Source organism: Ranitomeya variabilis, chromosome 7 (genome assembly GCF_051348905.1).
Source record: "Ranitomeya variabilis isolate aRanVar5 chromosome 7, aRanVar5.hap1, whole genome shotgun sequence".
Lineage (NCBI taxonomy): Eukaryota > Metazoa > Chordata > Amphibia > Anura > Dendrobatidae > Ranitomeya > Ranitomeya variabilis.
The window spans coordinates 244,594,154-244,738,332 of NC_135238.1; the positions used below are offsets into that span (position 1 = coordinate 244,594,154).

The 144,179-nt window shown below is 47.9% G+C and overlaps 1 protein-coding gene across 3 annotated transcripts; it reads left to right on the forward strand.

Moving 5' to 3' along the window:
- Positions 1 to 37,673: 37,673 nt before the first annotated feature.
- On the forward strand, positions 37,674 to 120,061 carry C1QL2 (complement C1q like 2). 3 transcript variants are annotated; one of them, XR_013217890.1, is made up of 3 exons: positions 37,674 to 38,312; positions 116,845 to 118,283; positions 118,420 to 120,061. XR_013217890.1 is itself a non-coding variant. In XM_077273418.1 (2 exons), exons 1-2 carry the CDS (start codon positions 37,770 to 37,772, stop codon positions 117,022 to 117,024), a joined length of 744 nt encoding a protein of 247 aa, XP_077129533.1. In that variant the 5' UTR covers positions 37,674 to 37,769; the 3' UTR covers positions 117,025 to 120,061. The 3 variants fall into 3 exon arrangements, 2 of the variants coding, with proteins under 2 accessions (XP_077129533.1, XP_077129534.1); XM_077273418.1 differs by having other exon boundaries at positions 37,674 to 38,333; positions 116,845 to 120,061; XM_077273419.1 differs by having other exon boundaries at positions 116,845 to 120,061.
- Positions 120,062 to 144,179: the final 24,118 nt, after the last annotated feature.

Sequence of the window (144,179 nt, forward strand, 5' to 3'; positions counted from 1 at the left end):
ATCCACTGAATTCGGTTCATCATAAAGCAATCCAAGCGCCAGAAAAAACGCATCTACATTAAGCAATGCAGGATCTCCTGGCGCAAGGGAGAATGCCCAGTCTTGAGGGTCGCCACGCAACAAAGAAATAATAATTTTTACTTGCTGAATGGGGTCACCAGAGGAGCGGGGTTTCAAAGCAAGAAGCAGTTTACAATTATTTTTGAAATTCAGAAACTTAGATCTATCCCCAGAAAACAAATCAGGAATTGGAATTCTAGACTCTAACATCGGATTCTGAACTACATAATCTGGAATGCTTTGTACTCTTGCAGTGAGATGATCCACACAAGAGGACAGACCTTGAATATCCATATCTACACCTGAGTCCTGAACCACCCAGAGATTAAGGGGAAAAGAGAGACAAAACACGCTGCAAAGAAAAAAAAATGGGTTCAGAACTTCTCTTATCCCTCTTTTGAGATGCATTAACACTTTGTTGGCCAGCTGTACTGTTATGGACCTGGTGGTTAGGAGCACCTGGAATGACCTGATGAGTAAACTAGTAATCGGAACAAGCTCTGGGAAAGTGGGAACTCTGCTGACCGCAAACTCTACTCCTATCACACACACTAGAAATAGCCGTGGAGCGTACCTAACTCTCCCTAGACGCCTCTTCACAGCCTAAGAGCTAACTACCCCTAAAGATAGAAATAGAGCCTAACCTTGCCTCAGAGAAATTCCCCAAAGGTAAAGGCAGCCCCCCACATATATTGACTGTGAGTTAAGAGGAAAGTCATAAACACAGGAATGAAACAGGTTTTAGCAAAAGAGGCCAGACTTCACTAAATAGTCAGAGGATAGAAAAGGGAACTATGCGATCAGCACAAAAGACTACAAAAAACCACACAGAGTAAGCAAAAAGACTCCCCACACCGACTCACGGTGTGGAGGTGCCACTCTGCACCCCAGAGCTTCCAGCTAGCAAGGGAATATCATGATAGCAAGCTGGACTAGAAATTAGCAGTACTAAGAAATATATTCAGGAAGCAGTAACAACAAATAAACTAGCAAAGACTTAGCTTCTGCTGGAGTAGACAGGTCCTCAGAGAAGTCCAAGAGAGATCTGAATCAATACTGATACATTGACAGCTGGCATGAAGTAACGATCTGAGTAGAGTTAAATAGGGAAGCCAGCCTAACAGTAAACGAGGTCAGCTGAGAAAGCAAACCTCAGAGACCAGCAGTTCCGCTCAAAGCCACCAGAGGGAGTCCAAGAGCAGAACTAACCAAAGTACCATTCATGACCACAGGAGGGAGTCCGAGAACGGAATTCACAACACAGCACTGTGTGAACAGCCGGCTTCTTTACCAATGACCTTTTGTGGCTTCCCCTCCTTGTGGAGTGTGTCAGTGACGCCTTCTGGACATCTGTCTGGTCAGCAGTCTTCCCCATGATTGTGGAGCTACTGAAACAGACTAAGGACCTTTATAAACACTTAGGAGCCTTTACAGGTGCTTATTGTTAATTGTTCTAATTCACTGACATAATGACTGTTGGGTTTTCATTGGTTGTAAGCCATAATCATCAACATTAACATAAATAAACACGTGAAATAGATCACTGTGTGTAATATAGGAGTTTCACTTTTTGAAGATATTCTACGTTTGTGAGAATCTCCTGTAGATGGCCAGCCTAGGCTCCTCCAGATGACAGATAACACAACCGCAGCACATGTATCAAGCTCCTGCCGGCAACCCATCTCCAATCTCCATAGACCATCCATACATGGCCACCAGGACCGCACCAACTCGCCCCTTGACATCACTGCAACAACCCCGCTCTAATTGTGGTCTATTCATCTCCTTCCCTGGAATCATCTCCTGTATCAGCACAAATGTTCACACCCGCCCCCCAAAGCTATCTGCCCCCCAACACTATCTGCGCCTTGGTTGAGGTATTCTCCTGCGGCCAAGCCCATCACCTGGGATTGCATGTGGGACCCCCTGGGGTGAAGGCTCCGCTGGGTCTACTCTCCCCATCCACACTATGGGACTAGTGGCCGGGAGAACAATGGCTGGAGACCCGATGAGAGTAATGGAATGATGGCTTTACCCGATTACCAATCTCCTGTCTGGCCGTGTGTATACAAGAGATCCAGCCTGCTCGTCTTCCTCTGCTTACTGTCAGTGAATGGAAACATTGATTCCTGAGGATGAGCTGATGAGCAAGAAAGTCACTGATAAAGCACAACAAGCAAATATCTATAAAATTACAATAATATCGACGTAACCTTCCGTGCAGGAAAAAGTCTGCATCCCATAGAGCCGTGGACTCCGCTCTACATCCATGGGTCCAATAGTCTTAGAACAAGTCCAGGTCCTCACAATCAGCTACCATCATCATTCATAATAATGCTCATCATCAATCTATAATAATGCTAATCGCCTACAATCATCATTCATAATAATGTTCATCTACAATCATCATCCATAATAATGCCCACAATAATTATCTACAATTATCATCCATAATAATGCTAATCATGTACAATCATCATTCATAATAATGACCGTAATCAACAATCATTCATAATAACGATCCTCATAATCGACAATCATCATCCATAATAATGTTCATAATCTACAATCATCATCCATAATAATGCTCATCATAACCTACAATAATCATCCATAAGAATGATCATCTGCAATCATCCACAATAATGCTCATTGTCTACAGCCATCATCCATAATGATGCTCATCATAATCTACAAGCATCATCCACAATAATCATCCTTAATAATGCTCATCACCTATAATCATCATCCATGATAATGCTCATAATCTACAATAATCATCCATAATAATGTTCATCATCATATACAATAATCATCCATAATAATGTTCATCGTCTACAATAATCATCCACAATAATGCTTTTCGTCATCTGCAATCATCATCCATAATAATGATCATCATCCACAATCATCATCCATAATAATATGCATGAGCATGAAAAAAATCAACCATAATAATGCCCATCATATACAATCATCATCCATAATAATGTTCATCATCTACACTCATCAACCATAATAATGTTCATGAGCATATACAATAATCATCCATAATAATACCCATCATATAAAGTAATCATCCATAATAATGCTCACCATTCAAATCCCACTGATTCAGAGATAGTTTTTTCGTGACATATTGTTCTTCATGATAGTGGTAACATTTCTTTGATATTACCTGCGTTTATTTCTGAAAAAAACGGAAATTTGGCAAAAATTTGGAAAATGTTGCAATTTTCCAACTTTGAATTTTTATACAATTAAATCACAGAGATATGTCACACAAAATACTTAATAAGTAACATTTCCCACACGTCTACTTTACATCAGCACAATTTTGGAACCAAATTTTTTTTTTGTTAGGGAGTTATAAGGGTTAAAAGTTGACCAGCAATTTCTCATTTTTACAACACCATTTTTTTTTTTAGGGACCACATCTCATTTGAAGTCATTTTGAGGGGTCTATATGATAGAAAATACCCAAGTGTGACACCATTCTAAAAACTGCACCCCTCAAGGTGCTCAAAACCACATTCATGAAGTTTATTAACCCTTCAGGTGTTTCACAGGAATTTTTTAAATGTTTTAAAAAAAAATGAACATTTAACTTTTTTCACAAAAAATTTACTTCAGAACCAATTTTTTTTTATTTTCCCAAGGGTAACAGGAGAAATTGGACCCCAAAAGTTGTTGTACAATTTGTCCTGAGTACGCCGATACCCCATATGTGGGGGTAAACCACTGTTTGGGTGCATGGCAGAGCTCGGAAGGGAAGGAGCGCCGTTTCACTTTTTCAAACTAAAATTAGCTGGAATTGAGATCGGACGCCATGTCGCATTTGGAGAGCCCCTGATGTGCCGAAACAGTGGAAACCCCCAATTCTAACTGGAATCCTAATCCAAACACATCCCTAACCCTAATCCCAACCGTAAATGTAATCCAAACTCTCACTTTAACCCCAACCCTAACTTTAGCCCCAACCCTAACCTTAACATTAGCCCCAACCCTAACCCTAACTGTAGCCCTAACCCTAATGGGAAAACGGAAATAAACACTTTTTTATTTTATTTTTTCCCTAACTAAGGGGGTGATGAAGGGGGTTTTGATTTACTTTCATAGCGAGTTTTTATGTTTGGCAGCCATCACACACTAAAAGACGCTTTTTATTACAAAAAATAGTTTTTGCGTCTCCACATTTTGAGAGCTATAATTTTTCCATATTTTGGCCCACAGAGTCATGTGGGGTCTTGTTTTTTGTGGGATGAGTTGATGTTTTTATTGGTATGATTTTCGGGCACATGACATGCAGAATGAAAAAAACCAGCTATTCATGAATTTCTTTTGGGGGGGGGGGGGCGTTTATACCGTTCCACGTTTCGTAAAATTGATAAAGCAGTTTCATTCTTCGGGTCAGTACGATTACAGCAATACCTCATTTATATCATTTTTTTATGTTTTGGCGCTTTTGTACAATAAAAGCTATTTTATATAAAATATAATTATTTTTGCATTGCTTTCTTCTGAGAGCTATAACTTTTTTTTTTTCTTTGATGATGCTGTATGGCAGCTTGTTTTTGGTGGGTCAAGATGACGTTTTCAGCGGTATTATGGTTATTTATATCCATCTTTTTGATCGCGGGTTATTCCACTTTTTGTTCGGTGGTATGATGATAAAGCGTTTTTTGCCTCTTTTTTTACGGTGTTCACTGAAGGGGTTAACTAGTGGGACAGTTTTATAGGTCGGGTCGATACTAAATATGTGTACTTTTTTTTTTATTTTCATAAAGAAATGTATTTATTGGAACAATATTTTTTTTTCTTTATTTAGGAATTTAAAAAAATATATTTTGATACAGAATAATTTTTTTTTCTTAGTTTTTTACATTGTCCCAGAGTGGACATCACTGTATAAAGTCAGATCGCTGACCTGACACTTTGCACAGCATTGTTAGATCAGCGATCTGACAGGCAATGAAGGAGGCTTGTCGGTGCCTTCTCTCAGCAGGCACTGAGAAGCCACCTCCCTGCAGGACCTGGAAGGACCCTGCGGCCATCTTGGATCCGGGGCCTGCAGGCAGGGAGAACGTCAGAACAATGTGATCACATCGCGTTGTTCTGAGCGTCTGAGGGAAGCACGCAGGGAGCCCCCTCCCTGTGCGATCTTGTTTGATTTCAGTGTTCTGGGGGTTAAAGTGCCTGCAGCAGTCCGTGACCACTCCTGGCACTTTGTGCTGGGTGTCAGCTGTGATAATCGGCTGACACCCGGTCGTGATCGGCCGCACCCCCCCCCCCCCCCGTGAGAGCGGCTGATCGCCTATGACGTACTATTCCGTCCCTAGGAATTAAGCCCCAGGTCACATGGATGGAATAGTATGTCGGATGGCAGAAAGGGGTTAAGGGCACACTAGCCTTTACACTGTATATACACGATGGTTATACATATATAATGGTCAGATATGCAAGTACAGTAGTAGTAGGACAAAAGATATAAGGAGAAGGATCATTGTTATGGACTGGTAATTTAGGAGCGACATGCGACTAGCTCTGAGCTGGTGGTAACTATACAGACCGCAGTTCCTGATCTTAACACAAAACTAGCAGTAGCCGTGGGATGTTCCTGTCACTCCCTGGACACCTCGTCACAGCCGGAGAACTAGCTACCCCTAAAGGTAGAAAGAGGAAAGCTATCTTGCCTCAGAGAAAATCCCCAAAGGATAGGACAGCCCCCCACAAATAATGACTGTGAGAGAAGGAAATGACATACGTAGTATGAAACAAGATTTAGCAAAGGAGGCCACTTCTAGCTAGATAGATAGTACAGAAAAGAACACTGTGCGGTCAGTAATAAAAACTAGAAAAAGTCCACCGCAGAGATATGCAAAAATCTCCACACCTGACTAAAGGTGTGGAGGGCAAAATCTGCAGCCCAGAGCTTCCAGCTTAGCTGAATAGATCCATACTGATAAGCTGGACAAATGAGCAAAACATAGAATGTGCTGAACAATAAAGTCCACAACAAGTGGACTACAAAAGGACAAGCAAGGACTTATCTTTGCTGAACTGGACAGAGTGTCAGGGAAATCCAAAAGAGCAGTGCCTCCAAGCAGGAACAATTGACAACTGGCATTGATTGAGGGATAAGGCCAGACTAAAATAGCTGAGCCAGAAAGACGATCAGTGGAAGCAGCTGCTGATGCTAAATCCAAGAAGCAGCTATACCACTCAAAACCACAGGAGGGAGCCCAAGAGCAGAATTCACAAAAGTGCTACTTACAACCACCGGAAGGAGCCCAAGAGCGGAATTCACAACAGTACCCCCCCCTTGAGGAGGGGTCACCGAACCCTCACCAGAGCCCCCAGGCCGATCAGGACGAGCCAAGTGAAAAGCACGAACCAAATCGGCAGCATGGACATCGGAGGCAACCACCCAAGAATTATCCTCCTGGCCATAACCCTTCCACTTAACAAGATACTGAAGCCTCCGCCTCGAAAAACAAGAATCCAAAATTTTCTCAACCACATATTCCAACTCCCTCTCAACCAACACCGGGGCAGGAGGATCAACAGAGGGAACAACGGGTACCACATATCTCCGCAAAAAAGATCTATGGAAAACATTGTGGATGGCAAAAGAGGCTGGAAGGGCCAAACGAAAAGACACTGGATTGATAATCTCAGAAATCTTATAAGGACCAATAAACCGAGGCTTGAACTTAGGGGAAGAAACCTTCATAGGAACATGACGAGAAGATAACCAAACCAAATCCCCTACCCGAAGCCGAGGACCAACACACCGACGGCGGTTAGCAAAACGCTGAGCCTTTTCCTGAGACAACGTCAAATTGTCCACCACATGAGTCCAAATCTGCTGTAACCTGTCCATCACAGAATCTACAGCAGGACAATCAGAAGGCTCAACCTGCCCTGAAGAAAAACGAGGATGGAAACCAAAATAAAAAAAAAAAAAGGCGAAACCAAAGTAGCAGAACTGGCCCGATTATTAAGGGCAAACTCGGCCAACGGCAAGAAAGCCACCCAATCATCCTGATCAGCAGACACAAAGCATCTCAAATAGGTTTCCAAGGTTTGATTAGTTCGCTCAGTTTGGCCATTTGTCTGAGGATGGAACGCCGAAGAAAAAGACAAATTAATGCCCATCCTAGCACAAAAGGCCCGCCAAAACCTAGAAACAAACTGGGAACCTCTGTCAGACACAATATTTTCCGGAATACCATGCAGACGAACCACATGCTGAAAAAACAATGGAACCAAATCAGAGGAGGAAGGCAATTTAGGCAAAGGTACCAAATGGACCATTTTAGAGAACCGGTCACAAACCACCCAGGTAACAGACATCCTCTGGGACACAGGAAGATCCGAAATAAAATCCATGGAAATATGCGTCCAGGGCCTCTCCGGGACAGGCAAAGGCAAAAGCAACCCACTAGCGCGGGAACAGCAAGGTTTAGCCCGGGCACAAGTCCCACAGGACTGCACAAAAGAACGCACATCCCGCGACAAGGAAGGCCACCAAAAGGACCTAGCCACCAAATCTCTGGTACCAAAAATCCCAGGATGACCGGCCAACACCGAACAATGGACATCAGAAATTACCTTAAGGTACCTTCACATGAAGCGACGCTGCAGCGATAGCGACAACGATGCCGATCGCTGCAGCGTCGCTGTTTGGTCGCTGGAGAGCTGTCACACAGACCTCTCTCCAGCGACCAACGATGCCGAGGTCCCCGGGTAACCAAGGTAAACATTGGGTTACTAAGCGCAGGGCCGCGCTTAGTAACCCGATGTTTACCCTGGTTACCAGCGTAAAAGTAAAAATAACAAACAGTACATGCTCACCTGCGCGTCCCCCGGCGTCCGCTTCCTGTACTGTGTGAGCGCCGGCCCTAACAGCAGAGCGGTGATGTCACCGCTGTGCTTTTACTTTCACTTTACGGCCGGCGCTCAGTCAGAGCAGGAAGCGGACGGCAGGGGACGCGCAGGTGAGTATGTACTGTTTGTTATTTTTACTTTTACGCTGGTAACCAGGGTAAACATCGGGTTACTAAGCGCGGCCCTGCGCTTAGTAACCCGATATTTACCCTGGTTACCAGCGTAAAACATCGCTGGTATCGTTGCTTTTGGTGTCAAACCTGACGATACACGGCGATCTGACGACCAAATAAAGTTTTGAACTTTATTCAACGACCAGCGATATCACAGCAGGATCCAGGAGAATCAGGCAAAAAACTCCTAGAGAGGGCATCAGCCTTAACATTCTTAGATCCCGGAAGATACGAAACCACAAAATCGAAACGGGAGAAAAACAAGGACCATCGAGCCTGTCTAGAGTTCAGCCGCTTGGCCGACTCGAGGTAAATCAAATTCTTATGATTGGTCAAGACCACAATGCGGTGCTTGGCTCCCTCAAGCCAATGTCGCCACTGCTAAAAATGCCCACTTCATAGCCAACCACTCCCGATTGCCGACATCATAATTGCGTTCCGCAGGCGAGAACTTCCGAGAAAAGAAGGCACATGGTTTCATCAAGGAACCATCAGAATTCCTCTGTGACAAAACGGCCCCTGCCCCAATCTCAGAAGCGTCAACCTCAACCTGAAAAGGAAGAGACACATCCGGCTGACGCAAGACAGGGGCAGTAGTAAATCGGCGCTTAAGCTCCTGAAAGGCCTCAACAGCCTCAGAGGACCAATTTGTCACATCAGCGCCTTTCTTCGTCAAATCGGTCAGGGGCTTAACCACACTAGAGAAGTTGGCAATGAAACGGCGATAAAAATTAGCAAAGCCCAAAAATTTCTGAAGGCTCTTCACAGATGTGGGTTGAATCCAGTCATGAATGGCTTGGACCTTAACAGGATCCATTTCTATAGACGAAGGAGAAAAATAAACCCCAAAAAAGAGACCTTCTGAACTCCAAATAGGCACTTACACCCCTTCACAAATAGAGCATTATCACGAAGGATCTGGAATACCATCCTGACCTGCTTCACATGAGACTCCCAATCATTGGAAAAAATCAAAATATCATCCAAATACACAATCAAGAATTTATCAAGATAATTGCGAAAAATGTCATGCATGAAGGACTGAAATACAGAAGGAGCATTAGAAAGGCATCACCAGGTATTCAAAATGGCCTTCGGGCGTATTAAATGCAGTTTTCCATTCGTCACCCTGTTTAATACGAACAAGATTATATGCCCCTCGAAGGTCAATCTTGGTAAACCAACTAGCCCCCTTAATCCGAGCAAACAAATCAGAGAGCAAAGGTAAAGGGTATTGGAATTTGACCGTGATCTTATTAAGGCGGCGATAATCAATACAGGGTCTCAAGGAGCCATCCTTCTTGGCAACAAAGAAAAAACCTGCTCACAATGGTGACGAAGACGGGCGAATATGCCCCTTCTCCAAGGACTCCTTAACATAGCTCCGCATAGCGGTATGTTCTGGCACAGAAGCTCAGAATGCCAAGAGTGTGCAAAGCAGTCATCAAAGCAAAAGGTGGCTACTGTGAAGAATCTAGAATATAAGACATAATTTCAGTTGTTTCACACTTTTTTGTTAAGTATATACAGTTAGGTCCATATATATTTGGACACAGACAACATTTTTCTCATTTTGGTTATAAACATTACCACAATGAATTTTAAACAAAACAATTCCGATGCAGTTGAAGTTCAGACTTTCAGCTTTCATTTGGGGGTATCCACATTAAAATTGGATGAAGGGTTTGGGAGTTTCAGCTCCTTAATATGTGCCACCCTGTTTTTAAAGAGACCAAAAGTAATTGGACAGATTCAATAATTTTTAATGAAATGTTCATTTTTAGTACTTGGTTGAAACCCCTTTGTTGGCAATGGCGGCCTGAAGTCTTGAACTCATGGACATCACCAGACGCTGTGTTTCCTCCTTTTTGATGCTCGGCCAGGCCTTCACTGCGGTGGTTTTCAGTTGCTGTTTGTTTGTGGCCTTTCTGTCTGAAGTTTAGTCTTTAACAAGTGAAATGCTGCTCAATTGGGTTGAGATCAGGTGACTGACTTGGCCATTCCGGAATATTCAACTTCTTTGCTTTAATAGACTCCTGTGTTGCTTTGGCTTTATGTTTTGGGTCATTGTCCATCTGTAGGATGAAACGACGACCAATCAGTTTGGTTGCATTTGGCTGGATCTGAGCACACAGTATGGCGGCTCTGAAGACCTCAGAATTCATTCCTGTGTCACATCATCAATAAACACTAGTGACCCAGTGCCACTGGCAGCCATGCATGCCCAAGCCATCACACTGCCTCCGCCGTGGTTACAGATGATGTGGTATGCTTTGGATCATGAGCTGTACCACACCTTCCCCATACTTTTCTCTTTCCATCATTCTGGTAGAGGTTGATCTTGGTTTCATCTGTCCACAGAATGTTCTTCCAGAACTGTGCCGGCTTTTTTAGATGTTTTTAGCCTTTTTATTCTTGACACTTATGAGTGGCTTGCACCGTGCAGTGAACCCTCTGTAGTTACTTTCATGCAGTCTTCTCTTTATGGTAGATTTGGATATTGATACGCCGACCTCCTGGAGAGTGTTGGTCACTTGGTTGGCTGTTGTGAAGGGGTTTCTCCTCACCATGGAGATTATTCTGCGATCATCCACCACTGCTGTCTTCCGTGGGCGCCCAGGTCTTTTTGCATTGAGTTCACCAGTGCTTTCTTTCTTTCTCAGGATGTACCAAACTGTAGATTTTGCCGCTCCTAATATTGTAGCAATTTCTCGGATGTTTTTTTCTGTTTTCGCAGCTTAAGGATGGCTTGTTTCACCTGCATGGAGAGCTCCTTTACCGCATGTTTACTTCACAGCAAAACCTTCCAAATGCAGCACCACACCTCAAATCAACTCCAGACCTTTTATCTGCTTAATTGAGAACGACATAACGAAGGGATTGCCCACACCGGTCCATGAAATATCCTTGGAGTCAATTGTCCAATTACTTTTGGTCCCTTTAAAAACAGGGTGGCACATGTTAAGGAGCTGAAACTCCTAAACCCTTCATCCAATTTCAATGTGGATACCCTCAAATGAAAGCTGAAAGTCTGAACTTCAACTGCATCTGAATTGTTTTGTTTAAAATTAAATTGTGGTAATGTCCATAACCAAAATTAGAAAAATGTTGTCTCTGTCCAAATATATATGGACCTAACTGTAATTCCACATGTGATAATTCATAGTTTTGATGCCTTCAGTGTGAATGTACAATGTTCATAGTCATGAAAATACAGAAAAATCTTTAAATGAGAAGGTGTGTCCAAACTTTGTCTGTACTGTATATATTGTGATGCAGTGACCCCTGTGGCAGCTAGTGGGCGCTGTGTGTGCTCCTCGGGATGTGCATGGAGGCGTATCTCTTGTTATAATGATGAGACAAAGTCCGGCATTGTGGTGAATGGCCGATTTGTGTGTCACAGAGGAGAAGACTCTGCACTGCCAGCCTGAAGCGATGTGGTGTTCTGGGACCTGTAGTCCCACAAGTGTTTGGTATGTTTATCATGGGGGGCTGGCAGGGCTAGTTATGTGAGATGGGCGGGACAAACTAGCCACACACCCACCCAGGGGAGTGGTTAAGGTATATAATGTGACCAGGGTGTGGGTCACATGTTTGCTGTGTTTCCTGTTTGAAGCCTGTGTTGGAAGACCTGGGAGGAGGCTTCCTGAAGAGCACATGGTGGGGCTTCAGACCTGGTGTCCTGGGGTGTTGGACTACCATCCTGAATAGCACCCGGACAGATCACATGCTTGTGTGTTGGGAGGTCCTGGGAGTAGGACCGGATCCCTGAGCAGCGCACAGTGAAGCTGTGGACCTGGAGAGTCTGTGTTGGGGAAGCTACCGTCCTTCGGTGGGTCTGGACTGAATAAGGTGTGCCGCCCAGGCAAGTTGGTGATTCCCGTGAGGCAGCTTTCCCGGAAGAGAGGACTGACAAGGAGTCAGCAGGTGGAGCAGGAGCTCCCGTAAGGTTCAATAGACTGTTGGAGCTTATGATGTTCTATGAACTGTGTAGTAACCCACGGCAACTGGTCAGGAGAGGACCAGCATGATTTGTTGCTGCAAACGTAATGTCGTATGTTGGTGCCTGTTGTGCTCCATGGACATTAATGAACTGTATGGCGTGCGGTCACCCACGATGACTGGACACAAAGGTTCGGCGTGTTTAGTGACCGTGTTTCAAAGCCGCATACTATGATGTGAAGGTTGATGTAAAGACTGTTTGCTTGTCGCTCATACTTCGGTGGCTTATGACTCCATAATAAACCACATGGACTGTTCAAGTGAAAACCCGTGCCTGACTACGCCAGTCCCGTGCCAAGCGAGTGTCCCCCAATACACTCAGTAAGTGCAATCTTACTATATATATATATATATATATATATATATATATATATATATATATGCAAAAAAAATATTTTACCATGATTGACAATATATGAGAAAACAAGCAAATCGTTAAATACATTTATAAAGAGAAAAAAGCCAAATAAGGAGTACGAAGAGCAGACAAAACCGAGCTGAAATATGGCTGTTAGTGATGTCCAAGATGGACAAGGAAAGACAAGAAGTGCAATAGTGCCAGCTGGTAGACTCACTGGAAAGGTGCACAAATGGTGAAAGCCACAAAGCACAGAAATAGCCTTAGAAACGCACTGTGTCTCCTATCCCATAAACGCACTGTGTCTCCTATCCCATAAACGCACTGTGTCTCCTATCCCATAAACACGCTGTGTCTCCTATCCCATAAACGCACTGTCTCCTATCCCATAAACACAGTGTCTCCTATCCCATAAACGCACTGTCTCCTATCCCATAAACACGCTGTGTCTCCTATCCCATAAACGCACTGTCTCCTATCCCATAAACGCACTGTCTCCTATCCCATAAACGCACTGTCTCCTATCCCATAAACGCACTGTGTCTCCTATCCCATAAACGCACTGTGTCTCCTATCCCATAAACACGCTGTGTCTCCTATCCCATAAACGCACTGTCTCCTATCCCATAAACACACTGTGTCTCCTATCCCATAAACGCACTGTCTCCTATCCCATAAACACGCTGTGTCTCCTATCCCATAAACGCACTGTCTCCTATCCCATAAACGCACTGTCTCCTATCCCATAAACACGCACTGTCTCCTATCCCATAAACGCACTGTCTCCTATCCCATAAACGCACTGTCTCCTATCCCATAAACGCACTGTCTCCTATCCCATAAACGCACTGTGTCTCCTATCCCATAAACACGCACCGTCTCCTATCCCATAAACGCACTGTCTCCCATCCCATAAACGCACTGTCTCCTATCCCATAAACACGCACTGTCTCCTATCCCATAAACGCACTGTCTCCTATCCCATAAACGCGCTGTCTCCTATCCCATAAACGCACTGTCTCCTATCCCATAAACGCACTGTCTCCTATCCCATAAACATGCACTGTCTCCTATCCCATAAACGCACTGTCTCCTATCCCATAAACGCACTGTGTCTCCTATCCCATAAACACGCACCGTCTCCTATCCCATAAACGCACTGTCTCCCATCCCATAAACGCACTGTCTCCTATCCCATAAACACGCACTGTCTCCTATCCCATAAACGCACTGTCTCCTATCCCATAAACGCACTGTGTCATATCCCATAAACGCACTGTCTCCTATCCCATAAACGCGCTGTGTCTCCTATCCCATAAACGCACTGTCTCCTATCCCATAAACGCACTGTCTCCCATCCCATAAACGCACTGTCTCCCATCCCATAAACGCACTGTCTCCTATCCCATAAACATGCACTGTCTCCTATCCCATAAACGCACTGTCTCCTATCCCATAAACGCACTGTCTCCTATCCCATAAACGCACTGTCTCCTATCCCATAAACGCACTGTGTCTCCTATCCCATAAACGCACTGTCTCCTATCCCATAAACGCACTGTCTCCTATCCCATAAACGCGCTGTCTCCTATCCCATAAACGCACTGTCTCCTATCCCATAAACGCACTGTCTCCTATCCCATAAACATGCACTGTCTCCTATCCCATAAACGCACTGTCTCCTATCCCATAAACGCACTGTCTCCCATCCCATAAACGCACTGTCTCCTATCCCATAAACGCACTGTCTCCTATCCCATAAACGCACTGTCTCCCATCCCATAAACGCACTGTCTCCCATCCCATAAACGCACTGTGTCTCCTATCCCATAAACGCACTGTCTCCTATCCCATAAACGCACTGTCTCCTATCCCATAAACGCACTGTCTGCTATCCCATAAACGCACTGTCTCCTATCCCATAAACGCACTGTCTCCTATCCCATAAACATGCACTGTCTCCTATCCCATAAACGCACTGTCTCCTATCCCATAAACGCACTGTCTCCCATCCCATAAACGCACTGTCTCCTATCCCATAAACATGCACTGTCTCCTATCCCATAAACGCACTGTCTCCTATCCCATAAACGCACTGTCTCCCATCCCATAAACGCACTGTGTCTCCTATCCCATAAACATGCACTGTCTCCTATCCCATAAACGCACTGTCTCCTATCCCATAAACGCACTGTGTCCTATCCCATAAACGCACTGTCTCCTATCCCATAAACGCACTGTCTCCTATCCCATAAACACGCTGTGTCTCCTATCCCATAAACACGCTGTGTCTCCTATCCCATAAACACGCTGTGTCTGCTATCCCATAAACGCACTGTCTCCTATCCCATAATGCACAAGGAGTGTGTGACCTTCTGATCAGGGCCATGTGGATGTTGCGGGTTCTCATTATGATTTACAAAGAATGTAAAACACAGCAGTGACAATAAACGGCTCCACCCGACCACTGACCACGAGCGGAGGAAAAGTTGTGCTGTTATCATTTATATTCTCTGAAAAAGGCCAAGAAAGCAAAAATTCTGCTGGGGTGTGTAAACTTCTGAGCACAACTGTATATTCTGGCCTTCCCTTATGTATCCATCCTGGCTCCCTGTACCCCATATCTATCGATCCTGCCCCCCCTTATATCCATCCTGGCCCCTCATATGTAACCATTCCGGTCCTTTCTTCCTGCCTCCATATATCCATCCTGCCCCCCCCCCCTTAAATCCATCCTGGTCCTTTTTTCCTGCCCCCATATATCCATCCTGCCCCCACCCCCCCTAATATCCATCCTAGTCCTTTTTGCCGCCCCCCATATATCCATCCTGCCGCCCCCTATATCCATCCTGGTCCTTTTTTCTTGCCTCCATATATCCATCCTGCCCCCCTATATCCATCCCAGTCCTTTTTTCCTGCCCCCATATATCCATCCTGCCCCCCCTTATATCCATCCTGGTCCTTTTTTCCACCGCCCATATATCCTTCATGCCACCCCCTATATCCATCCTGGTCCTTTTTTCCGCCCCCCATATATCCATCCTGCCGCCCCCTATATCCATCCTGGTCCTTTTTTCTTGCCTCCATATATCCATCCTGCCCCCCTATATCCATCCCAGTCCTTTTTTCCTGCCCTCATATATCCATCCTGCCCCCCTTATATCCATCCTGGTCCTTTTTTCCGCCCCCCCTATATCCATCCTGGTCCTTTTTTCTTGCCTCCATATATCCATCCTGCCCCCCTATATCCATCCTGGTCCTTTTTTCCTGCCCCCACATACCCCTCCTGCCCCCCCTATATCCATCCCAGTCCTTTTTTCCTGCCCCCATATATCCATCCTGCCCCCCCTTATATCCATCCTGGTCCTTTTTTCCACCCCCCATATATCCTTCATGCCGCCTCCTATATCCATCCTGGTCCTTTTTTCTTGCCTCCATATATCCATCCTGCCGCCCCCTATATCCATCCTGGTCCTTTTTTCCGCCCCCCATATATCCATCCTGCCGCTCCCTATATCCATCCTGGTCCTTTTTTCTTGCCTCCATATATCCATCCTGCCCCCCTATATCCATCCCAGTCCTTTGTTCCTGCCCCCATATATCCATCCTGCCCCCCCTTATATCCATCCTGGTCCTTTTTTCCACCCCCCATATATCCTTCATGCTGCCTCCTATATCCATCCTGGTCCTTTTTTCTTGCCTCCATATATCCATCCTGCCGCCCCCTATATCCATCCTGGTCCTTTTTTCCACCCCCCATATATCCATCCTGCCGCTCCCTATATCCATCCTGGTCCTTTTTTCTTGCCTCCATATATCCATCCTGCCCCCCTATATCCATCCCAGTCCTTTTTTCCTGCCCCCACATATCCATCCTGCCCCCCCCTATATCCATCCCAGTCCTTTTTTCCTGCCCCCATATATCCATCCTGCCCCCCCTTATATCCGTCCTGGTCCTTTTTTCCACCCCCCATATATCCTTCATGCCGCCTCCTATATCCATCCTGGTCCTTTTTTCTTGCCTCCATATATCCATCCTGCCCCCTATATCCATCCCAGTCCATTTTTCCTGCCCCCATATATCCATCCTGCCCCCCCTTATATCCATCCCAGTCCTTTTTTCCTGCCCCCCCCCCCTTATATCCATCCTGGTCCTTTTTTCCTGCCCCCATATATCCTTCATGCCGCCCCCTATATCCATCCTGGTCCTTTTTTCCGCCCCCCATATATCCATCCTGCCGCTCCCTATATCCATCCTGGTCCTTTTTTCCTGCCCCCATATATCCATCCTGCCGCTCCCTATATCCATCCTGGTCCTTTTTTCCTGCCCCCATATATCCATCCTGCCCCCCCTTATATCCATCCCAGTCCTTTTTTCCTGCCCCCCCCCCTTATATCCATCCTGGTCCTTTTTTCCTGCCCCCATATATCCTTCATGCCGCCCCCTATATCCATCCTGGTCCTTTTTTCCGCCCCCCATATATCCATCCTGCCGCTCCCTATATCCATCCTGGTCCTTTTTTCCTGCCCCCATATATCCAACCTGCCCCCCCTTTAATCCATCCCAGTCCTTTTTTCCTGCCCCCCCCCCCCCCCTTTATATCCATCCTGGTCCTTTTTTCTTGCCTCCATATATCCATCCTGCCGCCCCCCCTATACCCATCCTGGTTCTTTTTTCCTGCCCCCCATATATCCAATCTGGCCCCTTATCCTGGCTTCATGAAGAGACAGAGAGAGAAAAAAAGATTCCTCTTACCTTCCTGCACTCCCAGCTCTTGGCGGCATCCTCCTCCTCTGCAGGTCCGGCACGCGCGTAGTAAAATGGCCGCCAACCTAGCAGAGGCTGGCGGTTGACGTGTGCCGCCGCATGTGGTGCATGACACTGATGTTATATGGAGCACCCCCATAGGGCTAGGTGTACTCGGGACCGGGTCCTTTGGTTCTCGGTGGGGATGTCACGGTGGCTGACCCGGTCCGTGGCCCTAGGGATGTCCGTGTAAAAGGGGGAAAGGTCTTTAAAGGGGAAATGTTTGTGACGCCACCTGTGGTGTTCGGTCAGGGTGACCGACGCTGCTGTGAGGGGTCCGCTGGGGTGATATTATGGCAGCTAGATGGTATACCGTCCCACAGGTGAAGTATGTCCCCAGGGCTTCGCAGAATGTAGATGGTGATGGTGAGAGGCGCAGTGAATAACGAGGACACAAGGTTGCAGTCTCTTTACCGTTACTGAAGACTTCAGCATCCACAGTCCAGAGTACGGACCACAGGGCAGGCAGAGTCCGGCCGGTCTGAAGGCAAATCCAGAGTCCCCTTATCCAGGTGGAAATCAGTAGCCTTCCTACTAGCGCCTGGGTGTTGTAGAACCTTACTGCTGAGCTTCTCATAAGGTCCTCACAACTGTTGTAGATGTTTTAGATGTTATGTCTCTTTCTCTCTGTCCCCCTGATGGTATGGATAGGACAAACCCGTATGACTGGTGGCCTGAGGCTTTTTACAGGGACTCTAGCACGCCCCAGCCCCCACAAGTTGCCACCGTGCCTCCTGGGTATAGGTCGGGCAGGTAACGTGGAATTATCTGTCCCGCCGGTCTCTGGAGCAAGGCATGGAGACTGTTGCTCCCTCGGTGTTCCAGCTACCGGATCCTGCGCCTCAGTAGTCAGCCTTTGCAGGGCAGAACTCCTTCTGGTGACCTCTCCTTTTGCTATGACTTCGTTTCTCACCCTCTACAACACAATTCTCTTTCGTGTCCGTTCTTAGGAGGCTGCCGCACGCCGGGCCAACGCAGCTCCGTGGCCTTCTCTCTAGGCCTCTGACAGGATCCCACCCCTGTCAGGGACCCACTCTGTCAGCAGCTATTAGATGTTCTTCCTCCCTCTCTGCCTGACAGGTGCTGCCTGGGTGAAGCCCAGTCAGCTTCTGCCTGACTTCCTGTCCAGACTCCCAGTTTTACCTAATTGTGAAGAGTGCCCTAGTAGATAGGAGCGTAGCTCCCCCTGGTGGACTGGAGTGTGAAGTGTGTTGTGTGGTTTGTGATACCTGGTAAAGAGATCTCCTTTATTGCCTTCAGACGTAACATCACTCCCCCCTGGTGGAAGAATGACATTACTGCAACGACCAGGACCCTGGAGCGCTGCACAAACGCCGTGATGACAGGTGCACACTTGACAGATATAATTGGGACGTGCGACAACGCGGTTCAGGTAATGAATGCTGCTTGCGCGTGCCCCTGCACATTCTCTGTCTGCAAAAGGGCCAGTGCCCCTAAAAACCGCAGACTTTTTTTTCTTCTTTTTCTCCTCCTCCCCTTCGTCCCACTGCCAAGGGCCCACCGGGGATTTCCCTGATAGCCCGCCAGGCCAAACCGACTCTGTTCACATATAAGAGGAATGCACGGGGACGTGAAGGTAGGGGAATAAACCAAAATAGAGGGTAGGGAATTGCCACACATACAAACCAAGCAACGAGCACAGATAACTCCTCCAACTCTCCTCATGTAAGCACCGCTCCCTCCAAAAGCCAAGCAGCAAATGCTAACTCTGGCAAGGATTTGCATCGGAGCCCAAATTATAAAGGGTAAAGGAGTGGCTAACTGAGCTCAACTAAAAGCTCAGAGATTTCCAAGATGGCTGAACAGCCCATGTTTTGCCAGAAGGAATAAACGCATTTAAAATGAAGGAGAAGTGCTTCATCTCAGTGCCAGAGTAGGAGCAATCAGACGCTGCGGTCTTCTGATTCCACACTGTCACAGTAACCCCGTGACACCAGCACATTATAATCACACACAGCTCTGCTCCTGGCACTTTATAATCACACAGCTCTGCTCCCAGCACTTAATAACCTCGCACAACTCTGCTCCTGCAGCTTTGTAATCACACACAGCTCTGCTCCCAATTTGTTATAATCACACACAGCTCTGCTCCTGGCACTCTATAATCGCACACAGCTCTGCTCCTGGCACTTTATAATCACACACAGCTCTGCTCCTGGCACTTTATAATCACACACAGCTCTGCTCCTGGCACCCTATAATCACACACAGCTCTGCTCCCAATTTGTTATAATCACACACAGCTCTGCTCCTGGCACTCTATAATCACACACAGCTCTGCTCCTGGCACTCTATAATCACACACAGCTCTGCTCCCACTTTGTTATAATCACACACAGCTCTGCTCCTGGCACTCTATAATCGCACACAGCTCTGCTCCTGGCACTTTATAATCACACACAGCTCTGCTCTTGGCACTTTATAATCACACACAGCTCTGCTCCTGGCATTTTATAATCACACACAGCTCTGCTCCTGGCACCCTATAATCACACACAGCTCTGCTCCTGGCACTCTATAATCACACACAGCTCTGCTCCTGGCACTTTATAATCACACACAGCTCTGCTCCTGGCACCCTATAATCACACACAGCTCTGCTCCTGGCACCCTATAATCACACACAGCTCTGCTCCTGGCACTTTATAATCACACACAGCTCTGCTCCTGGCACCCTATAATCACACACAGCTCTGCTCCTGGCACTCTATAATCACACACAGCTCTGCTCCTGGCACTTTATAATCACACACAGCTCTGCTCCTGGCACTCTATAATCGCACACAGCTCTGCTCCTGGCACTCTATAATCACACACAGCTCTGCTCCTGGCACTCTATAATCACACACAGCTCTGCTCCTGGCACTTTATAATCACACACAGCTCTGCTCCTGGCACTCTATAATCACACACAGCTCTGCTCCTGGCACTCTATAATCACACACAGCTCTGCTCCTGGCACTTTATAATCACACACAGCTCTGCTCCTGGCACTCTATAATCGCACACAGCTCTGCTCCTGGCACTCTATAATCACACACAGCTCTGCTCCTGGCACTCTATAATCACACACAGCTCTGCTCCTGGCACTTTATAATCACACACAGCTCTGCTCCTGGCACCCTATAATCACACACAGCTCTGCTCCTGGCACTTTATAATCACACACAGCTCTGCTCCTGGCACTGTATAATCACACACAGCTCTGCTCCTGGCACTCTATAATCACACACAGCTCTGCTCCTGGCACTCTATAATCACACACAGCTCTGCTCCTGGCACTCTATAATCACACACAGCTCTGCTCCTGGCACTCTATAATCACACACAGCTCTGCTCCTGGCACTCTATAATCACACACAGCTCTGCTCCTGGCACTTTATAATCACACACAGCTCTGCTCCTGGCACTTTATAATCACACACAGCTCTGCTCCTGGCACTTTATAATCACACACAGCTCTGCTCCTGGCAATTTATAATCACACACAGCTCTGCTCCTGGCACCCTATAATCACACACAGCTCTGCTCCTGGCACCCTATAATCACACACAGCTCTGCTCCTGGCACCCTATAATCACACACAGCTCTGCTCCTGGCACTTTATAATCGCACACAGCTCTGCTCCTGGCACTTTATAATCACACACAGCTCTGCTCCTGGCACTCTATAATCACACACAGCTCTGCTCCTGGCACTCTATAATCACACACAGCTCTGCTCCTGGCACTCTATAATCACACACAGCTCTGCTCCTGGCACTTTATAATCACAAACAGCTCTGCTCCTGGCACTCTATAATCGCACACAGCTCTGCTCCTGGCACTTTATAATCACACACAGCTCTGCTCCTGGCACTTTATAATCACACACAGCTATGCTCCTGGCACTGTATAATCACACACAGCTCTGCTCCCACTTTGTTATAATCACACACAGCTCTGCTCCTAGCACTTTATAATCACACACAGCTCTGCTCCTGGCACTCTATAATCACACACAGCTCTGCTCCTGGCACTTTATAATCACACACAGCTCTGCTCCTGGCACTTTATAATCACACACAGCTCTGCTCCTGGCACTCTATAATCACACACAGCTCTGCTCCTGGCACTTTATAATCACACATAGCTCTGCTCCTGGCACTTTATAATCACACACAGCTCTGCTCCTGGCACCCTATAATCGCACACAACTCTGCTCCTGGCACTTTATAATCACACACAGCTCTACTCCTGGCACTCTATAATCACACACAGCTCTGCTCCCACTTTGTTATAATCACACACAGCTCTGCTCCTGGCACCCTATAATCACACACAGCTCTGCTCCTGGCACCCTATAATCACACACAGCTCTGCTCCTGGCACCCTATAATCACACACAGCTCTGCTCCCACTTTGTTATAATCACACACAGCTCTGCTCCTGGCACTTTGTAATCACACACAGCTCTGCTCCTGGCACCCTATAATCACACACAGCTCTGCTCCTGGCACTCTATAATCGCACACAGCTCTGCTCCTGGCACTTTGTAATCACACACAGCTCTGCTCCTGGCACCCTATAATCACACACAGCTCTGCTCCTGGCACTCTATAATCACACACAGCTCTGCTCCTGGCACCCTATAATCGCACACAGCTCTGCTCCTGGCACCCTATAATCACACACAGCTCTGCTCCTGGCACCCTATAATCACACACAGCTCTGCTCCTGGCACCCTATAATCACACACAGCTCTGCTCCTAGCACCCTATAATCACACACAGCTCTGCTCCTAGCACCCTATAATCACACACAGCTCTGCTCCTGGCACCCTATAATCACACACAGCTCTGCTCCTGGCACCCTATAGTCACACACAGCTCTGCTCCTGGCACCCTATAGTCACACACAGCTCTGCTCCTGGCACTCTATAATCGCACACAGCTCTGCTCCTGGCACTCTATAATCGCACACAGCTCTGCTCCTGGCACTCTATAATCGCACATAGCTCTGCTCCTGGCACTCTATAATCGCACACAGCTCTGCTCCTGGCACTCTATAATCACACACAGCTCTGCTCCTGGCACTTTATAATCACACACAGCTCTGCTCCTGGCACTCTATAATCACACACAGCTCTGCTCCTGGCACTCTATAATCGCACACAGCTCTGCTCCTGGCACTCTATAGTCACACACAGCTCTGCTCCTGGCACCCTATAATCACACACAGCTCTGCTCCTGGCACTTTATAATCACACACAGCTCTGCTCCTGGCACTCTATAATCGCACACAGCTCTGCTCCTGGCACTTTATAATCACACACAGCTCTGCTCCTGGCACTCTATAATCACACACAGCTCTGCTCCTGGCACTCTATAATCACACACAGCTCTGCTCCCACTTTGTTATAATCACACACAGCTCTGCTCCTGGCACTCTATAATCACACACAGCTCTGCTCCTAGCACTTTATAATCACACACAGCTCTGCTCCTGGCACCCTATAATCACACACAGCTCTGCTCCTGGCACTCTATAATCACACACAGCTCTGCTCCTGGCACTCTATAGTCACACACAGCTCTGCTCCTGGCACTTTATAATCACACATAGCTCTGCTCCTGGCACTCTATAATCGCACACAGCTCTGCTCCTGGCACTTTATAATCACACACAGCTCTGCTCCTGGCACTTTATAATCACACACAGCTCTGCTCCTGGCACTCTATAATCGCACACAGCTCTGCTCCTGGCACTCTATAATCGCACACAGCTCTGCTCCTGGCACTTTATAATCACACACAGCTCTGCTCCTGGCACTTTATAATGACACACAGCTCTGCTCCTGGCACTCTATAATCACACACAGCTCTGCTCCTGGCACTTTATAATCACACATAGCTCTGCTCCTGGCACTTTAAAATCACACACAGCTCTGCTCCTGGCACTCTATAATCACACACAGCTCTGCTCCTGGCACTCTATAATCACACACAGCTCTGCTCCCACTTTGTTATAATCACACACAGCTCTGCTCCTGGCACCCTATAATCACACACAGCTCTGCTCCTGGCACTCTATAATCACACACAGCTCTGCTCCTGGCACCCTATAATCACACACCGCTCTGCTCCCACTTTGTTATAATCACACACAGCTCTGCTCCTGGCACCCTATAATCACACACAGCTCTGCTCCTGGCACTCTATAATCACACACAGCTCTGCTCCTGGCACCCTATAATCACACACCGCTCTGCTCCCACTTTGTTATAATCACACACAGCTCTGCTCCTGGCACTCTATAATCACACACAGCTCTGCTCCTGGCACCCTATAATCACACACAGCTCTGCTCCTGGCACTCTATAATCACACACAGCTCTGCTCCTGGCACCCTATAATCACACACCGCTCTGCTCCCACTTTGTTATAATCACACACAGCTCTGCTCCCACTTTGTTATAATCACACACAGCTCTGCTCCTGGCACTCTATAATCGCACACAGCTCTGCTCCTGGCACTTTGTACTCACACACAGCTCTGCTCCTGGCACCCTATAATCACACACAGCTCTGCCCCTGGCACCCTATAATCACACACAGCTCTGCTCCTGGCACCCTATAATCGCACACAGCTCTGATCCTGGCACTCTATAATCGCACACAGCTCTGCTCCTGGCACTCTATAATCGCACACAGCTCTGCTCCTGGCACTCTATAATCACACACAGCTCTGCTCCTGGCACTTTATAATCACACACAACTCTGCTCCTGGCACTCTATAATCACACACAGCTCTGCTCCTGGCACTTTATAATCACACACATCTCTGCTCCTGGCACTTTATAATCACACACAGCTCTGCTCCTGGCACTTTGTAATCACACACAGCTCTGCTCCTGGCACTTTATAATCACACACAGCTCTGCTCCTGGCACTTTATAATCACACACAGCTCTGCTCCTGGCACTTTATAATCACAGACAGCTCTGCTCCTGGCACTTTATAATCACACACAACTCTGCTCCTGGCACTTTATAATCACAGACAGCTCTACTCCTGGCACTCTATAATCACACACAGCTCTGCTCCCACTTTGTTATAATCACACACAGCTCTGCTCCTGGCACCCTATAATCACACACAGCTCTGCTCCTGGCACCCTATAATCACACACAGCTCTGCTCCTGGCACTTTATAATCACACACAGCTCTACTCCTGGCACTTTATAATCACACACAGCTCTGCTCCTGGCACCCTATAATCACACACAGCTCTGCTCCCACTTTGTTATAATCACACACAGCTCTGCTCCTGGCACTCTATAATCGCACACAGCTCTGCTCCTGGCACTTTGTAATCACACACAGCTCTGCTCCTGGCACCCTATAATCGCACACAGCTCTGCTTCTGGCACCCTATAATCGCACACAGCTCTGCTCCTGGCACCCTATAATCACACACAGCTCTGCTCCTGGCACCCTATAATCACACACAGCTCTGCTCCTGGCACCCTATAATCACACACAGCTCTGCTCCTAGCACCCTATAATCACACACAGCTCTGCTCGTGGCACCCTATAATCACACACAGCTCTGCTCCTGGCACCCTATAATCACACACAGCTCTGCTCCTGGCACCCTATAATCACACACAGCTCTGCTCCCACTTTGTTATAATCACACACAGCTCTGCTCCTGGCACTCTATAATCGCACACAGCTCTGCTCCTGGCACTTTGTAATCACACACAGCTCTGCTCCTGGCACCCTATAATCGCACACAGCTCTGCTTCTGGCACCCTATAATCGCACACAGCTCTGCTCCTGGCACCCTATAATCGCACACAGCTCTGCTCCTGGCACTCTATAATCGCACACAGCTCTGCTCCTGGCACTCTATAATGGCACACAGCTCTGCTCCTGGCACTCTATAATCGCACACAGCTCTGCTCCTGGCACTCTATAATCGCACACAGCTCTGCTCCTGGCACTCTATAATCGCACACAGCTCTGCTCCTGGCACTCTATAATCACACACAGCTCTGCTCCTGGCACTCTATAATCACACACAGCTCTGCTCCTGGCACCCTATAATCACACACCGCTCTGCTCCCACTTTGTTATAATCACACACAGCTCTGCTCCTGGCACTCTATAATCGCACACAGCTCTGCTCCTGGCACTTTGTATTTACACACAGCTCTGCTCCTGGCACCCTATAATCACACACAGCTCTGCTCCTGGCACCCTATAATCACACACAGCTCTGCTCCTGGCACCCTATAATCGCACACAGCTCTGCTCCTGGCACTCTATAATCGCACACAGCTCTGCTCCTGGCACTTTATAATCACACACAGCTCTGCTCCTGGCACTCTATAATCACACACAGCTCTGCTCCTGGCACTTTATAATCACACACAGCTCTGCTCCTGGCACTTTATAATCACACACAGCTCTGCTCCTGGCACTTTATAATCACACACAGCTCTGCTCCTGGCACTTTATAATCACAGACAGCTCTACTCCTGGCACTCTATAATCACACACAGCTCTGCTCCCACTTTGTTATAATCACACACAGCTCTGCTCCTGGCACCCTATAATCACACACAGCTCTGCTCCTGGCACCCTATAATCACACACAGCTCTGCTCCTGGCACCCTATAATCACACACAGCTCTGCTCCCACTTTGTTATAATCACACACAGCTCTGCTCCTGGCACCCTATAATCACACACAGCTCTGCTCCTGGCACCCTATAATCACACACAGCTCTGCTCCCACTTTGTTATAATCACACACAGCTCTGCTCCTGGCACCCTATAATCACACACAGCTCTGCTCCTGGCACTCTATAATCACACACAGCTCTGCTCCTGGCACCCTATAATCGCACACAGCTCTGCTCCTGGCACTCTATAATCGCACACAGCTCTGCTCCTGGCACTCTATAATCGCACACAGCTCTGCTCCTGGCACTCTATAATCGCACACAGCTCTGCTCCTGGCACTCTATAATCGCACACAGCTCTGCTCCTGGCACTTTATAATCACACACAGCTCTGCTCCTGGCACTCTATAATCACACACAGCTCTGCTCCTGGCACTCTATAATCGCACACAGCTCTGCTCCTGGCACTCTATAGTCACACACAGCTCTGCTCCTGGCACCCTATAATCACACACAGCTCTGCTCCTGGCACTTTATAATCACACACAGCTCTGCTCCTGGCACTCTATAATCGCACACAGCTCTGCTCCTGGCACTCTATAATCACACACAGCTCTGCTCCTGGCACTCTATAATCACACACAGCTCTGCTCCCACTTTGTTATAATCACACACAGCTCTGCTCCTGGCACTCTATAATCACACACAGCTCTGCTCCTAGCACTTTATAATCACACACAGCTCTGCTCCTGGCACCCTATAATCACACACAGCTCTGCTCCTGGCACTCTATAATCACACACAGCTCTGCTCCTGGCACTCTATAGTCACACACAGCTCTGCTCCTGGCACTTTATAATCACACATAGCTCTGCTCCTGGCACTCTATAATCGCACACAGCTCTGCTCCTGGCACTTTATAATCACACACAGCTCTGCTCCTGGCAGTTTATAATCACACACAGCTCTGCTCCTGGCACTCTATAATCGCACACAGCTCTGCTCCTGGCACTCTATAATCACACACAGCTCTGCTCCTGGCACTTTATAATCACACATAGCTCTGCTCCTGGCACTCTATAATCGCACACAGCTCTGCTCCTGGCACTTTATAATCACACACAGCTCTGCTCCTGGCACTTTATAATGACACACAGCTCTGCTCCTGGCACTCTATAATCACACACAGCTCTGCTCCTGGCACCCTATAATCACACACAGCTCTGCTCCTGGCACTCTATAATCACACACAGCTCTGCTCCTGGCACTTTATAATCACACATAGCTCTGCTCCTGGCACTTTAAAATCACACACAGCTCTGCTCCTGGCACTCTATAATCACACACAGCTCTGCTCCTGGCACTCTATAATCACACACAGCTCTGCTCCCACTTTGTTATAATCACACACAGCTCTGCTCCTGGCACCCTATAATCACACACAGCTCTGCTCCTGGCACTCTATAATCACACACAGCTCTGCTCCTGGCACCCTATAATCACACACAGCTCTGCTCCTGGCACTCTATAATCACACACAGCTCTGCTCCTGGCACCCTATAATCACACACCGCTCTGCTCCCACTTTGTTATAATCACACACAGCTCTGCTCCTGGCACCCTATAATCACACACAGCTCTGCTCCTGGCACTCTATAATCACACACAGCTCTGCTCCTGGCACCCTATAATCACACACCGCTCTGCTCCCACTTTGTTATAATCACACACAGCTCTGCTCCTGGCACCCTATAATCACACACCGCTCTGCTCCCACTTTGTTATAATCACACACAGCTCTGCTCCTGGCACTCTATAATCGCACACAGCTCTGCTCCTGGCACTTTGTATTCACACACAGCTCTGCTCCTGGCACCCTATAATCACACACAGCTCTGCTCCTGGCACCCTATAATCGCACACAGCTCTGCTCCTGGCACTTTATAATCACACACAGCTCTGCTCCTGACACTCTATAATCACACACAGCTCTGCTCCTGGCACTTTATAATCACACACAGCTCTGCTCCTGGCACTTTATAATCACACACAGCTCTGCTCCTGGCACTTTGTAATCACACACAGCTCTGCTCCTGGCACTTTATAATCACACACAGCTCTGCTCCTGGCACTTTGTAATCACACACAGCTCTGCTCCTGGCACTTTATAATCACACACAGCTCTGCTCCTGGCACTTTATAATCACACACAGCTCTGCTCCTGGCACTCTATAATCACACACAGCTCTGCTCCTGGCACTTTATAATCACACACAGCTCTGCTCCTGGCACTTTATAATCACACACAGCTCTGCTCCTGGCACTTTGTAATCACACACAGCTCTGCTCCTGGCACTTTATAATCACACACAGCTCTGCTCCTGGCACTTTATAATCACACACAGCTCTGCTCCTGGCACTTTATAATCACACACAGCTCTGCTCCTGGCACTTTATAATCACACACAGCTCTGCTCCTGGCACTTTATAATCACACACAGCTCTGCTCCCACTTTGTTATAATCACACACAGCTCTGCTCCTGGCACCCTATAATCACACACAGCTCTGCTCCTGGCACCCTATAATCACACACAGCTCTGCTCCTGGCACCCTATAATCACACACAGCTCTGCTCCCACTTTGTTATAATCACACACAGCTCTGCTCCTGGCACTCTATAATCGCACACAGCTCTGCTCCTGGCACTTTGTAATCACACACAGCTCTGCTCCTGGCACCCTATAATCGCACACAGCTCTGCTTCTGGCACCCTATAATCACACACAGCTCTGCTCCTGGCACCCTATAATCACACACAGCTCTGCTCCTGGCACCCTATAATCACACACAGCTCTGCTCCTAGCACCCTATAATCACACACAGCTCTGCTCGTGGCACCCTATAGTCACACACAGCTCTGCTCCTGGCACTTTATAATCACACACAGCTCTGCTCCTGGCACTCTATAATCGCACACAGCTCTGCTCCTGGCACTCTATAATGGCACACAGCTCTGCTCCTGGCACTCTATAATCGCACACAGCTCTGCTCCTGGCACTCTATAATCGCACACAGCTCTGCTCCTGGCACTCTATAATCGCACACAGCTCTGCTCCTGGCACTCTATAATCGCACACAGCTCTGCTCCTGGCACTCTATAATCACACACAGCTCTGCTCCTGGCACCCTATAATCACACACCGCTCTGCTCCCACTTTGTTATAATCACACACAGCTCTGCTCCTGGCACTCTATAATCGCACACAGCTCTGCTCCTGGCACTTTGTATTCACACACAGCTCTGCTCCTGGCACCCTATAATCACACACAGCTCTGCTCCTGGCACCCTATAATCACACACAGCTCTGCTCCTGGCACCCTATAATCGCACACAGCTCTGCTCCTGGCACTCTATAATCGCACACAGCTCTGCTCCTGGCACTCTATAATCACACACAGCTCTGCTCCTGGCACTTTATAATCACACACAGCTCTGCTCCTGGCATTTTATAATCACACACAGCTCTGCTCCTGGCACTTTATAATCACACACAGCTCTGCTCCTGGCACTCTATAATCACACACAGCTCTGCTCCTGGCACTCTATAATCACACACAGCTCTGCTCCTGGCACTTTATAATCACACACAGCTCTGCTCCTGGCACTTTATAATCACACACAGCTCTGCTCCTGGCACTTTATAATCACACACAGCTCTGCTCCTGGCACTTTATAATCACACACAGCTCTGCTCCTGGCACTCTATAATCACACACAGCTCTGCTCCCACTTTGTTATAATCACACACAGCTCTGCTCCTGGCACCCTATAATCACACACAGCTCTGCTCCTGGCACCCTATAATCACACACAGCTCTGCTCCTGGCACCCTATAATCACACACAGCTCTGCTCCCACTTTGTTATAATCACACACAGCTCTGCTCCTGGCACCCTATAATCACACACAGCTCTGCTCCTGGCACTTTGTAATCACACACAGCTCTGCTCCTGGCACTCTATAATCACACACAGCTCTGCTCGTGGCACTCTATAATCGCACACAGCTCTGCTCCTGGCACTCTATAATCGCACACAGCTCTGCTCCTGGCACTCTATAATCGCACACAGCTCTGCTCCTGGCACTCTATAATCGCACACAGCTCTGCTCCTGGCACTCTATAATCGCACACAGCTCTGCTCCTGGCACTCTATAATCGCACACAGCTCTGCTCCTGGCACTCTATAATCGCACACAGCTCTGCTCCTGGCACTCTATAATCGCACACAGCTCTGCTCCTGGCACTCTATAATCACACACAGCTCTGCTCCTGGCACTTTATAATCACACACAGCTCTGCTCCTGGCACTTTATAATTACATACAGCTCTGCTCCTGGCACTCTATAATCACACACAGCTCTGCTCCTGGCACTTTATAATCACACACAGCTCTGCTCCTGGCACTTTATAATCACACACAACTCTGCTCCCGGCACTTTATAATCACACACAGCTCTGCTCCTGGCTCTCTATAATCACACACAGCTCTGCTCCCACTTTGTTATAATCACACACAGCTCTGCTCCTGGCACTTTATAATCACACACAGCTCTGCTCCTGGCACCCTATAATCACACACAGCTCTGCTCCTGGCACTTTATAATCACACACAGCTCTGCTCCTGGCACTTTATAATCACACACAGCTCTGCTCCTGGCACTTTATAATCACACACAGCTCTGCTCCTGGCACCCTATAATCACACACAGCTCTGCTCCTGGCACCCTATTATCACACACAGCTCTGCTCCTGGCACTTTATAATCACACACAGCTCTGCTCCTGTGTTATGACCCCAGTGGACAGGGTCTCAGAGGAACGTGTAAGTCTGCGAGATTCAAAAATCCAGCTCATAGGGCTGTGGTAACTGGGTTGACCAAATAGCTACTCCTAACGCCAACACTAGAAGTAGCCGGGGATCATGCCTACGGTGATCGCTAGATGACTCGTGCCAGCCGGAGAATCTAACTACCCCTAGGAGAAGAAAACAAAGACCTCTCTTGCCTCCAGAGAAAGGGACCCCAAAGCAAGATACGAGCCCCCCACAAATAATAACGGTGAGGTAAGAGTTAATGACAAACACAGAAATGAACCAGGTTCAGCAAAGAGAGGCCAGCTTACTAATAGCAGAATATAGCAAGATAACTTATCTGGTCAACAAAAACCCTATAAAAATCCACGCTGGAGATTCAAGAACCCCCGAACCGTCTAACGGTCCGGGGGGAGAACACCAGCCCCCTAGAGCTTCCAGCAAAGATCAGGATACAGATTGGAACAAGCTGGACAAAAATACCAAACAAAACAAAAGCAAAAAGCAAGGAAGCAGACTTAGCTTGAAATACAGGAACCCGGATCATAGGACAAGAGCACAACAGATTAGCTCTGATTTCAACGATGCCAGGCATTGAACTGAAGGTCCAGGGAGCTTATATAGCAACGCCCCTGAACTAACGGCCCAGGTGAGGATATAGGAAAAGACAGAAGCTCCAGAGTCAAATCACTAATGACCACTAGAGGGAGCAAAAAGCAAAATCACAACACTCCTGGCACTTTATAATCACACACAGCTCTGCTCCTGGCACTCTATAATCACACACAGCTCTGCTCCTGGCACTCTATAATCACACACAGCTCTGCTCCTGGCACTCTATAATCACACACAGCTCTGCTCCTGGCACTTTATAATCGCACACAGCTCTGCTCCTGGCACTTTATAATCACACACAGCTCTGCTCCTGGCACTCTATAATCACACACAGCTCTGCTCCCACTTTGTTATAATCACACACAGCTCTGCTCCTGGCACTCTATAATCGCACACAGCTCTGCTCCTGGCACTTCATAATCACACACAGCTCTGCTCCTGTCACCCTATAATCACACACAGCTCTGCTCCTGGCACCCTATAATCACACACAGCTCTGCTCCTGGCACCCTATAATCACACACAGCTCTGCTCCCACTTTGTTATAATCACACACAGCTCTGCTCCTGGCACCCTATAATCACACACAGCTCTGCTCCTGGCACTTTATAATCACACACAGCTCTGCTCCTGGCACCCTATAATCACACACAGCTCTGCTCCTGGCACTTTATAATCACACACAGCTCTACTCCTGGCACTCTATAATCACACACAGCTCTGCTCCTGGCACTTTATAATCACACACAGCTCTGCTCCTGGCACCCTATAATCACACACAGCTCTGCTCCTGGCACTTTATAATCACACACAGCTCTACTCCTGGCACTCTATAATCGCACACAGCTCTGCTCCTGACACTTTATAATCACACACAGCTCTGCTCCTGGCACCCTATAATCACACACAGCTCTGCTCCTGGCACCCTATAATCGCACACAGCTCTGCTCCTGGCACTCTATAATCACACACAGCTCTGCTCCTGGCACCCTATAATCACACACAGCTCTGCTCCTGGCACTTTATAATCACACACAGCTCTGCTCCTGGCACTTTATAATCACACACAGCTCTGCTCCTGGCACTTTATAATCACACACAGCTCTGCTCCTGGCACTCTATAATCACACACAGCTCTGCTCCTGGCACCCTATAATCACACACAGCTCTGCTCCCACTTTGTTATAATCACACACAGCTCTGCTCCTGGCACCCTATAATCACACACAGCTCTGCTCCTGGCACCCTATAGTCACACACAGCTCTGCTCCTGGCATCCTATAGTCACACACAGCTCTGCTCCTGGCACTCTATAATCGCACACAGCTCTGCTCCTGGCACTCTATAATCGCACACAGCTCTGCTCCTGGCACTCTATAATCGCACACAGCTCTGCTCCTGGCACTCTATAATCGCACACAGCTCTGCTCCTGGCACTCTATAATCACACACAGCTCTGCTCCTGGCACTCTATAATCACACACAGCTCTGCTCCTGGCACCCTATAATCACACACAGCTCTGCTCCTGGCACTTTATAATCACACACAGCTCTGCTCCTGGCACTTTATAATTACATACAGCTCTGCTCCTGGCACTCTATAATCACACACAGCTCTGCTCCTGGCACTTTATAATCACACACAGCTCTGCTCCTGGCACTTTATAATCACACACAGCTCTGCTCCCGGCACCCTATAATCACACACAGCTCTGCTCCTGGCACCCTATAATCACACACAGCTCTGCTCCTGGCACTCTATAATCACACACAGCTCTGCTCCCACTTTGTTATAATCACACACAGCTCTGCTCCTGGCACTTTATAATCACACACAGCTCTGCTCCTGGCACTTTATAATCACACACAGCTCTGCTCCTGTGTTATGACCCCAGTGGACAGGGTCTCAGAGGAACGTGTAAGTCTGCGAGATTCAAAAATCCAGCTCATATGGCAGTGGTAACTGGGTTGACCATATATCTACTCCTAACGCCAACACTAGAAGTAGCCGGGGATCATGCCTACGGTGATCGCTAGATGACTCGCGCCAGCCGGAGAATCTAACTACCCCTAGGAGAAGAAAACAAAGACCTCTCTTGCCTCCAGAGAAAGGGACCCCAAAGTAAGATACGAGCCCCCCACAAATAATAACGGTGAGGTAAGAGTTAATGACAAACACAGAAATGAACCAGGTTCAGCAAAGAGAGGCCAGCTTACTAATAGCAGAATATAGCAAGATAACTTATCTGGTCAACAAAAACCCTATAAAAATCCACGCTGGAGATTCAAGAACCCCCGAACCGTCTAACGGTCCGGGGGGAGAACACCAGCCCCCTAGAGCTTCCAGCAAAGGTCAGGATACAGATTGGAACAAGCTGGACAAAAATACCAAACAAAACAAAAGCAAAAAGCAAGGAAGCAGACTTAGCTTGAAATACAGGAACCCGGATCATAGGACAAGAGCACAACAGATTAGCTCTGATTTCAACGATGCCAGGCATTGAACTGAAGGTCCAGGGAGCTTATATAGCAACGCCCCTGAACTAACGGCCCAGGTGAGGATATAGGAAAAGACAGAAGCTCCAGAGTCAAATCACTAATGACCACTAGAGGGAGCAAAAAGCAAAATCACAACACTCCTGGCACTTTATAATCACACACAGCTCTGCTCCTGGCACTCTATAATCACACACAGCTCTGCTCCTGGCACTCTATAATCACACACAGCTCTGCTCCTGGCACTCTATAATCACACACAGCTCTGCTCCTGGCACTTTATAATCGCACACAGCTCTGCTCCTGGCACTCTATTATCACACACAGCTCTGCTCCTGGCACTTTATAATCACACACAGCTCTGCTCCTGGCACTCTATAATCACACACAGCTCTGCTCCCACTTTGTTATAATCACACACAGCTCTGCTCCTGGCACTCTATAATCGCACACAGCTCTGCTCCTGGCACTTTATAATCACACACAGCTCTGCTCCTGTCACCCTATAATCACACACAGCTCTGCTCCTGGCACCCTATAATCACACACAGCTCTGCTCCTGGCACCCTATAATCACACACAGCTCTGCTCCCACTTTGTTATAATCACACACAGCTCTGCTCCTGGCACTTTATAATCACACACAGCTCTGCTCCTGGCACTTTATAATCACACACAGCTCTGCTCCTGGCACCCTATAATCACACACAGCTCTGCTCCTGGCACTTTATAATCACACACAGCTCTGCTCCTGGCACCCTATAATCACACACAGCTCTGCTCCTGGCACTCTATAATCACACACAGCTCTGCTCCTGGCACTTTATAATCACACACAGCTCTGCTCCTGGCACTTTATAATCACACACAGCTCTGCTCTTGGCACTCTATAATCACACACAGCTCTGCTCCTGGCACTCTATAATCACACACAGCTCTGCTCCTGGCACTCTATAATCACACACAGCTCTGCTCCTGGCACTCTATAATCACACACAGCTCTGCTCCTGGCACTTTATAATCACACACAGCTCTGCTCCTGGCACTCTATAATCACACACAGCTCTGCTCCTGGCACTTTATAATCACACACAGCTCTGCTCCTGGCACCCTATAATCACACACAGCTCTGCTCCTGGCACCCTATAATCACACACAGCTCTGCTCCCACTTTGTTATAATCACACACAGCTCTGCTCCTGGCACTTTATAATCACACACAGCTCTGCTCCTGGCACTCTATAATCATGTGCAATATACAATTATACAATGTATAAGCGTTGACCCTCTGCCCCCGGATCCAATGTCCAGAGTGCTCATCCTCTGCCCCAGTCTCCAGCTCTCATCCAGTCCCTGCTCCCCATTACTCATCCTCCGCGCCCCTTCCATGTCTTGGTCCCCATTTCTGATCTTCTGCCCCACAGGTCCCTGGTCTCCGATGATCATCCTCTGCCCCTCAAATCCTTGGTCTTCATTCTTATCCTCTGCCCCCCCCAGGTAACTGGCCCTCAGAGCTCTCCCTCTACCCCCAGATCCCTAGCACTCATCTTCTGCCCCCAAGGTCCCTGGTCTCCAGCGCTCATTCTCTGCTTCCCAGTTCCCTGGCCCTCAGTGCTCATTGTCTTCCCCCTAGATTTCTGGTCCCCAGAGATCATCCTCTGGCCCTGAGGTCCCAAGTCACCATTGCTCATCTTTTGCCACCCACGTCCCAATAAACTCATCCTCTGTCCCCCAGGTTCATGGTCCCCAGTGCTCATCCTCTTTCCCCTTAATGCCCTTTCCCCATTGCTCATCCTCTGCCCCCCCCCAGTCACCATTGCTCATCCTCTTCCGCCGAGGTCCCCAGTCCTCATATTTTGACCCCCCACCTTTTCCCTGGTCGCCAGTGCTCATCCTCTAACTCTCTCAGTCCCTGATCCCTAGCACTTATCTTCTTCCCCCAGGTCCCTGGTCTCCAGTTCTCATCCTCTGCCCCAGGTCCCTAATGCTCATCCTCTGCCTCCTAAATCACTGGTCACATGTGCTCATCCCCAGGTCCCTGGTGCCCAGTTCTTATCCTTTGCCCCCCAAGTCACTAGTCCCCATTGCTTATCCTCTGCCCCCCATATTCCTGGTACCCAGTACCCAACCTCTGCCCCCCAGGTCCCTTGTCCCCAGTGCTTATCCTCTGCCCCCCATGTCCACAGTTCTCATTCTCTGCCACCCAGATCCCCATTGCTCATATGCTGCCCCCCAAGGTCCCTGATCTCCAGTTTTCATCCTCTGCCTCCCTGGTGCGTATTCCCCAGTGCTCACTCTCTGGCTCCTTTCATCATCCTCTGCCCAACCAAGTCCCTGATCCCCATTGCTCATTCTTTGCCCATCCTCTGCCCCCCCCCCAGGTCCCTGGTCTCCAGTGCTCTTCTTCTGCCCCCCAGATCACAGGTCCCATTGCTCCTTCTCTGCCTCTCAAGACCCTAGTCCCCAGTGATCATCCTCTGGCCCCCAAGTCCCTGGTCACCATTGCTCGTCCTCTGCCACCCAGGTCCCCAGTCCCAATTGGTCATCCTCTGCCCCTCCCTGGTCCCTAGCACATATCATTTGCCCCCAAGTCCCTGGTCCCCAGTTCTCATCCTCTGCCCCCAGGTTCCTAGTCCCCAATGCTCATCCTCTGCCTCCTAAGTCAGTGGTCCCAAGAGCTCATCCCCTGTCCCCCAGGTCCCTAATGCTTATCCTCTTCCCCACCCCCCAGGTCCCTCCTCCCCAGAGCTCATCCTTTGCCCCCCTAGTCACAGTTCACCATTTCTCATCCTCTGCCACCCCCGATGTTCCTGGTCCCTAGTTCTCATCTTCTCCCTCCCAAGTCCCTAACCCCCACATTCTCATTCCCTGCTGCCTAGGTACCTGGTCCATAGTGCTTATCCTCAGCCCCCCTAAAGTCCCTGATACCCAGTACTGTTCCTCTGCCCCCCCCCCCCCCCCCAAGTCCCTGATACCCAGTGCTCATCCTCTGGTGCCCACAGGTTACTAGTCCCCGCTGTGATACAGGAAAGATATATATCTTGGTACCCTGTTATATTTTTCTAGTCCCCATTGCTCATCCCCCCCAGGTCCCTGGTCTCCATTCTTAGCTTTTATCCCTCAGGTCCCTGGTCCTCAGTTCTATTCTCTGCTCCCCAGGTCTCCATTCTTATCCTCTGCCCCCAGTGTCCGTCCTCCGCCCCCAGTGTCCGTCCTCTGCCCCCAGTGTCCGTCCTCTGCCCCCAGTGTCCGTCCTCTGCCCCCAGTGTCCGTCCTCTGCCCCCAGTGTCCGTCCTCTGCCCCCAGTGTCCGTCCTCTGCCCCCAGTGTCCGTCCTCTGCCCCCAGTGTCCGTCCTCTGCCCCCAGTGTCCGTCCTCTGCCCCCCAGTGTCCGTCCTCTGCCCCCCAGTGTCCGTCCTCCGGCCCCCAGTGTCCGTCCTCCGCCCCCCAGTGTCCGTCCTCCGCCCCCCCGTGTCCGTCCTCTGCCCCCCCGTGTCCGTCCTCTGCCCCCAGTGTCCGTCCTCTGCCCCCCAGTGTCCGTCCTCTGCCCCCAGTGTCCGTCCTCTGCCCCCAGTGTCCGTCCTCTGCCCCCAGTGTCCGTCCTCTGCCCCCAGTGTCCGTCCTCTGCCCCCTGTAGTCCCGGTCCCCTCCCCGGTGCGCTGTATGGGGCTGCCTTCTCTGCTGTTCTCCGCTCAGTCTCCTCCTCCTCCTCCTCAGTCCCCGGTGCTGCTCGGCGCTGTCTCCTCCGCTGCTCCTCACCCTGGTGCCCCGCCGGCCGGTGCTGCTGGCTGCCCTTGCGGTGGTCATGCTGCTGCTACCGGTGGTCCTCGCCCCTCTGCTGGCGCTGCCCGCGGCCGGACACTACGAGATGCTGGGCACCTGTCGGATGATCTGTGACCCGTACACCGGGCAGCCCCCCAGCTCCCCGGGAGAAGCTCTGCAGGACCTCAGCGGGGCCCCGCCACCATTCATCCAGGGGCCCAAGGGGGATCCAGGCAGGACAGGGAAGCCGGGACCGCGTGGCCCCCCAGGAGAGCCGGGACCCCCCGGACTGCGCGGTTCCCCGGGAGAGCGGGGCGAGCCGGGCAGAGTTGGGGGCTCCGGGGCCGCTGTGTCTCCTAGTGTCCCGGGACCCCGCATCGCCTTCTATGTCGGGCTGAAGAGTCCTCACGAGGGATATGAGCTGCTCAAGTTTGACGATGTCGTGACCAATGTCGGGAACCACTATGACCCCAGCACCGGGAAATTCACCTGCGAGGTCCCGGGCATCTACTACTTCACCTACCACATTCTGATGAGAGGGGGAGACGGTACCAGCATGTGGGCAGACCTGTGCAAGAACGGCCAGGTGAGGAACCTGCGGGAGCAGGTGAGGAGCTGGGGAGGGGAGCTGGGGAGCGGGCGAGGAGCTGGGGAGCGGGCGAGGAGAGGGAGAGGAGCTGGGGACGGGAGAGGAGCTGGTGACGGGCGAGGAGCTGGGGAGCGGGCGAGGAGCTGGGGAGCGGGCGAGGAGCTGGGGAGAGGGCGAGGAGCTGGGGAGAGGAGAGGAGCTGAGGAGCAGGCGAGGAGCTGGGGACTGGAGAGGAGAGGAGCTGGGGAGCGGGCGAGGAGCTGGGGAGCGGGCGAGGAGCGGGCGAGGAGCTGAGGAGCAGGCGAGGAGAGGAGCTGAGGAGCAGGCGAAGAGCTGGGGACTGGAGAGGAGCTGGGGACTGGAGAGGAGCTGGGGACGGGAGAGGAGCGGGCGAGGAGCTGGGGAGAGGAGCTGAGGAGCAGGCGAGGAGCTGGGGACTGGAGAGGAGAAGGAGAGGAGCTGGGGACGGGAGAGGAGCGGGCGAGGAGCTGGGGAGCGGGCGAGGAGCTGGGGAGGGGAGCTGGGGAGCGGGCGAGGAGCTGAGGAGCGGGCGAGGAGCTGGTGACGGGCGAGGAGCTGGGGAGCGGGCGAGGAGCTGAGGAGCAGGCGAGGAGCTGGGGAGAGGAGAGGAGCTGAGGAGCAGGCGAAGAGCTGGGGACTGGAGAGGAGCTGGGGACTGGAGAGGAGCTGGGGACGGGAGAGGAGCGGGCGAGGAGCTGGGGAGAGGAGCTGAGGAGCAGGCGAGGAGCTGGGGACTGGAGAGGAGAAGGAGAGGAGCTGGGGACGGGAGAGGAGCGGGCGAGGAGCTGGGGAGCGGGCGAGGAGCTGGGGAGGGGAGCTGGGGAGCGGGCGAGGAGCTGAGGAGCGGGCGAGGAGCTGGTGACGGGCGAGGAGCTGGGGAGAGGAGAGGAGCTGAGGAGCAGGCGAGGAGCTGGGGACGGGAGAGGAGCTGGAGAGGAGAGGGAGAGGAGCTGGGGACGGGAGAGGAGCGGGCGAGGAGCTGGGGAGAGGAGAGGAGCTGAGGAGCAGGCGAGGAGCTGGGGACTGGAGAGGAGAGGGAGAGGAGCTGGGGACGGGAGAGGAGCGGGCGAGGAGCTGGGGAGCGGGCGAGGAGCTGAGGAGCGGGCAAGGAGCTGGGGAGCGGGCGAGGAGCTGGGGAGCGGGCGAGGAGCTGGGGACGGGAGAGGAGCTGGGGAGCGGGCGAGGAGCTGGGGAGCGGGCGAGGAGCTGGGGAGCGGGCGAGGAGCTGATGACAGGAGAGGAGCTGGGGAACGGGCGAGGAGCTGGTGACGGGCGAGGAGCTGGGGAGAGGAGAGGAGCTGAGAAGCGGGCGAGGAGCTGGGGAGGGGAGAGGAGCTGGGGAGCAGGCGAGGAGAGGGAGAGGAGCTGGGGACGGGAGAGGAGCTGGGGAGCGGGCGAGGAGCTGAGGAGCGGGCGAGGAGCTGAGGAGCGGGCGAGGAGCTGGAGATGGGAGAGGAGCTGGAGAGGAGAGGAGCTGGAGAGGAGAGGGAGAGGAGCTGGGGACGGGAGAGGAGCTGGGGAGGGGAGAGGAGCTGGGGAGCGGGCGAGGAGCTGGGGAGAGGAGAGGAGCTGAGGAGCGGGCGAGGAGCTGGGGAGCGGGCGAGGAGCTGGGGAGCGGGCGAGGAGCTGGGGAGAGGGAGAGGAGCTGGGGACAGGAGAGGAGCTGGGGAGGGGAGAGGAGCTGGGGAGCGGGCGAGGAGCTGGGGAGAGGAGCTGAGGAGCGGGCGAGGAGCTGGGGAGCGGGCGAGGAGCTGGGGATGGGAGAGGAGCTGGAGAGGAGAGGGAGAGGAGCTGGGGAGGGGAGAGGAGCTGGGGAGCGGGAGAGGAGCTGGGGAGCGGGAGAGGAGCTGGGGAGCGGGAGAGGAGCTGGTGACGGGCGAGCAGCTGGGGAGAGGAGAGGAGCTGGGGAGCGGGAGAGGGGCTGGGGAGGGGAGAGGAGCTGGGGAGCGGGCGAGGAGCTGGGGACGGGAGAGGAGCTGGGGAGGGGAGAGGAGCTGGGGAGCGGGAGAGGAGCTGGGGAGGGGAGAGGAGCTGGGGAGCGGGCGAGGAGAGGGAGAGGAGCTGGGGACGGGAGAGGAGCTGGGGAGCGGGCGAGGAGCTGAGGAGCGGGCGAGGAGCTGGGGACGGGAGAGGATCTGGAGAGGAGAGGGAGAGGAGCTGGGGACGGGAGAGGAGCTGGAGAGGAGAGGGAGAGGAGCTGGGGACGGGAGAGGAGCTGGGGAGGGGAGAGGAGCTGGGGAGGGGAGAGGAGCTGGGGAGCGGGCGAGGAGCTGGGGAGAGGAGAGGAGCTGAGGAGCGGGCGAGGAGCTGGGGAGCGGGCGAGGAGCTGGGGAGAGGAGAGCTGGGGAGCGGGCGAGGAGCTGGGGAGAGGGAGAGGAGCTGGGGACGGGAGAGGAGCTGGGGAGGGGAGAGGAGCTGGGGAGCGAGCGAGGAGCTGGGGAGAGGACAGGAGCTGGGGGAGCGGGCGAGGAGCGGGCGAGGAGCTGGGGAGAGGAGAGGAGCTGGGGAGCTGGAGAGGAGAGGGAGAGGAGCTGGGGACGGGAGAGGAGCTGGGGAGCGGGCGAGGAGCTGGGGACGGGAGAGGAGCTGGGGAGGGGAGAGGAGCTGGGGAGCGGGCGAGGAGAGGGAGAGGAGCTGGGGACGGGAGAGGAGCTGGGGAGCGGGCGAGGAGCTGAGGAGCGGGCGAGGAGCTGGGGACGGGAGAGGATCTGGAGAGGAGAGGGAGAGGAGCTGGGGACGGGAGAGGAGCTGGAGAGGAGAGGGAGAGGAGCTGGGGACGGGAGAGGAGCTGGGGAGGGGAGAGGAGCTGGGGAGGGGAGAGGAGCTGGGGAGCGGGCGAGGAGCTGGGGAGAGGAGAGGAGCTGAGGAGCGGGCGAGGAGCTGGGGAGCGGGCGAGGAGCTGGGGAGAGGAGAGCTGGGGAGCGGGCGAGGAGCTGGGGAGAGGGAGAGGAGCTGGGGACGGGAGAGGAGCTGGGGAGGGGAGAGGAGCTGGGGAGCGAGCGAGGAGCTGGGGAGAGGACAGGAGCTGGGGGAGCGGGCGAGGAGCGGGCGAGGAGCTGGGGAGAGGAGAGGAGCTGGGGAGCTGGAGAGGAGAGGGAGAGGAGCTGGGGACGGGAGAGGAGCTGGGGAGCGGGCGAGGAGCTGGGGAGCGGGCGAGGAGCTGGGGACGGGAGAGGAGCTGGGGACGGGAGAGGAGCTGGGGAGGGGCGAGGAGCTGGGGACGGGAGAGGAGCTGGGGAGCGGGAGAGGAGCTGGGGAGCGGGAGAGGAGCTGGGGAGGGGAGAGGAGCTGGGGAGCGGGCGAGGAGAGGGAGAGGAGCTGGGGACGGGAGAGGAGCTGGGGAGCGGGCGAGGAGCTGAGGAGCGGGCGAGGAGCTGGGGACGGGAGAGGATCTGGAGAGGAGAGGGAGAGGAGCTGGGGACGGGAGAGGAGCTGGAGAGGAGAGGGAGAGGAGCTGGGGACGGGAGAGGAGCTGGGGAGGGGAGAGGAGCTGGGGAGCGGGCGAGGAGCTGGGGAGAGGAGAGGAGCTGAGGAGCGGGCGAGGAGCTGGGGAGCGGGCGAGGAGCTGGGGAGAGGAGAGCTGGGGAGCGGGCGAGGAGCTGGGGAGAGGGAGAGGAGCTGGGGACGGGAGAGGAGCTGGGGAGGGGAGAGGAGCTGGGGAGCGAGCGAGGAGCTGGGGAGAGGACAGGAGCTGGGGGAGCGGGCGAGGAGCTGGGGACGGGAGAGGAGCTGGGGACGGGAGAGGAGCTGGGGAGGGGCGAGGAGCTGGGGACGGGAGAGGAGCTGGGGAGCGGGTGAGGAGCTGGGGACGGGAGAGGAGCTGGGGACGGGAGAGGAGCTGGGGACGGGAGAGGAGCTGGGGAGCGGGCGAGGAGCTGGGGAGAGGAGAGGAGCGGGCGAGGAGCTGGGGACGGGCGAGGAGCTGGGGACGGGAGAGGAGCTGGGGAGAGGAGAGGAGCTGAGGAGCGGGCGAGGAGAGGAGCTGAGGAGCAGGCGAGGAGCTGGGGAGCGGGCGAGGAGCTGGAGAGGAGAGGGAGAGGAGCTGGGGACGGGAGAGTTGCTGGGGACGGGAGAGGAGAGGGAGAGGAGCTGGGGACGGGAGAGGAGAGGGAGAGGAGCTGGGGACGGGAGAGGAGCTGGGGAGCGGGCGAGGAGCTGGGGACGGGAGAGGAGCTGGGGACAGGAGAGGAGCTTGGGACGGGCGAGGAGCTGGGGACGGGAGAGGAGAGGGAGAGGAGCTGGGGACGGGAGAGGAGCTGGAGACGGGAGAGGAGAGGGAGAGGAGCTGGGAACGGGAGAGGAGCTGGGGAGCGGGCGAGGAGCTGGGGACGGGCGAGGAGCTGGGGACGGGTGAGGAGCTGGGGACGGGAGAGGAGCTGGGGACGGGAGAGGAGCTGGGGAGGGGCGAGGAGCAGGGGAGCGGGCGAGGAGCTGGGGACGGGAGAGGAGCTGGGGAGAGGAGCTGGGGACGGGAGAGGAGCTGGGGACGGGAGAGGAGCTGGGGAGAGGAGCTGGGGACGGGAGAGGAGCTGGAGAGGAGAGGGAGAGGAGCTGGGGACGGGAGAGGAGCTGGAGACGGGAGAGGGAGAGGAGCTGGGGACGGGAGAGGAGCTGGGGAGCGGGCGAGGAGCTGGGGACGGGAGAGGAGCTGGAGACGGGAGAGGAGCTGGGGAGGGGAGAGGAGCTGGGGAGCGGGCGAGGAGCTGGGGACGGGAGAGGCGCTGGGGAGGGGCGAGGAGCAGGGGAGCGGGCGAGGAGCTGGGGACGGGAGAGGAGCTGGGGAGCGGGAGAGGAGCTGGGGAGGGGAGAGGAGCTGGGGAGCGGGCGAGGAGCTGGGGACGGGCGAGGAGCTGGGGACGGGAGAGGAGCTGGGGAGAGGAGCTGGGGAGCGGGCGAGGAGCAGGGGAGCGGGCGAGGAGCTGGGGATGGGCGAGGAGCTGGGGCCGGGGAGGAGAGGGAGAGGAGCTGGGGACGGGAGAGGAGCTGGGGAGCGGGCGAGGAGCTGGGGACGGGAGAGGAGCTGGGGACGGGAGAGGAGAGGGAGAGGAGCTTGGGACGGGCGAGGAGCTGGGGACGGGAGTGGAGAGGGAGAGGAGCTGGGGACGGGAGAGGAGCTGGAGACGGGAGAGGAGAGGGAGAGGAGCTGGGGATGGGAGAGGAGCTGGGGAGCGGGCGAGGAGCTGGGGACGGGAGAGGAGAGGGAGAGGAGCTGGGGACGGGAGTGGAGAGGGAGAGGAGCTGGGGACGGGAGAGGAGCTGGAGACGGGAGAGGAGAGGGAGAGGAGCTGGGGATGGGAGAGGAGCTGGGGAGGGGAGAGGAGCTGGGGAGGGGCGAGGAGCAGGGGAGCGGGCGAGGAGCTGGGGACGGGAGAGGAGCTGGGGAGCGGGAGAGGAGCTGGGGAGGGGAGAGGAGCTGGGGAGGGGAGAGGAGCTGGGGAGGGGAGAGGAGCTGGGGAGCGGGCGAGGAGCTGGGGACGGGAGAGGAGCTGGGGAGAGGAGCTGGGGAGCGGGCGAGGAGCAGGGGAGCGGGCGAGGAGCTGGGGACGGGCGAGGAGCTGGTGAGCGGGCGAGGAGGTGGGGAAGCAGGAGAGGAGCTGTGGAAGCGGAAGAGGAACTGTGGAGGAAGGAGAGGAACTGGGGGTTCTGAAGAGGAACTGGGGAGTGGGAGAGGAGCTGGTGGAGCTGGAGTGAACTAGGGAAGCAGGCAATGAGCTGGAGGAGCAGGAGAGGAACTGGGGAGTGGGCGAGGAACTGGGGAGCGGGAGACGAGCTGGGGGAGTGGGAGAAGAACTAGGGGAGGTGGGCGAGGAACTAGGGAGCGGGAAAGGATCCGGGGAGCGGACAAGGATCTGGGGAGCGGACAAGGAACTGGGGGAGCGGAAGAAGAACTGGGGGAGCAGGAGAGGAACTTTGGAGAGGAACTGGGGGAGCGGGAGAGAGAGGAGCTGTAGAAGCGGGAGAGGAACTGGGGGAGAGGGAGAGGAACTGGGGGAGCGGGAGAGGAGTTGGGGAGCTGGAGAGGAACCGGGGGAGCCGGAAAGGAGCTGTGGAGAGGAACTGGGGAAGCAGGGGGGAGCAGGCAATGAGCTGGGGACCGAGAGAGGAAGTGGGGGAACGGGTGAGGAACTGGAGGAGCTGGAGAGGAAGCTGGGCGAGAGGAAACAGTGAATGGGAGATGAAAGGGAGAGCGGGAAAGGAACTGGGGGTGCAGGTGGGGAAGTGAGCGAGGAGCTTGAGGAATGGGCGAGGAACTGGGGAAGAAGGGGAAGGAACTGGGGGAGTGGTAGAGGAGCTGGGAAGGAACCAGGGGGAGCAGGAGAGGAACTGGGGAAGCCGGCGAGAAGCTGGGAAGCGAGAGAGGAACCACGGGGAGTGGGCGAGGAGTTGGGGAGCAGGAGAGGAACAAGGGGGAGTGGGAGAGGAGCAATGGGGAGCTGTCATCTACTACTTCACCTACCACATTCTGATGAGAGGGGGAGACTGTATCAGCATGTGGGCAGACCTTTGCAAAAACAGCCAGTTGAGGAACCTAGGGGAGCAGGTGAGGAGCTGGGGGAGCGGACGAGGAGCTGCGGCGCGAGAGCGGAACTGGGGGAGCAGGCAAGAAGCTGGAAAAACAGGCGAGGAGCTGCAGGAGCGGGCGAGTAACTGGGAATTGATCGAGGAGCTGGGGAACAGACGAGGATCTGGGGAGGCAAGAGAGGAGATGGGGAGTGGGAGCGAAACTGGGGGAATAAGAAAGGAACCAGGGGGAGCAGGTGAGGAGCTGGGTAGCGGGAGAGGAACCAGGGGGTGCGAGTGAGGATCTGGGGAGCGGGAGATGAACCAGGGGGATCTGGCATCTACTACTTCACCTACCACATTCAGATGAGAAGGGGAGCAGGTGAAAAGCTGGGAAAATGGCCGATGAACAGGGGAAGCGGGCGAGGAGCTGGGGAACAGGAGAGGAACTGGGAAGCGGGCGAGGAGCTGGGAAGCGGGCAAGCAGAAGGGTAGGTACTGGAGAAGCAGGCTGGGAGTGGGAGCAGAACTGGAGGAATAATATAGGAACCAGGGGAGCAGGTCAGAAGCTGGGGAGTGGGTGACGAGGAACCAGGGGGAGCGGGCGAAGAGCTTGGAATTGGGTGATGAGCTGGGGGAGCGGCTGGGAAGCTGGGGGCGGAACTGGGGGAGCTGCTGGGAAGCTGGGGGGCAGATGACGAGCTGGGGAGCGGGAGCGGAACTGGGGGAATAAGAGAGGAACCATTGTGAGCTGGTGAGGAGCTGGGGAGAGGAACCAGGGGGAGCAGGGGAGGAGCTGGCGAGCAGGAAAGGACCCAGGGGGAGAGGGCATCTTCTACTTCACCTACCACATTCTAATGAGAGGGGGAGACAGTACCAGCATGTGGGCAGACCTGTGCAAGAACTGCCAGGTGAGGAACCTGTGGGAGCAGTTGAGTAACTGGGGAAGTGGGAAAGGAACTGGGGAAGTGAGCCAGGACCTGGGGAGCAGGAGCAGAACTGGGGGAATAAGAGAGGAACCAGGGGGAGCAGGTGAGGAGCTGGTGAGCAACTGGGGGAGCAGACAAGGAACTGTGGGAGCAGGAGAGTAACTGGGGGAGCAGGCGAAGAGCTGGGGAGCGGGCGAGGAACTGGGGAGTGGGAGAGGAACCAGGGGGAGCGGGCAAGGAGCTGGGGAGCGGGAGAGAAACCAGGGAGAGGGGGCATCTATTACCACATTCTGATGAGAGGGTTGAGATGTACCAGCATGTGGGCAGACCTGTGCAAGAACTTCCAGGTGAGGAACTCTGTGGGAGCAGGTGAGGAGCTGGGGAAGCGGCGAGGAACTGCGGGAGTGAGGGAGCTCGCGAGGAACTGGAGGAGCACGCGAGTAGCTGGGGGAGCGGTCGAGGAACTGGAGAAGCAGGCAAGGAGCTGGGGAGCAGGAGCAGAACTGGAGAATAAGATAGGAGCTAGGGGGAGCAGGTCAGGAGCTGGGGAGTGGGAGAGGGACCAGGGGGAGCTAGCGAAGTGCTTGGGAGTGAGAGAGGAACTGGTGGAGCATGTGAGGAGCTGGGGGAGTAGGCAGGGGACTAGGCGAGGAGCTGGCGAGCAGGAAAGGACCCAGGGGGAGAGGGCATCTTCTACTTCACCTACCACATTCTAATGAGAGAGGGAGACAGTACCAGCATGTGGGCAGACCTGTGCAAGAACTGCCAGGTGAGGAACCTGTGGGAGCAGTTGAGTAGCTGGGGAAGCGGGAAAGGAACTGGGGAGCTGGCGAGCAACTGGGGAAGCAGACTAGGAACTGTGGGAGCAGGAGAGTAACTGGCCAAAGAGCTGGGGAGTGGGCGAGGAGCTGGGGAGTGGGAGAGGAAACGGGGAGTGGGCGAGGAGCTGGGGAGCGGGAGAGGAACTAGGGGAGCGGGCATCTACTACTTCACCTACCACATTCAGATGAGAAGGGGAGCAGGTGACAAGCTGGGGAAGTGGGCGAGGAGCTGGGAAGCGGGCAAGCAGCCGGGGAGGTACTGGAGAAGCGAGTGAGGATCAGGGGGTGCGAGTGAGGATCTGGGGAGCGGGAGATGAACCAGGGGGATCTGGCATCTACTACTTCACCTACCACATTCAGATGAGAAGGGGAGCAGGTGAAAAGCTGGGGAAATGGGCGATGAACAGGGGAAGCGGGCGAGGAGCTGGGGAACAGGAGAGGAACTGGGAAGCGGGCGAGGAGCTGAGAAGGTACTGGAGAAGCAGGCTGGGAGTGGGAGCAGAACTGGAGGAATAATATAGGAGCCAGGGGGGCAGGTCAGAAGCTGGGGAGCGGGTGACGAGGAATCAGAGGGAGCGGGCGAGGAGCTTGGGATCGGGAGAGGAACTGGGGGAGCGGATGGCGAGCTGAGGGAGTGGAGAAGGAGCGGGAGCGGAACTGGGTTAGCGGCTGGGAAGCTGGGGGGTCAGATGACGAGCTGGGGAGCGGAACTGAGGGAATAAGAGAGGAACCATTGTGAGGAGCTGGGGAGGGGGAGAGGAACCAGGGTAAGCAGGCGAGGAGCTGGCGAGTGGGAAAGGACCCAGGGGGAGAGGGCATCTTCCACTTCACTTACCACATTCTAATGAGAGGGGGAGACAGTACCAGCATGTGGGCAGACCAGTGCAAGAACTGCCAGGTAAGGAACCTGTGGGAGCAGTTGAGTAGCTGGGGAAGCGGGAAAGGAACTGAGGAGCTGGCGAGCAACTGAGGGAGCAGACAAGGAACTGTGGGAGCAGGAGAGTAACTGGGGGAGCAGGCAAAGAGCTGGGGAGCGGGCGAGGAGCTGGGGAGTGGGGGAGGAAACGGGGGGGTGGGTGAGGAGCTGGGGAGCGGGAGAGGAACCAGGGGGAGCGGGCATCTACTACTTCACCTACCACTTTCTGATGAGAGGGGGAGACGGTACCAGCATATGGGTAGACCTATGCAAAAACAGCCAGGTGCGGAACCTGGGGGAGCAATCGAGGAGCTGGGGAGTGCGAGAGGAACTGGGGGACCAGGCGAGAAGATGGAGGAGCTGGGGGAGGCAAAACCGGGAAGTGAGAAAAGGAACTGGGGAAGTGAGCCAGGACCTGGGGAGCAGGAGCAGAACTGGGGGAATAAGAAAGGAACCAGGGGGAGCAGGTGAGGAACTGGGGAGCTGGTGAGCAACTGGGGGAGCAGACGAGGAACTGTGGAAGCAGGAGAGTAACTGGGGGAGCAGGCGAAGAGCTGAGGAGCTGGGGAGTGGGAGAGGAACCAGGGGGAGCGGGCAAGGAGCTGGAGAGCGGGAGAGAATCCAGGGAGAGCGGGCATCCACTACTTCACCTACCACATTCTGATGAGAGGGTTGAGACGTACCAGCATGTGGGCAGACCTGTGCAAGAACTTCCAGGTGAGGAGCTCCGTGGGAGCAGGTGAGGAGCTGGGGAAGCTGCAAGGAATTGCGGGAGTGAGGAAGCTGGCGAGGAACTGGGGCAGCAGGCGAGTAGCTGGGGGAGCGGTCGTGGAACTGGAGAAGCAGGCAAGGAGCTGGGGAGTGGGAGAGAGACCAGGGGGAGCGGGCGAGGTGCTTGGGAGTGAGAGAGGAACTGGTGGAGCGTGTGAGGAGCTGGGGGAGTGGGCAGGGAACTAGGGGAGTAGGCGAGGAACTGGGGGAGTGGGTGAGAAATGGGGGAATCCGTGAGAAGCTGGGGGAACGAGCAAGGAACCAGGAAGCGAGTGAATAGTTGTGGAGCAGACGAGGAACTGGGAAAGTGGGCGAAGAGCTGCGGAGTGGGAGCAGAACTGAGGGAATAAGAGAGGAACCAGGGGGAGCAGGAGAAGAACCAGGGGGAGCAGGCAAGGATCTGGGGATCTGGAGAGGAACCAGGGGGAGAGGGCATCTTGGGGGACGGGGGAATAAGAGAGGAACTGGGGGGAATAAAAGAGGAGCTGCAGAACAGGAGAGGAACTGGTGGAACAGGAGAGGAACTGAGGAAATAAGAGAGGAACCTGGGGGAGCAGGTGAGGAGCTGGGGGAGTGAGTGATGAGCTGGGAGAGCGAGAGAGAAACCAGGGGGAATGGGAGAGGAGCTGGGGGAATAAGAGAGGAACCTGGTAGAGAAGGTGAGGAGCCGGGATAGCGGGCAAAGAACTGGGGGAATAAGAGAAGAACCTAGAGGAGCTGGGGGAGCGGGAGAGATGCAGGGGAGCGGGCGAGGAACTGGGGGGAATAAAAGAGGAACCTGGGGGAGCTGGAGAAGAGCTGTTGTAAAGGGTACCTGGGAGTGAAGGTGACGAGCTGGGGGAGCAGGAGAGGAGCTGGGGGAGTGGGCGAGGAACTGGGGGAATAAGAGAGGAACCTGTTGGAGCAGGTGAGGAGCTGGAGGAACGAGCGAGGAACTGGGGGAGCTTTAGAAGCAGGCGAGGAGCATGGAGGAACAAGAGAAGAACCTGGGGGGAGCGGAAGAGCAGCATGGAGAAACAAGAAAGGAACCTGGGGGAGCGGGAATGGAACCTGGGGTAGAGGACGAGGAACTAGGGGGAGTGGGAGAAGAGCTGGGGTAACAAGAGAGGAACCTGGAGGCCGGGCAAGGAGCAAGGAGGAACTAGTGTTACGGAACTGCAACACAGAACTAGGATAGAAGAGGAAAACTGACTCTGCACTGAGACTAGGCTGATACCCTACGATGGAGTGGGCGACCCATTCCTTGCGAATAGACCCACTGACGATCCTAGGATAATCTCAGCGAAGACCTATAGATAGGGGGAAGGAGGTCCCTGAAAGATCTAAGGACTGGGTATAAAAAACAGGTCACCTCCTAATAGAAAACACAGAGACCAACTGAAAGCAGAACCAGAGATCCCAGAACTGCACAATAACAAACACAGAAAGCTAACAAAGCACCTAGCCAGAACTCTAGCGGATTAACACTGTTATCCAGCAAGGAACGGGAGGCAGGTGCTGGGTAATAAAGGGTGATACAATCACCTGACCTAAGACAACCCAGCACCAGGGGAAAAAGACAGGCAGCCAGAAAACCACAACAAGATGGCGGATGGTCAAAAACAAAACAGATTCTAACAGTACCTTCCCTTTTACGATGATCCTCCAGATCCTCTTGGCCGAGCCTTACTTGGAAATCTCCTGTGAAAAGCCTTAATCAGCCTTGAGGCCGAGACGTCCTCAGCTTTTACCCAGGAATTATCCTCGGGACCGAAGCCCTTCCAGGACACGAGATATTGCAATCTTCCTCTGTGCCACCTGGAATCTAAAATGCGTGAAATCTCAAACTCGCCGTTTTCATCAACTGGGGGAACAGTTGGCATCGCCTCCTTATCTGGTGTGTCAACTTCCTTCAGTAAAGATACATGAAAAACTGAATTAATTCTCCAGGACGAGGGGATGTCTAATCTCACCGCTGCCGAGTTGACAACCTGAACCACTTTGAAGGGTCCTACAAACTTAGGCCCCAGTTTTTTAGAAGGGATCTTCAAACGCAGATTCCTAGAAGACAACCATGCCCACAACTGCAAACTATTCCTCCCTTCTTTTCTTGTCAAAATATTTCTTTGACCTCCTATTTGCCTCTTTCAGATTATGGCGTACATTGGTCCAAACCCTGTCCAAATTTCCAGAAAAACTCCCCTCCTCAGGCACCGCTGCCCCAATCTTTGAAAATGGACTGAAAGATGGATGCCTCCCTGTACAGCAAAAAAAAGGAGAAAACCCAGCCGAGGAAGACGTATGATTATTAAGAGTAAACTCAGCTAGTGGTAGATATTCCGACCACATCTCCTGATTGTCTGCTACAAAACATTTCAAAAAACGCTCGACGTCCTGGTTCTTCCTTTCGATCTGTCCATTGAACTCCGGATGATAACCTGACGAAAATGACAAATGAACCTTTAATCTTTCACAAAAAGCACGCCAAAAGCGAGCTACAAATTGTGGTCCCCTATCGGAAACAATGTCCATGGGAACCCCATGGAGCCTGACAATCTCTTTCACAAATGCCTTAGCTAGAGTCTTGGTGCAGGGTAGTTTATTGAACGGGACCAGATGACACATCTTATTAAACCGGTCTACAACAACCCAGATGACAGAAAAACCCTCAGAGACTGGCAGATCAGTGATAAAAACCATAGCAAGATGTGACCATGGCGAACTAGGAACCTCCAAAGGGCACAGCAACCCAACAGCCAGGGCATGAGAGGCCTTCGGCCTAGCGCACACAGTACACTGACGCACCCACTGGATGATTTCTCTTTGCCACCCTGGCCACCAGAAACTTCGACCGATCAACTTTCTAGTTTCTGTAATCCCTGGATGACCCGCCAACCGAGACTCATGACATTTGGCAAACAAAGCTTTCCGCAAGGCTCTAGGCACAAATAATTTACCATACGGAGTGTTAGTTGGTGCAGCATTCTGGGCCTCTAGGATGCTACTCTCCAACTGAGAAACCAATGTTGCCACCACCACCCCTCTCTGCAAAATACATCCCTCCTTCTCAGCATTAACTGCTGGAGAGAAACTACGAGACTAAGCATCCACTTTAACATTCTTCGTCCCAGCGATATATGTGATGGAGAAATGAAACCGGGCAAAAAACAGTGCCCAGCTAGCTTGACGGGCATTCAAATGTTTAGCAGCATCCAGATAAATCAGATTCTTATGATCAGTAAAAACCTGTATCGGATGACTAGCCCCCTCCAAAAACTGTCGCCAATGCTCAAATGCGAGTTTAACCCCCAAGGGTGGTTTGCACGTTACTGACCGGGCCAATTTTTACAATTCTGACCACTGTCCTTTTATGAGGTTATAACTCTGGAGCTTCAACGGATCCCGATGATTCTGACACTGTTTTCTCGTGACATATTGTATTTCATGATAGTGGTAAAATTTATGTGATATTACCTGTGTTTATTTGTGAAAAAAAATGAAAATTTGGCGAAAATGTTGAAAATTTCGCGATTTTCCAACTTTGATTTTTTATGACCTTAAGGGTATGTGTACACGTTGCGGATTCTCTGCGGATCCGCAGCGCTTTTTGCAGTGCAGAAACGCTGCAGATCCGCAATTGATTTACTTACAATGTAAATCAATGAGGAAAAAAAAATGCTGTGCACACTTTGCGGAAAATCTGCTGCGGAAACGCTGCGGTTTAAAAGAAGTAGCATGTCACTTCTTTTTTGTGAATCTGCAGATTTTTGTACCCACTCCATTATAGAAAACTGCAGGGGTAAAAAACGCAGCAAATCCACAAGAAAACCGCAGCAAAAACGCACAAAAAAAACGCTGCGGAACCGCACAAAAACCGCAGGTGCGTTTTCTGCCAGGAGAGACAGAATCCGCACCAGAAATTCCTAAGCCGAATCCGCAACGTGTGCACATAGCCTAAATCACAAAGATATGTCACACAGTGAAAGACGCTTTTTATAGCAAAAAGTTTTTGCGTCTCCACATTTTGAGAGCTATAATTTTTCCATATTTTGGTCCACAGAGTCATGTGAGGTCTTGTTTTTTGCGGGACGAGTTGACTTTTTTATTGGTAACATTTTCGGGCACGTGACATTTTTTGATCGCTTTTTATTCCAATTTTTGTGAGGCAGAATGACCAAAAACCAGCTATTCATGAATTTCTTTTGGGAGAGGCGTTTATACTGTTCCGCGTTTGGTAAAATGGATAAAGCAGTTTTATTCTTCGGGTCAGTACGATTACAGCGATACCTCATTTATATTTTTTTTATGTTTTGGCACTTTTATACGATAAAAACTATTTTATAGAAAAAATAATTCTTATGGCATCGCTTTATTCTGAGGACTATAACTTTTTTATTTTTTCGCTGATGATGCTGTATGGCGGCTCGTTTTTTGCGGGACAAGATGACGTTTTCAGCAGTACCATGGTTACATATATCCGTCTTTTTGATCGCGTGTTATTCCACTTTTTGTTTGGCAGAATGATATTAAAGCGTTTTTTGCTGCTTCTTTTTTTTTACAGTGTTTGCTGAAGGGGTTAAACTAGTGGGACAGTTTTATAGGTCGGGTCGTTACGGACACAGCAATACGAAATATGTGTACTTTTATTTTTTTTAGGATTTTTTTTTTTTTTTTTTTACACATGTAAATATGTGTTTTTTTACTTTATCACGTTGCCCCGGGGGGGCATCACTATATAGTGTCAGATCGCTGATCTGACACTTTGCAATGCACTGTGTCAGATCAGCGATCTGAGAGGCACGGCAGGTGGCTAGCTGGCGCAGGCGCTGTGAAGCCACCTCCCTGCAGTTCACAGAAGGAGCCCCACAGCCATTTTGGATCCAGGGCCTGTAGTTAGGAGGACGTAGGAGACCATCTGAACATGGCGTTGTTCTGAGGGTCTCAGGGAAGCATGCAGGGAGCCCCTCTCTGCGCGATGCTTCCCTATGCCGCCAGAACACTGCGATCATGTTTGATCGCAGTGTTCCGGGGGTTAATTTCAGTGACCGCTCCTGGCAAATAGTGCCGGATTTCAGTTGTAATAATCAGCTGACATCCGGCGGCGATTGGCCGCGCTCCCCCCGTGAGCGCGGCCGATCACCTATGATGTACTATCCCGTCCCTGGGAATTAAGTCCCAGGTCACCTCAACAGGATAGTACGTCATATGGGATTGAGGGGTTAGTAGCCAGCAACTCTCTGTTCCCAACATCATAGTTGAGCTCAGTCTCCGAAATTTTTTTTTTAGAAAAGAAATCACAGGGATGCACCCCATCCTCTCCCTCTTGGGACAGAACTGCCCCCACCCCTACTGAAGAGGCATCAACCTCTACCAGAAATGGCTTGGTCTCATCTGTGTGGACCAAAACAGGAGCAGAGCTAAACCTCTCCTTGAGATGCTCAAAAGCCTTAACAGCCTCAGAGGACCATTGAACAGTATTAGAACCCTTCTTGGTGAGATCAGTTATAGGTTTAGCGATCACAGAAAAATTCTTTATGAATTTTCTGCAATAATTAGCAAACCCTAAAAATCTCTGAACCGACTTCAAACATTCAGGCCTAGGCCCCTCCAGCACTGCCTGAACCTTCACCGGGTCCATCTCAAACCCATCACTGGAGACAAGGTACCCCAAAAAACTCATTTTCTGTACCGCAAACTCGCACGTCTCCAATTTAGCAAAGAGTGAGTTTTCGCTCAAAATCTGTAGAACTTCGCGGACTCTCTGCCAATGCGACTCCAGATCAGGTGAGTAAATCAAAATATCCAAATAAACGATAACACTCCTACCGATCAACGACCTCAGAGTGTCATTAATTAAATTTTGAAAAAAAGCAGGCGCATTAGTAAGGCCAAAAGGCATCACCAGACACCCAAAATGACCTGGGGTATTAAAGGCTGTCTTCCATTCATTGCCCTCCTTCACCCGCAGCAAATTATATGCCCCATGAAGGTCAATCTTAGAGAACCACTTCGCACCGGTTAGTTGGTTAAACAAATCATGAATCAGCGGCAATGGTTAAGGATTGCGCACAGTGATCTTATTAATCTCCCAAAAATCCAGACATGGCCTAAGGCCCCCATCCTTTTTGACAAAAAAGAATCCTGCAGCCACAGGGGACTTAGAGGGTCTTTTATGACCTGCAGCTAAACTAGTCTGTAGGTATTCCTTTAAGGCCTCCCTCTCGGGAATCATCAGATTAAATAAACGACTCTTAGGAAGTGTGGAATCTGGGACGAACTCTATAGTGCAGTCGTAATCTATGGGGTGGTAGAGCTTGCGACTCAACCTCCGAAAAAACCCTCCAGAAATCCTGAATGGCTTCAGGTAGCTCCTTCTTCACAACAGCAGCAATGTGAACATTACAACAATTACTCCCCTGACCCCAGGACCTTATAGTGCTAGACGACCAGTCCAGCAAAGGATTGTGCATTTTTAACCAGGGTAAACCCAGGACGACTGGGCAAGGTAATTTAGCAAGGACAAACAAGTCTATACACTCCTGATGTTCCATATTCACAATAAATGGGAACCCGATAACCTTTCGAGAAATACACTCATGTTCCAGAGGAGTGTTATCAATAAAAAAACACCAGAACACAGGCAGAGATGCTTACCTGTTCAGGGCCTCCAACAATTGCACTAACCAGGGTGCACCAGGCCCAAGTAGAGATAGCAAATACACAGGTGCAAATAATACTAATGCAGCCACCCTACAATCAGGAATTGGCCGCTTGGAGCACCCGTGCAAAAAATAGTCCAATTGTTGGAGGCCCTGAACAGGTAAGCATCTCTGCCTGTGTTCTGGTGTTTTTTTGTTTAGTATAGTGGAGGTTTTTCCTCTTATGGTGTTTTTTTTTAGATTAGGACTGCCAATATACAAGGACCCTTGACGTGGGTTGGCAGCTTAAATATTGTGGCCATAATATCAACCAATACCTTGCATACATTGTTATGTTTTTGTGCACTGTATATTTTTTCAGGGTGCGACTGGGCCCTAGATGGCTCTGTACACTGTGGCCTCTGTTCACACAGGATGCATCATGGTTAGCCCGCCATACATATGGCGTCATTAATAGGCTTTGCACCATATACTTTGCATTCCTGTGTGAACATGCCACGTACAGACTATTTTTTGCACGGGTGCTCCAAGCGGCCAATTCCCGATTGTAGGGTGGCTGCATTAGTATTATTTGCACCTGTGTATTTGCTATCTCTACTTGGGCCTGGTGCACCCTGGTTAGTGCAATTGTTGGAGGCCCTGAACAGGTAAGCATCTCTGCCTGTGTTCTGGTGTTTTTTTGTTTAGTATAGTGGAGGTTTTTCCTCTTAGAGTGTTATCAATAGCCACAACAGGAATAGGAGATGACAATGGTTCAGAATCAAACTTATATTTGTCTAGGGATTGTCGATCAATCAAATTAAGTGCAGAACCACAATCCACCATTACCTAAAAATCAATGGAATGACCATGATATATGGTATTACCAGAAAAAAAACTCCTGCGGATCGTAAAAACGCAATACGAACGTGAGTGTTAATCCTACTGACATTTTTTTTTTCTTTCCTTATGCGAACCTCACATTGCTTAATAAAATGGTCAGCCTTACCACAATACAAGCATAGGCCTTCAGAAAACCTCTTCTCTTTCTCCTGGGAATGAGAGGACATCGGCCCAAGTTGCATCAGTTCCTCGCTGTCGACGGGGCTATCCTGAGAGATGGGGTTCAGCATTATAAGAGTCTTCTCTTCATTCCATCTGTCTCTCAATCTTCTGTCCACACGGATAGCTAACTGCATAGCAGTTTCCAAAGTATCAGGTGCAGGATATGCAATGAGCAAATCTTTAACTCTTTCACTCAAACCTGCTGAAAACTGACTCTTGAGCGCTGGGTCATTCCACCTGATCGCTGCGGACCATTGTCTGTACAGGGTGCAATACCTCTTAGCAAACACAGAGCCCTGTTTAAGCCGTCAGAGGTCTGACTCAGCTGATGTGACCTGATCAGGATCATCGTATAACAACCCCATAGAAGAACAAAAAATGCTTCTACTGATGTCAAACAAGGATCATCATGATGTAATGAAAATGCCAAGATTTGGGGTTCATTTCGCAATAAAGACATAATAATCCCCACACGCTGTAATTCACTCCCTGAGGATCTGGGTCTAAGCCGAAAATATACAATATAAATAAAACATGCATTTTTAAACGTAAAAAATTCCTGCCGTTTACCAGAAAAAACTCACCTTAGGTTCTTCAGAGCGTGCTCCCGAGTAATTATTCACGTGGTGTTGCAGGTCGGCTACTTCCAAAGTTAACCCTTGCAAGCATTGAGCAAGTTCTTGGACGCTGCACATATTGAAGGAATCCAGGAGAGAATTTATTTTTTTTGTATGGCTGGACAAACTGTTACGGAGCTGCAACACAGAACTAGGATAGAAGGGGAAAACTGACCCTGCACTGAGACTAGGCTGATACCCTACGATAGAGTGGGCGAGCCATTCCTTGCGAATAGACCCACCGATGATCCTAGGATAATCTCAGCGAAGACCTATAGATAGGGGGAAGGAGGTCTCTGAAAGATCTAAGGACTGGGTATAAAAAATAGGTCACCTCGTGGAAAATACAGAGACGGCTGCAGAAACCAACTGAAAACAGAAACTAAAGATAGCAGAACCAGAGATCCCAGAACTGCACAATAACAAACACAGAAAGCCAGAAAACCACAAAATTGCGGATGGTCAAAAATAAAACAGATTCTAAAAACTAGAGAGGAATCTGGGGGAGCAGGAGAAAAGGTGGGGAAATAAGAGAAAAAAATGGTGGAGCGGGAGAAAAGCTGGGGGAATAAGAGAAAAACCTGAGGGAGCGGGAGAAGAACCTGGGGGAGTGGGCGAGGAACTGGGGGAGCGGAAGAGGAGCAAGAAGGAACAAGAGAGAGGAGCTTGTGAGAACGGGTGATTAGTTGGAGGTGCGAGCGAGAAACTGGGGGAGCGGGAGAGGAGAGTGGGAGAGGAACAAGAAGGAACAAGAGAGGAACTTGAAGGAGCCAATGAGGAACATGGAAGAGAAAGGGCAGGAGAAACTGGGGGGGTGGGAGAGGAACTGGGGGAGCGGGAGAGGAGCTGGGGTAACAAGAGAGGAACCTGGTAGAGCAGGCAAGAAACAAGAGAGGAACCTGAGGGAGACGGTGAAGAATGTAGAAGAGCACAAGAAGAACCTGTGGGAGCAAGAGAAAAGCAGGGGGAATAAAATAACCTGGGGGAGCGGGACAAGAGATGGGAGAATAAGAGAAAACCTCGGGAAGCAAGAGAAGAAGAGGAGAGCTGGTGAGGAACTGGGGGAGTGGGAGAGGAGCTAGGGTGATGGAAGAGGAACCTGGGGGATCAGGCAAGGAACAAGAGAAGAACTTAAGGGAGAGGGTGAGGAACACAGAAGAGCACAAGAGGAACCTGGAGGAGCAGAAGAGGAACTGGGGTAATGGGAGAAGACCTGGGGAGCAGGCGAGGAGCATGGAGGAACAAGAGAGGAACCTGCGTAAGCAGATGATGAGTTGGAGAGGAACCTAGGGAAGCGGGAGAGGAAGCTGGGGGAACAAGGGAGCAATCTGGGTGAGCAGTTGAGCTGGAGAGGAACCTGGGGAAGCAGGAGAGGAGCTGGAGGAACAAGAGAGATACCTGGTGGAGCAGTTGAGGAGTGGGAAAAGAACCTGGGAGCAGTTGAGGAGCCAGAGAGGATCCTGGGGAAGCGGGAGAGGAGCTGGGGGAGAAAGAGAGGAACTTCGGGGCGCAGTTGTGGAGCTGGAGAGGAAATGGGGAAGCGGGAGAGGAGCATAGAGGACCAAAAGAAGAACCTAGGGGAGCAGGAGAGGGGATGGTTGAGTAGGCGAGGAGCATGGAGGATGGGGAGAGGAACCTGGGGTAGCTGGGGACAAGCAAGGTGGAGCTGGAGAAGCGGGGTAAAAGAATAATCATACATGACTAACAAGGGAGTGGGGTCAGCTGTCCAGTAGTACTCAGTGGTGACTGAGGATGATAATGAGGGTCCGGTAATAGTGGTGACTGAGGATGATGGGGTCCAGTAATACTCAGTGGTGACTGAGGATTATAATAGGGTCGTTAATACTTACCAGTGACTGAGGATGATAATGGGGTTTCGGTAATACCTAGTGGTGAGTGAGGATGATAATGGGGGTCAGGTAATACTCAGCAGTGACTGAGGATGATAATAAGGGTCTGGTAATACTCAGTGGTGAGTGAGGTTGTCACGTTTCCTGGGGAGGATACCCTTATCTTCCCCACCATTAACACCAATTTGTGAGGAACCGGGGTTGTTTGGTTGCCCCTGGTTCTTTCTGAAGGGGATTTATCTATATCCCACTTCTCATTTCTAGTTTGGAACTTGCAGCTCTCTGGCGCCCCCCTTACCCTCAGGTCTGACCGGGTACTGCACCTAGGATAATTAGTCACCAGAAAGGCTGCCTTACTTTTGTACTGGCTAATGGGCACACTGCCCTGCAGTGAGGGTGATATAACTACTCCCACTCAGGCGGGAACAATAATTTGATTATCAACCCCGCCAGTCGCTACAAAGCCTCCCAAATGCACAGGACAAATCCGCTGCCGCCAGCTCCTATTTCTTACTTAGTAATGGGTCCTGAGCCAACCCAGATTAATAGCGTAATTCACTTCAGGGGACGTGACAGTTCGTTATAGAGCAAGGAGAGACAAAGCTAGTAATTTTATATTTTACTCCAAAAAAAGTATGCAGTGTTTACAGAAGTATAAAAGGTATTATAAAGGTAGACAAGCCGTATGTACAGTACAATTACAAATAAAATGGGACATTACGTTTCATTCAGATCATTTAATCTCCTGGCTGACCATGTGCTCAGGGGACACATCTAGATGCATACCACACATCTGTCTAGCAGCTAGAACCCAGACAAAAGACAAGCGAAGAGTGCTGCTTCACTCACTTATTTCCCAGCCGAAAACCAAGGCACTTCCCCTGTGGTGACCTCACTCAGAGGCTAAATCCTTCCCTTTCTTAGAATTGGGATAAACCATTTTTATACATAACTCGCTGTATGAACCTCGTATAAGAACGACACAATGATCAGGATGTGCACCACGTCAGGGGATTCTTTTAAGTGTAAACACTAGATACACTAGATTCCTTGATAGGGCGTTGATCCAGGGAATTAGTCTGATTGCCGTATGTGGAGTCGGGAAGGAATTTTTTTCCCCAATGTGGAGCTTACTCTTTGCCACATGGTTTTTTTTTTGCCTTCCTCTGGATCAACATGTTAGGGCATGTTAAGTTAGGCTATGGGTTGAACTACATGGACTTAAAGTCTTCCTTCAACCTTACTAACTATGTAACTATGTAACACGACATAGTTACATGACCCGCTTATGGAGAAATCCATTCCTTGCATTCCGTTAGGTGCAGCTCCTAGCGATTTTAGTGAGTTATAGATCTCTTGGTGGACATCCGGAATATGTAATCCTTATATCTCTAGCCCTGATCACTGTCAATATACATAATTTTTCAAGAACAAAGAGTCCCATGCCTTCTGAAACAGGCTGTACCCATTTTGGCTGGTATTAAGCGGGAGGGGGGAATGAGAGATTTAGGGAGAGATGGCTTTCGCAGCTCAGAGCCATAAAAATTCTTCAGTGAATGTGCTAGCATACTGTCCTCACATTTTAACTATATAGCTGGGGGGGAGGGAGAAAGAGTGGTTTAGAATTCCAGCCTTGTGCTGGCAGGCAGAGGAAACTGCAGCTGAGAGCTCTGTATGTGTAATTGAAGTAATCAGAACTTCATTCTATTTCCTGACACCTCCCTTTTAGACTGCACTATGGAGGCAGAACCTCGCAGTACTCCTCCATGCGCACCTCGGCATGTTCGCCCCAGCGGGACAACCCATCTGCATTGCCTTGCTCTGGCCTCATGGAGTTCCCGCCTACCAGGTGCCCCAGGTAGTGTACCTCTCTCATGCCCATCTGGCACTTTCCAGACTTGGTGAATTCGCCTGAGCACCTCCTGAAGATGCTGCTAATGTTCATTCCAGGAGGAACTGAAGATGGCAATGTCATCCAAGTACGCCACTGCGTACTTCTGCAGTCCCTGAAGCAGGTGGTTGACCATCCGCTGGAAAGTGGCAGGGGCATTCTTCATGCCGAAGGGCATGGCCGTACACTCGTACAGTCCGAAGTGTGTGATAAAGGCAGACTTCTACACCTCGGGGCTCAGGGGAATCTCCCAGTATCCTTGGCTCAGATCCATTATGGTCAGATATTCTGCGCCAGCTAATCACTCAAGCAGCTCCTCGTTGCGCGGCATTGGGTGCGCGTCAGAGTCTGTGATGGTGTTGAGCCCCCTGTAGTCCACACAGAACTGGGTGGTCTGATCCTTCTTTGGCACGAGAACTACAGGTGAGGCCCACGCACTTTTGGACCATTGAATCACCCCCAGCTGTAACATCTCATCGATCACCTGGCGCATAACCTGCTGCACCTCATTGTAGCTCCAATAGGGTGTTCCCTGTAGTGGGGCTTGATTCCCGGTATCCACCTCGTGGACCGCTAACTCAGTCCTTCCAGGTCGGTTGGAAGACACGACCCGGAAGGGTCCCAGCGTGGGCCACAACTGCAACCGCTGGGGTTTGGTTAACAAGGTGCTTACCTCCATGTCCTTGATGGACCCACTGGCCTGGACTTGGGCCAGCATGTCCAGGAGGCGGTCTTCCTTCCCGTCTTCGAGCAGGCTGCCGACCAGTAGGACACAGGCTTCATGTTCGTGATGAGCCTTCATCATTTTGACGTGAAAGGCCTTTCGCCTACCTCGAGTGTGGTCAAGCATGAACATGTAGATGACTGGGTTGAGCTGTTGGTGGACGACGTACGGGTCTTCCCAGGCTGCCTGAAGCGTATCTTTTGGTATGGGGACCAGCACCCACACCTTTTGACCCACCTGGTAGGTCCGCTTCCAGGTGTTCTGGTTGTACTAGTGCTTCTGATCAGCCTGAGCCTGCGTCATGTTGTCATGCACCAACTGCGTCAAGGTCTGCATTTTGTCTCGGAAGCGCATGACATACTCCACTATGGACACTTCATAAAGGTTTGGCTCCTCTTCCCAGGATTCCCTTATCAACCCAAGGGGTCCCCAGTCTCGCCTGCCGTACAGCAGCTCGAAGGGGGAGAACCCTGTCGAGGCCTGCAGAACCTCTCGGTAAGCAAATAGCAGGTGTGGGAGGTACCTCTGCCAGTCGCGTCCTTGGGTCTCAACCAGCATGCGTAGCATCTGAGCGTACCGTTGAAGCGCTCACAAAAGCCATTGGTCTGTGGGTGATACGCACTCGATACCAGACGCTTCACTTGCATTTTCTTACAGAGAGCCTCCATTAGGCGAGACATGAATTGGGTCCCTTGATTGGTAAGCATCTCCCTGGGAAATCCTACCCGTGAAAAGATGGCCACCAGTGCATCCTCCACCTTATCTGCCCTGGTTGAGGACAGATCCACTGCCTCTGGGTACTGGGTAGCGTAGTCTACCACAGTGAGGACGTATTGCTTTCCAGAGCTGCTGGGGATGGCCAGCGGGCCCACAGTGTTCACCACGATCCTCTGAAAGGCTCCTCTGTCACTGGCAAAGGGATCAGGAGAGTCTTAAGAGCAGGCCCCACCTTCCCCACTCTTTGACAGGTGATACAAGAGCGGCAGTGGTTTGTCACATCTGTCCCCATCTTGGGCCAATAGAAGTGTTGAGTCAGCCGGGCCTTGGTTTTGCTGATCCCCAAGTGTCCAGCGAGTGGGATCTCATGGGTAATTCGCAACAACTCACCCCTGAATTGGTATGGACGGCCAGCTGTCTTTCCCTCAACCACTCCTTTTGGGATTTTCCGGGTACTGTCTCCCGATACAACCTCCCTCGTTCCCAGAACACCCTCTCCTTATCAGTCACGGAGGTGGGCGTCTGTTGTGAATTCTGCTTTTGGGTTCCCTCCGGTGGTAGTAGGTGGTAATGCAGTGGTCCCTGGGTTGCAGTCCTGGTCAGGTGTGTCTGCTGATTGCAGTTCTGACTGTGGTATTTACGTGACAGCAGGGCGCGGGAGCGCCGCTCAGCAACCTTATACACAAGACCCTCTCAACAAGGCACCCTATACTTCTGTATGCCCTCAGCAATCTGGCACTTAAGTGTATACCTCTTCCTACAAGGATTCTTATCCTCTCTCCTCTGCGTTAATAAGCGATTGTATGATTAAGGCTCTGGTAGGGCCGAAACGTCATTATTGCTTCTGGTCGCTTTCACATCGCATAGTTGTTTCTTTAAATAAAATTTCCACTGTTGCAAAATACTTGTAGAGTGTGCGGTGTACTATATCTTCTATGTACACGGGGCTCCTTACAGCCCACTGCACCTGCACCTCGCTCCCCCATCATCCTGAGTGCGCGCCAATTTTCTTTATTGTGGTATTTACGTGTGCAGGATTCATTAGTCCTTGCCAGTTGTCAATTGTTGTTGGGAGGTGTTGGACCTCTGCTTGGTTCCTCCTGCCTTTCTGCCTAATCAGCAAAGATAAGTGTCTGGTTTTGTTTCTGTGGCACACATGCTGTGTGCTTCATAATTCAGTGCTATTCTTCTGTGTTTTTTTGTCCAGCTTAGATTGTGTCAGTATTTTCTCAGTCTTGTTGGATTCTCTGGGGTTGCAGATATTCTGTCCACGTCTTTAGTTAGATTGTGGAATTTTTGTATTATCTGCGGTGGATATTTTTGGAAGGGTTTTTTACAGACCGCCTAGTATTCTGTCCTATCCTTTCCTATTTAGCTAGAGTGGCCTCTTTTGCTAAATCCTGTTTCCTACCTGCGTGTGTCTTTTCTTCTCCTACTCACAGTCATTATTTGTGGGGGGTTGCCTATCCTTTGGGGTTCTGCTCTGAGGCAAGGTAGTATTCCTATTTCCATCTATAGGGGTATTTAGTCCTCCGGCTGTGTCGAGGTGTCTAGGGTTTGTTAGGCACACCCCACGGCTACTTCTAGTTGCGGTGTTAGTTCAGGATTTGCGGTCAGTACAGTTTCCACCTACTCCAGAGAAAGTTTCATGTGGCTCCAAGGTCACCGGATCATAACAGTACAACTGGCCCATAATGAGTTAAATGCTTCTCAGAAGAAGGGAAGAAAGGTGTTGAGCCTTTTCTTTTTCTGCAGCCTTCTTTGTCTTTTCTTCCCTCTTTATCTATGGGTGGCTGAGGAGTCTTGTGCTAGCATGGATGTTCAGGAATTAGCTTCTCGTGTAGACCAGCTTGCTGCTAGGGTACAGGGTATTTCTGATTATATTGTTCAGACTCCTGTTTTAGAGCCGAAGATTCCTACTCCTGATTTGTTTTTTGGTGACAGGTCCAAATTTTTGAGCTTTAAAAACAATTGTAAACTGTTTTTTGCTCTGAGACCTCGATCCTCTGGTGATTCCATTCAGCAGGTTAAAATCGTCATCTCCCTGCTGCGTGGTGATCCACAGGATTGGGCATTTTCCCTGAAATCTGGGAATCCGGCCTTGCTTAATGTAGACTCCTTTTTCCAGGCTTTAGGATTATTATATGATGAACCGAATTCTGTGGATCAAGCGGAGAAGACCTTTTGGCCCTGTCTCAGGGTCAAGAGGCGGTAGAATTGTATTGTCAGAAATTTAGAAAATGGTCTGTGTTGACTAAATGGAATGATGATGCTTTGGCGGCAATTTTCAGAAAGGGTCTTTCTGAATCCGTTAAAGATGTTATGGTGGGGTTTCCCACGCCTTCCGGTCTGAGTGATTCTATGTCTCTGGCCATTCAGATTGATCGGCGCTTGCGGGAGCGTCGAACTGTACGCGCTGTGGCGTCGTCCTTAGAGCAAAGTCCTGAGCCAATGCAGTGTGATAGAATTTTGTCTAGAACGGAACGACAAGGATTCAGACGTCAGAATAGGTTGTGTTATTATTGTGGCGACGCTTCTCATGTCATTTCAGTCTGCCCTAAGTGGACAAAAAGGATTGCTAGTTCATTTACCATCAGTACTGTACAACCTAAATTTCTGTTATCGGTGTCCTTGATCTGCTTATTGTCATCATTTTCTGTCATGGCGTTTGTGGATTCAGGCGCCGCCTTGAACTTAATTTTGAGTTTGCCAGGCGTTGTGGTTTTCCCTTGCAGCCTTTGCAGAACCCTATTCCTTTAAAGGGGATTGATGCTACGCCGTTGGCTAAAAATAAGCCCCAGTTTTGGACACAGGTGACCATGCACATGGCGCCAGCCCATCAGGAAGATTGTCGATTTCTGGTGTTGCATAATTTGCATGATGTTATCGTGCTGGGTTTTCCGTGGTTGCAGGTACATAATCCTGTGTTGGATTGGAAGTCTATGTCTGTGACTAGTTGTGGTTGTCAGGAGGTTCATAATGATGTTCCTTTGATGTCAATCTCCTCTTCTTCCTCTTCTGAAATTCCAGAGTTTTTGTTTGATTTTCAGGATGTATTCGATGAGCCCAAATCCAGTTCCCTTCCACCGCACAGGGACTGTGATTGTGCGATTGACTTGATTCCAGGCAGTAAGTTTCCTAAGGGCCGACTTTTCAACCTGTCTGTGCCTGAACATACCGCTATGCGGAGTTATGTTAAGGAGTCTTTGGAGAAAGGGCATAGTCGGCCATCTTCTTCACCGTTGGGAGCAGGTTTTTTTTTTTGTTGCTAAGAAGGATGGCTCCTTGAGACCTTGTACTGATTATCGCCTCTTGAATAAGATCACGGTCAAGTTTCAATACCCTTTACCTTTGCTTTCCGATTTGTTTGCTAGGATTAAAGGGGCTAGTTGGTTTACGAAGATTAACCTTCGGGGGGCATATAATCTTGTTCGTATTAAGCAGGGTGATGAATGGAAAACTGCGTTTAATACGCCCGAAGGCCATTTTGAATACCTTGTGATGCCATTCGGGCTCACTAATGCTCCATCTGTTTTTCAATCCTTCATGCATGATATCTTCCGGAATTTTATTGATAAATTCTTGATTGTATATTTGGACGATATTTAGATTTTTTCCGATGATTGGGAGTCTCATGTGGAACAGGTCAGGATGGTATTTCAGATCCTTCGTGACAATGCTTTGTTTGTGAAGGGGTCTAAGTGTCTCTTTGGGGGTGCAGAAGGTTTCTTTTTTGGGCTTTATTTTTTCTCCCTCATCTATGGAGATGGATCCGGTTAAGGTTCAGGCCATTTATGATTAGATTCAACCCACATCTGTGAAGAGCCTTCAGAAATTTTTGGGTTTTGCAAATTTTTATCGCCGTTTCATTGCTAACTTCTCCAGCGTGGTTAAACCCATGACCGATTTGATGAAGAAAGGCGCTGATGTGGCGAATTGGTCCTCTGCGGCTGTCTCTGCCTTTCAGGAGCTTAAACGCCGATTTACTTCTGCTCCGGTGTTGCGCCAACCGGATGTTTCTCTTCCGTTTCAGGTTGAGATTGATGCTTCTGAGATTGGGGCAAGGGCCGTTTTGTCTCAGAGGGATTCTGTTGGTTCCTTGATGAAACCGTGTGGCTTCTTCTCCCGCAAGTTTTCGCCTGCTGAACGCAATTATGATGTCGGCAATCGGTAGTTGTTGTCTATGAAGTGGGCGTTTGAGGAGTGGCGACATTGGCTTGAGGGAGCTAAACACCGTATTGTGGTCATGACCGATCATAAGAATCTGATTTACCTCGAGTCTGCCAAACGGCTGAGTCCTAGATAGGCTCGATGGTCCTTGTTTTTTTCCCGTTTTGATTTCGTGGTTTCGTATCTTCCGGGTTCTAAGAATATTAAGGCTGATGCCCTTTCTAGTAGTTTTTTGCCTGATTCTCCTGAGGTCCTTGAACCGGTCGGCATTCTGAAAGAAGGGGTGGTCCTTTCTGCCATTTCCCCTGATTTACGGCGGGTTCTTCAGGAATTTCAGGCTGATAGACCTGACCGCTGTCCTGTGGGGAAATTGTTTGTTCCTGACAGATGGACTAGTAGAGTGATTTCTGAGGTTCACTGTTCTGTGTTGGCTGGTCATCCTGGTATTTTTGGTACCAGATATTTGGTTGGTAGGTCCTTTTGGTGGCCTTCTTTGTCACGTGATGTGCGTTCTTTTGTGCAGTCCTGTGGGACTTGTGCGCGGGCCAAGCCTTGTTGTTCCCGTGCTAGTGGGTTACTTTTGCCATTGCCGGTCCCTGAGAGGCCCTGGACGCATATTTCTATGGATTTTATTTCTGATCTTCCGGTTTCCCAGAGGATGTCGGTTATCTGGGTTGTTTGTGACCGGTTTTCTAAGATGGTTCATTTGGTGCCTTTGCCTAAATTGCCTTCCTCTTCAGAGTTGGTTCCGTTGTTTTTTCAGCATGTGGTTCGTTTGCATGGTATTCCGGAGAATATTGTGTCCGACAGAGGTTCCCAGTTTGTTTCTAGGTTTTGGCGGGCCTTTTGTGCTAGGCTGGGCATTGATTTGTCTTTTTCCTCTGCATTTCATCCTCAGACAAATGGCCAGACCGAGCGAACTAATCAGACTTTGAAGACTTATTTGAGATGCTTTGTGTCTGCTGATCAGGATGATTGGGTGGCCTTTTTGCCATTGGCCGAGTTTGCCCTTAATAATCGGGCTAGTTCGGCTACTTTGGTTTCGCCTTTTTTTTGTAATTTTGGTTTTCATCCTCGTTTTTCTTCTGCGCAGGTTGAGCCTTCTGACTGTCCTGGTGTGGATTCTGTGGTTGACAGGTTGCAGCAGATTTGGGCTCATGTGGTGGACAATTTGGTGTTGTCTCAGGAGGAGGCTCAACGTTTTGCTAACCGTCGTCGGTGTGTTGGTTCCCGGCTTCGGGTTGGGGATCTGGTTTGGTTGTCTTCCCATCATGTTCCTATGAAGGTTTCTTCCCCTAAGTTTAAGCCTCGGTTTATTGGTCCTTATAGGATTTCTGGGATTATTAATCCGGTGTCTTTTCGATTGGCGCTACCGGCCTCTTTTGCTATCCATAATGTCCTCTATAGACCTTTATTGCGGAAATATGTGGTGCCCGTTGTTCCCTCTGTTGATCCTCCGGCCCCTGTGTTGGTTGATGGGGAGTTGGAGTATGTGGTTGAGAAGATTTTGGATTCTCATTTTTCGTAGGTGGAGGCTTCAGTACCTTGTCAAATGGAAAGGTTATGGCCAGGAGGATAATTCTTGGGTTTTTGCTTCTGATGTCCATGCTGCTGATTTGGTCCGTGCCTTTCATCTGGCTCGTCCTGATCGGCCTGGGGGCGCTGGTGAGGGTTCAGTGACCCCTCCTCAAGGGGGGGTACTGTTGTGAATTCTGCTTTTGGGTTCCCTCCGGTGGTAGTAGGTGGTAATGCAGTGGTCCCTGGGTTGCAGTCCTGGTCAGGTGTGTCTGCTGATTGCAGTTATGACTGGGGTATTTAGGTGTGCAGGATTCATTAGTCCTTGCCAGTTGTCAATTGTTGTTGGGAGGTGTTGGACCTCTGCTTGGTTCCTCCTGCCTTTCTGCCTAATCAGCAAAGATAAGTGTCTGGTTTTGTTTCTGTGGCACACATGCTGTGTGCTTCATAATTCAGTGCTATTCTTTTGTGTTTTTTTGTCCAGCTTAGATTGTGTCAGTATTTTCTCAGTCTTGTTGGATTCTCTGGGGTTGCAGATATTCTGTCCACGTCTTTAGTTAGATTGTGGAATTTTTGTATTATCTGCGGTGGATATTTTTGGAAGGGTTTTTTAGTGACCGCCTAGTATTCTGTCCTATCCTTTCCTATTTAGCTAGAGTGGCCTCTTTTGCTAAATCCTGTTTCCTACCTGCGTGTGTCTTTTCTTCTCCTACTCACAGTCATTATTTGTGGGGGGCTGCCTATCCTTTGGGGTTCTGCTCTGAGGCAAGGTAGTATTCCTATTTCCATCTATAGGGGTATTTAGTCCTCCGGCTGTGTCAAGGTGTCTAGGGTTTGTTAGGCACACCCCACGGCTATTTCTAGTTGCGGTGTTAGTTCAGGATTTGCGGTCAGTACAGTTTCCACCTACTCCAGAGAAAGTTTCATGTGGCTCCAAGGTCACCGGATCATAACAGGCGTCTCGGCCTGGTGCCTCAAATTCTCCAGGCTCATATCTAAGTGCAGAGCAGCCTGGAATTCCTGGCTATGGGCAGCCAGAAGCGACGTCAGGGTCACTTCCCCCACGGGAACCCTCTGGGACCTGCCCTGGGTCCATCTCTGGTTCAGTCACCCCTGTGACTGAGGAGGGTCCAGAAGACTGAACAGTATCTGCGTTCCAGGCACTCTGACTACTGCTGATAGCAGCTACGTAAGCTGTCTCCCCGGAGATTTCCACAGACCCATCACCCGGCGCTGCTATGGGTACTACCTCCCAATCCACCCCCAACATCCCAGGAGCTGTGCTACTTATGGGGCAGTTACTTTCCTCTGTGGCACTGGTCAGTTGCAAGACATCACCTTCCTCACGGTTCCCATGCATCTCCCGATTTCCCTTAGCACCATCGCTTGCTCCTGTTAGGGGTTCCTCAGCCATCCCACCCCCAAGAGTGACGTGGCTGAGCACTCCTGCAACTGTGAACACATCAGTCTTAGGAAATAAATTTTAGCAGGTAAGACATGCATATTTTCATCACCAGCATCATCAGTATTACCCTCGACGTTTTCAGAAAAATGATTATCAGGTACATCATTAACCGGTAAAGCATTGCCAGGTAACACATGCAAATTCCCATCGCAACCATCAGCATTCGATCGGGGAGGGGAGTCAGGGACATAATATGCAACCATCCTCCCCAAATCAGTCCCCAATTAAACATCAGTAGGCAAGTTATCGGACAGCCCCACTTCATCCCGCTGCCGACACCCAAATCTATATGCACCTGGGCCATTGGCAGGGGACAGCGTATGCCCCCAATCCCAGTAATAGTCAGGGTTTTTCCTGGAATAATCTCTTCAGGGGTCGCCAGTTTGGGTCTGATGAGGGTTCTTTCAACCCCGGTGTCCTTGAGGCCTGTAGCGACATGGCCCCCTATGGTGACACGCTGCACATTGTCATACACCCTCCCAACCGCCCCCCACTAACAGAACTGCATTAGGCCCTGGCTGGAGGGTTCTTCTGCTTCTTTGGATAGTGGGCGCTGATATGACCAGTCCGCTTGCAGAAAAAACACTGGCGAATGTCGGTGGTAGGTCTGATGCTGTTGGCAACGGGGACAAGGCCTCTGGTGAGTTGGCTGGCAGGGGTACTGGTGTTGGTTGCAGTCTTACCCCCTATCCAGCTGGTGGTGACTGGCTTCCACACTTCCGATTTACGGTTGGCCTCATAGGCATCGGCGATCTGTACTGCTTTAGTAATGTCTTTGGGCTCTGTCCATCACGATCTGTCGCACCTCAGCTGGGCAAAGATGTAAGAACTGGTCTTTGATCATCAGGTTCCGCAGCTGTGCAAAGGCGGTCACTGGCAGTCCTTGGGTCCACTGGTCAAAATGGGTCCCGAGTCCATGCACCACATAGCTGTAGCTGTCCTGTGGGCCACGTTGGAGGTTCCGAACTTTCTACGGTAAACCTCAGATGTAAGCTGGAACTTTGTTATCAGGGCCTGCTTGATGGCCTCATAATATTCATCTTGGTCTGGCAGGAGAGAAGCAAATGCCTCCAGAGCTTTGCCTTTTGGCCCTGGGGTCAGGTATCGGGCCCATTGGTTATTCAGCAGCCGGTACTGTCGCCATGCTTTCTCAAAGGCCCGCAGAAAAGTGTCCAAGTCCCCGTCCTATTCCATCACTGGAAAGTGCTCTGGCCGGGGTTATGGGAACTGTGTTGCTGGACTCACTGCTCTGCGTGGTATATGGTATGGCTCCGAGTTGGGTCAGCCGCAGTTCATGGTCCCTCTGAGCTTGGGCCTCTCTCTCAGCTCTCTCTGCTTCCCGCTGGGCTCTCTCTGCCTCTCGCTTTTCTGCTTTCTTTTGGTTTTGCTGGATCAGCTGCAGACGTCCATCATGGTTGTCGGCGGGGAGTTGTTCCAAGGCCGCCAGCAGGTGGGGGTCCAATCCGCCCTGGTTGCTAGCAGGTCCGGCCTTCAGTGGTTGGACTTCTGCTGTAGCACCATTTTCGCTGGTGCTGGCTTCTGCGTTCGCTGGGCCCTGAGGCTGGACTTGGTCTGCTTCAAATTGCACCAGTTCTGTGACCAATTTAGCCTTGGTTTTGCCATGGGGGTCCAGGCCATGGTACGTGCATACTCCAACAAGAGTGTCCTTCTGCTGGGTGTACCAGCCTTCTCCTTTTGTGGCCATCATTGCCAAATAAAAGATAGGATAGAAAAACGAAGAGAAAGGGAGGGGGTAATTGCTATATACACAATTGTCTCAGAATTAGTAAACACTGAGCTTGTTCTCCAAAACATTTTTGCGTCAAGTCCTTGCAAGAACTGTGCAAGTTTTAGTGAGAGGAATGATTGCTCAAACCCGATCACTAATGCTCTATTATCCCACCGCTGCCACCAATATGTCACGGTTCCCGGGGAGGATAACCTTATCTTCCCCACCACTCACACTAATTTGTCATGAACCGGGGTTGCTTGGTTGCCCCTGGTTCATTCTGAAGAGGATTTATCTATATCACACTTCCCAGTTCCGGTTTGGAACTTGCATCTCTCTGGCGTCCCCCTTACCCTCAGCTCAGACCGGGTACTGCACCTAGGATAATTAGTTGCCAGAAAGGCTGCCTTACTTTGTACTGGCTAATGGGCACATTGCAGTGAGGGCGATATAACTACTCCCACTCAGGAGGGAACAATAATTATCAACGCCGCCAGTCGCTACAAAGCCTTCCAAATACACAGGACAAATCTGCTGCCACCAGCTCCGATTTCTTACTTAATAACAGGTCTGGAGCCAACCCAGATTAGTAGCGTAATTCACTTCAGAGGAAGTGACAGTTCATTATAGAGCAAGGAGAGCCAAAGCTAGTAATTTTATATTTTACTCCAAAAAAAGGTAGGCAGTGTTTACAGAAGTATACAAGTTCTTATATAGGTAGACAAGTCGTATGTACAGTACAATTGCAAATAAAATGGGATTAAAGTTGAAAAACACTTATATTTTGCTAAGATCATTTCATCTCCTGGCTGACCATGTGCTCAGGGGGACACATCTAGATGCATACCACACATCTGTCTAGCAGCTAGACCCCGGACAAAAGACCCTGGAAGACTGCTGCTTCACTCACTTATTTCCCCGCTTAAAACCAAGGCACTCCCCCTGTGATGACCTCACTCAGAGGCTGAATCCTCCCCTTTCCTAGAGCTGGGACAAACCATTTTTATACATAGTTCGCTGTATGATCCTTGTATATGAACAACACAATGATCAGGATGTGCACCATGTTGGTGGGATTCTTTTAAGTGTAAACACGGCGGCGTAGTTACATGACCCGCTTATGGAGAAATTCATTCCTTGCATTCTGTTAGGTGTAGCTCCTAGCGATTTTAGTGAGTTATAGATCTCTCTGTGGACATCCTGAATATGTAATCCTTATATTTCTAGCCCTGATCGGTGCCAATATACATAACTTTTCAAGAGCAAAGAGTCCCATGCCTTCTGGAACAGACTGTACCAGTTTTCGCTGGTATTAGGCGGGAGGGAGAATGAGGGATTTAGGGAGAGACTGCTTTCGCAGCTCAGAGCCATCAAAATTCTTCAGTGAATGTGCTAGCACACTGGCCTCACATTTCAACTATATAGCCGGGGGGAGGGAGAAAGAGTGGATTAGAATTCCAGCCTTGTGCTGGCAGGCAGAAGAAACTCCAGCTGAGAGCTCTGTATGTGTCAGGACTCTGAACATTTTTTGATTAACCTTTTGTGCATTACTGCCCTTTTCCAAGATGGCGTCTTTGGTCTCATGTGCACTGTGTCTTCCTGCTATATAACTCCACCCCAGCCTTTAGTCTGTGCTAGAGTATTCTGCCTTGCATCCAGCTTCTGACCCTTGTGGCTTCCTGGCTTTGTACCTGCTCCTGTGAACCTGTGTGGTGATCCTGCTACTCTGCTCTGAGTTCCTGCTGCATACACCGGTTTCCAGTAATCCTCCTTCATCTGGCTACTTGTGTTTACTTGCATCTGCATTTGCTGGACATGTAAGCTGTTGCTGCTCTGCTTAAACCTGAGATTATCACCCAGGACTTCCTGGTTGAGATAAGACTTTGCTTGAACTGCCTTATAAGCATATTTATCTGTGTTTGGACTATACAAGGACTTATTCATGTCAAGTATCCTCAAGAATAACTGTGCTTCATAGACTTTCTGCTTGATTGCATTTATCTCTGAAGTTCCCTATAGACTGCTGAGCTGCATTTAATATTTACACCAAGTGTTGTGGACTTGAGTTTCTCTCTGCACCTGTTTGAATCACCGTGTGATAATATAAACTTTACCACTTATAAAACTGTGTCCTGTAGTTGTCTTGTTCCACGCAAAGAGTCTCCTGAGTTATCCCCTATAATTATTACAGGATACTCTAGCCATAAAAGAGGAGACTGCTGGAACAATGACTGCAGAGAGCAGATTAGAGCAGGTGTTTTCCTTAATTAGCAGAAAGACGTGGAAGGTCTGCAAAAGAAGTTTGGAAGCATTGAACACAATCAACAAGTGTTTGGACAAACTTTGCAGGACTTAAGCACCCGCATGGCGGCCCAGTAAAACAAACTTGCTGGCATAGAGTCCCAGTATGGGCGGGCTTTTCAGGACATAAGCACGCAAATAGCTGCACAAGCGACTTTACCATCTGGGCAACCGCCACCAGCTAGCCCACCTAAGTTGCCCCCATTCAGATTTAATGGTGATCGCGACAAATTTTGTGACTTTGTGAATCAATGTATGCTATATTTTGATGTGCATGCTGACCGTTTTCCTAATGATAGATCCAAAGTATTGTGTGTAATAATGCTGCTGACCTCACGAGCGCTCGCCTGGGCGAATCCGATGATTGAGTCTCGTGACCCACGGTTAAATAATTTGGATGATTTCTTGGCCGCTATGGCATTAATGTTTGATGATCCTAATCGCCGTGCAACCGCTGAATCTGCTTTATTGTCTTTACGCCAGGCTAAACGTTCTGTTATTGAGTATGCCACTGAATTCAGGAGATTAGCGGTAGATACTAATTGGGACAGTTATGCACAATTGCCTATTTTTAAAAGGGGACTGTTTAGTATTGTAAAGGATGAACTAGCTCACTCTGAATCACCACAAGAGCTAGAAACGTTTATACAGCATTGTGTGTGCATAGACATTCGCCTTACTGAGCGTAGGCAGGAGAAGTTTGCTGCATATAACCGTATTTCTAACTTTTCCCTTCCTTCCAAAGAGCCTGCAAGTAAAACATCTCGGAAGGAGGAGGCGGTACCCATGCAAGTTGATTCCGTTCAGAGGCTCGAGATTAATGAGCGCCAGGAGCATCGCCTTCATGAAAGTCTATGTTTCTACTGCGGCCAGTCTGACCACTTTCTGATCAATTGTCCTAAGTGTCCCAGACGGCCTAACAAGGTGCTAGCAGCGGTAGGGGAGTATGACAACTGTGATGATGAGTCTGACATGTCTGAATGTAGCCTGCCTTTAAACGCTGTATTCCATTCACTCTATGACTTCACCAGCCAAGGAGCTGAAGGAGAAGAACTCTCACTGTTCTCTCCCTGTTAAGATCCTGTGTTCAGGACAGTGGATTTCCAGTGCAGCTATGATTGACTCAGGTGCAGGTGGCAATTTCATGGATATCGCATTTGCCAAGGAACATGGTATTGAAATTTAGCAAAGAGCCTCTCCAATTGCCATGGAAAAAGTAGATGGGTCACCTTTAATCTCTGGGCCAGTGGATCAGGAGACCGTACCCCTTGAAATTTTGTTGGAGCCTAATCATCAGGAGCAACTTTCTTTCTTGCTAATTTCTTCTCCCCATTTTCCTGTGATTTTAGGCATTCCTTGGTTGCGTTCTGAGAACCCAATTATCAACTGGGAGACAAAGGAAATTATCTTTCCAACAAGGAGCAACTCAGCGTTAACTGAAGCTGTCCCCGAGTCCACAGCTATGAAACCATCTGTACAGGTATTTACTTTACCTTCAGCATATAAAGAGTTCTATGACATCAGTGACAAGAAGAATGCAGATCAGCTTTCTCCACACAGGCATTATGACTGTCCTATTGAGCTGCTTCCTGGGGCAGCTATTCCTTTTGGTAACGTATACCCTTTGGCAGCACCTGAGCTTTAAGCTTTAAAGGAGTATATTGATGAAAATCTGGCCAAAGGCTTCATACATCCTTCTTCCTCACCAGTAGGGGCACCTATATTTTTTGTAAAAAAGAAGGATGGGACCCTGAGACCCTGTGTTGACTATCGGGAACTTAATAAGGTAACCATACGAAACCGTTACCCTTTGCCTCTGATTCCCGAATTACTGGAAAGAGTCCACCATGCTAAGGTGTTCTCTAAACTGGATCTTCGTGGGGCTTATAATTTGGTGCGTATTCGTCCAGGGGATGAGTGGAAGACAGCATTCAGATGCCGGTATGGACACTTTGAATATCTCGTGATGCCCTTCGGGCTTTGTAACGCCCCTGCAACATTTCAACACCTTGCTAATGACATTTTCAGAGATTTGTTGGACCAGTCTGTGGTGATCTATTTGGACGATATACTAATCTTTTCTGACTCTCTACAGGAACATGAAGAACATCTTAAGACTGTTTTAAGACGTCTGAAAGAGAACCATCTGTATATTAAGCCGGAGAAATGCGAGTTCCATCGTTCTGAGATACAGTTCTTAGGTTATATCATCTCTCCCCAGGGGCTGAACATGGAATCTGGTAAGATTCAGACTATCCTTGACTGGCCGGTACCCAAGAACGTTAAGGAGGTCCAACGTTTTATTGGTTTTGCAAATTTCTACACACGCTTTATTCAAAATTTTTCTGATATTGTCCGTCCCATTACTTCCTTGACAAAGAAGGAGAAGCCCTTTAAGTGGTCATCACAGGCTCAAGAAGCTTTTGATCGGCTTAAGATCAGTTTCACCTCAGCACCGCTGTTGATACACCCAGATCCAACACTTTCTTTCATTGTGGAGGTGGACGCTTCTGATTATGCTTTGGGGGCTATTCTCTCCCAAAGAACTGGAGAGAAGGGTCTGCTACATCCTTGTGCTTTCTTTTCCCGTAGACTAACCTCAGCAGAGAAGAATTACGACGTGGGAGACAAGGAATTGCTGGCTATTATTGCGGCTTTCAAAGAATGGAGGCATCATCTGCAAGGAGCTGCACAACAGATCATAGTACTAACTGACCATCACAATTTAGAGTTCCTTAGATCCGCTAGATGTCTTTCTCCTCGTCAGGCTCGTTGGAACTTATTTTTAAATCAATTTAAATTTGTTATCTCGTACCGTCCAGGTTCTGGTAATGGGAAGGCTGATGCTTTATCCCGAATCCATGCTGCGGATTCCGTACCTGGAGCCCCGTCTAAGACCATTCTATCTGATGCCAATTTCATCGGAGTTATCCACGATCAGGACTTGTGGAAGGAGTGCAGGGAGGCTTATGACGGTGATGTATTTCTGGCCAACCCGCCTGTGGATATTAATCTTGTCTTTAAGGGTGGCATGTGGTTCAGAGATCGACGTATCTACGTCCCTGAGGTCGTCCATCTGCAGATCCTCAAGTTGGTACATGACTCCAAGTTGGCTGGTCACAGGGGGGTACAGAAGACACAAGAGTTCCTAAGCTGAGTTTTCAGGTGGCCAACTTGCCTGAAGGATACCAAGGACTATGTTATCTCTTGCGAGGTATGTGCTCATTACAAGACTCCTCATGTGGCACCAACGGGTCTTCTGCAACCATTACCTATTCCGTCGCGCCCTTGGGGGTCTATATCAATGGACTTTATTGTGGAGCTGCCTACATCGGGGAGCATGAATACAATCATGGTGGTAGTAGATCGCCTGACTAAAGCTGCTCATTTTGTTCCATGCACAGGCCTCCCCTCAGCTAAAGATACAGTGAACTTGGTTATACAGAATGTCTTTTGGTTGCATGGGGTCCCGGATGAGATCATCTCTGACCGTGGAGTAAAGTTCACTTAAAGATTCTGGAAGGGGTTCTTTTCTGCACTCAATATTAATGTCTGTCTCTCTTCCGCTTACCATCCCCAGACAAATGGTCATACTGAGCGTACCTACCAGACGCTGGAACAATATCCAAGATGCTATGTCAGCCATCTCCAGGATGATTGGTTGGAGTTTCTGCCGTTAGCCGAATTTTCATATAACAATTCTCAGAGCGCCTCCACTAAATTTACACCTTTCTTTGCCAATCTGGGTTATCATCCATATGTATCTTACCTAGGTCTCCGATTAATTCTCTGGTTCTGGCAGTGGAGGAAAGGCTGACTGCGATGAGGCAAAATCTGGAGGTTCTGAAGGAATCCCTGACCACAGCTCAAGAACGTTATAAGAGATCGGCTGATGAATTCCGTAAACCTGCACCCATGTTCAAGGTAGGAGATTCTGTGTGGTTGGCAACTAAGAATCTGAAGTTAAACGTTCCTTCACAAAAACTTGGACAGAAATTCATTGGCCCTTTCAAGATCAACGGTATTGTGAGCTCTGTGGCCTGCCGGCTGAAGCTGCCTAGGACAATGAAGGTACACCCAGTTTTTTATGTATCTTTACTAAAGCCTGTATCTCCTAATACCTTCCAGGGACGTGTTGTGCCACCTCCGCAGCCTGTGGTGATTGATGGGCAAGAACAATTTGTGGTGGAGGAAATTATTGATTCCAGGATTCGCAGGAATCGGCTCCAATATCTGATAAGATGGCAGGGATATTCCCCTGAGGAAGACTCTTGGGAACCTGTGGAAAACATCAATGCCCAACAGAAGATTTCTCGTTTTCATCAGAGATTCCCTGAGAAACCAGGTCCAGGATCGTCCTGAGGCCGCTTCTAAGGAGGGAGTAATGTCAGGACTCTGAACATTTTTATTACCTTTTGTGCATTACTGCCCTTTTCCTAGGTGGCGTCTTTGGTCTCATGTGCACTGTGTCTTCCTGCTATAAAACTCCACCCCAGCCTTTAGTCTGTGCTAGAGTATTCTGCCATGCATCAAAAAAAAATTCCAAACTTTGCTAAAAAAGAAAAAAAAATTGTGCCATTTTCCGATACCCGTAGTGTCTCCATTTTTCGTGATCTCGGGTTCAGTGAGGGCTTATTTTTTGTGTGCTGAGCTGACGTTTTTAATGATGCCATTTTGGTGCAGATTGTTTTATTTTAAATGGGGCGAAAGGGGGGTGATTTAAACTTTTACATTTTTTAATTTTTTTTCATATTTTTTAAAAAAAATTTTTACTTTTGCCATGCTTCAGTAGCTTCCATGGGAGGCTAGAAGCTGGCATAGCCTGATCGGCTCTGCTACATAGCAGCGATGCATAGATCACTCCAATGTAGCCGAATTACAGCATTCCTATGAGCGCCGACCACAGGGTGGCACTCACAGCAATCTGGCATCAAGAACCATAGAGGTCTTCAATAGACCACTGGTTGCCATGCCTATACATCGCTGACCCTCGATCACGTGACGGGGGTCAGCAATACGCGCATTTCTGTCCTGATAGCCGGAAGCGCTAGTTGAATGCCGCTGTCAGCGTTTAACAGCGGCATTTATCTAGTTAATAGCGGGGGGTGAATAGCGATTCTACCCTCCGCTATTGCCGGCACATGTCAGCTGTTCAAAACAGCAAGTGGGTAATATTTGTGGGGTTGATGTCACCTTTGTATTGTCTGGTGATATCGAGTCCACGGCTTTGTGTTGGAGAAGTGTCGATAAGACACGTATCCATTACTAATCCTATAGTTACATGGTAAATAAAGACACAGCCAGAATAAAGTCCTTTAATTGAAATAATCACACAGGCTCTTTTATTGAATCTTATTATTATCTTATTATTATTATCTTAATTTGCCATACTTACTGCATCGCCTAATCCCCAACTCCTTCGATCTCCTGCAACAAAAATAATAAACCAATACAAATACTCCCTGTCCACCGTAGTCTACTTACCGAGTGTCCCACAACGATCTCACTTGTAGAATAGTCACATCGGGAGATGTGACCACTCTACCCGGCCTCCGGTGCTACACTGACAGGAGCTAATCACTCCCGCAGAGTATCACTGAGAGTTGACCGGAGTTATTGCTTTCACTTACAGCATCGCTGCGTGAGAATTTTCTCATGCAGCGGTGCTGCAAGTGAGAACCGGAGCGGATCATATGATGAACTCCAGTGAACTCTAACGGCAGCTCAGTGATACACTGCAGGAGGATCACCTCCTGTCAGTGTATCACCAAAGGCCGGGTAGAGCGATCCTGATATGACTGTTCTACATGTGAGATCATCGTGGGACACTCGTTATTAAATGGACTACGGTGGACAGGGAGTATATGTTGGTTTATTATTTTATTTTTGTTGCAGGAGACGCGGGCATCGGGGATTAGGTGTTTGGTATGAATGATTTTTTTGTTTTACAATTGAACTGTCATGATCCAGACAGGGTTTTGAGTCCTGTCTTCCCCTTTTCCGGTCTGGTCATGCCAGGGGTTAACTTTCTCAGCCTCAGTCTGGTCTCCGGTTTGCTATTTATGTCTGCTGTGTCCTGCACACCATGTCAGTTATAGCTTCTGCCTACAGCGTGAGTAGCTGACCCCGTTTGCCTTGACTAGTCCTACTGCTTGCTTTCTGAACCCGTGTCTGTTTATCCCCTCTTCCCTTTCCGACTCTGTGTTCCCCTTTCGTATATTGACTCTCTGGTTATTTGACTCAGCTTGGACCCTGACCTGTTGTTTTGTCCCTTGTCTCTGGCATATCCGCTCCTGACTGGTACTGACCCATTTGGCTTGTTATTGACTCTGTGTTTGTTTATTCCCTTTGTACTGCGCTATAATCTTATATTGACCTGGCTTGTTTTGACCTGGTGGTGGCCTCACCGCTGCATTGCAGGTCTGGTCCTGCTGTGTGCAGTCCTCCCTTCACTATTGTCACCTAGTGGAGCTTGTAGTCAGCTGTATTGCAATGGCGTGACATGAACACAGTCGTCGTATGATGGGACTGTCCCATCATCGGCTCATGCTGTCACTGTTATATGTGACAAGAGACATAGCCCGATGGGAGTAGTTCCATCAGATGACGCCTGGCTACACACACAGACACCCACAGAAAGACACACACATATCAGCAGACGCACATATTCTCCGCTCACACTATTTCTCCGCCCACACACATATTCTCAGCCCACACACATATTCTCCGCCCACACACATTCTCCGCCCGTACACTCCTCCTCCTTCCTTTCCGCAGCATTTTTGGCACTCAAATCCACAGACCTTTTTGCACCTGCAGTTTTGCTGCGGATTTGACTGAGTCAATGGGTGCAGAAACGTTGCAGATCTGCAAAAAGAATTGACATGCTGTGGAAAATAAATCACTGAGAATCAGTGCGTAATTTTCTGGATCATGTGCACACCAATTCTGGATTCCCATTGATTAACATTGCTTGAGCACTCCACAACAAATCCGCAACGTGTGCACATATGCAAAACTAGTCCCTTATACTGTATGTCCATATGTGACAAAGAAGAGATCCAACAAATCACTTAAAATTAAAAACAAGAATTTTATTAGCAATAATTAAAAGAGTTTAAAATAAGCCAGAGTAGCTGAGTCGCCCGCCAGGGCCGTGGGGTACCCGGTACCAGGTCCCGTGTTCACAGGGGGATGTCACAGTGGCAACGACCCGGTCCGTGACCCTGGGTGCCCATGTAAAAGGGGAATTGAATAAAGTTTATGTTTGTGACGCCACCTGTGGTATTTGGTCAGTGGGACCGACGCTGCTTTAAGGGGTCCTCTGGGGTGATGTTATGGCAGCTAGATGGTATAACTTCCCACAGGTGAAGTGTATCCCCAGGGCTCCCGGTGTGTAGATGGAAGATGGTGAATAGTGCAGTAAAGAAGGACGATACAGGTTTGCAGTCTCTTTACCTGGATTACTGAAGACTTCAGGCAACCACAGTCCAGGGCACCAGATCACAGGGCAGGCAGGGTCCGGCCAGCTTGGAAGCGAATCCAGAGTCCCCTTTACCAGGTGGAGATGAAAGCCTTCCTCTAGTGTGATGGTGTTGTAGTCCCTTACTGCCTATGGCTTCTGGCAAGGTCCTCACAGTTCTCTGTCCAGCATATAGGATAGGACACAAACCCGTATGACAGGTGACTCGTGCCTTTTTACATGATCTCTATCATGACCCGGGCTCTATGCGTCACTGTGCCTCCTGGGTATTGAGGCGGACAGGTAACTTGCAGTTCAGCTGTCCTGACGGTCTCTGCTGTAAGTCTTAGAGTCCCTTACAACTTCGGTGTTCCGGCTACTGGTTATCTGCGCTTCAGAGGGAGATAGTTAATTCACGGCTATTCTCCCCTGATATTACTCTCCTGTGCTTCGCTCTCCTTCACGCTCACTGAACGATGTTCTTTCCTTCTGTATCTCTCTTTTTCCAGGGGCTGTAGTACTTGAGACTACAGGGCCCCTTCAGACCTTCTGACACTCTCTGTCAGTCTTTTCTCTTCTCTGTAACTCACTTTCTTTCTGACTCTTTTCCCCTCAAAACAGAATTTATATAGGGAATCTGCCCATAAACAGGGTGTGGGCTCCCCCTTCTGGTCTGGAGTGTGAACATGTTGTGTGCATTATGATTACCTAATAAAGAGATATCCTTCATCGCTTCCAAGCGTAACACCACTCTCCCCATGAGGAAAGCAATGTCACTGTGACAAACAGGACCCTGGGGTGCCACACTCCCCCCAGTTAAACCCAGTACTCCCGGACAGGGAAAAGAAAATAACAGTTACAGGTTAATTAATGCAAACATTTTGAAAAACATTTGAACAATTATAAAACTTTGGCTTCCTTTTATGGGAGGTATTGATGCTTAAACGTTGCAAAAACAAGTTTATAAATGTACATCTGGTCTTATACCAGGGTGTCCTTGTTTATAAATGAAAGTACCGATGCGAGGGACCCGTCATAAACCCCCAACGTAGGTTTTGGGTAGCTACAAGGCATATCTAGACCCAGGGTTCGCCACGCCAGACGGTTTTGCTTTGGGTCTGTGAAGAAGCAAGCAAACAAGGCCCTACCAACGCTGGCAATGTGGGCAGAACCAGGGTGCACCTTGAGGGTGCCAACTATGTACAAAGACAGTTTTTTTGGTAATTCACTGTCCATTACCCTATTGTCCATTTTAAACCTGTAACAAATATAAGTAAACAATTCAAACAGGTAACAGCAATTATTGACATTTTTAGTCCCTGTATCTGGCTGGGATATGACCTTTTGTACAACGGGTAGACCTGCGTAGTCCCTGATCTAACATGTCTGCTGTTACTGTAGTGGACCCACTAGTGTGTGTACTACTTGTAGGCCTGCATTGTATTGGCAAACTGGGCAAGCATCTGCGAATTCTTAGATTCACCATAGGTCTGACAGATTCACCAATAGCAGAGGGTGGATTCTCTGGTTCCACTGCTTGGGTGATGTTTGCTGCTTAAGCCTGCTGGTGTAAAGTCTCTTCTGATTCAGGATGGTCTGGAATCACATTTTGTTCTGGTATTTCCAGCTGGGGAAAAGTCAAGACAGGTATTGCTATGGCCTGATGTATGTCCAAGACTGGGGAAAATCTCCAAGAACAGTATGGATTTTCTTTTCTTCTTCTACAGCTTCAGAAATAGTGGAGTCATTTTCCTTGTCTCTCAATTTGTCAGGGCATACCTTGAGATTATCTCTGGATACCGCGGTTTAAGTTTTTCCTCCATCTTTACATGAGGCATACTTTCGTGTTGTCGAAGTTTGAAGGTAGGATAGTATACGGTTCTGCTTTCCACTGGTCATCAAGTTTGTGCATTCTCCTTTTACATTTTAGCACTTGTTCACCTGGTGACAAGGGAATTGCAGGGACACGTTGGTTATAGTTTCTCTCTTGTTTTTGTCTCGCCTGTGATAGACTTCTTTCGACGCACTCTTGTACTTTTCGGTACTTTTGTTGTCTCAGTATCTCAATCTGCATCATGTGAGGTATTTTCTGGGGTTAAGACTCCCATGTCTAGATCAACTCGTAGTTTACTAGATCTTCCTCTCATCAGGTACGCTGGAGTGCAGTTGGTGGAATTCACTGGAATGTGGTTGTACAAATCTACCAAGTATGGTAACTTCTGGCCATAAGTTTCTTTCATGTAAAGGCAAGGTCTTCAGTAAGTCAATCACTAATTGACGAAGGGAGAAATGGGGATTTCCAGCACATCCATCCAGTTTGAGTAAAATAATCAAAATTTATTTAGAACATTTTAAAAAACAACATTAAAAAGAAAGAGAGAGGAACTCTCTTTGCCTGACGCGTTTCTGGCGCACCACGGCGCCCTTAGTCATAGGAACTAATATGACATGAATACACAGGTTTATATATGACAAGGAACCAATCACAGACATAGCAATTAAATTTCATTGGAAAAAGCTGCAGCTAAATTCACATAACAAAACTTTACCTTATTTATCAAATGTCTTAGAAATACACTAACATCTGTTCTAAATTACCAAAAAATTCATTAGTTGTTCAATATATGTAAAAAAAATCATTTTTGTAATTCATACCATGTGGATATTTGGTGTCTAAAGTTAGAATCCAAAAGGCTTCCCGCAGAGCTAATCGCTTCCTCCAATCTCTACCTCTAGGTGACTGACTAACCCTTTCAATGCCAAAAAAGGAAAAATCTGACAGATCTCCCTGGTGCACAGAGATAAAACTTTACCTTATTTATCAAATGTCTTAGAAATACACTAATATCTGTTCTAAATTACCAAAAAATTCATTAGTTGTTCAATATAAGTAAAAAAGATCATTTTTGTAATTCATACCATGTGGATATTTGGTGTCTAAAGTTAGAATCCAAAAGGCTTCCCGCAGAGCTAATTGCTTCCTCCAATCTCCACCTCTAGGTGACTGACTAACCCTTTCAATGCCAAAAAAGGAAAAATCTGACAGATCTCCCTGGTGCACGGAGATAAAACTTTACCTTATTTATCAAATATCTTAGAAATACACTAATATCTATTTTAAATTACCAAAAATTTCATTAGTTGTTCAATATATGTAAAAAAGATCATTTTTGTAATTCATACCATGTGGATATTTGGTGTCTAAAGTTAGAATCCAAAAGGCTTCCCGCAGAGCCAATTGCTTCCTCCAATCTCCACCTCTAGGTGACTGACTAACCCTTTCAATGCCAAAAAAGGAAAAATCTGACAGATCTCCCTGGTGCACGGAGATAAAATGTTTTGTGGCCCCAGAATAACCTGGATTTCTATTCCTTACATTGGCTATATGTTCAGAAATTCTCTTTTTGATTTTCCTAGTGGTATAACCTATATAACAAATATTACAGGCTTTGCATTTTATACAGTATATAACATGATCAGAATCACAGTTGATAAATGATTTTATATTATAAGTAACATTGTGATTTGAAGAAAAAGAAGTTCTCTTATTGTCTGCAAATTGGCAGACATTACATCTATTGCCAGAACATTTAAAGAAACCCTTCACTGATAGCCATGATGTGGGAGTTTTTTTCGGGTGCACCATACTGGGAGATAAAATATTCCCCAGTGTGCAACCTCTTTTGGCCACTACCCTGCAACCATTTTGGAGAATTGTGCACAAAGAACTATCTTGATTGACTACAGGAAGATATTTAAGAATAATCTGTCTGATTTTGTTGTATTGACTGCTGTACGCAGTAGAAAATGTAATGTGCGCTTCAGAAGCAGCATTTACTTTTTTGTTTTCAGAATGTAACAAATTGGTACGTGGAATTTTGGAAACCTGTCTGAATGCATGTTTTATATTAGATTGTTTGTACCCTCTGTCCAGCAGTCTATCAGAAATAATGCGACTTTCTTTATGAAACTTTTCATCGCTAGAGCAGATTCTTCTCGCTCTAGTAAGTTCCCCCCTAGGAATGGCGTGAATGGTGTGGCGAGGGTGTGAGCTCGAGGACATCAGGATCGTGTTACCAGAGTTGTCTTTTCTATAGAGTGAGGTGTTAACCCTTTGTGTTGTATTACTGCCTGTAAGGAGAACATCCAAAAATGAGACTTCATCTGAAGGAATGCCACTGGTGAAGCGTAGATTACACTGATTGTCATTGAGATAGGACATAAAATCAGGAAATTTTGTCACCTCCCCCTGCCAAATTAACAAAATATCATCCACAAATCTCCCATACCAATTAAGGCATGGGAGAAATGGATTATCATCCGTAAATATATAAATTTCTTCCCACCATGCCATAAATAAAATTGCTAAAGATGGAGAGAACTTAGACCCCATAGGAGCACCCATGGTTTGAATATAGTAGTTATTTTGGAACATGAAAAAATTGTGTTTTAGTAGATAATGTAAGGACGCAAGAATAAACCATTTCAATGAATCTGAGTAACTGCTATACTTATTTAGATGATATTCAATTGCTGTCATAGCCAAAGAGTGGGGAATACACGAATATAAATTTGTGACATCACAAGTCACAAAAGAATAATTGTGACACCACTGGAAGGTGTCAAAAACCTTCAAAACTGATGAGGTGTCTTTGAGATACCCTGGAATCCTTGGGATTAAAGGCTGAAGATATTCATCAATCAAATGACTGAGATTCTCATTTAGGGAACCCATCCCAGAGATTATAGGTCGTAAGGGTGGAGGGAAAACATTCTTATGTGTTTTTGGGAGCCCATGAAAAATTGGAATAATTGGATGTTCCGGAAGCAGCCATTTATAAATTTTGTTATCAATGACCCCCAATCTCTGTGCATTATTCAGTATATCAGTCATATCATATTTGAAAGACAATGTGGGGTCAGATTTTATAGAAGTGTATGTGCTGGTATCCTGTATAATAGATGTTATCAATTTACAGTATAATGCAGTATCTATAACTACTATGCAACCTCCTTTGTCTGACTGGCGAATTGTCAGATCATAATTGTGTTGTAAATCTCTCACAGCCTGGGATTGAATTTTACTCAAGTTACTTCGATGGTTAGTATTTCGTGTTTCAGCATGTAGTTTTTTCAAATCCTGTTCTACTAAGGTCTGAAACAAGTCTAGAGCAGGGACTCTTGATTGGAGGGGATAATATGCAGGATTAGATGAAAGCACCTGCACATCTTTGTCCTGTATTTTTTCTTCATCAAAATTTTCCTCTTGGAGGGAGGTTAAAGTAAGTAGCATGCATTGTTCCATAAATGAAAGAGACGCATTATTTTCTTTAGTGCAATATGATTTTTTGCTGCTAGGATTGAAGTCATTTAGATTTTCTGAAAAAAAATGTCTTTTAATCGTAAGAAGACGAGTAAATTTGTTGACATCTTTGATAGTCTCAAATAAATTGAAGTTACCAGATGGAACAAAGTTCAGACCTTTGGCCAATACCTCAATTTGTGTAGAAGATAAAATGGTCGGAGTCAAAACTATGACACTGTTCAGATGCTGGTTCAATACTGATGTCTGCGTTTTCTTTCCCTCCTGGGATATCTTCTCCATTCGTCTCTTGCGGGCTCTCCTGCCCCCCCTCCTCCTCCGGCGTTTTTTGACATAGCAGTGTTGTGAGCATGTCTGGCATCCGCACTGGAGAAGGACACATCTGTTTCACACTCCGATGGATTATACTCCGATGAAGAGAAAGACACAGATTTTCTACGTGCATATTCACATTGATGCCACTGAGGTTGGTTTCTAAGTATAGGCTTGGGTGTGTGATCAATCCGTTTTTTCCATGAGTACACTTTATCATTTTTGTAGTCAAAAGAGTCTCTATTAAATTTAGATTTTTTCATTTTGATAATGGAATCCTCCATTATCTTCAAGTGATCAGTCATTTTTTTAGAAAGCATATCAAAATCAGGCTGGTCAGTATATTTAGAAAGTTCTTTGTTAGTATTGTCAATGTCCATCTTGAGTTGGTGAAGTTTTATTTCTTCATATGATATAATCAAACTCATAAGCTTTAGCGAACATTGTGAAAGAATCATATTCCACTCAGAAAGAAACTTGTCAGAAAAAATATAAGTGGGAGATTTCTTCATACGCAAACCCCTGGGAATCATTTCTTTTTCAACATATTTTTTGAGAGTATTATGGTCCCACCAGGTGCGTATTTCTTGCTGAGAAAACTTCTCCAGCTTCGAATAGAGATCTTTCAGTTCACTAGGTGGTGCAGAGATACCATCTGTATTATCAAACACTAAAGCTAATTTAGCCATGCGGGAGTCCATGATTATATAGGAAACTGCACAGTGTGTATGAATACAAACCACACTTGTGAGCTAGTTGCTGCTTTTCCCAAACATTAGAAATTTTGCAACGGAATAAATAATAGTATTGTATAATATCATCCGTATAATCAGACAAATATATAAAAAAAAAAAAACTCACTTGAGCTTTTTGAAAGAAAACTTCGGCGGAGCTCCAAATCACTGCATAAACAATTCAGAAAAAGGAGGAGGGGGGAAGAGGAAGGGTTGAAGCTTGACACGCCGAGACATACATCTGAGAACCGTTGCAAATGAATGTAACTGATGGGTGCCGTACCTGCCGGTGATTAACAGCTGCTGTAGACGAAGGGAGAAATGGGGATTTCCAGCACATCCATCCAGTTTGAGTAAAATAATCAAAATTTATTTAGAACATTTTAAAAAACAACATTAAAAAGAAAGAGAGAGGAACTCTCTTTGCCTGACGCGTTTCTGGCGCACCACGGCGCCCTTAGTCATAGGAACTAATATGACATGAATACACAGGTTTATATATGACAAGGAACCAATCACAGACATAGCAATTAAATTTCATTGGAAAAAGCTGCAGCTAAATTCACATAACAAAACTTTACCTTATTTATCAAATGTCTTAGAAATACACTAACATCTGTTCTAAATTACCAAAAAATTCATTAGTTGTTCAATATATGTAAAAAAAATCATTTTTGTAATTCATACCATGTGGATATTTGGTGTCTAAAGTTAGAATCCAAAAGGCTTCCCGCAGAGCTAATCGCTTCCTCCAATCTCTACCTCTAGGTGACTGACTAACCCTTTCAATGCCAAAAAAGGAAAAATCTGACAGATCTCCCTGGTGCACAGAGATAAAACTTTACCTTATTTATCAAATGTCTTAGAAATACACTAATATCTGTTCTAAATTACCAAAAAATTCATTAGTTGTTCAATATAAGTAAAAAAGATCATTTTTGTAATTCATACCATGTGGATATTTGGTGTCTAAAGTTAGAATCCAAAAGGCTTCCCGCAGAGCTAATTGCTTCCTCCAATCTCCACCTCTAGGTGACTGACTAACCCTTTCAATGCCAAAAAAGGAAAAATCTGACAGATCTCCCTGGTGCACGGAGATAAAACTTTACCTTATTTATCAAATATCTTAGAAATACACTAATATCTATTTTAAATTACCAAAAATTTCATTAGTTGTTCAATATATGTAAAAAAGATCATTTTTGTAATTCATACCATGTGGATATTTGGTGTCTAAAGTTAGAATCCAAAAGGCTTCCCGCAGAGCCAATTGCTTCCTCCAATCTCCACCTCTAGGTGACTGACTAACCCTTTCAATGCCAAAAAAGGAAAAATCTGACAGATCTCCCTGGTGCACGGAGATAAAATGTTTTGTGGCCCCAGAATAACCTGGATTTCTATTCCTTACATTGGCTATATGTTCAGAAATTCTCTTTTTGATTTTCCTAGTGGTATAACCTATATAACAAATATTACAGGCTTTGCATTTTATACAGTATATAACATGATCAGAATCACAGTTGATAAATGATTTTATATTATAAGTAACATTGTGATTTGAAGAAAAAGAAGTTCTCTTATTGTCTGCAAATTGGCAGACATTACATCTATTGCCAGAACATTTAAAGAAACCCTTCACTGATAGCCATGATGTGGGAGTTTTTTTCGGGTGCACCATACTGGGAGATAAAATATTCCCCAGTGTGCAACCTCTTTTGGCCACTACCCTGCAACCATTTTGGAGAATTGTGCACAAAGAACTATCTTGATTGACTACAGGAAGATATTTAAGAATAATCTGTCTGATTTTGTTGTATTGACTGCTGTACGCAGTAGAAAATGTAATGTGCGCTTCAGAAACAGCATTTACTTTTTTGTTTTCAGAATGTAACAAATTGGTACGTGGAATTTTGGAAACCTGTCTGAATGCATGTTTTATATTAGATTGTTTGTACCCTCTGTCCAGCAGTCTATCAGAAATAATGCGACTTTCTTTATGAAACTTTTCATCGCTAGAGCAGATTCTTCTCGCTCTAGTAAGTTCCCCCCTAGGAATGGCGTGAATGGTGTGGCGAGGGTGTGAGCTCGAGGACATCAGGATCGTGTTACCAGAGTTGTCTTTTCTATAGAGTGAGGTGTTAACCCTTTGTGTTGTATTACTGCCTGTAAGGAGAACATCCAAAAATGAGACTTCATCTGAAGGAATGCCACTGGTGAAGCGTAGATTACACTGATTGTCATTGAGATAGGACATAAAATCAGGAAATTTTGTCACCTCCCCCTGCCAAATTAACAAAATATCATCCACAAATCTCCCATACCAATTAAGGCATGGGAGAAATGGATTATCATCCGTAAATATATAAATTTCTTCCCACCATGCCATAAATAAAATTGCTAAAGATGGAGAGAACTTAGACCCCATAGGAGCACCCATGGTTTGAATATAGTAGTTATTTTGGAACATGAAAAAATTGTGTTTTAGTAGATAATGTAAGGACGCAAGAATAAACCATTTCAATGAATCTGAGTAACTGCTATACTTATTTAGATGATATTCAATTGCTGTCATAGCCAAAGAGTGGGGAATACACGAATATAAATTTGTGACATCACAAGTCACAAAAGAATAATTGTGACACCACTGGAAGGTGTCAAAAACCTTCAAAACTGATGAGGTGTCTTTGAGATACCCTGGAATCCTTGGGATTAAAGGCTGAAGATATTCATCAATCAAATGACTGAGATTCTCATTTAGGGAACCCATCCCAGAGATTATAGGTCGTAAGGGTGGAGGGAAAACATTCTTATGTGTTTTTGGGAGCCCATGAAAAATTGGAATAATTGGATGTTCCGGAAGCAGCCATTTATAAATTTTGTTATCAATGACCCCCAATCTCTGTGCATTATTCAGTATATCAGTCATATCATATTTGAAAGACAATGTGGGGTCAGATTTTATAGAAGTGTATGTGCTGGTATCCTGTATAATAGATGTTATCAATTTACAGTATAATGCAGTATCTATAACTACTATGCAACCTCCTTTGTCTGACTGGCGAATTGTCAGATCATAATTGTGTTGTAAATCTCTCACAGCCTGGGATTGAATTTTACTCAAGTTACTTCGATGGTTAGTATTTCGTGTTTCAGCATGTAGTTTTTTCAAATCCTGTTCTACTAAGGTCTGAAACAAGTCTAGAGCAGGGACTCTTGATTGGAGGGGATAATATGCAGGATTAGATGAAAGCACCTGCACATCTTTGTCCTGTATTTTTTCTTCATCAAAATTTTCCTCTTGGAGGGAGGTTAAAGTAAGTAGCATGCATTGTTCCATAAATGAAAGAGACGCATTATTTTCTTTAGTGCAATATGATTTTTTGCTGCTAGGATTGAAGTCATTTAGATTTTCTGAAAAAAAATGTCTTTTAATCGTAAGAAGACGAGTAAATTTGTTGACATCTTTGATAGTCTCAAATAAATTGAAGTTACCAGATGGAACAAAGTTCAGACCTTTGGCCAATACCTCAATTTGTGTAGAAGATAAAATGGTCGGAGTCAAAACTATGACACTGTTCAGATGCTGGTTCAATACTGATGTCTGCGTTTTCTTTCCCTCCTGGGATATCTTCTCCATTCGTCTCTTGCGGGCTCTCCTGCCCCCCCTCCTCCTCCGGCGTTTTTTGACATAGCAGTGTTGTGAGCATGTCTGGCATCCGCACTGGAGAAGGACACATCTGTTTCACACTCCGATGGATTATACTCCGATGAAGAGAAAGACACAGATTTTCTACGTGCATATTCACATTGATGCCACTGAGGTTGGTTTCTAAGTATAGGCTTGGGTGTGTGATCAATCCGTTTTTTCCATGAGTACACTTTATCATTTTTGTAGTCAAAAGAGTCTCTATTAAATTTAGATTTTTTCATTTTGATAATGGAATCCTCCATTATCTTCAAGTGATCAGTCATTTTTTTAGAAAGCATATCAAAATCAGGCTGGTCAGTATATTTAGAAAGTTCTTTGTTAGTATTGTCAATGTCCATCTTGAGTTGGTGAAGTTTTATTTCTTCATATGATATAATCAAACTCATAAGCTTTAGCGAACATTGTGAAAGAATCATATTCCACTCAGAAAGAAACTTGTCAGAAAAAATATAAGTGGGAGATTTCTTCATACGCAAACCCCTGGGAATCATTTCTTTTTCAACATATTTTTTGAGAGTATTATGGTCCCACCAGGTGCGTATTTCTTGCTGAGAAAACTTCTCCAGCTTCGAATAGAGATCTTTCAGTTCACTAGGTGGTGCAGAGATACCATCTGTATTATCAAACACTAAAGCTAATTTAGCCATGCGGGAGTCCATGATTATATAGGAAACTGCACAGTGTGTATGAATACAAACCACACTTGTGAGCTAGTTGCTGCTTTTCCCAAACATTAGAAATTTTGCAACGGAATAAATAATAGTATTGTATAATATCATCCGTATAATCAGACAAATATATAAAAAAAAAAAAACTCACTTGAGCTTTTTGAAAGAAAACTTCGGCGGAGCTCCAAATCACTGCATAAACAATTCAGAAAAAGGAGGAGGGGGGAAGAGGAAGGGTTGAAGCTTGACACGCCGAGACATACATCTGAGAACCGTTGCAAATGAATGTAACTGATGGGTGCCGTACCTGCCGGTGATTAACAGCTGCTGTAGACGAAGGGAGAAATGGGGATTTCCAGCACATCCATCCAGTTTGAGTAAAATAATCAAAATTTATTTAGAACATTTTAAAAAACAACATTAAAAAGAAAGAGAGAGGAACTCTCTTTGCCTGACGCGTTTCTGGCGCACCACGGCGCCCTTAGTCATAGGAACTAATATGACATGAATACACAGGTTTATATATGACAAGGAACCAATCACAGACATAGCAATTAAATTTCATTGGAAAAAGCTGCAGCTAAATTCACATAACAAAACTTTACCTTATTTATCAAATGTCTTAGAAATACACTAACATCTGTTCTAAATTACCAAAAAATTCATTAGTTGTTCAATATATGTAAAAAAAATCATTTTTGTAATTCATACCATGTGGATATTTGGTGTCTAAAGTTAGAATCCAAAAGGCTTCCCGCAGAGCTAATCGCTTCCTCCAATCTCTACCTCTAGGTGACTGACTAACCCTTTCAATGCCAAAAAAGGAAAAATCTGACAGATCTCCCTGGTGCACAGAGATAAAACTTTACCTTATTTATCAAATGTCTTAGAAATACACTAATATCTGTTCTAAATTACCAAAAAATTCATTAGTTGTTCAATATAAGTAAAAAAGATCATTTTTGTAATTCATACCATGTGGATATTTGGTGTCTAAAGTTAGAATCCAAAAGGCTTCCCGCAGAGCTAATTGCTTCCTCCAATCTCCACCTCTAGGTGACTGACTAACCCTTTCAATGCCAAAAAAGGAAAAATCTGACAGATCTCCCTGGTGCACGGAGATAAAACTTTACCTTATTTATCAAATATCTTAGAAATACACTAATATCTATTTTAAATTACCAAAAATTTCATTAGTTGTTCAATATATGTAAAAAAGATCATTTTTGTAATTCATACCATGTGGATATTTGGTGTCTAAAGTTAGAATCCAAAAGGCTTCCCGCAGAGCCAATTGCTTCCTCCAATCTCCACCTCTAGGTGACTGACTAACCCTTTCAATGCCAAAAAAGGAAAAATCTGACAGATCTCCCTGGTGCACGGAGATAAAATGTTTTGTGGCCCCAGAATAACCTGGATTTCTATTCCTTACATTGGCTATATGTTCAGAAATTCTCTTTTTGATTTTCCTAGTGGTATAACCTATATAACAAATATTACAGGCTTTGCATTTTATACAGTATATAACATGATCAGAATCACAGTTGATAAATGATTTTATATTATAAGTAACATTGTGATTTGAAGAAAAAGAAGTTCTCTTATTGTCTGCAAATTGGCAGACATTACATCTATTGCCAGAACATTTAAAGAAACCCTTCACTGATAGCCATGATGTGGGAGTTTTTTTCGGGTGCACCATACTGGGAGATAAAATATTCCCCAGTGTGCAACCTCTTTTGGCCACTACCCTGCAACCATTTTGGAGAATTGTGCACAAAGAACTATCTTGATTGACTACAGGAAGATATTTAAGAATAATCTGTCTGATTTTGTTGTATTGACTGCTGTACGCAGTAGAAAATGTAATGTGCGCTTCAGAAGCAGCATTTACTTTTTTGTTTTCAGAATGTAACAAATTGGTACGTGGAATTTTGGAAACCTGTCTGAATGCATGTTTTATATTAGATTGTTTGTACCCTCTGTCCAGCAGTCTATCAGAAATAATGCGACTTTCTTTATGAAACTTTTCATCGCTAGAGCAGATTCTTCTCGCTCTAGTAAGTTCCCCCCTAGGAATGGCGTGAATGGTGTGGCGAGGGTGTGAGCTCGAGGACATCAGGATCGTGTTACCAGAGTTGTCTTTTCTATAGAGTGAGGTGTTAACCCTTTGTGTTGTATTACTGCCTGTAAGGAGAACATCCAAAAATGAGACTTCATCTGAAGGAATGCCACTGGTGAAGCGTAGATTACACTGATTGTCATTGAGATAGGACATAAAATCAGGAAATTTTGTCACCTCCCCCTGCCAAATTAACAAAATATCATCCACAAATCTCCCATACCAATTAAGGCATGGGAGAAATGGATTATCATCCGTAAATATATAAATTTCTTCCCACCATGCCATAAATAAAATTGCTAAAGATGGAGAGAACTTAGACCCCATAGGAGCACCCATGGTTTGAATATAGTAGTTATTTTGGAACATGAAAAAATTGTGTTTTAGTAGATAATGTAAGGACGCAAGAATAAACCATTTCAATGAATCTGAGTAACTGCTATACTTATTTAGATGATATTCAATTGCTGTCATAGCCAAAGAGTGGGGAATACACGAATATAAATTTGTGACATCACAAGTCACAAAAGAATAATTGTGACACCACTGGAAGGTGTCAAAAACCTTCAAAACTGATGAGGTGTCTTTGAGATACCCTGGAATCCTTGGGATTAAAGGCTGAAGATATTCATCAATCAAATGACTGAGATTCTCATTTAGGGAACCCATCCCAGAGATTATAGGTCGTAAGGGTGGAGGGAAAACATTCTTATGTGTTTTTGGGAGCCCATGAAAAATTGGAATAATTGGATGTTCCGGAAGCAGCCATTTATAAATTTTGTTATCAATGACCCCCAATCTCACAATGTTCGCTAAAGCTTATGAGTTTGATTATATCATATGAAGAAATAAAACTTCACCAACTCAAGATGGACATTGACAATACTAACAAAGAACTTTCTAAATATACTGACCAGCCTGATTTTGATATGCTTTCTAAAAAAATGACTGATCACTTGAAGATAATGGAGGATTCCATTATCAAAATGAAAAAATCTAAATTTAATAGAGACTCTTTTGACTACAAAAATGATAAAGTGTACTCATGGAAAAAACGGATTGATCACACACCCAAGCCTATACTTAGAAACCAACCTCAGTGGCATCAATGTGAATATGCACGTAGAAAATCTGTGTCTTTCTCTTCATCGGAGTATAATCCATCGGAGTGTGAAACAGATGTGTCCTTCTCCAGTGCGGATGCCAGACATGCTCACAACACTGCTATGTCAAAAAACGCCGGAGGAGGAGGGGGGGCAGGAGAGCCCGCAAGAGACGAATGGAGAAGATATCCCAGGAGGGAAAGAAAACGCAGACATCAGTATTGAACCAGCATCTGAACAGTGTCATAGTTTTGACTCCGACCATTTTATCTTCTACACAAATTGAGGTATTGGCCAAAGGTCTGAACTTTGTTCCATCTGGTAACTTCAATTTATTTGAGACTATCAAAGATGTCAACAAATTTACTCGTCTTCTTACGATTAAAAGACATTTTTTTTCAGAAAATCTAAATGACTTCAATCCTAGCAGCAAAAAATCATATTGCACTAAAGAAAATAATGCGTCTCTTTCATTTATGGAACAATGCATGCTACTTACTTTAACCTCCCTCCAAGAGGAAAATTTTGATGAAGAAAAAATACAGGACAAAGATGTGCAGGTGCTTTCATCTAATCCTGCATATTATCCCCTCCAATCAAGAGTCCCTGCTCTAGACTTGTTTCAGACCTTAGTAGAACAGGATTTGAAAAAACTACATGCTGAAACACGAAATACTAACCATCGAAGTAACTTGAGTAAAATTCAATCCCAGGCTGTGAGAGATTTACAACACAATTATGATCTGACAATTCGCCAGTCAGACAAAGGAGGTTGCATAGTAGTTATAGATACTGCATTATACTGTAAATTGATAACATCTATTATACAGGATACCAGCACATACACTTCTATAAAATCTGACCCCACATTGTCTTTCAAATATGATATGACTGATATACTGAATAATGCACAGAGATTGGGGGTCATTGATAACAAAATTTATAAATGGCTGCTTCCGGAACATCCAATTATTCCAATTTTTCATGGGCTCCCAAAAACACATAAGAATGTTTTCCCTCCACCCTTACGACCTATAATCTCTGGGATGGGTTCCCTAAATGAGAATCTCAGTCATTTGATTGATGAATATCTTCAGCCTTTAATCCCAAGGATTCCAGGGTATCTCAAAGACACCTCATCAGTTTTGAAGGTTTTTGACACCTTCCAGTGGTGTCACAATTATTCTTTTGTGACTTGTGATGTCACAAATTTATATTCGTGTATTCCCCACTCTTTGGCTATGACAGCAATTGAATATCATCTAAATAAGTATAGCAGTTACTCAGATTCATTGAAATGGTTTATTCTTGCGTCCTTACATTATCTACTAAAACACAATTTTTTCATGTTCCAAAATAACTACTATATTCAAACCATGGGTGCTCCTATGGGGTCTAAGTTCTCTCCATCTTTAGCAATTTTATTTATGGCATGGTGGGAAGAAATTTATATATTTACGGATGATAATCCATTTCTCCCATGCCTTAATTGGTATGGGAGATTTGTGGATGATATTTTGTTAATTTGGCAGGGGGAGGTGACAAAATTTCCTGATTTTATGTCCTATCTCAATGACAATCAGTGTAATCTACGCTTCACCAGTGGCATTCCTTCAGATGAAGTCTCATTTTTGGATGTTCTCCTTACAGGCAGTAATACAACACAAAGGGTTAACACCTCACTCTATAGAAAAGACAACTCTGGTAACACGATCCTGATGTCCTCGAGCTCACACCCTCGCCACACCATTCACGCCATTCCTAGGGGGGAACTTACTAGAGCGAGAAGAATCTGCTCTAGCGATGAAAAGTTTCATAAAGAAAGTCGCATTATTTCTGATAGACTGCTGGACAGAGGGTACAAACAATCTAATATAAAACATGCATTCAGACAGGTTTCCAAAATTCCACGTACCAATTTGTTACATTCTGAAAACAAAAAAGTAAATGCTGCTTCTGAAGCGCACATTACATTTTCTACTGCGTACAGCAGTCAATACAACAAAATCAGACAGATTATTCTTAAATATCTTCCTGTAGTCAATCAAGATAGTTCTTTGTGCACAATTCTCCAAAATGGTTGCAGGGTAGTGGCCAAAAGAGGTTGCACACTGGGGAATATTTTATCTCCCAGTATGGTGCACCCGAAAAAAACTCCCACATCATGGCTATCAGTGAAGGGTTTCTTTAAATGTTCTGGCAATAGATGTAATGTCTGCCAATTTGCAGACAATAAGAGAACTTCTTTTTCTTCAAATCACAATGTTACTTATAATATAAAATCATTTATCAACTGTGATTCTGATCATGTTATATACTGTATAAAATGCAAAGCCTGTAATATTTGTTATATAGGTTATACCACTAGGAAAATCAAAAAGAGAATTTCTGAACATATAGCCAATGTAAGGAATAGAAATCCAGGTTATTCTGGGGCCACAAAACATTTTATCTCCGTGCACCAGGGAGATCTGTCAGATTTTTCCTTTTTTGGCATTGAAAGGGTTAGTCAGTCACCTAGAGGTGGAGATTGGAGGAAGCAATTGGCTCTGCGGGAAGCCTTTTGGATTCTAACTTTAGACACCAAATATCCACATGGTATGAATTACAAAAATGATCTTTTTTACATATATTGAACAACTAATGAAATTTTTGGTAATTTAAAATAGATATTAGTGTATTTCTAAGATATTTGATAAATAAGGTAAAGTTTTATCTCCGTGCACCAGGGAGATCTGTCAGATTTTTCCTTTTTTGGCATTGAAAGGGTTAGTCAGTCACCTAGAGGTGGAGATTGGAGGAAGCAATTAGCTCTGCGGGAAGCCTTTTGGATTCTAACTTTAGACACCAAATATCCACATGGTATGAATTACAAAAATGATCTTTTTTACTTATATTGAACAACTAATGAATTTTTTGGTAATTTAGAACAGATATTAGTGTATTTCTAAGACATTTGATAAATAAGGTAAAGTTTTATCTCTGTGCACCAGGGAGATCTGTCAGATTTTTCCTTTTTTGGCATTGAAAGGGTTAGTCAGTCACCTAGAGGTAGAGATTGGAGGAAGCGATTAGCTCTGCGGGAAGCCTTTTGGATTCTAACTTTAGACACCAAATATCCACATGGTATGAATTACAAAAATGATTTTTTTTACATATATTGAACAACTAATGAATTTTTTGGTAATTTAGAACAGATGTTAGTGTATTTCTAAGACATTTGATAAATAAGGTAAAGTTTTGTTATGTGAATTTAGCTGCAGCTTTTTCCAATGAAATTTAATTGCTATGTCTGTGATTGGTTCCTTGTCATATATAAACCTGTGTATTCATGTCATATTAGTTCCTATGACTAAGGGCGCCGTGGTGCGCCAGAAACGCGTCAGGCAAAGAGAGTTCCTCTCTCTTTCTTTTTAATGTTGTTTTTTAAAATGTTCTAAATAAATTTTGATTATTTTACTCAAACTGGATGGATGTGCTGGAAATCCCCATTTCTCCCTTCGTCTACAGCAGCTGTTAATCACCGGCAGGTACGGCACCCATCAGTTACATTCATTTGCAACGGTTCTCAGATGTATGTCTCGGCGTGTCAAGCTTCAACCCTTCCTCTTCCCCCCTCCTCCTTTTTCTGAATTGTTTATGCAGTGATTTGGAGCTCCGCCGAAGTTTTCTTTCAAAAAGCTCAAGTGAGTTTTTTTTTTTTTTATATATTTGTCTGATTATACGGATGATATTATACAATACTATTATTTATTCCGTTGCAAAATTTCTAATGTTTGGGAAAAGCAGCAACTAGCTCACAAGTGTGGTTTGTATTCATACACACTGTGCAGTTTCCTATATAATCATGGACTCCCGCATGGCTAAATTAGCTTTAGTGTTTGATAATACAGATGGTATCTCTGCACCACCTAGTGAACTGAAAGATCTCTATTCGAAGCTGGAGAAGTTTTCTCAGCAAGAAATACGCACCTGGTGGGACCATAATACTCTCAAAAAATATGTTGAAAAAGAAATGATTCCCAGGGGTTTGCGTATGAAGAAATCTCCCACTTATATTTTTTCTGACAAGTTTCTTTCTGAGTGGAATATGATTCTTTCACAATGTTCGCTAAAGCTTATGAGTTTGATTATATCATATGAAGAAATAAAACTTCACCAACTCAAGATGGACATTGACAATACTAACAAAGAACTTTCTAAATATACTGACCAGCCTGATTTTGATATGCTTTCTAAAAAAATGACTGATCACTTGAAGATAATGGAGGATTCCATTATCAAAATGAAAAAATCTAAATTTAATAGAGACTCTTTTGACTACAAAAATGATAAAGTGTACTCATGGAAAAAACGGATTGATCACACACCCAAGCCTATACTTAGAAACCAACCTCAGTGGCATCAATGTGAATATGCACGTAGAAAATCTGTGTCTTTCTCTTCATCGGAGTATAATCCATCGGAGTGTGAAACAGATGTGTCCTTCTCCAGTGCGGATGCCAGACATGCTCACAACACTGCTATGTCAAAAAACGCCGGAGGAGGAGGGGGGGCAGGAGAGCCCGCAAGAGACGAATGGAGAAGATATCCCAGGAGGGAAAGAAAACGCAGACATCAGTATTGAACCAGCATCTGAACAGTGTCATAGTTTTGACTCCGACCATTTTATCTTCTACACAAATTGAGGTATTGGCCAAAGGTCTGAACTTTGTTCCATCTGGTAACTTCAATTTATTTGAGACTATCAAAGATGTCAACAAATTTACTCGTCTTCTTACGATTAAAAGACATTTTTTTTCAGAAAATCTAAATGACTTCAATCCTAGCAGCAAAAAATCATATTGCACTAAAGAAAATAATGCGTCTCTTTCATTTATGGAACAATGCATGCTACTTACTTTAACCTCCCTCCAAGAGGAAAATTTTGATGAAGAAAAAATACAGGACAAAGATGTGCAGGTGCTTTCATCTAATCCTGCATATTATCCCCTCCAATCAAGAGTCCCTGCTCTAGACTTGTTTCAGACCTTAGTAGAACAGGATTTGAAAAAACTACATGCTGAAACACGAAATACTAACCATCGAAGTAACTTGAGTAAAATTCAATCCCAGGCTGTGAGAGATTTACAACACAATTATGATCTGACAATTCGCCAGTCAGACAAAGGAGGTTGCATAGTAGTTATAGATACTGCATTATACTGTAAATTGATAACATCTATTATACAGGATACCAGCACATACACTTCTATAAAATCTGACCCCACATTGTCTTTCAAATATGATATGACTGATATACTGAATAATGCACAGAGATTGGGGGTCATTGATAACAAAATTTATAAATGGCTGCTTCCGGAACATCCAATTATTCCAATTTTTCATGGGCTCCCAAAAACACATAAGAATGTTTTCCCTCCACCCTTACGACCTATAATCTCTGGGATGGGTTCCCTAAATGAGAATCTCAGTCATTTGATTGATGAATATCTTCAGCCTTTAATCCCAAGGATTCCAGGGTATCTCAAAGACACCTCATCAGTTTTGAAGGTTTTTGACACCTTCCAGTGGTGTCACAATTATTCTTTTGTGACTTGTGATGTCACAAATTTATATTCGTGTATTCCCCACTCTTTGGCTATGACAGCAATTGAATATCATCTAAATAAGTATAGCAGTTACTCAGATTCATTGAAATGGTTTATTCTTGCGTCCTTACATTATCTACTAAAACACAATTTTTTCATGTTCCAAAATAACTACTATATTCAAACCATGGGTGCTCCTATGGGGTCTAAGTTCTCTCCATCTTTAGCAATTTTATTTATGGCATGGTGGGAAGAAATTTATATATTTACGGATGATAATCCATTTCTCCCATGCCTTAATTGGTATGGGAGATTTGTGGATGATATTTTGTTAATTTGGCAGGGGGAGGTGACAAAATTTCCTGATTTTATGTCCTATCTCAATGACAATCAGTGTAATCTACGCTTCACCAGTGGCATTCCTTCAGATGAAGTCTCATTTTTGGATGTTCTCCTTACAGGCAGTAATACAACACAAAGGGTTAACACCTCACTCTATAGAAAAGACAACTCTGGTAACACGATCCTGATGTCCTCGAGCTCACACCCTCGCCACACCATTCACGCCATTCCTAGGGGGGAACTTACTAGAGCGAGAAGAATCTGCTCTAGCGATGAAAAGTTTCATAAAGAAAGTCGCATTATTTCTGATAGACTGCTGGACAGAGGGTACAAACAATCTAATATAAAACATGCATTCAGACAGGTTTCCAAAATTCCACGTACCAATTTGTTACATTCTGAAAACAAAAAAGTAAATGCTGCTTCTGAAGCGCACATTACATTTTCTACTGCGTACAGCAGTCAATACAACAAAATCAGACAGATTATTCTTAAATATCTTCCTGTAGTCAATCAAGATAGTTCTTTGTGCACAATTCTCCAAAATGGTTGCAGGGTAGTGGCCAAAAGAGGTTGCACACTGGGGAATATTTTATCTCCCAGTATGGTGCACCCGAAAAAAACTCCCACATCATGGCTATCAGTGAAGGGTTTCTTTAAATGTTCTGGCAATAGATGTAATGTCTGCCAATTTGCAGACAATAAGAGAACTTCTTTTTCTTCAAATCACAATGTTACTTATAATATAAAATCATTTATCAACTGTGATTCTGATCATGTTATATACTGTATAAAATGCAAAGCCTGTAATATTTGTTATATAGGTTATACCACTAGGAAAATCAAAAAGAGAATTTCTGAACATATAGCCAATGTAAGGAATAGAAATCCAGGTTATTCTGGGGCCACAAAACATTTTATCTCCGTGCACCAGGGAGATCTGTCAGATTTTTCCTTTTTTGGCATTGAAAGGGTTAGTCAGTCACCTAGAGGTGGAGATTGGAGGAAGCAATTGGCTCTGCGGGAAGCCTTTTGGATTCTAACTTTAGACACCAAATATCCACATGGTATGAATTACAAAAATGATCTTTTTTACATATATTGAACAACTAATGAAATTTTTGGTAATTTAAAATAGATATTAGTGTATTTCTAAGATATTTGATAAATAAGGTAAAGTTTTATCTCCGTGCACCAGGGAGATCTGTCAGATTTTTCCTTTTTTGGCATTGAAAGGGTTAGTCAGTCACCTAGAGGTGGAGATTGGAGGAAGCAATTAGCTCTGCGGGAAGCCTTTTGGATTCTAACTTTAGACACCAAATATCCACATGGTATGAATTACAAAAATGATCTTTTTTACTTATATTGAACAACTAATGAATTTTTTGGTAATTTAGAACAGATATTAGTGTATTTCTAAGACATTTGATAAATAAGGTAAAGTTTTATCTCTGTGCACCAGGGAGATCTGTCAGATTTTTCCTTTTTTGGCATTGAAAGGGTTAGTCAGTCACCTAGAGGTAGAGATTGGAGGAAGCGATTAGCTCTGCGGGAAGCCTTTTGGATTCTAACTTTAGACACCAAATATCCACATGGTATGAATTACAAAAATGATTTTTTTTACATATATTGAACAACTAATGAATTTTTTGGTAATTTAGAACAGATGTTAGTGTATTTCTAAGACATTTGATAAATAAGGTAAAGTTTTGTTATGTGAATTTAGCTGCAGCTTTTTCCAATGAAATTTAATTGCTATGTCTGTGATTGGTTCCTTGTCATATATAAACCTGTGTATTCATGTCATATTAGTTCCTATGACTAAGGGCGCCGTGGTGCGCCAGAAACGCGTCAGGCAAAGAGAGTTCCTCTCTCTTTCTTTTTAATGTTGTTTTTTAAAATGTTCTAAATAAATTTTGATTATTTTACTCAAACTGGATGGATGTGCTGGAAATCCCCATTTCTCCCTTCGTCTACAGCAGCTGTTAATCACCGGCAGGTACGGCACCCATCAGTTACATTCATTTGCAACGGTTCTCAGATGTATGTCTCGGCGTGTCAAGCTTCAACCCTTCCTCTTCCCCCCTCCTCCTTTTTCTGAATCAATCACTAATTGGTTCATCTTTTCACACATTCCGTTGGTTTGTGGGTGGTACGGTGTTGTTCTGATCTTTTTGCATCAGTACAGGTTGCAGAATTTTTGAAACACTTCCTCTTCAAAGGCTGGGCCTTGATCAGTGAGTACCTTCTCAGGATATCCATGTGGTCTACAGAAGTGCTGTTGGAAGGCTTTGGCTGCCGTCTTTGCTGTCTGGTCCTTGACAGGTACTACTAACAGGAATCTGGAGTAATAGTCCACAATGGTCAGAGCATAGACATAGCCTGATCGCCTTGGAGTTAGCTTCACATGATCTAGCACGACCAATTCAAGTGGCTGTTTGGTGACTATGGGCTGTAGGGGAGAACTGGCTGTCATGGTTCTTTCTGCGCAGGCTACCACTTTTCGGTGGCTTTTATCATGCCAATCCAGTAGAACCTTCCACGAAGTAGGATCTATAACTTCTTCCATCCGAAGTGTCCTGCTCCATCGTGGTATGCTTCCAGAACCATTGGCGTATCTTGTCTTGGGACCACTATCTGCCAGACCAGTTCGTGAGTGCGTGGGTCAATACTCATCCGACACAGCTTACCTTCATACATAAACAGTTTGCCTTTCTCTTTCCACAGCTGTTGAGTCTCTTGTAGAGCATCTGGACCCGGGTGCGAAATGGTTTGCATCCGCAACTCCTTATCCAGACGGACCGCGGGGTCACTGTCCTGTGTCTCTGCCCACCCATGGTGGGGCAATGGGTTCAGCGTGGCTTCTTGCTTGTTCCTGCGCCTGTTCCTCACATAATGGGAATACTGAGTTTCCCTGGGGTGATGGAAAGCTTTCAACTCTATGTCTTTGAGTGTTTCTGAATCTTCTCCCATCTCTGGCAAGTTGGGCATCCTGGACAATGCTTCAGCATTCGCATTCTTGTGCCCTGCACGGTACATGATGGTGAACTCATAGTTGGACAACCGGGCCATCCATTGTTGCTCCAACGCACCTAGTTTTGCTGTCTCCAGGTGTGTCAGCTGATTGTTCTCCGTGAAGATGGTGAATATAGCTGAGGCCAGGTAGTGCTTGAACCTCTCTGTCACCGCCCAGACAATAGCAAGGAATTCCAGCTTAAAGGAACTGTAGTTCCCGGGGTTCCTTTTGGTGTGGCGAAGTTTCCTGCTGGCATAGGCAATTGCCTTTCTTTGCCCTTCTGTACCTGGGACAACACGGCTCCCAGTTCCATGTTGCTGGCGTCTGTGTACAGCACAAACGGTTGGTCATATTCAGGGTAAGCCAGTACCTCATCTCCCATGAGAACCAACTTCAATCGAGTGAAGGATCTCTCCAGTCCGTTGTCCCAGTCAAATGGGGTATTCTTACCCTTGGTTTTCTTGGATCAGCCCACTAACAGGTCTTGTAGTGGTGCGGCTATCTTGGTGAAGTCTTTGATAAATCTTCTGTAGTAGCCGAGGAACTGCCGGACTTCATGGAGGTTGCTGGGCTTCGGCCAGTCTCTGATCACGGTGACCTTGTCAGGGTCTGGTGCCACTCTTTCGGCGCTTACCACATGGCCCAGGTACTGCACTTTGGGCTTTAACAGGTGACATTTAGATGGTTTCATATTCAGGCCAAAGTTGGACAGAGCTTCGCACACCTCGGCCAGGTGCTTCAGGTGGTCCTCACAAGTCTTGGAGAAGACGGTGACATCGTCCAGGTACAGCAAGACGGTTTCGAAATTCTTCTGCCCAAGACGTCACTCCATCATTCTCTGAAATGTTCCTGGGGCATTGCACAGTCCGAATGGCATGTAGTTGAATTCACAGAGACCCATCGGTGTGGTGAAGGCCGTTTTTTCCTTATCTGCCTCTGCCAAGGGAACCTGCCAGTACCCACTGGTGAGATCCAAGCTAGAGAAGTAGTTAGCAGATTTTAAAGCAGCTAATGACTCTTCTATTCTGGGCAATGGGTATGCATCTTTGTGTGTAATGTGGTTTATCTGCCTATAATCAACACACATTCTCATTGTGTCATAATTCTTCCTGACGAGGACTAATGGAGCTGCCCAGGGGCTACAACTATCTCTGATTACCCCAGCCTCCTTCACCTCTCGTAACATGTCTTTGGCACACTGATAATGAGCTAGAGGTACAGGCCGGTATCTCTCCTTAATGGGCGGATGATCTCCTGTGGGGATATGATGTTGAATCCCTTTTACATGCCCAAAATCTAGTGGGTGTTTGCTGAATACCTGCTCATACTCATGGACCACCCAGTAAGCCCCTTGTTTTTGGTGTGATGGGGTAGAGTCAGTGTCCACGTGTAATTTCTGACACCAATCCTCCATTTTTCCTGCAGAGCCATTGTCCTCCGCCTGGTTGGACGGGACCAAGGGTTCTGTTGCCTGTATTACATTATCAACAGTAAACAGCTTAGCAAGTGTGGCATATCTGGTTAGGTGGACCTCTTTCCACAGTTAAGGACACGTACTGGTACCCTCCCCTTGCAGTCTTCAACCACCCCTCTGGTTGTCAGGATTGTGGGCCCACTATCTGAATACACAAGTCCTACCAGGGCCTGGTAGTCTACCTCTGAGGCCTATTGCTGCCCGACACCATATTAACATTTCACTCCCGGGGGGGGGGGGTATTGCGATGGGGATTGAATCACTCACTGTGGCACGTCCAATTTCTCCACCAAATAGTTATACCTGCTGTCTCTGCACCAGAGCTCTGATTTCTTTCTGCAGGACACGTTGCTCACTGGAACCAGCAGTTTCGGCCACCTGTTGTAATAAGACAGTAACCTCTGCAAGACAATTTTCTATGACATTAGTACCAATGGTCATCATGGGGTTACGTTCACGTCGGTCAATATCAACAATCACCATTCCTAGGTCCTTCAGTTCTACCCGCCCCACGGTGACCTCTTTGTACCCCACCTGTGGCAACGGCTGACCGTTACTGGCTACTATTGCCAAATTATCATCTGGGCCACGAGTAATGTCTGTGTCAGCCCAGTACCATTTATATAGAATGTAAGGCATAGTTGTCACCTGAGAACCGGTGTCCAACAAAGCGTTCATCAGAATGCCTTCGATCACAATGGGGAGGACAGGTCACCCTCCGACGTACTTGGCTCTCCAGTTTTGTGGGCCTGGTCATCCTATTCCTGGGGTTTGGCCCTCTGCCCCAGGGGTCGCTCGTTTAAATGACAGTACCTTGCAAGGTGTCCTGCCTGGTTGCAGCGGCGGCAGATGGGTCGTCCATCCTGATGATAGCGATCGTAGTCTCTCCCTCTGGTCGGCGGGATCCTCTTCTGTCATCGCCAGGGGATGTCCCCTGGTCTGGAAGCCAGCTTGATCTTCTCCTTCGGAGATTCCTGCAAGGACTGCACAGTCTTAGCTAGTGCAGCTACGCTTTTAGTCAGTTCCTGGACCTGGAGGCGCAGTCCTGCTGAGGCATCATTATCCAGGATCTGTGCGTCGGCCTCAACTGGGACCTGATGGCAGGGTTCCACCCCCTGGTGGTACATGAGGGCTGGATGCCTAAGCGGGCACTGTGCGGCTGGGCTGAGGTTCGTGCAGAACCCGGATGGCCCTGTCCTTAAGTTGTGCAAAGTCCAGGTCAGTGTTTTGCAGGGCCAGGATGCGCAGCTGTGTCCTGTGGGTGCTGGCCAGGAGACCCTCAATGAACTGTTCCTTTAAGAGCTTGTCTCCATCCCACACACTGTTAGGGTCAACCTGTCTGATGGCCCTCAGTGCCTCCTGGAGATTAAGGGCATAGTCCCGTATCCTATCCTGTGCTCTCTGCTTGCACCCAAAAAACTTCATTTTGATTTCTGTAGCCGTGCAGGTGTCAAAGGTGGTTTTAAGTTTAGCAAATATCTGCTGCACAGTTCCTTTTTCCATATTTGGTCAGGATTTCACTTCTCTTAGGGCTGCGCCTATCAATTGTCCAATTAAGATGCTGACCTTTTGATGCTCGGTCAGGGGATATACCTCAAATAGGCTGTAGAGTCTTTCCTTAAAGTCACCTAATGTATGGGAATATTGTGGAAGCCAGGAATATAGGGCATGGACAGCGGCATGATGGGCGCTGTAGCTGCAGCGGGGTCCGGCCTGCGGGTAGAAGCTGTGGGGCCTGCGGGGTCTGGTCGCAATATGAGGCCTGCAGGTGCGTCTGTGGCGGGGCCCGGGGGTGCCATGAGGTCGGCGGCTACGTCTCCCACAGGGTCTTGGGGTACCACAGGGGCTGCGGCTGTGTCAACATCGAGGTCTTGGGGCATCACAGGGGCTGCAGCTGCGTCCGCCACCATTTCTCCCCCCTGGTCTGACATATCTTCTCCCCCTTGCAAACCTTATAGGGGCCGGCGACTCATCTCCGGAGCCTGTAGTGGTTCTCTTGTCGGTGGTCTGCAGCAGTTCCTTTGCGTGCGGTTGGGCGCTTCTCTCGGCCCTCCATCCAGGGCCTCTGCATGGCGACTTCACTTCCGACCCTGCTGCACGGCGTCCTCACTTTTCAGCGTTTCTCTGGCAGCACAGCACCCGATTCCTTCTTCACGCTCTTTTTCGGCGGACTCCGCACACGAAGGTGTGTCCCTACTTCCCTCTTGCTCCTCGTGGCGCTATAATGGCGGCAGTTTTGGCGGCAATTTACAATGCACAGTCTCAGGCGCACATGACCCGAATTGCTGGGTCAGTCCATCCTGTTCGTGACGCCAAGATGAGTCGCCCGCCAGGGCTGTGGGATACCCGGTTATGGGTCCGGTGCTCACAGGGGGATGTCACAGTGGCAGCGACTCTGTTCCTGGCCCTGGGCGCCCATGTAAAAGGGGAATTGAATACGTTTATGTTCATGACGCCACCTGTGGTATTCGGTCAGTGGGGACCGATTCTGCTGTAGCACCCCCACTGTCGCAGGGCCGAGGGGTACCCGGTACCGGGCCTCTGAGTCTCTGTTCTGGGGTTGTCACGGTGGCTAGACCCGGTCCGTGACCCTGCTGAGGGGCGTACAATGAAGGTGGAAGGAATGGTGATGATGTTGTGGTGGTGCGGTGCAGGTCGCAGTAAATAACGAGGACACCAGGTTGCAGTCTCTTTACCTCTTTACTGAAGGTCCCAGGATCCTCAGTCCGGAATACGGTTAACCGGGCTGCGCAAGTCCGGCCGGTCCGATGGCACCTCCAGAGTTCCCTTTGCAGGTGGAAATCTGTGCCTACCTTCTAGCGCTTGTGTGTTGTGGTCCTCCCCTGCTGTGCTTACGGGATAGTCCCCACAACTGTTGTGTCTGTTTCTGAAGTTCCCTCACAACTCGATTATGATGTTCCTCTTTGTCCCCCAGATGATATGGCTAGGACGCACCCGTATGATGGGTAGGCTCGGAGTTCTTCCGGGACCCTAGCGTCGCCCCTCTCCTGTTGTTGCCCCCTATGTCTTCTTAGGTGAATTGGGTGAGACAGCCCGCCTATAACTGACTGTCCTGCCGTAGGTTTGAAGTTAGGCCTGGAGCTCTATACTTCCTCGGCGTTCCGGCCACCGGCTGCGCGCCTCAGTAGGATGTTGCCTCGTCTTACAGCACGACTCCTACTGGTGTTTCTCCTTGTTGCGTTGATCTCGTTTCTCACTCAGCACAATAAACCTCGCTTCTTATCCTTTCTTGGGGTACCGCCGCTATCTCGTGCAGGCGCGGTCCCGTAACGTTCTCTCTGTTCGCTAGGCCTCTGTCAGGATCCCACCCCTGACAGGGACCCCCCTGAGTCTCTCCCCGCAACACCCTCTGCCACAGGGTGTTGCCTGTTCGATTCCCAGTCAGCTTCTGTCTAACTTTCTGCCTAACCCCCAGTTTTACCAGATTGTGAGGAGTGGCCTAATACATAGCACCCTTAGCTCCCCCGGGAGGCCAGACTGTGAAGTGTTTTGGTGACTGTGATACCTGGTCAGAAGAACTCCTTCAGTGCCATCAGACGTACCATAGCCCCCCTTAGCGGCGGAGCATCAGTACTGCAACGACCAGGACTCTGGGGCGCTGCACTCCCCCCCCGGTTAAATCCAGTACTCCTGGACTGGGAAGAAAACAACAGTACATGTCAGCAAAAAGACATACAATTTTGAAATGCAATAACATTAAGCAAGTTTGAACAGAGCTTCCCTTTATGGGAGGTGAGAACACTTGAACGTTACAAACATGGTTAAATACTTTAAGTAACATACTATAAATAACTTTTCTTACCCGACCGGGTATTCTACTAAGTGCAAATTTTTGAACAATAATTTAACATTGCCTTTAAGGATGTACACACTGAATCCACTAAAGACCTTCTTATAAAACGCTATAAGGCTAATCAACTTTTCCTTCATTTTCCCTTTTTACTTCTGCAGGACCGCCTGTCTATCTGCCCCAGGCCTACTGCCTCTCGTTCTGTTACAGGACCGCCCCTTTCTGCTTGGGCCTACTGCCTCTCTGCTACTATACACAGTATAGAATGTATCATCCATCTCTCAGTTCAAGATCTCTGAGCCATCTCTGTATGGCTCCTAGGAGGACTCACCGACTAACCCCGTATGGGTTCACTTCCTGTCCTCATTCTCTGACACATCATTAAACATTTCTCACAATTAACTAGCTCACTACATATAACTTTTTTTTTTTTTTTTATACGTAAGCATTATTAATACTTTCTTTTAAAGCATCATCATTCTTTAAGTGCTATCGATGAACGTTCCCTTTAAGAAGGAACCAAGTCTCTATGAGGTAGTGCAACTTCTCAAGCTGCAAGTCCGTATGCAGCAAGGACTCCGGTACTGCTTCCAGGAACAGTTTCTTCGCAAAGAGTCCTTTCTTTTATAAAACCAGTAGAGGGCACCTTTAAGAAGGTGTAAACTATTTACAAGGAGTTTGTAATCATGCAGTGTTCATGATCCAGCAGTTCTTTCAACAGGAAACAAAAACAAAAAGCAGAAGAAGGGATCCCGGGTAAACAAAGGGATCCCTTTAAGAGTTAACCCTAGTCGGGTTGTAGCAGCAGAAACACATGGAAGGACAAATAGTTAACTATATACATTCTGTAAAGCATTTATGCTTACTCAGGTTCTGGCTGATCTGGAAGTGGCCTTTTCCCGGGCCTCACCGGACAAACGGGTCGTGATGGTGTAGCGAAGACCGGTCTCAGTAACGATAGGATCCCTCGTCGGGACACCCTCCTCGCTCGGGGGTGAGCACGACCCGTAGCCACACGGTGGGCCTGGATTCCCTGGGATTCCGCGGGGGCAGGCTCCGGCACCTTCCCTGCAGGAGGCTCGTCCTCCGACGTTCCAGCAGCAGCCTGGAGTGCGACGCACCGTTGGACCCCCGAGCTATCCAGCCGGCTTCCCTCCTCCATCGCGTGTAGGTTACTGCATCCCCGGGCTCCAGGTCGCGGCCATACCTTCCTCCGCAGGGCTCCACTTCTTTCCGGTCGACACGGACCTGCAGTGGCTCTCCAATTTCTTGGATGACTCCCCTTCCTTCCCGGGAGTTGAAGAACACCACCACACCCCAGTGTGACGGCGGAGCCTCCTCGCAACTCGCCAGGTCGACCTGGGCTGCAGGTTGGGGTCTGTTCCGCCATGCCGCCATCAGGCGCCGCAGGTGTTCTGCCTCCGGCAGGATCCTCAGGCCCTGTGCCTGCAGCTCACACTCTGCCGCGGACGGGATGGAGGAAGCAGGGGACACTGGAGTTAGGCGGACCTCCGTAGGCAGACCCAGTCGAGCGATCACACGAGCGTCGGCCTCAAGGCGACTTGCTATCTGCCAGGCCTCGGCTACGGCCACACACTCCTCAGACGGCGGCCAGTTGGGTCTGCCCATTGGTAGCTCCGTAAGGGCCAGTCCCTGCAACGATGGCGCATCTGGGGCTGTGTCGGGTGGTGCAGCCTCAAGCTGGGTCGGGTCGTCCCCACGCGGTGCTCCCGGCGTCGCCATCTTTGCTTCCTCTCCAGTGTCTTCTTCCCACGGTCTCTTTCGTGGGCGGCCCCATCTCCATGGTCCCCACTCTCCAAAGAGGATGAGAAGGCGGACCTCGGCTGCTGACGGACACATCCTCAAGATGCAAAAATGTTTTGACTGGGCGGCCATTGTCTTTCGCGCTCTTCAGCTGGTCCACGCCTACTCCACGCCCCTCTTCTCCTCCTGCGCTCTCCTCAGCACTGTAATGGCGGCTTGTTTTGGCGGCAAATGGCAATCCACAATCTTTGCAATAAGTCACAGTCCAAGTATAATAAATCACAGTTCCAAGGCACACATGACCTGATTCTTCAGGCTTAAGTAGATCCTGTTCGTGACGCCAAGTTGTAGCGCCCCCACTGTTGCAGGGCCGAGGGGTACCCGGTACCGGGCCTCTGAGTCTCTGTTCTGGGGTTGTCACAGTGGCTAGACCCGGTCCGTGACCCTGCTGAGGGGCGTACAATGAAGGTGGAAGGAATGGTGATGATGTTGTGGTGGTGCGGTGCAGGTCGCAGTAAATAACGAGGACACCAGGTTGCAGTCTCTTTACTGAAGGTCCCAGGATCCTCAGTCCGGAATACGGTTAACCGGGCTGCGCAAGTCCGGCCGGTCCGATGGCACCTCCAGAGTTCCCTTTGCAGGTGGAAATCTGTGCCTACCTTCTAGCGCTTGTGTGTTGTGGTCGTCCCCTGCTGTGCTTACGGGATAGTCCCCACAACTGTTGTGTCTGTTTCTGATGTTCCCTCACAACTCGATTATGATGTTCCTCTTCGTCCCCCAGATGATATGGCTAGGATGCACCCGTATGACGAGTAGGCTCGGAGTTCTTCCGGGACCCTAGCGTCGCCCCTCTCCTGTTGTTGCCCCCTATGTCTTCTTAGGTGAATTGGGTGAGACAGCCCGCCTATAACTGACTGTCCTGCCGTAGGTTTGAAGTTAGGCCTGGAGCTCTATACTTCCTCGGCGTTCCGGCCACCGGCTGCACGCCTCAGTAGGATGTTGCCTCGTCTTACAGCACGACTCCTACTGGTGCTTCTCCTTGTTGCGTTGATCTCGTTTCTCACTCAGCACAATAAACCTCGCTTCTTATCCTTTCTTGGGGTACCACCGCGATCAGGTGCAGGCGCGGTCCCGTAACGTTCTCTCTGTTCGCTAGGCCTCTGTCAGGATCCCACCCCTGACAGGGACCCCCCTGAGTCTCTCCCCGCAACACCCTCTGCCACAGGGTGTTGCCTGTTCGATTCCCAGTCAGCTTCTGTCTAACTTTCTGCCTAACCCCCAGTTTTACCAGATTGTGAGGAGTGGCCTAATATATAGCACCCTTAGCTCCCCCTGGAGGCCAGACTGTGAAGTGTTTTGGTGACTGTGATACCTGGTCAGAAGAACTCCTTCAGTGCCATCAGACGTACCATAGCCCCCCTTAGCGGCGGAGCATCAGTACTGCAACGACCAGGACTCTGGGGCGCTGCACTGCTTTAAAGGGAACCTGTCACCCCCCCAGGTGTTTGAAACTAAAAGAGCCACCTTGTGCAGCAGTAATGCAGCATTCTGACAAGGTGGCTCTTTTAGTTATTGGTGCTGTAACTGCAGAAATAATCCGTTTTGTAATTTGTCTTAAATACCTTTCTTCAGTCCTGGAGGCCGGCGTTTCCCCCCCTGCTGCAGACGCCACACAGCCGTCACTCAAGTCTTCTTGGCGCCGGGCGCCGCCTCCTCAGCGCTGTTTTGAAATGAGCCGGCGCCTGCGCTCTTATCCCCTGCCTGGTGCAGTGAGCGCTAACCGTCTGTCCTCATATGCAGTCTAGCTGACTGCGCCTGTGTGGCCGCCCTGCCTGTGAATCCCCACCCCACAGTGTCTTCTGATTTATTCTCACTGCGGGGCTGGGATTCACAGGCAGGGCGGCCGCACAGGCGCAGTCAGCTAAACTGCATATGAGCACAGAGGACGGGCAGCGCTCACTGCGCCTGCCCAAGGCAGGAGAAAAGAGCGCAGGCGCCGGCTCATTTCAAAACAGCGTTGAGGAGGCGGCGCCCGGCGCCAAGAAGACGAGTGACGGCTGTGTGGCGTCTGCAGCAGGGGGGGAAACGTCGGCCTCCAGGACTGAAGAAAAGGTATTTAGGACAAATTACAAAACGGATTATTTCTGCAGTTACAGCACCAATAACTAAAAGAGCCACCTTGTCAGAATGCTGCATTCTGACAAGGTGGCTCTTTTAGTTTCAAACGCCTGGGGGGGGGGGGACGGGTTCCATTTAAGGGGTCCTCTGGGGTGAAGTTATGGCAGCTAGATGGAATAACTTCCCACAGGTGAAGTGTATCCCCAGGGCTCCCGGTGTGTAGATGGAAGATGGTGAATAGTGCAGTAAAGAACGAGGACACAGGTTTGCAGTCTCTTTGCCTGGTTTACTGAAGACTTCAGGCAGCCACAGTCCAGGGCAACAGATCACAGGGCAGGCAGGGTCCGGCCAGCTTGGAAGCGAATCCAGAGTCCCCTTTACCAGGTGGAGATGAAAGCCTTCCTCTAGCGCGGCGATGTTGTAGCCCCTTACTGTCTGTGGCTTCTGATAAGGTCCTCACAGTTCTCTGTCCCCCATATAGGATAGGACACAAACCCGTTTGAGTGGTGACTCGAGCCTTTTTACAGGATCTCTATCATGACCCGGGCTCTATGCGTCACTCTGCCTCCTGGGTATTGAGGTGGACAGGTAACATGCAGTTCAGCTGTCCTGACGGTCTCTGCTGTAAGTCTTAGAGTCCCTTACAACCTCGGGGTTTCGGCTACCAGTTATCTGCGCTTCAGAGGGAGATAGTTCATTCGCAGCTGTCCTCCCCTGATGTCGCTCTCCTGTGCTTCACTCTCCTTCACGCTCACTGAACAATGTTCTTTCCTTCTGTATGTCTCTTTCTCCAGGGGCTGTAGTACTTCAGACTACAGGGCCCCTTCAGACATTCTGACACTCTCTGTCCCTCTGCTCTCTTATCTGTAACTCTCTTTCTGACTCTATTCCCTCCAAATCAGAATTTATATAGGGAATCCACCCATAAACAGGGTGTGGGCTCCCCCTTCTGGTCTGGAGTGTGAACATGTTGTGTGCATTGTGATTACCTAATAAAGAGATATCCTTCATCACTCCCAAGCGTAACATCACTCTCCCTGTGAGAAAAGCAATGTCACTGTGACAACCAGGACCCTGGGGCGCCACATAGCTGTCATAGGGGACACCATATACAATATAGAGAGGGCAAAGCACATCAGCCTGAAAAAAAACACCAAAATATATGGCTTAGAATTGGTTGGACAAAAATGTCTCATAATAAAAAATGATGTATATGAAGCTGACACAATGCCCTATGAAAATAATCAAGGAGCCTGAAAACAGGATAACTAACACATAATGAGCAATAATGTATGTTATAAATTCATGAAAACAATATCCAGACATAGGTTTATATATAATACCCTAGGTCAGAGGTGTCAAACTGCATTCCTCGAGGGCCGCCAACAGGTCATGTTTTCAGGATTTCCTTAGCATTCCACAAGGTGCTGGAATCATTTTGTGCAGGTGATTAAATTATCACCTGTGCAATACAAGGAAATCCTGAAAACATGACCTGTTGGCGGCCCTCGAGGAATGCAGTTTGACACCTCTGCCCTAGGTTATAATAAGCCTAAGGAAAGCGGTACTTGCTTACCGAGCTTAGCCCAGATTCAAGAAAGGACATGGTAGAATCCCTAACCAGAATACGAGTGAATAATAGCATGTGGTAATATACCTGTTAACCGATATGCTCCTGGCGTCTCCTGACCTTGACACGCGTTTCGCCGCCACCTTAGAAACTCCCATCGCCCCACTTTTCAGTTTTTGAATTTGCACAAAAATTTAAAATAACCAATAAATTTTGTTCAACTTCACAATTATGTTCCACTTGTTGTTGATTCTTCACCAAAAATTTACATTTGTTATCTTTATGTTTGAAGCATGATATGTGGGAAAAGGTTGAAAAGTACCAGGGGCCGAATACTTTTGCAAGGCACTGTAATTGACCTACCTTACTGTGGCTTGGATGGGTGGCCATTACCCAGGGGCCACAGTTGGACATCTCACCCCGGGCTCTGTATTCTGGGAACGCTCCATCCCCCTCCAGAGGGTGGTGGTAGTGATGTGGGCCTGTGGTTGTACGGTGGGAGTGATGTGGGCCTGTGGGGGGAGGGCGGATGGAGTGATGTGGGCCTGCGGTGGTGGGGAATGTGGGAGTAATGTGAGCCTGCGGGGGGGCGGTGGGAATGATGTGGGCCTGCAGGGGGCGGTGGTAGTGATGTAAGCCAGTGGGGGGCGGTGGGAGTGATGTGGGCCTGCGGGGGGCGGTGGGAATGATGTGGGCCTGCAGGGGGCGGTGGTAGTGATGTAAGCCTGTGGGGGGCGGTGGGAGTGATGTGGGCCTTCTGTGGTGGGGGATGTGGGAGTGATGTGAGCCTGTGGGGGGGAGGGCGGATGGAGTGATGTGGGCCTGTGGTGGTGGGGGATGTGGGAGTGATGTGAGCCTACGGGGGGCGGTGGGAATGATGTGGGCCTGCAAGGGGAGGTGGTAGTGATGTAAGCCTGTGGGGGGCGGTGGGAGTGATATGGGCCTGCGGGGGGTGGTGGGAATGATGTGGGCCTGCAGGGGGCAGTGGTAGTGATATATGCCTGTGGGGGGCGGTGGGAGTGATGTGGGCCTGCGGTGGTGAGTGATGTGAGCCTGCGGGGGGCGGTGGGAATGATGTGGGCCTGCAGGGGGCGGTGGTAGTGATGTAAGCCTGTGGGGGGTGGTGGGAGTGATGTGGGCCTGAGGTGGTGGGGGATGTGGGAGTGATGTGGGCCTGTGGGGGGAGGGCGGATGGAGTGATGTGGGCCTGCGGTGGTGGGGGATGTGGGAGTGATGTGGGCCTGCAGGGGGCGGTGGTAGTGATGTAAGCCTGTGGGGGGCAGTGGGAGTGATGTGGGCCTGCGGTGGTGGGGGATGTGGGAGTGATGTGAGCCTGTGGGGGGGAGGGCGGATGGAGTGATGTGGGCCTGCGGTGGTGGGGCATGTGGGAGTGATGTGAGCCTGCGGGTGTTAGGGTTGGCGGAACGCACCGAATATATTTATTAGATGGGATTGGTGCGTTTGCAACCCGGGATCCACCGTGCAGGAAAGAACCTGCTGCTAAGTAATTAGCGGCACTATATGGCGGTATGAACCAGCTCTGTTAGCTTCACAGAGCGGCCGAGAAAGCAAAGCTCTGTGCCCTGTTAGACTTTCACAGAGGCACAGTCTAACTACCCAAATGAGAGCAGTCAGTGGTCATGCATGCACACAAAACTCCTCGCCGGAGGTGCCAGCATTCTAGGGGCTTATTTCACCCGGGTCCCTGAATACACACAAACACAATCTCCTCGCCGGAGGTGCCAGCATTCTAGGGGCTTATTTCAGCCGGGTCCCTGAACACAAACTCACATGACCACACTGGCGCAAAGCACATAACTTAGAAAGATATTAGCGCATGGCCGTGCGGCCATGCGAGCCTTAAATAGCTGCAGCACGTACAGGACCTTCCTAAAAGGACCAATGAGAGGCTGCTACAGAGCCTGCGCACCTACAGGACCTTCCTAGAAGGACCAATAGATTTGGCTGCAGTACCTGAGCATGTGACCCTCGATCTCCACTGAGAGATCTTACCCTGGGCATGCTCAGTGTGTGCAAAGCAGGACTTAGTCCCAGAAAAGCCTGCTCGCCGCAGATCAGTGCAGGGTACAATAGCAGAGCCTGGAGACGCAGCAGTTACCCTTTGCACAGTATCAGTCTTAGTGAGACGCTGGGACCGACGTCTCCACTGAGCAGGCCCCACTGCGGCCGATGCAGAATGGGAGACCGCAGCAGACACGGATCGAGATTCCCCCTGTGCAGCAGAGGAAACTCGACTCCTAACAGCGGGGGGCAGTGGGAATGATGTGGGCCTGCAGGGGGTGGTGGTTGTGATGTAAGCCTGTGGGGGGCGGTGGGAGTGATGTGGGCCTGCAGGGGGCGGTGGGAATGATGTGGGCCTGTGGGGGGTGGTGGGAATGAGGTGGACCTGCAGGGGGTGGTGGTAGTGATGTGGGCAGGAAGCGGTTGTGTGAGCGGCCATTACTCAGGGATCACAGTCGGACATCTTGTCCCGGGCTCGGTATTCTGAGAACGCTCCTTCCCCCTCCAGCACAGCGCACGTCTGTATCCGAGTCCATTGCAGGAGGTGTGGATGATGCCATGACGAGCTGTGCTCTGTGCCTGTCGCTCCCATTCATTTCTATAGGAGTTATGGCCGCAGCAATCCCGGAGCCGGGATCGTCTTGGTGTGTCTGGTGGCTGTTGTTATATCACCGGCATATACGGGGTTAATCCAGGGTGCTTATAATTTGCTGCTATATTGGGGTTGATATCAGACCCCGGTAGTGACCTTGCTTCCTTTCTCCTCAGGTCCGGGCCAGCGCCATCGCCCAGGATGCGGATCAGAACTATGACTACGCCAGTAACAGCGTGGTGCTGCACCTGGACTCCGGCGACGAGATCTACGTGAAGCTGGACGGTGGGAAGGCGCATGGTGGGAACAACAACAAGTACAGCACCTTCTCCGGATTTATCCTTTACCCCGACTAGGATGGCGACCGCCACGAGTCAACAGGAAGGAATCCTCCGCTGCCGGCAGGGACTGCGCATGTGTGATGTATACAGAGCTCCACGTACAACAGTGACCCAAGAAGTGCATCACATCCATCCTCCTCGACCCTCATCCTATGCACATGAAGCCTGGAACACAGAGGACCTCTGGTGAAGAACACATGACACCATGATCCATGGACATCGTACACATGACAAATGCGCAAATGCTGACAACACCTGGCACTCGGCATCTCCCCCGCTACGGGTGACATTCGGCATCACCCCCGATACGGGTGACACTCAGCACCTTTCCCCGATACGGCTGACACTCGGCATCTCCCCCCGATAGGGTGACACTCAGCATCTCCCCCGCAACGGGTGACACTCGCCATCACCCCCGATACGGGTGACACTCAGCACCTTTCCCCGATACGGCTGACACTCGGCATCACCCCCCGATAGGGTGACACTCAGCATCTCCCCCGCTACGGGTGACACTCTGCACCATCACCGATATGGGTGACACTCGGCACCTTTCTCCGATACGGGTGACACTCAACACCTCCCTCGATACGGATGACTCTCGGCGTCTTTCCCCGATACGGGTGACACTCAGCATCTCCCCCAGATACGGGTGACACTCGGAACCTCCTTCAATATGGGTGACACTCGCTAACTCCCACGAAACGGGTGACACTCGGCACCACCCCTGATACGAGTGACACTTGGCACCTCCTTCGATATTTTCTGACACTCGGCATCTCCCCCCGATACGGGTGACACTCGGCACCATCACCGATACGGGTGACACTCGGCACCTTTCCCCAATTCGGGTGACACTCAGCACCTCCCTCATACGGGTGATACTCGACATCTTTCCCCGATAAGGGTGACACTCGGCATCTCCCCCAGATACGGGTGACACTCGATACCTCCTTCAATATGGGTGACACTCGCTACCTCCCCCGATACGGGTGACACTCGTCACCACCCCTGATACGAGTGACACTTGGCACCTCCTTCGATACGGGTGACACTTGCCACTTCCCCCCATTATAGATGACACTTACCATTTCCCCCAGTATGGGTGATGCTCTGCACCTCCCCCGATATGGGTGATGATCGCCACTTCCTCTGATATGGGTGACACTCGCCACTTCCCCTGATATTGGCGACACTCACCACCTCTCCCAATACAGGTGACACTCAGCACCTCCCCCGATACGGGTGACACTTGCCACTTCCCCCCGTTATAGGTGACGCTTGCCCCTTCCCCCTATATGGGTGCCGCTCTGCAGCTCCCCCGATATAGGTGACACCACTTCCCCCGATATGGGTGACGCTCTGCACCTCCCCAATATGGATGACACTTGCCACTTCCCCCCGTTATAGGTGACGCTTGCCCCTTCCCCCAATATGGGTGCCGCTCTGCAGCTCCCCCGATATAGGTGACACCACTTCCTCCGATATGGGTGATACTCACCACTTCCCCCGATATGGGTGACGCTCTGCACCTCCCCAATATGGATGGATGACACTTGCCACTTCCTCCCCATTATAGGTGACGCTCACCACTTCCTCCGATATGGGTGACACTCAGCACCTCCCTCAATATGGGTGATACTCTGGACCTCCACGATACGGGTGACACACACAGCAGATTACTTCTATGACTATTGAATTTTGTAAGTAACATACGAGACTGTCATGAACCACAGGTAACATTAGAGTTTGCATTGTTCCAATCTACGGTTACCTAACCAAACCAACCTATAGACGACATATGTACCTGACATGGATCCATAAACTGTATGACTGTGTATATAATAATCCCATCAATCATCACCACGTTCCATAGGGATATGGAACATCTGCTGGGGGTCTCATGACAGCTGCTGCTGGTGGTCTCATGATGGCTGCTGTTGGTGGTCGCATAAAGGCTGCTGCTGCTGGTGGTCTCATGATGGCTTCTGCTGATGGTCTCATGATGGTTACTGCTGGTTGTTTCATGATGGCTGCTTATGGTCTCATGATGGTTACTGCTGGTGGTCTCATGATGGTTACTGCTGGTGGTCTTATGACGGCTGCTGCTGGTGGTCTCATGACGGCTTCTACTGCTGGTTGTCTCATGACGACTTCTGCTGATGGTCTCATAATGGTTACTGCTGGTGGTCTCACGGTGGCTACTGCTGGTGGTCTCATGAAGGTTACTGCTGGTGGTCTCATGACGGCTGATACTGGTTGTCTCGACGGCTGCTGCTGGTAGTCTCATGAAGGCTGCTGATGGTGGTCTCATGATGGCTTCTGCTGATGGTCTCATGATGGTTACTGCTGGTGGTCTCATGACGGCTTCTATAGGTGGTTTCAGGACGACCGCTGGTGGTCTCATGACAATTTGACAATTGCTGCTGTATCGCCTTGCAACGGCTGCTGGAGATGGGCATGAGACTGCTTCAGTTGCTGGTCTCATGACAGCCAATAAAGGTGGTCTCATGACAGCTGCTCATCCTCCATCCCTGTAGTCAGAAGAGTCCATGATCCGGTGAGAAGAGCTCTCTGTGAAGATAGTTTTAGGATGAGTGCCCATATTGCGCTGCTTGGCTCTCAAGGACATGTGAAGGTTACGCGTGCAGCTTTATGTGGAGCCTTCTTGATGTTTCCAGGAACTCTGGGGCTTATAAGAACTTCATGGCTGCATTCTGGGTGATGGCTGCTCCCTCTGTCAAAATCATATTTTTCTTTTGCTATTGTGTTTCCCTGAGGATAAACATTGGTTGTCATTAATCCAGGACGTGGGCAGGGAGTGCATAAGGGGCTCTGAGGAGTCTTAATGCGGACACATTGCGAAGAGGTCAATCTGGAGACCACATGTCACTGTCTTTTCTGCTGCAAACTAGATAAAAAGTTTTTTTAGACAATGATTGTGACTCTGCTTCCTGTAATTCCCTGACAAGTTACTCTGTTCACGTGAGACTGAAGACACCCGGACTGCAGGACAGCAAGGAAGACCTGAATAAAGCCCTGAAGACCCTTGTATCTGTGTACTGATCCTGTGTTACATCTTGCATTATACTCCAGAGCTGCACTCACTATTCTGCTGGTGCAGTCACTGTGTACATACATTACATTACTCATCCTGAGTTACATCCTGTATTATTATTATTATTTATTTATATAGCACCATTAATTCCATGGTGCTGTACATGAGAAAGGGGTTACATACAGGGTTATAAATATTGTTTACAGTAAACGAGTTTACAGTGACAGACTGGTACAGAGGGGAGAGGACCCTGTCCCTGCAGACTTACATTCTACAGGAAAATGAGGAAGAGACAGAAGGTCGGGGGTGCAGCAGCTCTGGTGGTGGTGAAGCGGCAGCTCGGGTGGTGGTGAGGCGGCAGAATGGTTATTGCAGGCTGTAGGTTTTCCTGAAGAGATGGGTTTTCAGGTTCCGTCTGAAGGATCCGAGGGTGGTGGATAATCGGACGTGTTGAGGCGTGGAATTCCAGAGGATGGGGGATATTCGGGAGAAATCTTGGAGGCGGTTGTGTGAGGAACGAATAAGTGTGGAGGAGAGTAGGAGGTCTTGGGAGGATCGAAGATTACGTGAGGGAAGATATATGGAGATTAGTTCAGAGATATATGGAGGAGACAGGTTGTGGATGGCTTTGGAGATCAGTGTTAGTAGTTTGAACTGGATTCGTTGGGGTATTGGGAGCCAGTGGAGGGATTTGCAGAGGGGAGAAATGGGAATAGCGAGGAGAGAGGTGGATTAGTCTGGCAACAGAGTTGAGGACAGACTGGAGTGGTGCAAGAGAGTTAGCGGGGAGGCAACAGACGAGGGTGTTGCAGTAATCGAGGTGGGAGATGATGAGGACATGCACAAGAGTTTTAGTAGATTGAGGGCTGAGGAAGGGATGGATTCAGGCAATATTTTGAGTTGGAGGTGACAAGAGTTTGGACTTGCGGTTTGAAGGACAGGGCAGAGTCGAGAGTTACTCCGAGGCAACGGATTTCAGGTGTGGGAGAGAGTGTGATGCCGTTTACCATAATAGATAGATCGGGTAGGGGAAATGCATGAGATGGGGGAAAGATGATGAGTTCAGTTTTGTCTACATTGAGTTTTGGGAAGCTAGAGTTGAAGAAGGAGGATGTGGCTGATACACTCCGGGATTCTGGACAGCAGAGAGGTGACATCTGGGCCAGAGAGGTAGATCTGAGTGTCATCAGCATACAGGTGGTACTGGAAGCCATGGGACTTTATGAGTTGTCCTAGGCCAAGGGTATAGATTGAAAAAGTAGGGGTCCCAGGACAGGGCCTTGAGGGACACCAACAGAGAGAGGGTGGGATGAGGAGGTAGTGTGGAAGTGGGAATCGCTAAATGTGCGGTCAGAAAGGTATGAGGCAATCCAGGACAGGGCAAGGGAATGATGTAAGGGCAGAGAGAATCTGTAGCAGTAGGTGGTCGACTGTGTCGAAGGCAGAGGACAGGTCAAGAAGGAGGAGGATGGAGAACTGTCTGTTAGCTTTGGCTGTAAGTCATTAGTAATTTTGGTCAGGGCAGTTTCAGTGGAGTGGTGGGCACGAAAGCCAGATTGGAGGTTGTCAAGGAGAGAGTTAGATGAGAGGTGGGAGGAAAGTTGAGCATGAAAATGTTGCTCAAGGAGTTTTGAAGCAAATGGGAGCAGTGATATGGGGCGGTAGCTGGGCATAGCAGTTGGGTCAAGGTTTGTTTTTTTGAGGATGAGTGTGATGGTGGCATGTTTGAAGGCAGAGGGGAAGGTACCAGAAGATAGCGATAGGTTGAAGAGATGGGTTAGGGCTAGAATGAGCGTGTTAGTAAGGTTGGGGAGCAGGTGGGAAGGGATGGGGTCAAGTGCACAGGGGGTGAGGTGTGATTTGGAAAGGAGGTGAGTAAGTGCTCCTTCAGTGATATTGGAGAGGGAGGTTATTAGGGAAGAGCAGAGGTCTGGAATATGGAGTGATTTGGGTGGAACAGTAAAGGTTTGCCTTGTTTGGCCGATCTTGTTTTTGAAGTAGGTGGCAAAGTCCTCGGAAGAGATGAGGGGAGTTGGAGGTGGCAGAGTTGGGCGGAGGAGAGAATTAAATGTGCTGAACAGTTCTTTTGGGTTGTAGGAAAATGAAGATACAAGGTTTGTGAAATAGGTCTGTTTAGCAGAGGTGAGGGCTAATTTGAATGCACGTATAGCTTGTTTGAAAGCAGTGAAGTCGTCTGGCAGGTGTGTTTTCTTCCAACACCGCTCTGCGACCCTGGATGCTGGTCGAAGTTTTTTGGTGAGATTGTTGTGCAAGGGTTGCCTATTGATTTGTTGCACTTTGCCATGCATGAGAGGGGCAGTTGAATCTATGGCAGATGTGAGGGTGGCATTATAGAAAGCGGTGGTGCTGTCTGTGTCATGGAGTGAAGCTATGGAGGACAGAGGTAGAAGAGAGTCTGTGACTGTCTAGGTGTGAGGTTTCTGCGAGAATGTGGTAGTGGCTGGACGTGTGGGGCAGGTGAGGAGGACAAGGATGAGAAGGTGAGTAGATGGCGGTCAGATAGGGGGAAGGGAGAGGTTTTGAAATTAGATATGGAACAGAGGTGGGTGAAGGTGAGGTCTAGTGTATGTCCGTCTGTGTGGGTGGCTGTGGAGGACCACTGAGTAAGTCCAAAGGATGAAGTAAGGCTGGCTGGTGGGTGTCAGTAGGGATACTAAAGTCACCTATGATGATGGGGATGTCAGCAGAGAAGAAGTGAAGAAGCCAGGTGGAGAATTGGTCAATGAAGGCAGTGGCTGAGCCCGGTGGTCGGTATATGACAGCCATTTGGAGATTAGAGGGAGAGTAGATATGGACAGAGTGAGCCTCGAAAGAAGGGAGGATAAGAGAGGGTGGGGCTTGGATAGGCTTGAAGGAGCAGTTTTTAGAAAGGAAACCCACTCCTCTGCCATGTCTGTTGCCAGAGCGAGGAGTGTGGGTAAATTGGAGGCCACCGTAACTCAGTGCAGCAGGGGCGGCCGTGTCAGGGGGCATCAGCCAGCTCTCAGTGAGGGCAGGAAGGAAAGGTTGCGTGAAGCAAAGAGGTCGTCGATCTCGTGGAGCTTGTTGCAGATGGAGCAGGCATTCCAAAGTGCCCCAGAGAGAGGAAGCAGGGGGGTGGGGTCAGTGGCACAGATTTTAAGTGTGAGGGATTGCGGTAGTTTCTCTTAGTGTGAGAAGGATAGGGGTGAGGATTAGTGGGATGTATGAGGCGGGCGGCCAGGAATGGGGGATATGTCACCAGCAGTGAGAAGGAGCAGAGAGAGGGAAAGCAGGTGGGTGAAGGAGAGTGATCGTCTTATATTATATTTTAGAAAGAGAGGTCTGAGGTTAAGGAGCAGGTCTGCAGATGAAGCGAGGTGGGGGTTAGAGAGAGGGAGATAGTTATTTGGTTCGAGAGTGCAGGGGTTTGGGATAGCGAAGGAGAGTGAGGATTAGTGGAGCAAAAACAGTGGGGGCAAATGTGAGCGGGGATAAAGAGCAGGGGAAGAAAAGAAAGGCAAGTAAAATTAGGAGACAGTGATTCTTCTTACCTTCTGACCTATTTCTGGACTATTTCTGGTAGAATTCAAAAGATGCAAACCCACCCCAAGATCCCGACTTGGGCAGTCCCTGAGTGCCAGAGGCCTCTGAAAATAGGTCAACAGAACCCTATTGTCAAGGAGTTTCCTTGGCAGAGTCCTGATCTCCCACTGACTATTTTACCTTCAGAACCAAGGTAACATAAGCTGTAAGATGTCCATGCGGTGTGCGAAGATCCTTCACTTGCCCTCCTGTCTCCCATTCCTGGAAGAAAGGCTGAAACCATCCCCTAGAGGTGAATACTCACGGAGGAGCCCTCTCTTTCCAGAGGTTTGCAATATTGATCTTAATGAAGGTATCCACAAGGAATACCACAGGGTTGACTATACCCAACCCTCTTAATCTCCTCGTATGGTAGGCAACCTCCATCTTGACCAGGTTCAGTCTATTCCCACATAACAGCTGGAAGAACAATCTGTAGACCCGAGTCCAGAGAGGCTCTGGCAAGATGCACAAACTGCCCAGATAAATCAAAGACAAATAAATCAAATAAATAAAGACAGCAGGTAAGTTTTGATCAGGATCTCCTCCTCCCAGCCAGAGACACTCACACCTTTTGGTTGATCTTTGACCCTGATGCTTCCGAGTAGCGATCTACCTCTGACATCAGCCACCCTGCCTCCGAGTGAGAGGAAACAAAAACAGGTACATCATCAGCATACGCCACCACCCTCAGAGTGGCTTCCAATACTGCCCGGTCCACGCTCTACCCTCTGAAGAAGTGGGTCAATCGCAAACACGTACAGCAGTGGGCTCAAGGGACAACCCTGGCGAACACCAGACCGAACCTCAAAAGAGCTGCCAATCCAACCATTCACAAGGGTAAAACTCTGCCCCACTTTGCAAGGTCTTAAGCCAATCAACAAACCCACCCCGGCAGGCCATTTCTCAGAAGGATAGACCAGAGGTACTCGTGTTTAACCCGATCAAACGCTTTTGCCTGGTCCAGTGACAGCATGTACCCCTTCCAGTGACCAACCCTACCCTGCTCCACTGCCTCCCGGACACAGAGCACAGCACTAAATGTGCTGCGGCCTGGAACAGAGCAATGCTGGGCCTCCGAAAAGAGTCGGGGTGCAAATTTCATCAGCCGACTAAACAGCACCTTTGCCAGAACCTTCCTGTCTGCATTGAGAAGCACTATGGGACGCCAATTCTCGATGCAAGATCGGTCCTTACCCTTTGACAACATGATCAGGGAAGACCTCCTCATTGACTTTGGCAGAGTGCCAGAGGAAAGACACTCATTGAATACCTCAGTCAAGAGAGGAACCAAAGCATCCTTAAAGGTCTTATAGAAATCAGATGTTAAGCCATCTGGACCAGGCAAAGTTTTGGGGGATTCAATCGCCAACTTAACTTCCTCTTCCCAGATCATTTATTTCAAAATGTCAAGAGAGGGGTCTACACCTGGTTCAGGGACGGCTTCAGCCAGGAAAGCCGACATCTCATCCCAATCAAGATCCCTCTTCCCCAAGAGGTGCGAGTAGAAGGATCTGGCAACCTCCAGGATCCCTGATCTGGATTGCCTCAGGGGCCCCATAGTGTTGAACAGTCCTGTAACTACTTTACTATTCACTGACATCTTGCAGTTTCTGTAAGGGTCGGGCGAGCGGTACTTCCCGTCCCGATATCCCTCTCAAAAACCAAAGATGCATGTCTTTCGTACTGACACCTTGTAAGCAAAGATTTCACTCTGGAGATCTCCTCGCGGCTACCTCCAGTTGAGACAAGATGCTCGAGTTTCCTCCTCAGACCCTGATACAGGCGGTACCTGCTCAGACTCCTGAGGCTCGAGTGCTGACGGAAGAATCTCACCACCCTTTCCTTGAACATCTCTCACCACTCTGACTTACTACTACAAAGATCCAGTCAGGGTACCTGGCTCTGAAGAAAATCCTCAAAGGACAGTCTTATCTCTGCTTCTTCCAAGAGAGATTAATTGAGCCTCCAAAAGCCTCTTCCCATCCTGAAGGTCTCTGTAAAATTCAGAGAAAACAAAATTAAACAGTGGTCGGAGAACTCCACCATCAGACACTGCTGAAGAGACAGCTTCCTCCTTTAAATAAAACCTATCTATTCTGGACCTACAGTTACCTCTATGATAGGTGAACCCCAAGTGGCCTCATGTGCCAGTTGTGGACATCCACCAGGTGAGCCTCACTAGCTATACTATTAAGGGAGACTCTATCATAAGTCAGCTTGTCTCTGGAACCTCCTCTATCTTGGGGCCCCATGACAGTATTGAAGTCCTCTCCAGAGACAACCTGCCGACTTGTAAAAAGGTAGAGCTTGATCCTCATAAAGAGACACTTCCGGTCCCACTTAGATTGGGGACCATAGATGAGGACATCTAAGATCAGGCACCTCCCCATTTCTAACTCAATAACCCGTCGGCATTCCACCGGTGCGGTAAAAAGGACCGCCACTCCGCTATACGGCTCGGCAGCAAGAGACCAATAGGAGGGCCCGAGTCTCCACTCCCTCTTAGCTTTAAACACATCTGCCATGTTTGGCAGCCTGGTCTCTTGCAAAAAAAAAATGTCAGCTTCAACCCGGCTGAGAAAATCAAAGGCCGCAAATCTAGCTGTATTAGACTTTATGGCTGGTGACATTAATGGACGCCAGCGTCAACGGAATGGGTACCGCCATCATTGGTGATTGAGTTAAATGGCTTTCTTCCCACTCCCCTTATCCTCCCCCTCTTTAATGACATGGAGGTATCCATTCCCATGTGTTTTTTCTTTTTATAGTCCTAGTTTCCAGACTCTGGGCCAGTCCCTCCCTCCAAGGATCTTACATTCCCAGAAGAAGGAGACTCGGCGCCCCCTGTAAGCCCCACTGTCATGAACTGGGGGTGTTTGCCCCCAGGTCTGCTTCAGGGATTTATTTATATCCCACTTTCCAGTTCTGTTTGGAACTTGCAGGTCTCTTGTGCTTCCCTTACCCTCAGGTCAGTCAGGGTACTGCGCCTAGGGTAATTAGTCGCCAGAATGGCTGCCTTACTTTGTACTGGCTATTGGGCACACTGCAGTGAGGGCGATATAACTACTCCCGCTCTGGCAGGAAATATAATTATCAACGCCATCCATCGCTGCCAGAAACAAAGAGGGATGTGGAGGGCACCACCATGTATATAACTACGAGGGGTTCACCAGGGGCAAAAAATGCAACAGTCAAAAACCAAAAAGAGAAAAAGCATGCCCATATAACAGGGAACACCCAAACTCATTAAACTTGCCAAAAGATATTTTATTTCAATTGCACAAAATAAATAAAGCACATAAGACACACTAACAATTAAAAACATTTAAAAACACAATGTGAAATACTCAATGGTCATGCCTTAGAATAAAGTCCATGATCCACCGCAGCTGCCTGCTCAAACTGCTGATATAAGCTCCGGAATATGCATGTGAAAATCCCTGAATGACAATGAATATAGAATGGCAAATCTTCTATATAATATTATGCATCCCATAAACACATGCAAGTTACTACACTGACCTAACTGTTCACAGTACCATCTAACCAATAAGGTGGGAAGGAACATGGTCAGTCCTGAACAAAGCTTTAAGTTTAGTCTCGCCTGAGAAAACCAGGCTAAGTAAATCGGTATGTTTCCAAGACCGTGTGGTCCCTGTTCAGCAAGTAATGTTAACGGGGCCCAGGCTATAAGGCTATGCGCACATGTTGCGGATTTGGCTGCGGGTCCGCAGCAGTTTCCCATGCGGTGTACAGTACAATCGCTGTGCCCATGCTGTGGAAAAAAACGCACGGAAACGCAGCGGTTTACATTCCGCAGCATGTCAATTCTTTGTGCGGATTCCGCAGCGGTTTTACATCTGCTCCATAATAGAAAACCACAGGTGTAAAACCACAGTGGAATCCGCACAAAAACTGCAGTAAATCCGCGGTAAATCCATAGGAAAAACGCAGTGTTTTTGCCCTGCGGATTTATGAAATCTGCTGCGGAAAAATCCGCAGCCCTCACAAATACGTGTGCACATAGCCTAATGGTATACAAAACCTGTTTCCACTGCAGGCAAGGAAAAGGAAAAGAAGGCCAATACTCAGACCCCACGATCGGGGTGTGCACAAGTCCAATGGAGCGTCATTTGAGCTGAGAGCAGGTGCGGGTGAACACCCCACGCGTATCGCCACCACAGCTGTGGCTTCTTCAGGGGAAAGAAGTGAATGTATGCTGTGTCCAACAAGTGCATAATATAGCTGTCATGATTGATTATTTAACTCAAAAAATCTGGGAGCATACTAACCAGGGAGAAGGTAGACCATACGAGCCGAATACAATCCCGGCCATCGTGTCAGGAGTGTTCTGCTGTTAGGCCGGCGTCACATTAGCGAGTTTTCTGAACGTATGAGCGCAGAAAATACGCATTGCACACGGCCCAATGATTCTGTATGGGGCAGCTCATATCTGCCGTATATTACGCATCCGTAATATACAGTATGTTACGGGCATAGGAAATCACAGAATGCTGCGTTTGTCAGCGTATTGCGCAAAAAATACACCAATGAAAGTCTATGAGGGCGAGAAACATGCGGATTACACACGGACCAGCAGTGTGACTTGCGAGAAATACGCAGCGGTGTTCTCTAGAAAAGCCGACAATTCAGTGCGGTGTACAGTAACATCACACTGACAGGATAGAATAGAATAGGTAGAATAAATGTCTACACATAGAATAGGTATATATATATCAGTGAGAGACATACAGTTAGGTCCATATATATTTGGACAGAGACGACATTTTTCTAATTTTGGTTATAGACATTATTACAATGAATTTTAAGCAAAACAATTCAGATGCAGTTGAAGTTCAGACTTTCAGCTTTCATTTGAGGGTATCCACATTAAAATTGGATGAAGGGTTTAGGAGTTTCAGCTCCTTAACATGTGCCACCCTGTTTTTAAAGGGACCAAAAGTAATTGGACAATTGACTCCAAGGCTATTTCATGGACAGGTGTGGGCAATCCCTTCGTTATGTCATTCTGAATTAAGCAGATAAAAGGCCTGGAGTTGATTTGAAGTGTGGTGCTGCATTTGGAAGGTTTTGCTGTGAAGTAAACATGCGGTAAAGGAGCTCTCCATGCAGGTGAAACAAGCCATCCTTAAGCTGCGAAAATAGAAAAAAACCATCCGAGAAATTGCTACAATATTAGGAGTGGCAAACTCTACAGTTTGTTACATCCTGAGAAAGAAAGAAAGCACTGGTGAACTCATCAATGCAAAAAGACCTGGGCGCCCACGGAAGACAACAGTGGTGGAGGACAGAAGAATAATCTCCATGGTGAAGAGAAACCTCTTCACAACAGCCAACCAAGTGACCAACACTCTCCAGGAGGTCGGCGTATCAATATCCAAATCTACCATAAAGAGAAGACTGCATGAAAGTAACTACAGAGGGTTCACTGCACGGTGCAGCCACTCATAAGCATCAAGAATAAAAAGGCTAAAAAACATCTAAAAAAGCCAGCACAGGTCTGGAAGAACATTCTGTGGACAGATGAAACCAAGATCAACCTCTACCAGAATGATGGAAAGAGAAAAGTATGGGGAAGGCGTGGTACAGCTCATGATCCAAAGCATACCACATCATCTGTAAAACCCGGCGGAGGCAGTGTGATGGCTTGGGCATGCATGGCTGCCAGTGGCACTGGGTCACTAGAGTTTATTGATGATGTGACACAGGAATGAATTCTGAGGTCTTCAGAGCCGCCATACTGTGTGCTCAGATCCAGCCAAATGCAGCCAAACTGATTGGTTGTCGTTTCATACTACAGATGGACAATGGCCCAAAACATAAAGCCAAAGCAACCCAGGAGTTTATTAAAGAAAAGAAGTGGAATATTCTGGAATGGCCAAGTCAGTCACCTGATCTCAACCCAATTGAGCATGCATTTCACTTGTTAAAGACTAAACTTCAGACAGAAAGGCCACAAACAAACAGCAACTGAAAACCACCGCAGTGAAGGCCTGGGGAGCATCAAAAAGGAGGAAACACAGCGTCTGGTGATGTCCATGAGTTCAAGACTTCAGGCAGTCATTGCCAACAAAGGGGTTTCAACCAAGTACTAGAAATGAACATTTTCTTTAAAATTATTTAATCTGTCCAATTACTTTTGGTCCCTTTAAAAACAGGGAGGCACATGTTAAGGAGTTGAAACTCCTAAACCTTTCATCCAATTTTAATGTGGATACCCTCAAATGAAAGCTGAAAGTCTGAACTTCAACTGCATCGGAATTGTTTTGTTTAAAATTCATTGTGGTAATGTCTATAACCAAAATTAGAAAAATGTTGTCTGTGTCCAAATATATATGGACCTAACTGTATATATATTTATATTTAATTCAGCACTAGATAGCAGAAAAGCCGGTAATTCAATTGCCGGCTTTTCCTATCTCCGTCACAATATGAACTCGAGCGTGGGAAAATATTCAGAAAAGTTCCCAGGCTCGAGTTCATATGAGTTCATCCAGCAGAGGGCGCATCACCGTGACTCGAGGTAACTACAGTACATTCCCCTGCAGTCCATTCATTCACCAAGTTTTACAGACAGGAGCACAGCTGCATTAGCACAGCTCTTGGGTGTAAAATGATTTAACCCCTTCAGATGGATTTACAGCGTGGGACAACGGAAGGTATGGAATATTGTTGTTTGTTTTGTTTAACTTTATTTCAGGTGACAAGGGTCTTCAGGTGGATTAAGAGTATGATAAAATATTACAAAACCATGTGTCTTTATTTCATTAAAATACTTTTTAATAATGTGTGTGTGTTTTATTAACCATTTCGTACTATTGGATTAATAATGGATAGGTGTCATAATTGATGCCTCTCCATTATTAACCTGACTTAATGTCACCTTACAATAGCAAGGTGACATTAACCCTTCATTACCCCATATCCCACCGCTACACGGGAGTGGGAAGAGAGTGGCCAAGTGCCAGAATAGGCGCATCTTCCAGATGTGCCTTTTCTGGGGTGGCTGGGGGCAGATGTTTGTAGCCACGGGGGGCCAATAACCATGGACCCTCTCCTGGCTATTAATATCTGCCCTCAGTCACTGGCTTTCCCACTCTGGTGGAGAAAATTGCGCGGGAGCCCACGCCAATTTTTTCCAGGATTTAACCCTTTAATTTTATAGCTAGAGACCCCAAACACACATACACTTGTTACATTAGTAAAGAGGAATATGTAATAAAAGAAGGGATATGAGATGGTTTACTGTATGTAATCATGTCTCATATCCAGTCGGGTTTGTGAAGGAGATAGGAAAAGCCGGCAAGTGAATTACTGGCTTTTCTGCTATCTAGCGCTGTATTAAACATAAATATATATATATATATATATATATATATATATATATATATATATATATATATATGTGTCTCACTGACATATATATATATATATATATATATATATATATATATATAGACTGTATATATGTTTTTACAAATATTTGAGCCGATGGATCCATGATATGTCCATTTTGCAAGCCTGCGCAAAAAAAAAATCGCCGTACGGCAGCCATACGGATGCCATACGGATGACACACAGATAAATTTGTGAGTAAAAATCGCATCCTCGCATTGAATACGGAACAGTGTTTTGGGACAATTACTGCGTATTACGGCCGTAAAAAACGGACCGTATTTTCGTACGCCTAGTGTGACGCCGGCCTTAGTGTCAATAACATTTTACATAGACTCCTATTGCGCAAGCATCAAAAAGGCTGCTTCTCGCGCGCATATGATAACAAAATACTAGCGTCAGTGGGACCACCCACTGTGACCACCACGCAGGCGCCAAGTAGCTGCCTATTTCATTTTGGAGTAAAAGTTATAATATTTACAAGTTTCTTTTTCTTTGCTCTAAAACGTACCTCCAACGTCCTCTGTAGCAAATTATGTTACTGATTGGGTTGGCTCCTGACTAGTGATGAGTGAATATACTAGTTACTCGAGATTTCCCGAGCATTCTCAGGTATCCTCCGAGTATTTTTTAGTGCTCGGAGATTTAGTTTTCATCACAGCAGCTGAATAATTTACATCTCTTAGCCAGCTTGATTACATGTGGGGATTCCCTAGCAACCAGGCAACCCCCACATGTACTTATGCTGGCTAACAGCTTCAGCTTCGGCGGTGAAAACGAAATCTCCGAGCTCTAAAAAATACTCGGAGGACACCCAAGCATGCTCTGGAAATCTCGAGTAACTAGTACATTCACTCATCACTAGTCAGGAGCAACCCAAACAGTAGGATAATTTGCTACAGAGGATGTTGGAGGTACGTTTTAGAGCAAAGAAAAAGAAACTTGTAAATATTATAACTTTTACTCCAAAATGAAATAGGCAGTGTTTACAAAAGTCTAAAAAGATATTACAAAAATGAGACAAATACAATATGAACACAACGATTACAAAATAAAAGGGATTAAAGATGAAAAAACACAGTCATCTCAGATAATAGCAAGCTATGTAGTGGGTGGGAGGGCGACAGATTCCAATGCATCAGAGCAGATTGCAGAGATTCTGTTAGATGCCTTCATGGGCAAAGAACACCTCCCAACTGAGCTCATCAATGTCATATCCTCTGCTCTATGACCTCACTGAGTGGGCTGCTGTCATGATTCCCAATGGCAGGGAATTTGTCAACAAACACGGGCAAAAACAGGACGAGCTCTAGGGTGATGGAACCTGAGCTGACCGCGATCCTGAACCTCAACACTCAACTAACAGTAGCCCTGGGGGGCCCCTAGACGTCTCGCGCCAGCCGGAGATCTAGCTTCCCCTATCAGAAGAATAACAGACCTCACTTGCCTCCAGAGAAATATTCCCACAGAGATAGCAGCCTCCCACATATAATGATGGTGAAATGAGAGGAAGGCACAAACGTAGTTATGAAAACAGATTCAGCAAAATGAGGCCCGCTTAAGCTAGATAGCAGAGGATACAAAAGGTGAACTGCGCGGTCAGCTGAAAAAAACCTTCAAAATACCATCCTGAAATTACTTGAACTCATGTGCCAACTCATGGTACATGAGTGGTAATTTCAGCCCACTAGAGCAACCAGCAGCAGAGAATTACATATCTGCAAGCTGGACTAAAAAACATGAAAGCAATCATGAAACAGGGAAATACAGACTTAGCTTGTCTTGAAGGCCTAGGAGCAGGTAACAGAGACACACACTGATACATTGATAGCCGGCAAGGGAATGACAGGAAAGCCAGGTTAAATAGGAAACACCCAGCCACTGATGGACAGGTGGAAACCAGAGACCGCAACCCACCAAAGTCACCCAGTACCAGTTGTAACCACCAGAGGGAGGCCAAAAACAGAATCCACAACAGTACCCCCCCCCTTGAGGAGGGGTCACCGAACCCTCACGAGAACCCCCAGGGCGATCAGGATGAGCTCTATGGAAGGCGCGGACCAAATCAGTCGCGTGAACATCAGAGGCGACCACCCAGGAATTATCCTCCTGACCATAACCCTTCCACTTAACCAAATACTGGAGTTTACGTCTGGAAACACGAGAATCCAAGATCTTCTCAACAACATACTCCAATTCTCCCTCCACCAGCACCGGAGCAGGAGGCTCAACCGAAGGAACAACGGGCACCTCATACCTCCGCAATAACGACCGATGGAACACATTATGAATAGCAAACGATGCTGGGAGATCCAAACGAAAAGATACAGGGTTAAGAATCTCCAAGATCTTATAAGGACCGATGAACCGAGGCTTAAACTTGGGAGAAGAGACCTTCATAGGGACAAAACGAGAAGACAACCACACCAAGTCCCCAACACGAAGTCGGGGACCCACGCGGCGACGACGATTAGCAAACTGCTGAGCCTTCTCCTGAGACAACTTCAAATTGTCCACCACCTAATTCCAAATCTGATGTAACCTATCCACCACCACGTCCACACCAGGACAATCCGAAGGCTCCACCTGACCAGAGGAAAAACGAGGATGAAACCCCGAATTACAAAAGAAAGGAGAAACCAAAGTAGCAGAACTAGCCCGATTATTAAGGGCAAATTCGGCCAGTGGCAAAAAGGCAACCCAGTCATCTTGATCAGCAGAAACAAAACACCTTAAATAAGTTTCCAAGGTCTGATTAGTTCGCTCCGTCTGGCCATTCGTCTGAGGATGGAATGCAGACGAGAAAGACAAATTAATGCCCATCTTAGCACAAAACGTCCGCCAAAATCTAGACACAAACTGGGATCCCCTGTCCGAAACGATATTCTCCGGAATCCCATGCAAACGAACCACGTTCTGAAAAAACAAAGGGACCAACTCAGAGGAGGAAGGCAACTTAGGCAAGGGTACCAAATGAACCATCTTAGAAAAGCGGTCACACACAACCCAGATAACGGACATTTTCTGTGAGACAGGGAGATCTGAAATAAAATCCATGGAAATGTGCGTCCAAGGCCTCTTCGGAATAGGCAAGGATAACAACAACCCACTGGCCCGAGAACAGCAAGGCTTAGCCCGAGCACACACTTCACAAGACTGCACAAAGGTACGCACATCCCTTGACAAGGAAGGCCACCAAAAAGACCTGGCCACCAAGTCTCTAGTACCAAATATTCCAGGATGACCAGCCAACACAGAAGAATGGACCTCGGAGATGACTCTACTGGTCCAATCATCCGGAACAAACAGTCTTTCTGGTGGACACCGATCAGGTTTATCCGCCTGAAACTCCTGCAATGCACGTCGCAAGTCTGGGGAGATGGCGGACAATATTACCCCATCCCTAAGGATGCCAGTAGGCCCAGAGTCTCCAGGAGAGTCAGGCACAAAACTCCTGGAAAGAGCATCGGCCTTCACATTCTTTGAACCTGGCAAGTATGAAACCACAAAATTGAAACGAGAAAAAAACAACGACCAACGAGCCTGTCTAGGATTCAAACGCCTGGCAGACTCAAGGTAAATCAGATTTTTGTGATCAGTCAAGACCACCACACGATGTCTAGCACCCTCAAGCCAATGACGCCACTCCTCAAATGCCCACTTCATGGCCAAAAGCTCCCGATTACCCACATCATAATTGCGCTCGGCGGGCGAGAATTTTCTAGAAAAGAACGCACATGGCTTCATCACCGAGCCATCGGAACTTCTCTGTGACAAAACCGCCCCCGCTCCAATCTCGGAAGCATCAACCTCAACTTGAAAAGGAAGTGAAACATCTGGTTGACATAACACAGGAGCAGAAGAAAACCGGCGCTTAAGTTCCTGAAAGGCCTCCACAGCCGCAGGAGACCAATTAGCAACATCAGCACCCTTTTTAGTCAAATCAGTCAAAGGTTTAACAACACTGGAAAAATTAGAAATGAACCGACGATAAAAATTAGCAAAACCCAAGAACTTCTGAAGACTCTTAACAGATGTAGGTTGTGTCCAGTCACAAATCGCCTGAACCTTGACGGGATCCATCTCAATAGTAGAAGGAGAAAAAATGTACCCCAAAAAAGAAATCTTCTGGACTCCGAAGAGACATTTTGAGCCCTTCACAAACAGAGAATTGGCCCGCAGGACTTGAAACACCTTCCTGACCTGTAAAACATGAGACTCCCAGTCATCAGAAAACACCAAAATATCATCCAAATACACAATCATAAACTTATCCAGATATTCACGGAAAATATTGTGCATAAAGGACTGAAAGACTGAAGGAGCATTAGAAAGTCCAAAAGGCATTACCAAATACTCAAAATGGCCCTCAGGCGTATTAAATGCGGTTTTCCACTTATCACCCTGTTTTATCCGCACAAGATTATACGCACCGCGAAGATCTATCTTAGTGAACCACCTAGCCCCCTTAATGCGAGCAAACAAATCAGTCAATAATGGCAATGGATACTGATATTTGACTGTAATCTTATTCAGAAGGCGATAATCTATACAAGGCCTCAGGGAACCATCTTTTTTAGCCACGAAAAAAAAACCTGCTCCCAGAGGGGACGAAGATGGACGAATATGTCCCTTTTCCAAGGACTCCTTAATATAATTCCGCATAGCAGTATGGTCTGGCACTGACAGATTAAATAAACGACCCTTAGGGAACTTACTGCCAGGAATTAATTCTATAGCACAGTCACAATCCCTATGAGGAGGGAGCGAATTGAGCTTAGGCTCCTCAAAAACATCCCGATAGTCAGACAAAAACGCAGGGACCTCAGAAGGAGTAGATGAAGCGATTGAAATCAGAGGTGCATCATCATGAACCCCCTGACATCCCCAGCTTAACACAGACATTGTTTTCCAATCCAGGACTGGATTATGAGTTTGTAACCATGGCAGACCAAGCACTAGTACATCATGTAAATTATACAGTACAAGGAAGCGAATCACCTCCTGATGAACGGGAGTCATGCGCATGGTCACTTGTGTCCAGTACTGCAGTTTATTCATAGCCAATGGTGTAGAGTCAATTCCCTTCAAAGGAATAGGAACTTCCAGAGGCTCCAGACTAAAACCGCAGCGTTTGGCAAATGACCAATCCATAAGACTCAGGGCAGCGCCCGAGTCCACATAGGCATCGACGGAAATGGATGACAGTGAACAAATCAGAGTTACAGACAAAATGAACTTAGACTGCAGAGTACTAACGGCAAAAGATTTATCAACCTTTTTTGTGCGTTTAGAGCATGCTGATATAACATGAGCTGAATCACCACAATTAAAACACAATCCATTTTTCCGCCTATAATTTTGCCGTTCACTTCTGGACTGAATTCTATCACATTGCATAGTCTCAGGTGCCTGTTCAGAAGACACCGCCAACTGGTGCACAGGTTTGCGCTCCCGTAAACGCCGATCAATCTGAATGGCCATAGCCATAGACTCATTCAGACCTGTAGGCGCAGGGAACCCCACCATAATATCCTTACTGGCCTCAGAAAGACCATCTCTGAAGTTTGCAGCCAGGGCGCACTCATTCCACTGAGTAAGCACCGACCATTTCCGAAATTTTTGACAATATACTTCTGCTTCATCATGCCCCTGAGAGAGGGCTAATAAAGCCTTTTCAGCCTGAATCTCCAGGTTAGGTTCCTCATAGAGCAATCCCAGTGCCAGAAAAAACGCATCCACACTGAGCAATGCAGGATCCCCTGGTGCCAATGCAAATGCCCAATTCTGAGGGTCGCCCCGCAGGAAAGATATTACAATCTTGACCTGCTGAGCAGGGTCTCCAGAGGAGCGAGATTTCAAAGAAAGAAACAATTTGCAATTGTTCCTGAAATTCAGGAAGGTAGATCTATCTCCAGAAAAAAACTCTGGAATAGGAATTCTAGGTTCAGACATAGGAGTGTGAACAACAAAATCCTGTATATTTTGAACTTTTACAGCAAGATTATTCAGGCTGGAAGCCAAACTCTGGACATCCATGTTAAACAGCTAAGGTCAGAGCCATTCAAGGGTTAAGAGGAGGTAAGAAGCAGCTAGACAGCAATTAAGGGCTAGGCAGCAAAACTCTGAGGGGAAAAAAAAAAAAAAAATTTCCCTTCAACACTTCTTTTTCTCCTACTTCAGCCCAAACAATTAACACTTTGTGTCCGGCTATACTGTCATGATTCCCAATGGCAGGGAATTTGTCAACAAACACGGGCAAAAACAGGACGAGCTCTAGGGTGATGGAACCTGAGCTGACCGCGATCCTGAACCTCAACACTCAACTAACAGTAGCCGGGGGACGTTTCTGGGGGGCCCCTAGACGTCTCGCGCCAGCAGGAGATCTAGCTTCCCCTATCAGAAGAATAACAGACCTCACTTGCCTCCAGAGAAATATTCCCACAGAGATAGCAGCCTCCCACATATAATGACGGTGAAATGAGAGGAAGGCACAAACGTAGTTATGAAAACAGATTCAGCAAAATGAGGCCCGCTTAAGCTAGATAGCAGAGGATACAAAAGGTGAACTGCGCGGTCAGCTGAAAAAACCTTCAAAATACCATCCTGAAATTACTTGAACTCATGTGCCAACTCATGGTACATGAGTGGTAATTTCAGCCCACTAGAGCAACCAGCAGCAGAGAATTACATATCTGCAAGCTGGACTAAAAAACATGAAAGTAATCATGAAACAGGGAAATACAGACTTAGCTTGTCTTGAAGGCCTAGGAGCAGGTAACAGAGACACACTGATACATTGATAGCCGGCAAGGGAATGACAGGAAAGCCAGGTTAAATAGGAAACACCCAGCCACTGATGGACAGGTGGAAACCAGAGACCGCAACCCACCAAAGTCACCCAGTACCAGTTGTAACCACCAGAGGGAGCCCAAAAACAGAATCCACAACAGGCTGCGCCCTGGAATGCAAACCCCTCTTCAAAGCCACAAAAACTTCATTAATTTCATAACTCGGTGGGGGGCTCATCGCGCAACGACAATACTATCATTGATTTTGTTTTGAAATTAGCGTTCTATTAAGTCTAAACATGGAGTGCAAGTATGAGCTGGTTAAGCAGAAATCTATTTATCTTATTCTGCTGGTGTTGAAGCTCAGAATAGCCACTGTGTGATGGCTCTGCTAGGGCACTGTCACAATCCAGGTTTGGATCTTTGGCAGATCTGTTTCCCTCACATTAAAACCTTTTTTTCTTTCAAGTCATCGGGGGGTAATGCAGTTCTCCTCCCCCGGTGGCCGCTGGTGTTATTGCATTGCTTTGCATTGCTGCTGGGTTAGCTGATGTTGGTGACCACTCCCACCATCTTTCAAAAGCTCACCTGATGCACCAGCTGACTGTTGGTTATACAGGTCCTTTGGATACCAACCTTGCTGGAAAAGGAGCTTGCTGAATGCTGTTGTTCTTCAGCTGAATTCTTATCTGGTGCCTTACTCTGCTGTTCGGTGCATTGCAGCAGAAAAAGCTAAGTGTGGTGTTATTGTTTCTTTGTCCCTTTGTTGTGTAACTTCCCCTGTGCTGTATTAGTGCACTGGTGGGACCATTTCTCTCACCTGCCAATTCCCTACTTAGGGGATAGGTGCAGGGCGAGTGAGGGCTGAGGTATCCAGTTTGGCGACAGGTTGAAAGAACCTGTATAGAGATGTCAGGAAGATTAGGGCACATCCTTAGGAGAGTGCAGGAGGTGTCCATTTCCCCGTTCCCTATCGCAGGGTCCACCATTGTTAAAGTGTCCCCGGTGTACCGTGTGTGTTTCGCCGTTTTGTGAGCGACCACCCGTTGGGTCATGTCACGCCAGGACAGTCACTTTGTGACAGGCACTGTCACGATAATGTAAAAAATGCCGTATTGTGAGTTTTGTTCTAGAAGGTACCATGGCACAGACACATGCTGCAGATTTAACCCCCCCACTGCATTCGCTGATAAAAAAAACAAAGCCCTATGGCAGACACACTTTGTGCAACTTGATACCAATGTGTAGCGGCCCCACTGAGCAGTTTATGGCTTTAGCTGCAAAATCAAGCCTCTGTGTAAATCCTTTATTCCCTCCTCCCACCTGGTACTGGTTAAAACTGGTATAGAAAGCATGAGCTTCTATTGTTCTTTTAAGGTTATATATATATATATATACACTCACCGGCCACTTTATTAGGTACACCTGTCCAACTTCTTGTTAACACTTAATTTCTAATCAGCCAATCACATGGCGGCAACTCAGTGCATTTAGGCATGTAGACATGGTCAAGACAATCTCCTGCAGTTCAAACCGAGCATCAGTATGGGGAAGAAAGGTGATTTGAGTGCCTTTGAACGTGGCATGGTTGTTGGTGCCAGAAGGGCTGGTCTGAGTATTTCAGAAACTGCTGATCTACTGGGATTTTCACGCACAGCCATCTCTAGGGTTTACAGAGAATGGTCCGAAAAAGAAAAAAAATCCAGTGAGCGGCAGTTCTGTGGGCGGAAATGCCTTGTTGATGCCAGAGGTCAGAGGAGAATGGGCAGACTGGTTCGAGCTGATAGAAAGGCAACAGTGACTCAAATCGCCACCCGTTACAACCAAGGTAGGCCTAAGAGCATCTCTGAACGCACAGTGCGTCGAACTTTGAGGCAGATGGGCTACAGCAGCAGAAGACCACACCGGGTACCACTCCTTTCAGCTAAGAACAGGAAACTGAGGCTACAATTTGCACAAGCTCATCGAAATTGGACAGTAGAAGATTGGAAAAACGTTGCTTGGTCTGATGAGTCTCGATTTCTGCTGCGACATTCGGATGGTAGGGTCAGAATTTGGCGTAAACAACATGAAAGCATGGATCCATCCTGCCTTGTATGGAGCATCTTTGGGATGTGCAGCCGACAAATCTGCGGCAACTGTGTGATGCCATCATGTCAATATGGACCAAAATCTCTGAGGAATGCTTCCAGCACCTTGTTGAATCTATGCCACGAAGAATTGAGGCAGTTCTGAAGGCAAAAGGGGGTCCAACCCGTTACTAGCATGGTGTACCTAATAAAGTGGCCAGTGAGTGTATATATATATATATATATATATATATATATATATATAAATATATAGTGTCACCAATCAGGGCCAAAAATATAAGGATCATATATTCCGGACACCCATCAAGGGATCTATAACTCACTGAAACCGCTAGAAGTTAAACACAATGAGTGCAAAGAGCGGGTTTCTCCATAAGCAGGTCATTTAAGTATGCCGTGCTTACTCTTAAAATAATCCCCCTGATGTGGGCACATCCTGATCATTGTGTCTCTCATATACGAGGTTCATACAGCGTGCTAGGCATAAAAAATGTGTGGCATAATTCTAAGAAAAGGGGAGGATTCAGCCTCTAAGTGAATTCACCACAAGGGGAGTGGCTTGGTTTTAGGCTAGGAAACAAGTGAGTGAAGCAGCAGTCTTCACGTGTCTTTGTCTGGGGTCTAGCTGACAAACAGGGGTGTGATTCATCTGGATATATACTCGCTCATCCCCCACAGCACACGGTCAACCATGAAATGATATGACATAATGAAATGTAAGTAGTTTTCAACTTTACTCCAATTTTATTTGTAATTGTATTGTACACACGATAATTGTCTTCTTTATAATATCTTTTTATACCTCTGTAAACACTGCCTACCTTTTTTTGGAGTAAAATATAAAATTACTAGCTTGTCTCCCCTTGCTTTATAAAGTATGGTCACGTCCTCTGAAGTGAATTAAGCTACTAATCAGGGTTGGCTCCGGACCCGTTAATAATTACGAAATCGGAGCTGGTGGCAGCGGATCTGTTCTGTGCTTTTGGGAGGCTTTGTAGCGACCGGCGGCATTGATAATTATTGTTCCCGCCTGAGTGGGAGTAGTTATATCGCCCTCGCTGCAGTGTGCCCAATAGCCAGTACATTGTAAGGCAGCCTTTCTGGCGACTAATTATCCTATGTGCAGTACCCATTCTGACCCAAGGGTAAGGGGGACACCAGAGAGCTGCAAGTTCCAAACCGGAACTGGGAAGTGGGATATAGATAAATCCCCTTCAGAAAGAACCAGGGGCAACCAAACAACCCCTGTTCAAGACAAATTGGTGTGAGTGGTGGGGATGATAAGGGTATCCTCCCCTTGATCCGTGACATATTGGTGGCAGCACGGTGGTATTCCTGACAGGCACATTATAAAAGTGTAAGATTCACACCTCTATCAATGATAATAATCGGTGCCATTATACTTAACTTTTCAAGAACAAAGAAGTCCCATGTGTGTGGGACAAAGGCTGATTCCTGATCACCAACACATTCTTGAGGGAGGGGGGATGAGTGGTTTAGAATTACACAGGCAGACTGAGGGGCCCATGCAGCTGTGTAGCTGCAGAAGCTCTTTGTGCTTAGACCAGCAAATGCAGTGGAAAGTTCCGTAAGTGTAATTGGGACAACAAGACATTCTTCCTATTTCCTGACGCCCACCGAAGCCGGAACCTCACCCTCTGCTTCCTCTTCAGAGGAAGAGATGTTCTCAAGGGCTTGGAACCAGATATAAAGACCAACGAGAGGGGAGTCAGTTTTTCCTTCCTTAGGTACCTTGGTCAGTGCGGGAGAAGATATTTTATCACCCTTCTTTCTCTTTTTTTTGGTGCTGAGCTTACGCTTGTCCTCTAGCCACTGCCTATTATCCTCATCCATACTTTCATAATGGGAGCATTCGGAGGCAGTAGCGCTTTCCTCCCTGTGATTTTCCTGTCCTTCTCATCCAACTCATCATCCCAAAACACCCCCTTGTCTGCGCCTCTGAGTTTTATACCTTTTCCCAAAACTAAGGGTCTCCCCCCGTATGACCTCATGGGGTGGGCAGAGCTATGGAATGCACTCCTCTTTCTTGACTATATGGAAAACATCATCCCAAATATCTCGGCATATGAATCTCGTAGAAAGACAACACCCGTGTTGTTATGCTCAGCATGACATGGGGCCTCATTTACATATAGACATGGGGTAGCTATGTAACCCAGTTACGTAGTAATCCATTTCTCAATTGTGCTGGTTCTGGAACCTAGAACACTCACTGGCTGGTAGTTCTACTGAGGCACATGCCAAAAATGAATTTGTCCCACTTCTATCATTAACCCCTTCGTGCCATGCGCCGTACTAGTACGGCGCTGCCGCCACTGCATTAGTGCCAGCCGCAGTACTAGTACGGCGCCCCGATCACCGCGGTCTCACGCTGAGCGCCGCGGTGATCGGGTGCGGGTGTCAGCTGTATATGACAGCTGACACCCCGCAGCAATGCCCACGATTGGCGCTGTCGCCGATCGCGGGCATTTAACCCCTCTGATGCCGCTGTCAATAGTGACAGCGGCATAGAGGGGGATCGCGCAGGGACGGGGGCTCCCTGCGCTCTCCCACCGGAGCAGCGCGATGAGATCACGCTGCTCCGGTGACCTGGAAGGAGTCCCCGGATCCAAGATGGCCACGGGACTCCTTCCGGGTCATAAGATGACCCTGCTTGCCGGCGTCTGCTGAGAATCCTCATAGCAGGCGCCGGCAAGCCTGTGGAACGTGCCTGTCACATCGGTGATCAGACAGAGTGCTGTGCACACTGTCTGATCACCGATCTGTGATGTCCCCTCCTGGGACAAAGTAAAAAAGTAAAAAAAAAAAATTTCCACATGTGTAAAAAAAATAAATAAATAAATTCCTAAATAAAGAAAAAAATATATATATATTCCCATAAATACATTTCTTTATCTAAATAAAAAAAAACCCCACACAATAAAAGTACACATATTTAGTATCGCCGCGTCCGTAACGACCCCACCTATAAAACTATATCACTAGTTAACCCCTTCAGTGAACACCGTAAAAAAAAAAAAAAAAAAACGAGGCAAAAAACAACGCTTTATTCTCATACCGCCAAACAAAAAGTGGAATAACACGCGATCAAAAAGACGGATATAAATAACCATGGTACCGCTGAAAACGACATCTTGTCCCGCAAAAAAAAAGCTGCCATACAGCATCATCAGCAGAAAAATAAAAAAGTTATAGTCCTCAGAATAAAGCGATGCAAAAACAATTATTTTTTTATATAAAATAGTTTTTATTGTGTAAAAGCGCCAAAACATAAAAAAATTACATAAATGAGGTATCGCTGTAATCGTACTGACCCGAAGAATAAAACTGCTTTATCCTTTTTACCAAACGCGGAACGGTATAAACGCCCCCCCTAAAAGAATTTCAGGAATTGCTGGTTTTTGTTCATTCCGCCTCCCAAAAATTGGAATAAAAAGCGATCAAAAATGTCATGTACGCGAAAATGTTACCAATAAAAACGTCAACTCGTCCTGCAAAAAACAAGATCTCACATGACTCTGTGGACCAAAATATGCAAAAATTATAGCTCTCAAAATGTGGAGACGCAAAAACTATTTTTTGCAATAAAAAGCGTCTTTTAGTGTGTGACAGCTGCCAACCATAAAAATCCGCCCAAAAAACGCTATATAAGTAAATCAAATCCCCCTTCATCACCCCCTTAGTTAGGGAAAAATAATAAAATTAAAAAAAATATATTTATTTCCATTTTCCCATTAGGCTACTTTCACACTAGCGTCGGTACGGGGCCGTCGCGCTGCGTCGGCCCGACATACCGACGCATACTGTGCAAGCGCCGCACAACGGGGGCAGCGGATGCTGTTTTTCCACGCATCCGCTGCCCCATTGTGAGGTGCGGGGAGGTGGGGGCGGAGTTCCAGCCGCGCATGCGTGGTCGGAAATGGTGGACCGTCGGCACAAAAAAAGTTACATGTAACGTTTTTTGCTGCCAGCAGTCCGCCACAACACGACGCAACCGTCGCACGACGCTTGCGACGTGTGTCAATACGTCGCTAATGTTAGTCTATGGGGAAAAAACGCATCCTGCAGATGACTTTGCAGGATGCGTTTTTTCGCCAAAACGACGCATTGCGACGTATGCAAAAAAACACTAGTGTGAAAGTAGCGCTAGGGTTAGGACTAGGGTTAGGGCTAGGGTTAGGGTTGGGGTTAGGGCTAGGGTTAGGGCTGGGGTTAGGGCTGGGGTTA

Coding starts and splice junctions, on each gene's coding strand:
- C1QL2 (XM_077273418.1), top strand. CDS start 37,770: ATGCTGCTGCTACCGGTGGTCCTCGCCCCTCTGCTGGCGCTGCCCGCG. Junction 38,334..116,844: donor TGAGGAACCTGCGGGAGCAG/GTGAGGAGCTGG, acceptor CTTTCTCCTCAG/GTCCGGGCCAGCGCCATCGC.